General features: G+C 31.7%; 4 long non-coding RNA genes across 25 annotated transcripts; all 4 read left to right on the plus strand.

Moving 5' to 3' along the window:
• Nucleotides 1-3,833: 3,833 nt before the first annotated feature.
• Nucleotides 3,834-4,909, plus strand: LOC126749617 (uncharacterized). Its single transcript, XR_007665203.1, has 3 exons — nt 3,834-4,200; nt 4,271-4,412; nt 4,469-4,909. It is a non-coding gene; the product is annotated as an uncharacterized LOC126749617 (long non-coding RNA).
• Nucleotides 4,910-12,779: 7,870 nt separating this feature from the next.
• LOC126749616 (uncharacterized) lies at nt 12,780-21,052 on the plus strand. 5 transcript variants are annotated; one of them, XR_007665199.1, is made up of 4 exons: nt 12,780-12,907; nt 13,070-13,211; nt 20,570-20,703; nt 20,760-21,052. It is a non-coding gene; the product is annotated as an uncharacterized LOC126749616 (long non-coding RNA). The 5 variants fall into 5 exon arrangements; XR_007665201.1 differs by lacking the exon at nt 13,070-13,211 and adding an exon at nt 20,358-20,499; XR_007665200.1 differs by lacking the exons at nt 12,780-12,907; nt 13,070-13,211 and adding exons at nt 19,251-20,197; nt 20,358-20,499.
• Nucleotides 21,053-29,144: 8,092 nt separating this feature from the next.
• LOC126749614 (uncharacterized) lies at nt 29,145-55,334 on the plus strand. Of its 5 annotated transcripts, none has more exons than XR_007665180.1 (5): nt 29,145-29,161; nt 39,186-39,327; nt 39,398-39,531; nt 39,588-39,860; nt 47,160-47,440. It is a non-coding gene; the product is annotated as an uncharacterized LOC126749614 (long non-coding RNA). The 5 variants fall into 5 exon arrangements; XR_007665179.1 differs by lacking the exon at nt 29,145-29,161 and adding an exon at nt 38,247-39,024 and having other exon boundaries at nt 47,160-47,377; XR_007665182.1 differs by lacking the exon at nt 29,145-29,161 and adding an exon at nt 38,247-39,024 and having other exon boundaries at nt 39,204-39,327; nt 47,160-47,377.
• Nucleotides 55,335-62,087: 6,753 nt separating this feature from the next.
• Nucleotides 62,088-79,390, plus strand: LOC126749615 (uncharacterized). Of its 14 annotated transcripts, XR_007665186.1 has the most exons (5): nt 62,754-62,877; nt 62,948-63,081; nt 63,138-63,246; nt 71,370-71,799; nt 79,111-79,389. It is a non-coding gene; the product is annotated as an uncharacterized LOC126749615 (long non-coding RNA). The 14 variants fall into 14 exon arrangements; XR_007665194.1 differs by lacking the exons at nt 62,948-63,081; nt 63,138-63,246; nt 71,370-71,799; nt 79,111-79,389 and adding exons at nt 62,088-62,575; nt 78,377-78,510; nt 78,568-78,821; XR_007665190.1 differs by lacking the exons at nt 62,948-63,081; nt 63,138-63,246; nt 71,370-71,799; nt 79,111-79,389 and adding exons at nt 62,411-62,575; nt 78,377-78,510; nt 78,568-78,821 and having other exon boundaries at nt 62,736-62,877.
• Nucleotides 79,391-144,179: the final 64,789 nt, after the last annotated feature.

Raw genomic sequence — 144,179 nt, forward strand, 5'->3', positions numbered from 1 at the left:
TCCATACGAGTGCCACAATATAAATAGAAAGATTAGGTCCCATAAGAATTCATGTTTGGGGATAAGAAAACCGGGTTTTTTCGTGGATTTTTTTGATTTTTCAGTTTTATTTTTGAGCACCAATAGTAACTGGATATAAAAAGAATTGACAGGAGAAGAATAAGGAATAAAAGAAACCATAAACGAATTGAATCAAAGCTACAGAACCCGCGATACTATAGTAAAAATGTGGGAAAAACAAAAGAAAACTGGTTTTTTCCCACCGTACAATTTTTTTTCCTAAAACGATTATTGGCAAATTTTAAAGTAAGCCCTAAACTAACAATTTCCAGTAAAAAAGCCCAATAAAAAAATAATTTTTTTTTTGGTCGAAAATCGAAAGGGGTATACCCACGAAAAATTTCGAAAAAATGGTTTTTATTTTTTTATAAATAAACTATAACTCTGATAACTTTTTGTATTAAATAAAAGTTCTTGGGTATATTAAGAGGTATTCGCCTGTCAAAACGAATTGGTTCTAGCTAATATAGAATCGGAGAAAATTGAAAAAAACTGTAAAACATAAATATCGAATTATCAAGAGCCCTATGGCAAAATTTTAATTTTTTATTTTCCTATCCTGTACTACTTTAGAGTACCTTTAAAAAAGATTATTACCGATTTGACTCTAAAATGAACGGAAAACCTATTTCTTTGCATTTTTCGATTTTCGAACAAAATCCGGGTCAAAATGACCATTTTTTCAAAATATGCTCCGAATTCAAAATTTCTTTTTTCTGGTTAAAGACCATTCAAAAACTAGTAAAAAAGCTTTATGACAAATTTTTCCACGATTCATACGAGTGTCACAATCTAAAGAGGAAGATCAGGTCCCATAAGAAGCAATGTATTAGGATAGGAAAAAGTGGTTTGTTTCTTGTTTTTTTTTTTTAATTTTTATTTTAAAAGGCAATTATAATAAAATAAAAAAAATTTAAAGAAAAAAAAAACGAATAAAAAAATTTATTAACTTATTGAATTGAAGCTATGAAAGCCGTGATCTCAATAATATAGTAAAAAAAATATAAAAATACACCTTTTTTTGACACCGCATCAATGTCTTTTTTTTCTAAATTGATAAACTATTAATATAAATTTATTACCAATTTAGCAACCCCCACTAAAAGAACCCTAACTAAAATAAAACTATTATTACTATTATTTTTTTTCCAGATATTTATACCTTGTCCTAACCTTTATGCTGCTATTACTATTATTATAAATATTATCTTTCTTGTCAATGTCCTTAAACCTTAAAACACCCTTTATAATATGATTAATATAATTATAAGTAATATTTTCCTTATAAATGCCTTAAAACCTTAAAACCCCCCGTATAATTCTATTTCCATACTATTATTATTCTCATAAATGTTCCGTAATATCAATACCCTCTGTATATTTCAAATATATATTTCTTAATATTTATATTCATTTTATTTATCCTAGTAATTTATCAAGAAACCGCGTAAAATTGTCCCCATAATACTAATAATATTCATTAATAAAATAACTCATGACGTCACGAGATGAACACGACGCGTTTATAATTGTTGCGAGACATCCTCCATCCTTCTCTCAAACCGCTTTTCCTACTCTAACTCGTAGCGCAAACGGGCCGAATTTGCCGCCACAATACCCCGAAAACCCCGCGCTTACGTCATCTGACCATGTGCAACTCGATAGTGACGTCGTCCGTATGCCTTTACATTGGGTCAATTTGGTGCTGGACCGCCAACTATTTTGTACCATGCGTTGGCTCCCGTGGTGTCGACGGTATGACTGGTTGATTGGAACGGCTTATTTTTGGGGGTTTTTCTTAAATAACAGCGCATTGCGGAACAACGGTAACATTTGAAGAAAAACGGTTTTTAGTGGATTATAGCCAGATAGTGTCCGGTGATTTCAGAAAAAAAATGGTTTCCGTAGGTGTCATAGGTATGCCGGTATAAAGCGTCAAAGTTAAAAAAAGGTGTAGAGCAAAAACTGCTCTACGTAGAAGACTGTAGACTATGTCGAAAAATAGGATTTAAAAAGTTCTTAAAATGCTGAAAGTTTGAAATTTCTAGGTGCCGCCAATAAAGAGTTATTAAGAAAAGTAGAAAAAAACGGTCAAAAAAAGGCTCAAAAAGGGGTTTAGATTTGTTAACACAGCTCACCCCGTATAATACGTAGCACCATGAATAATACCTCTATTTAATCCTAAAGGATTAAGCTTTCAAACGGTGTAAACAAAAAAAATTAAAAAAATTTTTTAGAAGTAGAAAAAAATTTATTTCTCGAAAAATTCACTTTTTTTTTTTTCGAAAAAAAAAATTTTAAGTTTGAGCTCGTTTATCTCGGAAGGAGTTTCTTTTGGAAAAAAATAGTTAAGATCAAAAAGAAAGCTACATTTACGTAGAAAAGGGCTGTTTTATTCGCATTATCGGGAACATTACCGTTTAGGCCCCACGGCCGTTTAAGTCCGCGAGGTACCGCGCAAAAAGTTCAAAATTCATTCACAGAAAAATCCGACTTCTAAAGGGTTTATCTTAAAAAGCGCCCTTTAGGAGCTGCTTTATATAAAGGCCTTTAACGTCAATGAGTTTCAGAAAAATCGGCCCGGTCAGTTTTCCACAACGACTTAATCAAATTTTTTTCGTCAAAAAACCGTTTTTTGCCACGCCCACCCCTTCGGGGTGGGCGTGGCGAAAAATTTTTTTCACCGTTATATACTCTCATCCTTCCTACATATAACGGTAAAAACCCGAAAGAAAAATTCGCCATAGAAAAAAAGTTATTAGCGTTTTTGTGTCGAAAGTCGGAACCTCCGCCAATTTTTGTCGGTGCGTTCTTACAATACGCGAAGCGTATTGTAACAAGTAGACGCTTCGCGTCTACTTTAGTCCGTGGGGACCAGTAGAAATTTTAAAAATTTTTGTCAGTACTACAAAAAAAAAATCTCCAAAATTATCCAAGGAGTGCCCTAAACACGCAGTGGGGAAGAGACCTGCCGTATCCTCATAAGGCTCTGAGTTCAAACCTTAGCCTCGGCATGGTGCTCTACCCAACTTTTTCTTTTTTTAGTACTTGGAAAACATTAACATCTATAATAAATCCAAATGTGATACCGTAACTATGTGTTTTTCTTTGTTTCTCGTCAATCTATAGTAAATACAGAGAGAAAAGGGAAGGTCTTATTATATATTATAATCAGAAATAAACTTCATGGACATATTACTTACTTATTTCTGGGTATCATGCTTCAGAGAACCATGATGTATTACAATACGCTCCGCTCTTTAATTTTAGTTTATTTATATTCTCAAAACTTGCATATATCAAAATTATGTCAGGGTTCTAAAATGAATCGGTAATAAAATCGTAAACCAGATCAACATTTGAAATATTTAAAAAAAAGATGCTTTGGTTCGATTGAAAAAAGTAGTATACTACCAAATAGTTACATCTATTCGGTGGCAATTAAGTTATAAAATTCTGTCTATTATTAATTTTAATAATATAAAGTGTACCCTTTAACTCTCAGCCATTATTTACAATTTAATTGTTAATTATGCCTAAAAAAATGAATTGACAACTGGTATTATTGGTATAAACAGCTTAATTCCTTTATGTAAAGCCACCTTAACATGTTTTTGCATAATTCTGACTCACGTTGGTTGCTATCGGGCTTAAGCCATAAAAATCGAAGACAAAAAGAAGAAGACGCCCACTTTCACTTGTCATTTCAATGTCACTTTCCGGCGCACAAGCATAAACGCCACCGGCAACGGAAGTTCCCAAAATCGAAACAAATGTTGGAAGATATTTTTAAGTTTCCACATCTTTCTTACTTTTCTATATGAAAATAAAATGTAAGTATCACAATTAAACACATACGAAAGTTTTTTTTTTAAATTCAGTTTCATAATTACCAATTTTTAGTGAATAATCCTGAAATTTATGAAAATACATACATTTTAAGGTTATGTCATAATATTTTGATTGTTATATTTGTGTTATATTTTGTTTTTGTGATTTTAGTGGACTACACCAACAAAGGTTATGTGTTTTGCACCAGATTGAAAGCATCATAGCGAAAAACGGACCTGTCATTTCTTTAAATTTCCAAAAGAGCCCCTGGAAAAAGAAAAATTAATATCTCTGCTAAGGAATACTAAGGTATTTTTACTAAATCTTTAATTTTTTTTAATATCTAAATGAGGTATTCTATAAATTTTGTTCCTTGTAGGCAAATGGATAAAAAACCTTCAGTCCATGCATTGGTATGTAATTAATATAATATTGACAAAAATACAATGAATGGCCTCACTACTTTTCCACATGCAAAGAGGTTAACCAAGGAGAAATTAAAGAAATTGTCAGAAACCTAGGTAGGTCTATACTTCCAACTTATCTTTATTTATTCCGAAGCTTGATTTTTTTCAAGGTAAATACAGAATTGCTTAGTACAAACTTATCTATACCCAGTACAAGTTTGTCCACTTCTTTGAAGCATGGTACTTTAAACAGAGAAACTGTCAACGATTTGGTAGAAGGTGAGCCCATGTCAAATTCCAGTAAGAGACATGATTTCAATTTTGCACCAACAGCAGAGCCGAAATTCATTTTGCTTATTAAGTTTTGCAAATTAAGTTTTTCATATGAGCATATAAAAAATATTCATAACAAAGTTCAGTTGTATACAGGTTTGACATGTAATAAATATTTTGTAACCTTATTTAATAATAGTAATCTTATAAGTTAATTAGTTTTATACATTATTTAACTAATAATTGTATAGTTCACATAGAATAGATAGAAATTATATGTACATATATAAAAAATTTTATTAAGATAAGGAGAACATGTATTAAAGCATAACACATAATATAGACACACATGTAATATCTTTATTAAAAATTATGATTGTATGTTATGTAGCATTAGAGCCTAAAAACATTAAGGAGAATAAAGGTCGTTATTGGCAAATGACAATATTATTTTCTCTATTTCCTACATTTTTGGTGAAGGGAATAGGCTTTGCCCTAAGAAGCCAGGTTAAACCAAGAGCAAAAAAGTTTAGGTCTCATGAGTGTAAGTAAAGTAAACCTTTCTATTGAAAAGGCCATCCAAGATTAAAAAAATATACTAAAAATATTAATGTTAATTCTTTAGCGACATCTAGGGTGGATATGCTGAATCAACTCATCAATTAATTCACTGTCGTACTGATGAAAGTTATGGCGTATTCACCAAAGTATGCAGATAATCGCTGAATTCAAAATAATTTCATTTGCGTTTTCAAATTATGCTTCAAATTCAAAACTTCTTTTTGTACCTTAAAGGCCATTCAAAAATTAGTAGAAAAGTTTAATAAGTAAATTTTCCACGATTTATACGTGCCACAAGATAAAGGGAAAAGAGGGTCCCATTTATTAGGGTATTGGGATAAGACAACCAGGTTTTTATGTCGATTTTTTTTATTTTCCATTTTTATTTTGAAAAGCAATTGTAATAAAATATAAAAAGAATTAACATGAAAAGAATCGGTAATAAAAGAAACTATTAACGAATTAAATCGAAGCTATAGGGGCCGAGATATTAGTAAAAATGTGGGAAAAACAAAAGAAAACTGGTTTTTTCCCACGGTAATTTTTTTTTTTTTTATGATTATTGACAAATTTTAGAGTAAGCCCTAAACTAACAATTTCCAGTAAAAAAACTAAATAAAAAAATATTTTTTTTTTGGTCGAAAATCGAAAGGGGACCCACGAAAAATTTCAAAAAAATGATTTTTATTTTTTTCTAAATTAACTGTAAGTCTGAGAACTTTTTGTTTCCAACAAAAGTTCTTAGGAATTTTACGAGGTATCCGTGTGTCAAAACGAATCGGTTCTAACTATCATAGAATCGGAGAAAATTGAAAAAAACTATAAAACATAAATATCGAATTATCATGAGCCCTATGGAAAAATTTCAATTTTTTATTTTTCTATCCTATACTACTTCAGAGTACCTTTAAAAAAGGTTATTATCAATTTGACTCTTAAACAAACGGAAAACCTATTTCTTTGCATTTTTCGATTTTCGAACAAAATCCGGGTCAAAATGAGCATTTTTCCAAAATATGCTCCGAATTTAAAATTTCTTTTTTCTGCTTAAAGACGACTTAAAAAGTAGTAAAAAAGCTTCATGACAAATTTTTGCACGATTCATACGAGTTCCACAATTTAAAGATAAAGATCAGGTCCCATAAGAATTGATAATTGGGGATAAGAAAACCGGGTTTTTTCGTGGATTTTTTTCATTTTTCAGTTTAATTTTTGAAAGCCAATACTAATTAAATATGAAAAGAATAGACAGATGATGAAAAAGGAGTAAAAAAAACATCAATGAATTGAGTCGAAGCTATAGAAACCGAGATATTAATAAAAAGGTGGAAAAAACAAAAGAAAACTCATTTTTTGCCATGGTACCATTTTTTTTTCCTAAAATAATTATTGGCAAATTTTAAAGTAGGCCCTAAACTAATAATTTCCAGTAAAAAAACCCAATAAAAAAAAAAATTTTTTTGGTCGAAAATCGAAAGGGGTATACCCACGAAAATTTTCGAAAAAATGATTTTTATTTTTTTCTGAATTAACTGTGAGTCTGAGAACTTTTTGTTTCAAACAAAAGTTCTCGGGAATATTACGAGGTATCCGTATGTCAAAACGAATCGGTTCTAGCTATCATAGAATCGGAGAAAATTGAAAAAAACTGTAAAACATAAACATCGAATTATCAAGAGCCCTATGGAAAAATATCAATTTTTTATTTTTCTATCCTGCACTACTTCAGAGTACCTTTAAAAAAGGTTATTACCAATTTGACTCTAAAATGAATAGAAACCCTATTTCTTTGCAATTTTCGATTTTCGAACAAAATCCGGGGTCAAAATGACCATTTTTTCAAAATATGCTCCGAATTCAAAATTTCTTTTTTCTGGTTAAAGACCATTCAAAAACTAGTAAAAAAGCTTTATGACAAATTTTTCCACGATTCATACGAGTGCCACAATATAAATAGAAAGATTAGGTCCCATAAGAATTCATATTTGGGGATAAGAAAACCGGGTTTTTTCGTGGATTTTTTTGATTTTTCAGTTTTATTTTTGAGAGTCAATAGTAATTAAATATAAAAAGAATTGACAAGAAAAGAATAGGGCATAAAAAAACCATAAACAAATTGAATCGAAGCTATAGAAGCCGAGATATATGTAAAAATGCGGGAAAAACAAAAGAAAACTGTTTTTTTTCCACCGTACAATTTTTTTTTCCTAAAATGATTATTGGCAAATTTTAAAATAAGCCCTAAACTAATAATTTCCAGTAAAAAAACCCAATAAAAAAAAAATTTCTTTTTTGGTCGAAAATCGAAAGGGGTATACTCACGAAAATTTTCGAAAAAATGGTTTTTATTTTTTTCTAAATTAACTGTAACTCTGACAACTTTTTGTTTCAAATAAAAGCTCTCAGGCATTCTATGAGGTATCCGCATGTCAAAATAAATCGGTTCTAGCTATTATAGAATCGGAGAAAATTGAAAAAAACTGGAAAACATAAATATCGAATTATCAAGAGCACTATGGAAAAATGTAAATTTTTTATTTTTCTATCCTACACTACTTCAGAGTACCTTTAAAAAAGGTTATTATCAATTTGACTCTAAAATGAACAGAAACCCTATTTCTTTGCAATTTTCGATTTTCGAACCAAATCCGGGGTCAAAATGACCATTTTTTCAAAATATGCTCCGAATTCAAAAATTCTTTTTTCTAGCTAATGTCCATTCAAAAACTAGTAAAAAAGCTTAATAGCAAAATTTTCCACGATTTAAAGAAGTGCCACAATATAAAGAGAAAGATTGGGTCCCATAAGAATTCATGTTTGGGGATAAGAAAACCGGGTTTTTTCGTGGATTTTTTTGATTTTTCAGTTTTATTTTTGAGAGCCAATAGTAATAAAGTATTAAAAGAATTGACAGGAGAAGAATAAGAAATAAAAGAAACCATAAACGAATTGAATCGAAGCTATAGAAGCCGAGATATAAGTAAAAATGTGGGAAAAACAAAAGAAAACTTCCTTTTTCTCACCGTACAATTTTTTTTTCCTAAAATGATTAATGGCAAATTTTAAAGTAAGCCCTAAACTAACAATTTCCAGTAAAAAAACCCATTAAAAAAATAATTTTTTTTTTGGTCGAAAATCGAAAGGGGTATACTCACGAAAATTTTCGTAAAAATGATTTTTATTTTTTTCTAAATTAACTGTAACTCTGACAACTTTTTGTTTTAAATAAAAGTTCTCAGGAATATTACGAGGTATCCGTATGTCAAAACGAATCGATTCTAGCTATCATAGAATCGGAGAAAATTGAAAAAAACTGTAAAACATAAATATCGAATTATCAAGAGCCCTATGGAAAAATATCAATTTTTTATTTTTCTATCCTGCACTACTTCAGAGTACCTTTAAAAAAGGTTATTACCAATTTGACTCTAAAATGAACAGAAACCCTATTTCTTTGCAATTTTCGATTTTCGAACAAAATCCGGGGTCAAAATGACCATTTTTTCAAAATATGCTTCGAATTCAAAATTTCTTTTTTCTGGTTAAAGACCATTCAAAAACTAGTAAAAAAGCTTTATGACAAATTTTTCCACGATTCATACGAGTGCCACAATATAAATAGAAAGATTAGGTCCCATAAGAATTCATGTTTGGGGATAAGAAAACCGGGTTTTTTCGTGGATTTTTTTGATTTTTCAGTTTTATTTTTAAAAGCCAATAGTAATAAAATATCAAAAGAATTGACAGGAGAAGAATAAGAAATAAAAGAAACCATAAACGAATTGAATCGAAGCTATAGAAGCCGAGATATAAGTAAAAATGTGGGAAAAATAAAAGAAAACTTCCTTTTTCCCACCGTACAATTTTTTTTTCCTAAAATGATTATTGGCAAATTTTCAAGTAGGCCCTAAACTAACAATTTCCAGTAAAAAAAACCCATTAAAAAAATAATTTTTTTTTTGGTCGAAAATCGAAAGGGGTATACTCACGAAAATTTTCGTAAAAATGATTTTTATTTTTTTCTAGATTAACTGTAACTCTGACAACTTTTTGTTTTAAATAAAAGTTCTCAGGAATATTACGAGGTATCCGTATGTCAAAACGAATCGATTCTAGCTATCATAGAATCGGAGAAAATTGAAAAAAACTGTAAAACATAAATATCGAATTATCAAGAGCCCTATGGAAAAATATCAATTTTTTATTTTTCTATCCTGCACTACTTCAGAGTACCTTTAAAAAAGGTTATTACCAATTTGACTCTAAAATGAACAGAAACCCTATTTCTTTGCAATTTTCGATTTTCGAACAAAATCCGGGGTCAAAATGACCATTTTTTCAAAATATGCTTCGAATTCAAAATTTCTTTTTTCTGGTTAAAGACCATTCAAAAACTAGTAAAAAAGCTTTATGATAAATTTTTCCACGATTCATACGAGTGCCACAATATAAATAGAAAGATTAGGTCCCATAAGAAGCAATGTATTAGGATAAGAAAAAGTGGTTTGTTCCTTGTTTTTTTTTTTAATTTTTATTTTAAAAGGCAATTATAATAAAATAAAAAAAATTTAAAGAAAAGAAAACGAATAAAAAATTTATCAACTTATTGAATTGAAGCTATAAAAGCCGTGATATCAGTAATATAGTAAAATAATACAAAAAATACACCTTTTTTTGACAAAGCATCAATGTCTTTTTTTTCTAAATTGATAAACTATTTATATAAATTTATTACCAATTTAGCAACCCCCACTAAAAGAACCCTAACTAAAATAAAACTATTATTACTATTTTTTTTTTTCCAGATATTTATACCTTGTCTTAACCTTTATGCTGCTATTACTATTATTATAAATATTATCTTTCTTGTAAATGTCCTTAAACCTTAAAACACCCTTTATAATACGATTACTATAAATATAAATAATATTTTCCTTATGAAAGCACTAAAACCCTAAAATATGCTGACGATTAATATTACTATTATTATAAATATTATTTTCCTTATAAATGCCTTAAAACGTTAAAACCCCCCCGTATAATTCTATTTATATACTATTATTATCCTCATAAATGTTCCGTAATATCAATACCCTCTGTATATTTCAAATATATATTTCATTTCAAATTTATATTCATTTTATTTATCCTAGTAATTTATCAAGAAACCGCGTAAAATTGTTCCCATAATACTAATAATATTCATTAATAAAATAACTCATGACGTCACGAGACGAACACGACGCGTTTATAATTGTTGCCAGACATCCTCCATCCTTCTCTCAAACCGCTTTTCCTACTCTAACTCGTAGCGTAAACGGGCCGAATTTGCCGCCACAATACCCCGAAAACCCCGCGCTTACGTCATCAGACCATATGCGGCTCGATAGTGACGTCATCCCTATGCCTTTACATTGGGTCAATTTGGTGCTGGACCGCCAACGTTATTGTACCATGAGCTGGCTCCCTGTGTCTCGAGGGTATGACTGGTTGATTGGAACGGCTTATTTTTGGGGGTTTTTCTTAAATAACAGCGGGCCCCCGGAAAATGGTAACATTTGAAGAAAAACGGTTTTTAGTGGATTATAGCCAGATAGTGTCCGGTGGTTTCAGAAAAAAAATGGTTGTCGTAGGTGTCATAGGTATGCCGGTATTAAGCGTCAAAGTTAAAAAAAGGTGTAGAGCAAAAACTACTCTACGTAGAAGGTTGTAGAGTATGTCGAAAAATAGGATTTAAATAGTTCTTAAAACGCTGAAAGTTTGAAGTTTCTAGGTGCCGCCAATAAAGAGTTATTAAGAAAAATAGAAAAAATCGGTCAAAAAAAGGCTCAAAAAGGGGTTTATATTTGTTAACACAGCTCACCCTGTATAATACGTAGCACCATGAATAATACCTCTATTTAATCCTAAAGGATTAAGCTTTCAAACGGTGTTAACAAAAAAAATTAAAAAAATTTTTTAGAAGTAGAAAAAAATTTATTTCTCGAAAAATTCACTTTTTTTTTTTCGAAAAAAAAAATTTTAAGTTTGAGCTCGTTTATCTCGGAAGGAGTTTCTTTTGGAAAAAAATAGTTTTAATAAAAAAGAAAGCTACATTTACGTAGAAAAGGTCTGTTTTGTTCGCATTACCGGGAACTTTACCGTTTAGGCCCCACAGCCGTTTAAGTCCGCGAGGTACCGCGCAAAAAGTTCAAAATTCATTCACAGAAAAATCCGACTTCTAAAGGGTTTATCTTAAAAAGCGTCCTTTGGGAGCAGGTTTCCGTGGAGGTCTTTGATGTCAATGAGTTTCATAAAATTCGGCTCAGTCAATTTTCCCCCACCCGCCAAAGATCCTGTTTTCGCGAAAAAAGCAGTTTTTTGCCACGCCCGCCCCTTCGGGGCGGCGTGGCCAAAAAAAATTTACACCATCACGTAGCCTCAACCTTCCCACATAAAACGGTGAAAACCAGAAAAAAAAATTCGCCATAGGAGCAAAGTTATTAACGTTTATGTGACGCAGGGTCCGAAAATCCCTCAATTTAGCAGGATGCGTTCTTACAATACGCGAAGCGTATTGTAACAAGTAGACGCTTCGCGTCTACTTTAGTCCGTGGGGACCAGTAGAAATTTTTAAAATTTTTGTCAATACTACAAAAAAAAAATCTCCAAAATTATCCAAGGAGTGCCCTAAACACGCAGTGCGGAAGAGACCTGCCGTATCCTCATAAGGCTCTGAGTTCAGACCTTAGCCTCGGCATGGTGCTCTACCCAACTTTTTCTTTTTTTAGTACTTGGAAAACATTAACATCTATAATAAATCCAAAAATCTCATCCATTATTCTGTAAGAGACCAACATACAAAATTGACGAAACACAAAGTCACGGTCTCACAACATGTAATTAAACGGGCTACACGTGTTTCGCTCTAGTTAGAGCATCATCAGGCCTTTAGAAGCCATCCACACACTTATGCTGTAACTGATGATGCTCTAACTAGAGCGAAACACGTGTAGCCCGTTTAATTACATGTTGTGAGACCGTGACTTTGTGTTTTTCTTTGTTTTTCGTCAATCTATAGTAAATACAGAGAGAAAAGGAAAGGTCTTATTATATATTATAATCAAAAATAAATTTCATTGAAATATTACTAACTTATTTCTGGGTATCATGCTTCAGAGAACCATGATGTGTTACAATACGCTCCGCTCTTTAATTTTAGTTTAGTAGAAAATATTCTCAAAACCTACATATATCAAAATTATGTCAGGGTTCTAAAATGAATCGGTAATAAAATCGTAAACCAGATCAACATTGGAAATAATTTAAAAAATTTGCTTTGGTCCGATTGAAAAAAGTACTATACTACCAAATAGTTACATCTATTCTGTAGCAATAAAAGTTATAAAATTCTGTCTATTATTAATTTTAATATTATAAAGTGTATCGTTTAACTCTTAGCCATTATTTACAATTTAATTGTTAATTATGCCTAAAAAAACGAATTAACAACTTTGGTATTGTTTGGAAGGTAAACAGCTTAATTCCTTTATGTAAAGCCACCTTAACATGTTTTTGCATAATTCTGACTCACGTTGGTTGCTATCGGGCTTAAGCCATAAAAATCGAAGAAAAAAAGAAGAAGACGAAGAGACTTTCACTTGTCATTTCAATGTCACTTTCCGGCCCACAAGCATAAACGCCACCGGCAACGGAAGTTCCCAAAATCCAAACAAATGTTGGAAGATATTTTTAAGTCTCCGCATCTTTCTTACTTTCCTATATGAAAATAAAATGTAAGTATCACAATTACACACATACAAGTTTTTTTTTTTTAGTTCAGTTTCATAATTACCAATTTTTAGTGAATAATCCTGAAATTTATGAAAATACATACATTTTAAGGTTATGTCATAATGTTTTGATTGTTATATTTGATTTTGTTTTTGTTATTTTAGTGGACTACACCAACAAAGGTTATGTGTTTTGCACCAGATTGAAAGCATCATAGCGAAAAACGGACCTGTCATATCTTTAAATTTTCAAAAGAGCCCCTGGAAAAAGAAAAATGAATATCTTTGCCAAGGAATAGGTACTAAGGTATTTTTACTAAATCTTTCATTTTTTTTTAATACCTAAATGAGGTAATTTATAAATTTTGTTCCTTGTAGGCAAATGGATAAAAAACCTTCAGTCCATGCATTGGTATGTAATTGTTGACAAAAATACAATGAATGGCCTCACTACTTTTCCACATGCAAAGAGGTTAACCAAGGAGAAATTAAACAAATTGTCAAAAACCTAGGTAAGTATATACTTCCAACTTATTTTTATTTATTTCAAAGCTTGATTTTTTTCAAGGTAAATACAGAATTGCTTAGTACAAACATATCTATACCCAGTACAAGTTCGTCCACTTCTTTGAAGCATGGTACTTCAAACAGAAACACTGTCAACAATTTTGTAGAAGGTGAGCCAGTGTCAAATTCCAGTAAGGGACATGATTTCAATTTTGCACCAACAGCAGAGCTAAAATTCATTTTGCCGCAAAAAACTGGAGGATGTGAAAGAAAAAAGTGCAGAAGTTAAAATTAAGTTTTTCATATGAGCACATAAAAAATAATCATGACAAAGTTCAGTTGTATACAGGTTTGACATGTAATAAATATTTTTGTAATCTTATTAAGTTAATTAGTTTTATATATTATTTAAATAATAATTGTATACTTCACATAGAATATGCAGAAATTATATGTACATATATAAATTTTTTTATTAAGATAAGGACAACATGTATTAAAGCATAACACATAATATAAACACACACGTAATATCTTCATTAAAAATTATGATTGTATGTTATGTAGGATTAGAGCCTAAAAACATTAAGGAGAATAAAGGTCGTTATTGGCAAATGACAATATTATTTTCTCTATTTCCTACATTTTTGGTGAAGGGAATAGGCTCTGCCCTAAAAACCCAGGTTAAACCAAGAGCAAAAAAGTTTAGGTCTCATGAGTGTAAGTAAAGTAAACCTTTCTATTAAAAAGGCCATCCAAGATAAAAAAAAATATACTAAAAATATTAATGTTAATTCTTTAGCGACATCTAGGGTGGATATGCTGAATCAACTCATCAATTAATTCACTGTCGTACTGATGAAAGTTATGGCGTATTCACCAAAGTATGCAGATAATCGCTGATTTCAAAATAATTTTATTTGCGTTTTCAAATTATGCTTAAAATTCAAAACTTCTTTTTTTACCTTAAAGGCCATGCAAAACTTAGTAGAAAAGTTTATTAAGTAAATTTTCCACGATTTATACGTGCCACAAGATAAAGGGAAAAGAGGGTCCCATTTATTAGGGTATTGGGATAAGACAACTAGGTTTTTATGTCGATTTTTTTTATTTTCCATTTTTATTTTGAAAAGCAATTGTAATAAAATATAAAAAGAATTAACAGGAAAAGAATCGGTAATAAAAGAAACTATTAACGAATTGAATCGAAGCTATAGAAGCCGAGATATTAGTAAAAATGTGGGAAAAACAAAAGAAAACTGGTTTTTTCCCACGGTACAATTTTTTTTTTTTAAATGATTATTGACAAATTTTAAAGTAAGCCCTAAACTAACAATTTCCAGTAAAAAAACTCAATTAAAAAAAAATTTTTTTTTTGGTCGAAAATCGAAAGGGGTATACCCACGAAAAATTTCGAAAAAATGATTTTTATTTTTTTCTAAATTAACTGTGAGTCTGAGAACTTTTTGTTTCAAACAAAAGTTCTCGGGAATATTACGAGGTATCCGTATGTCAAAACGAATCGGTTCTAGCTATTATAGAATCGGAGAAAATTGCAAAAAACTGTAAAACATAAATATCGAATTATCAAGAGCCCTATGGAAAAATATCAATTTTTTATTTTTCTATCCTGCACTACTTCAGAGTACCTTTAAAAAAGGTTATTACCAATTTGACTCTAAAATGAACAGAAACCCTATTTCTTTGCAATTTTCGATTTTCGAACAAAATCCGGGGTCAAAATGACCATTTTTTCAAAATATGCTCTGAATTTAAAATTTCTTTTTTCTGGTTAAAGACCATTCAAAAACTAGTAAAAAAGCTTAATAGCAAAATTTTCCACGATTTAAAGGAGTGCCACAATATAAAGAGAAAGATTAGGTCCCATAAGAATTCATGTTTGGGGATAAGAAAACCGGGTTTTTTTGTGGATTTTTTTGATTTTTCAGTTTTATTTTTGAGAGCCAATAGTAATAAAGTATTAAAAGAATTGACAGGAGAAGAATAAGAAATAAAAGAAACCATAAACGAATTGAATCGAAGCTATAGAAGCCGAGATATAAGTAAAAATGTGGGAAAAACAAAAGAAAACTTCCTTTTTCCCACCGTACAATTTTTTTTTCCTAAAATGATTAATGGCAAATTTTAAAGTAAACCCTAAACTAACAATTTCCAGTAAAAAAACTCAATAAAAAAAAAAATTTTTTTTGGTCGAAAATCGAAAGGGGTATACCCACGAAAAATTTCGAAAAAATGATTTTTATTTTTTTCTGAATTAACTGTGAGTCTGAGAACTTTTTGTTTCAAACAAAAGTTCTCGGGAATATTACGAGATATCCGTATGTCAAAACGAATCGGTTCTAGCTATCATAGAATCGGAGAAAATTGAAAAAAACTGTAAAACATAAATATTGAATTATCAAGAGCCCTATGGCAAAATTTTAATTTTTTATTTTCCTATCCTGTACTACTTTAGAGTACCTTTAAAAAAGATTATTACCGATTTGACTCTAAAATGAACGGAAAACCTATTTCTTTGCATTTTTCGATTTTCGAACAAAATCCGGGTCAAAATGACCATTTTTTCAAAACATGCTCCGAATTCAAAATTTCTTTTTTCTGGTTAAAGACCATTCAAAAACTAGTAAAAAAGCTTTATGACAAATTTTTCCACGATCCATACGAGTGCCACAATATAAATAGAAATATTAGGTCCCATAAGAATTCATGTTTGGGGATAAGAAAACCGGGTTTTTTCGTGGATTTTTTTGATTTTTCAGTTTTATTTTTGAGAACCAATAGTAACTGGATATAAAAAGAATTGACAGGAGAAGAATAAGGAATAAAAGAAACCATAAACGAATTGAATCAAAGCTACAGAACCCGCGATACTATAGTAAAAATGTGGGAAAAACAAAAGAAAACTGGTTTTTTCCCACCGTACAATTTTTTTTCCTAAAACGATTATTGGCAAATTTTAAAGTAAGCCCTAAACTAACAATTTCCAGTAAAAAAGCCCAATAAAAAAATAATTTTTTTTTTGGTCGAAAATCGAAAGGGGTATACCCACGAAAAATTTCGAAAAAATGGTTTTTATTTTTTTATAAATAAACTATAACTCTGATAACTTTTTGTATTAAATAAAAGTTCTTGGGTATATTAAGAGGTATTCGCCTGTCAAAACGAATTAGTTCTAGCTATTATAGAATCGGAGAAAATTGAAAAAAACTGTAAAACATAAATATCGAATTATCAAGAGCCCTATGGCAAAATTTTAATTTTTTATTTTCCTATCCTGTACTACTTTAGAGTACCTTTAAAAAAGATTATTACCGATTTGACTCTAAAATGAACGGAAAACCTATTTCTTTGCATTTTTCGATTTTCGAACAAAATCCGGGTCAAAATGACCATTTTTTCAAAATATGCTCCGAATTCAAAATTTCTTTTTTCTGGTTAAAGACCATTCAAAAACTAGTAAAAAAGCTTTATGACAAATTTTTCCACGATTCATACGAGTGTCACAATCTAAAGAGGAAGATCAGGTCCCATAAGAAGCAATGTATTAGGATAGGAAAAAGTGGTTTGTTTCTTGTTTTTTTTTTTTAATTTTTATTTTAAAAGACACATCTCGTGAGAGTAAAAAATTTAAAGAAAAAAAAAACGAATAAAAAAATTTATTAACTTATTGAATTGAAGCTATGAAAGCCGTGATCTCAATAATATAGTAAAAAAAATATAAAAAATACACCTTTTTTTGACACCGCATTAATGTCTTTTTTTCTAAATTGATAAACTATTAATATAAATTTATTACCAATTTAGCAACCCCCACTAAAAGAACCCTAACTAAAATAAAACTATTATTACTATTATTTTTTTTCCAGATATTTATACCTTGTCCTAACCTTTATGCTGCTATTACTATTATTATAAATATTTATCTTTCTTGTCAATGTCCTTAAACCTTAAAACACCCTTTATAATATGATTAATATAATTATAAGTAATATTTTCCTTATAAATGCCTTAAAACCTTAAAACCCCCCCTATAATTCTATTTCCATACTATTATTATTCTCATAAATGTTCCGTAATATCAATACCCTCTGTATATTTCAAATATATATTTCTTAATATTTATATTCATTTTATTTATCCTAGTAATTTATCAAGAAACCGCGTAAAATTGTCCCCATAATACTAATAATATTCATTAATAAAATAACTCATGACGTCACGAGATGAACACGACGCGTTTATAATTGTTGCGAGACATCCTCCATCCTTCTCTCAAACCGCTTTTCCTACTCTAACTCGTAGCGCAAACGGGCCGAATTTGCCGCCACAATACCCCGAAAACCCCGCGCTTACGTCATCTGACCATGTGCAACTCGATAGTGACGTCGTCCGTATGCCTTTACATTGGGTCAATTTGGTGCTGGACCGCCAACTATTTTGTACCATGCGTTGGCTCCCGTGGTGTCGACGGTATGACTGGTTGATTGGAACGGCTTATTTTTGGGGGTTTTTCTTAAATAACAGCGCATTGCGGAACAACGGTAACATTTGAAGAAAAACGGTTTTTAGTGGATTATAGCCAGATAGTGTCCGGTGATTTCAGAAAAAAAATGGTTTCCGTAGGTGTCATAGGTATGCCGGTATAAAGCGTCAAAGTTAAAAAAAGGTGTAGAGCAAAAACTGCTCTACGTAGAAGACTGTAGACTATGTCGAAAAATAGGATTTAAAAAGTTCTTAAAATGCTGAAAGTTTGAAATTTCTAGGTGCCGCCAATAAAGAGTTATTAAGAAAAGTAGAAAAAAACGGTCAAAAAAAGGCTCAAAAAGGGGTTTATATTTGTTAACACAGCTCACCCCGTATAATACGTAGCACCATGAATAATACCTCTATTTAATCCTAAAGGATTAAGCTTTCAAACGGTGTAAACAAAAAAAATTAAAAAAATTTTTTAGAAGTAGAAAAAAATTTATTTCTCGAAAAATTCACTTTTTTTTTTTTCGAAAAAAAAAATTTTAAGTTTGAGCTCGTTTATCTCGGAAGGAGTTTCTTTTGGAAAAAAATAGTTAAGATCAAAAAGAAAGCTACATTTACGTAGAAAAGGGCTGTTTTATTCGCATTATCGGGAACATTACCGTTTAGGCCCCACGGCCGTTTAAGTCCGCGAGGTACCGCGCAAAAAGTTCAAAATTCATTCACAGAAAAATCCGACTTCTAAAGGGTTTATCTTAAAAAGCGCCCTTTAGGAGCTGCTTTATATAAAGGCCTTTAACGTCAATGAGTTTCAGAAAAATCGGCCCGGTCAGTTTTCCACAACGACTTAATCAAATTTTTTTCGTCAAAAAACCGTTTTTTGCCACGCCCACCCCTTCGGGGTGGGCGTGGCGAAAAATTTTTTTCACCGTTATATACTCTCATCCTTCCTACATATAACGGTAAAAACCCGAAAGAAAAATTCGCCATAGAAAAAAAGTTATTAGCGTTTTTGTGTCGAAAGTCGGAACCTCCGCCAATTTTTGTCGGTGCGTTCTTACAATACGCGAAGCGTATTGTAACAAGTAGACGCTTCGCGTCTACTTTAGTCCGTGGGGACCAGTAGAAATTTTAAAAATTTTTGTCAGTACTACAAAAAAAAAATCTCCAAAATTATCCAAGGAGTGCCCTAAACACGCAGTGGGGAAGAGACCTGCCGTATCCTCATAAGGCTCTGAGTTCAAACCTTAGCCTCGGCATGGTGCTCTACCCAACTTTATCTTTTTTTAGTACTTGGAAAACATTAACATCTATAATAAATCCAAAAATCTCATCTATTATTCTCTAAGAGACCAACATACAAAATTGACGAAACACAAAGTCACGGTCTCACAACATGTAATTAAACGGGCTACACGTGTTTCGCTCTAGTTAGAGCATCATCAGGCCTTTAGAAGCCATCCACACACTTATGCTGTAACTGATGATGCTCTAACTAGAGCGAAACACGTGTAGCCCGTTTAATTACATGTTGTGAGACCGTGACTTTGTGTTTTTCTTTGTTTTTCGTCAATCTATAGTAAATACAGAGAGAAAAGGAAAGGTCTTATTATATATTATAATCAAAAATAAATTTCATTGAAATATTACTAACTTATTTCTGGGTATCATGCTTCAGAGAACCATGATGTGTTACAATACGCTCCGCTCTTTAATTTTAGTTTAGTAGAAAATATTCTCAAAACCTGCATATATCAAAATTATGTCAGGGTTCTAAAATGAATCGGTAATAAAATCGTAAACCAGATCAACATTGGAAATAATTTAAAAAATTTGCTTTGGTCCGATTGAAAAAAGTACTATACTACCAAATAGTTACATCTATTCTGTAGCAATAAAAGTTATAAAATTCTGTCTATTATTAATTTTAATATTATAAAGTGTATCGTTTAACTCTTAGCCATTATTTACAATTTAATTGTTAATTATGCCTAAAAAAACGAATTAACAACTTTGGTATTGTTTGGAAGGTAAACAGCTTAATTCCTTTATGTAAAGCCACCTTAACATGTTTTTGCATAATTCTGACTCACGTTGGTTGCTATCGGGCTTAAGCCATAAAAATCGAAGAAAAAAAGAAGAAGACGAAGAGACTTTCACTTGTCATTTCAATGTCACTTTCCGGCCCACAAGCATAAACGCCACCGGCAACGGAAGTTCCCAAAATCCAAACAAATGTTGGAAGATATTTTTAAGTCTCCGCATCTTTCTTACTTTCCTATATGAAAATAAAATGTAAGTATCACAATTACACACATACAAGTTTTTTTTTTAATTCAGTTTCATAATTACCAATTTTTAGTGAATAATCCTGAAATTTATGAAAATACATACATTTTAAGGTTATGTCATAATGTTTTGATTGTTATATTTGATTTTGTTTTTGTTATTTTAGTGGACTACACCAACAAAGGTTATGTGTTTTGCACCAGATTGAAAGCATCATAGCGAAAAACGGACCTGTCATATCTTTAAATTTTCAAAAGAGCCCCTGGAAAAAGAAAAATGAATATCTTTGCCAAGGAATAGGTACTAAGGTATTTTTACTAAATCTTTCATTTTTTTTAATACCTAAATGAGGTAATTTATAAATTTTGTTCCTTGTAGGCAAATGGATAAAAAACCTTCAGTCCATGCATTGGTATGTAATTGTTGACAAAAATACAATGAATGGCCTCACTACTTTTCCACATGCAAAGAGGTTAACCAAGGAGAAATTAAAGAAATTGTCAAAAACCTAGGTAAGTATATACTTCCAACTTATTTTTATTTATTTCAAAGCTTGATTTTTTTCAAGGTAAATACAGAATTGCTTAGTACAAACATATCTATACCCAGTACAAGTTCGTCCACTTCTTTGAAGCATGGTACTTCAAACAGAAACACTGTCAACAATTTTGTAGAAGGTGAGCCGGTGTCAAATTCCAGTAAGGGTCATGATTTCAATTTTGCACCAACAGCAGAGCTAAAATTCATTTTGCCGCAAAAAACTGGAGGATGTGAAAGAAAAAAGTGTAGAAGTTAAAATTAAGTTTTTCATATGAGCACATAAAAAATAATCATGACAAAGTTCAGTTGTATACAGGTTTGACATGTAATAAATATTTTTGTAATCTTATTAAGTTAATTAGTTTTATACATTAATTAAATAATAATTGTATACTTCACATAGAATATGCAGAAATTATATGTACATATATAATTTTTTTTATTAAGATAAGGACAACATGTATTAAAGCATAACACATAATATAGACACACACGTAATATCTTCATTAAAAATTATGATTGTATGTTATGTAGCATTAGAGCCTAAAAACATTAAGGAGAATAAAGGTCGTTATTGGCAAATGACAATATTATTTTCTCTATTTCCTACATTTTTGGTGAAGGGAATAGGCTCTGCCCTAAAAAGCCAGGTTAAACCAAGAGCAAAAAAGTTTAGGTCTCATGAGTGTAAGTAAAGTAAACCTTTCTATTAAAAAGGCCATCCAAGATAAAAAAAAATATACTAAAAATATTAATGTTAATTCTTTAGCGACATCTAGGGTGGATATGCTGAATCAACTCATCAATTAATTCACTGTCGTACTGATGAAAGTTATGGCGTATTCACCAAAGTATGCAGATAATCGCTGAATTCAAAATAATTTTATTTGCGTTATTAAATTATGCTTAAAATTCAAAACTTCTTTTTTTACCTTAAAGGCCATGCAAAACTTAGTAGAAAAGTTTATTAAGTAAATTTTCCACGATTTATACGTGCCACAAGATAAAGGGAAAAGAGGGTCCCATTTATTAGGATATTGGGATAAGACAACTAGGTTTTTATGTCGATTTTTTTTATTTTCCATTTTTATTTTGAAAAGCAATTGTAATAAAATATAAAAGGAATTGACAGGAAAAGAATCGGTAATAAAAGAAACTATTAACGAATTGAATCGAAGCTATAGAAGCCGAGATATTAGTAAAAATGTGGGAAAAACAAAAGAAAACTGGTTTTTTCCCACGGTACAATTTTTTTTTTTTTAAATGATTATTGACAAATTTTAAAGTAAGCCCTAAACTAACAATTTCCAGTAAAAAAACTCAATAAAAAAAAAATTTTTTTTTTGGTCGAAAATCGAAAGGGGTATACCCACGAAAAATTTCGAAAAAATGATTTTTATTTTTTTCTGAATTAACTGTAAGTCTGAGAACTTTTTGTTTCAAACAAAAGTTCTCGGGAATATTACGAGGTATCCGTATGTCAAAACGAATCGGTTCTAGCTATTATAGAATCGGAGAAAATTGCAAAAAACTGTAAAACATAAATATCGAATTATCAAGAGCCCTATGGAAAAATATCAATTTTTTATTTTTCTATCCTGCACTACTTCAGAGTACCTTTAAAAAAGGTTATTACCAATTTGACTCTAAAATGAACAGAAACCCTATTTCTTTGCAATTTTCGATTTTCGAACAAAATCCGGGGTCAAAATGACCATTTTTTCAAAATATGCTCTGAATTTAAAATTTCGTTTTTCTGGTTAAAGACCATTCAAAAACTAGTAAAAAAGCTTTATGACAAATTTTTCCACGATCCATACGAGTGCCACAATATAAATAGAAAGATTAGGTCCCATAAGAATTCATGTTTGGGGATAAGAAAACCGGGTTTTTTCGTGGATTTTTTTGATTTTTCAGTTTTATTTTTGAGAGCCAATAGTAATAAAGTATTAAAAGAATTGACAGGAGAAGAATAAGAAATAAAAGAAACCATAAACGAATTGAATCGAAGCTATAGAAGCCGAGATATAAGTAAAAATGTGGGAAAAACAAAAGAAAACTTCCTTTTTCCCACCGTACAATTTTTTTTTCCTAAAATGATTAATGGCAAATTTTAAAGTAAACCGTAAACTAACAATTTCCAGTAAAAAAACTCAATAAAAAAAAATTTTTTTTTTGGTCGAAAATCGAAAGGGGTATACCCACGAAAAATTTCGAAAAAATGATTTTTATTTTTTTCTGAATTAACTGTGAGTCTGAGAACTTTTTGTTTCAAACAAAAGTTCTCGGGAATATTACGAGATATCCGTATGTCAAAACGAATCGGTTCTAGCTATCATAGAATCGGAGAAAATTGAAAAAAACTGTAAAACATAAATATCGAATTATCAAGAGCCCTATGGCAAAATTTTAACTTTTTATTTTCCTATCCTGTACTACTTTAGAGTACCTTTAAAAAAGATTATTACCGTTTTGACTCTAAAATGAACGGAAAACCTATTTCTTTGCATTTTTCGATTTTCGAACAAAATCCGGGTCAAAATGACCATTTTTTCAAAATATGCTCCGAATTCAAAATTTCTTTTTTCTGGTTAAAGACCATTCAAAAACTAGTAAAAAAGCTTAATGACAAATTTTTCCACGATCCATACGAGTGCCACAATATAAATAGAAAGATTAGGTCCCATAAGAATTCATGTTTGGGGATAAGAAAACCGGGTTTTTTCGTGGATTTTTTTGATTTTTCAGTTTTATTTTTGAGAACCAATAGTAACTGGATATAAAAAGAATTGACAGGAGAAGAATAAGGAATAAAAGAAACCATAAACGAATTGAATCAAAGCTACAGAACCCGCGATACTATAGTAAAAATGTGGGAAAAACAAAAGAAAACTGGTTTTTTCCCACCGTACAATTTTTTTTCCTAAAACGATTATTGGCAAATTTTAAAGTAAGCCCTAAACTAACAATTTCCAGTAAAAAAGCCCAATAAAAAAATAATTTTTTTTTTGGTCGAAAATCGAAAGGGGTATACCCACGAAAAATTTCGAAAAAATGGTTTTTATTTTTTTATAAATAAACTATAACTCTGATAACTTTTTGTATTAAATAAAAGTTCTTGGGTATATTAAGAGGTATTCGCCTGTCAAAACGAATTGGTTCTAGCTAATATAGAATCGGAGAAAATTGAAAAAAACTGTAAAACATAAATATCGAATTATCAAGAGCCCTATGGCAAAATTTTAATTTTTTATTTTCCTATCCTGTACTACTTTAGAGTACCTTTAAAAAAGATTATTACCGATTTGACTCTAAAATGAACGGAAAACCTATTTCTTTGCATTTTTCGATTTTCGAACAAAATCCGGGTCAAAATGACCATTTTTTCAAAATATGCTCCGAATTCAAAATTTCTTTTTTCTGGTTAAAGACCATTCAAAAACTAGTAAAAAAGCTTAATGACAAATTTTTCCACGATCCATACGAGTGCCACAATATAAATAGAAAGATTAGGTCCCATAAGAATTCATGTTTGGGGATAAGAAAACCGGGTTTTTTCGTGGATTTTTTTGATTTTTCAGTTTTATTTTTGAGAACCAATAGTAACTGGATATAAAAAGAATTGACAGGAGAAGAATAAGGAATAAAAGAAACCATAAACGAATTGAATCAAAGCTACAGAACCCGCGATACTATAGTAAAAATGTGGGAAAAACAAAAGAAAACTGGTTTTTTCCCACCGTACAATTTTTTTTCCTAAAACGATTATTGGCAAATTTTAAAGTAAGCCCTAAACTAACAATTTCCAGTAAAAAAGCCCAATAAAAAAATAATTTTTTTTTTGGTCGAAAATCGAAAGGGGTATACCCACGAAAAATTTCGAAAAAATGGTTTTTATTTTTTTATAAATAAACTATAACTCTGATAACTTTTTGTATTAAATAAAAGTTCTTGGGTATATTAAGAGGTATTCGCCTGTCAAAACGAATTGGTTCTAGCTAATATAGAATCGGAGAAAATTGAAAAAAACTGTAAAACATAAATATCGAATTATCAAGAGCCCTATGGCAAAATTTTAATTTTTTATTTTCCTATCCTGTACTACTTTAGAGTACCTTTAAAAAAGATTATTACCGATTTGACTCTAAAATGAACGGAAAACCTATTTCTTTGCATTTTTCGATTTTCGAACAAAATCCGGGTCAAAATGACCATTTTTTCAAAATATGCTCCGAATTCAAAATTTCTTTTTTCTGGTTAAAGACCATTCAAAAACTAGTAAAAAAGCTTAATGACAAATTTTTCCACGATCCATACGAGTGCCACAATATAAATAGAAAGATTAGGTCCCATAAGAATTCATGTTTGGGGATAAGAAAACCGGGTTTTTTCGTGGATTTTTTTGATTTTTCAGTTTTATTTTTGAGAACCAATAGTAACTGGATATAAAAAGAATTGACAGGAGAAGAATAAGGAATAAAAGAAACCATAAACGAATTGAATCAAAGCTACAGAACCCGCGATACTATAGTAAAAATGTGGGAAAAACAAAAGAAAACTGGTTTTTTCCCACCGTACAATTTTTTTTCCTAAAACGATTATTGGCAAATTTTAAAGTAAGCCCTAAACTAACAATTTCCAGTAAAAAAGCCCAATAAAAAAATAATTTTTTTTTTGGTCGAAAATCGAAAGGGGTATACCCACGAAAAATTTCGAAAAAATGGTTTTTATTTTTTTATAAATAAACTATAACTCTGATAACTTTTTGTATTAAATAAAAGTTCTTGGGTATATTAAGAGGTATTCGCCTGTCAAAACGAATTGGTTCTAGCTAATATAGAATCGGAGAAAATTGAAAAAAACTGTAAAACATAAATATCGAATTATCAAGAGCCCTATGGCAAAATTTTAATTTTTTATTTTCCTATCCTGTACTACTTTAGAGTACCTTTAAAAAAGATTATTACCGATTTGACTCTAAAATGAACGGAAAACCTATTTCTTTGCATTTTTCGATTTTCGAACAAAATCCGGGTCAAAATGACCATTTTTTCAAAATATGCTCCGAATTCAAAATTTCTTTTTTCTGGTTAAAGACCATTCAAAAACTAGTAAAAAAGCTTTATGACAAATTTTTCCACGATTCATACGAGTGTCACAATCTAAAGAGGAAGATCAGGTCCCATAAGAAGCAATGTATTAGGATAGGAAAAAGTGGTTTGTTTCTTGTTTTTTTTTTTTTAATTTTTATTTTAAAAGGCAATTATAATAAAATAAAAAAAATTTAAAGAAAAAAAAACGAATAAAAAAATTTATTAACTTATTGAATTGAAGCTATGAAAGCCGTGATCTCAATAATATAGTAAAAAAAATATAAAAATACACCTTTTTTTGACACCGCATTAATGTCTTTTTTTTCGAAATTGATAAACTATTAATATAAATTTATTACCAATTTAGCAACCCCCACTAAAAGAACCCTAACTAAAATAAAACTATTATTACTATTATTTTTTTTCCAGATATTTATACCTTGTCCTAACCTTTATGCTGCTATTACTATTATTATAAATATTATCTTTCTTGTCAATGTCCTTAAACCTTAAAACACCCTTTATAATATGATTAATATAATTATAAGTAATATTTTCCTTATAAATGCCTTAAAACCTTAAAACCCCCCGTATAATTCTATTTCCATACTATTATTATTCTCATAAATGTTCCGTAATATCAATACCCTCTGTATATTTCAAATATATATTTCTTAATATTTATATTCATTTTATTTATCCTAGTAATTTATCAAGAAACCGCGTAAAATTGTCCCCATAATACTAATAATATTCATTAATAAAATAACTCATGACGTCACGAGATGAACACGACGCGTTTATAATTGTTGCGAGACATCCTCCATTCTTCTCTCAAACCGCTTTTCCTACTCTAACTCGTAGCGCAAACGGGCCGAATTTGCCGCCACAATACCCCGAAAACCCCGCGCTTACGTCATCTGACCATGTGCAACTCGATAGTGACGTCGTCCGTATGCCTTTACATTGGGTCAATTTGGTGCTGGACCGCCAACTATTTTGTACCATGCGTTGGCTCCCGTGGTGTCGACGGTATGACTGGTTGATTGGAACGGCTTATTTTTGGGGGTTTTTCTTAAATAACAGCGCATTGCGGAACAACGGTAACATTTGAAGAAAAACGGTTTTTAGTGGATTATAGCCAGATAGTGTCCGGTGATTTCAGAAAAAAAATGGTTTCCGTAGGTGTCATAGGTATGCCGGTATAAAGCGTCAAAGTTAAAAAAAGGTGTAGAGCAAAAACTGCTCTACGTAGAAGACTGTAGACTATGTCGAAAAATAGGATTTAAAAAGTTCTTAAAATGCTGAAAGTTTGAAATTTCTAGGTGCCGCCAATAAAGAGTTATTAAGAAAAGTAGAAAAAAACGGTCAAAAAAAGGCTCAAAAAGGGGTTTATATTTGTTAACACAGCTCACCCCGTATAATACGTAGCACCATGAATAATACCTCTATTTAATCCTAAAGGATTAAGCTTTCAAACGGTGTAAACAAAAAAAATTAAAAAAATTTTTTAGAAGTAGAAAAAAATTTATTTCTCGAAAAATTCACTTTTTTTTTTTTCGAAAAAAAAAATTTTAAGTTTGAGCTCGTTTATCTCGGAAGGAGTTTCTTTTGGAAAAAAATAGTTAAGATCAAAAAGAAAGCTACATTTACGTAGAAAAGGGCTGTTTTATTCGCATTATCGGGAACATTACCGTTTAGGCCCCACGGCCGTTTAAGTCCGCGAGGTACCGCGCAAAAAGTTCAAAATTCATTCACAGAAAAATCCGACTTCTAAAGGGTTTATCTTAAAAAGCGCCCTTTAGGAGCTGCTTTATATAAAGGCCTTTAACGTCAATGAGTTTCAGAAAAATCGGCCCGGTCAGTTTTCCACAACGACTTAATCAAATTTTTTTCGTCAAAAAACGGTTTTTTGCCACGCCCACCCCTTCGGGGTGGGCGTGGCAAAAAATTTTTTTCACCGTTATATACTCTCATCCTTCCTACATATAACGGTAAAAACCCGAAAGAAAAATTCGCCATAGAAAAAAAGTTATTAGCGTTTTTGTGTCGAAAGTCGGAACCTCCGCCAATTTTTGTCGGTGCGTTCTTACAATACGCGAAGCGTATTGTAACAAGTAGACGCTTCGCGTCTACTTTAGTCCGTGGGGACCAGTAGAAATTTTTAAAATTTTTGTCAGTACTACAAAAAAAAAATCTCCAAAATTATCCAAGGAGTGCCCTAAACACGCAGTGGGGAAGAGACCTGCCGTATCCTCATAAGGCTCTGAGTTCAAACCTTAGCCTCGGCATGGTGCTCTATCCAACTTTTTCTTTTTTTAGTACTTCGAAAAAATTAACATCTATAGTAAATCCAAAAATCTCATCCATTATTCTCTAAGAGACCAACATACAAAATTGACGAAAAACAAAGAAAAACACAAAGTCACGGTCTCACAACATGTAATTAAACGGGCTACACGTGTTTCGCTCTAGTTAGAGCATCATCAGGCCTTTAGAAGCCATCCACACACTTATGCTGTAACTGATGATGCTCTAACTAGAGCGAAACACGTGTAGCCCATTTAATTACATTTTGGGAGACCGTGACTTTGTGTTTTTCTTTGTTTTTCGTCAATCTATAGTAAATGCAGAGAGAAAAGGGAAGGTCTTATTATATATTATAATCAGAAATAAATTTCATGGAAATATTACTTACTTATTTCTGGGTATCATGCTTCAGAGAACCATGATGTGTTACAATACGCTCCGTTCTTTAATTTTAGTTTAGTAGAAAATATTCTCAAAACCTGCATATATCAAAATTATGTCAAGGTTCTAAAATGAATCGGTAATAAAATCGTAAACCAGATCAACATTGGAAATAATTTAAAAAATTTGCTTTGGTCCGATTGAAAAAAGTACTATACTACCAAATAGTTACATCTATTCTGTAGCAATAAAAGTTATAAAATTCTGTCTATTATTAATTTTAATATTATAAAGTGTATCGTTTAACTCTTAGCCATTATTTACAATTTAATTGTTAATTATGCCTAAAAAAACGAATTAACAACTTTGGTATTGTTTGGAAGGTAAACAGCTTAATTCCTTTATGTAAAGCCACCTTAACATGTTTTTGCATAATTCTGACTCACGTTGGTTGCTATCGGGCTTAAGCCATAAAAATCGAAGAAAAAAAGAAGAAGACGCCCACTTTCACTTGTCATTTCAATGTCACTTTCCGGCCCACAAGCATAAACGCCACCGGCAACGGGAGTTCCCAAAATCGAAACAAATGTTGGAAGATATTTTTAAGTTTCCACATCTTTCTTACTTTTCTATATGAAAATAAAATGTAAGTATCACAATTAAACACATACGAAAGTTTTTTTTTTAAATTCAGTTTCATAATTACCAATTTTTAGTGAATAATCCTGAAATTTATGAAAACACATACATTTTAAGGTTATGTCATAATATTTTGATTGTTATATTTGTGTTATATTTTGTTTTTGTGATTTTAGTGGACTACACCAACAAAGGTTATGTGTTTTGCACCAGATTGAAAGCATCATAGCGAAAAACGGACCTGTCATTTCTTTAAATTTCCAAAAGAGCCCCTGGAAAAAGAAAAATTAATATCTCTGCTAAGGAATACTAAGGTATTTTTACTAAATCTTTCATTTTTTTTAATATCTAAATGAGGTATTCTATAAATTTTGTTCCTTGTAGGCAAATGGATAAAAAACCTTCAGTCCATGCATTGGTATGTAATTAATATAATATTGACTAAAATACAATGAATGGCCTCACTACTTTTCCACATGCAAAGAGGTTAACCAAGGAGAAATTAAAGAAATTGTCAGAAACCTAGGTAGGTCTATACTTCCAACTTATCTTTATTTATTCCGAAGCTTGATTTTTTTCAAAATAATTTAGGTAAATACAGAATTGCTTAGTACAAACTTATCTATACCCAGTACAAGTTTGTCCACTTCTTTGAAGCATGGTACTTTAAACAGAGAAACTGTCAACGATTTGGTAGAAGGTGAGCCCATGTCAAATTCCAGTAAGAGACATGATTTCAATTTTGCACCAACAGCAGAGCCGAAATTCATTTTACTTATTAAGTTTTGCAAATTAAGTTTTTCATATGAGCATATAAAAAATATTCATAACAAAGTTCAGTTGTATACAGGTTTGACATGTAATAAATATTTTGTAACCTTATTTAATAATAGTAATCTTATAAGTTAATTAGTTTTATACATTATTTAACTAATAATTGTATAGTTCACATAGAATAGATAGAAATTAAATGTACATATATAAAAAATTTTATTAAGATAAGGAGAACATGTATTAAAGCATAACACATAATATAGACACACATGTAATATCTTTATTAAAAATTATAATTGTATGTTATGTAACATTAGAGCCTAAAAACATTAAGGAGAATAAAGGTTGTTATTGGCAAATGACAATATTATTTTCTCTATTTCCTACATTTTTGGTGAAGGGAATAGGCTTTGCCCTAAGAAGCCAGGTTAAATCAAGAGCAAAAAAGTTTATGTCTCATGAGTGTAAGTAAAGTAAACCTTTCTATTGAAAAGGACATCCAAGATTAAAAAAAATATACTAAAAATATTAATGTTAATTCTTTAGCGACATCTAGGGTGGATATGCTGAATCAACTCATCAATTAATTCACTGTCGTACTGATGAAAGTTATGGCGTATTCACCAAAGTATGCAGATAATCGCTGAATTCAAAATAATTTCATTTGCGTTTTCAAATTATGCTTCAAATTCAAAACTTCTTTTTGTACCTTAAAGACCATTCAAAACTTAGTAGAAAAGTTTAATAAGTAAATTTTCCACGATTTATACGTGCCACAAGATAAAGGGAAAAGAGGGTCCCGTTTATTAGGGTATTGGGATAAGACAACCAGGTTTTTATGTCGATTTTTTTTATTTTCCATTTTTATTTTGAAAAGCAATTATAATAAAATATAAAAAGAATTAACATGAAAAGAATCGGTAATAAAAGAAACTATTAACGAATTAAATCGAAGCTATAGGGGCCGAGATATTAGTAAAAATGTGGGAAAAACAAAAGAAAATTGGTTTTTTCCCACGGTAATTTTTTTTTTTTTTTAATGATTATTGACAAATTTTAGAGTAAGCCCTAAACTAACAATTTCCAGTAAAAAAACTAAATAAAAAAATAATTTTTTTTTTGGTCGAAAATCGAAAGGGGTATACCCACGAAAAATTTCAAAAAAATGATTTTTATTTTTTTCTAAATTAACTGTAAGTCTGAGAACTTTTTGTTTCCAACAAAAGTTCTTAGGAATTTTACGAGGTATTCGCATGTCAAAATAAATCGGTTCTAGCTATTATAGAATCGGAGAAACTTGAAAAAAACTGTAAAATATAAATATCAAATTATCAAGAGCCCTATGGAAAAATATCAATTTTTTATTTTTCTATCCTGCACTACTTCAGAGTACCTTTAAAAAAGGTTATTACCAATTTGACTCTAAAATGAATAAAAACCCTATTTCTTTGCAATTTTCGATTTTCGAACAAAATCCGGGGTCAAAATGACCATTTTTTCAAAATATGCTCCGAATTCAAAATTTCTTTTTTCTGGTTAAAGACCATTCAAAAACTAGTAAAAAAGCTTTATGACAAATTATTCCACGATTCATACGAGTGCCACAATATAAATAGAAAGATTAGGTCCAATAAGAATTCATGTTTGGGGATAAGAAAACCGGGTTTTTTCGTGGATTTTTTTGATTTTTCAGTTTTATTTTTGAAAGCAAATAGTAATAAAATATCAAAAGAATTGACAGGAGAAGAATAAGAAATAAAAGAAATCATAAACGAATTGAATCGAAGCTATAGAAGCCGAGATATAAGTAAAAATGTGGGAAAAATAAAAGAAAACTTCCTTTTTCCCACCGTACAATTTTTTTTTCCTAAAATGATTATTGGCAAATTTTCAAGTAGGCCCTAAACTAACAATTTCCAGTAAAAAAACTCAATAAAAAAAAAAAAATTTTTTGTTCGAAAATCGAAAGGGGTACACCCACGAAAATTTTCGAAAAAATGATTTTTATTTTTTTCTGAATTAACTGTGAGTCTGAGAACTTTTTGTTTCAAACAAAAGTTCTCGGGAATATTACGAGGTATCCGTATGTCAAAACGAATCGGTTCTAGCTATCATAGAATTGGAGAAAATTGAAAAAAACTGTAAAACATAAATATCGAATTATCAAGGGCCCTATGAAAAAATATCAATTTTTTATTTTTCTATCCTACACTACTTCAGAGTACCTTTAAAAAAGGTTATTACCAATTTGACTCTAAAATGAACAGAAACCCTATTTCTTTGCAATTTTCGATTTTCGAACAAAATCCGGGGTCAAAATGACAATTTTTTCAAAATATGCTCCGAATTCAAAATTTCTTTCTTCTGCTTAAAGACCATTCAAAAACTAGTAAAAAAGCTTTATGACGAATTTTTCCACGATTCATACGAGTGTCACAATCTAAAGAGAAAGATCAGGTCCCATAAGAAGCAATGTATTAGGATAAGAAAAAGTGGTTTGTTTCTTGTTTTTTTTTTTAATTTTTATTTTAAAAGGCAATTATAATAAAATAAAAAAAATTTAAAGAATAGAAAACGAATAAAAAATTTATCAACTTATTGAATTGAAGCTATAAAAGCCGTGATATCAGTAATATAGTAAAATAATACAAAAAATACACCTTTTTTTGACAACGCATCAATGTCTTTTTTTTCTAAATTGATAAACTATTTATATAAATTTATTACCAATTTAGCAACCCCCACTAAAAGAACCCTAACTAAAATAAAACTATTATTACTATTATTTTTTTTCCAGATATTTATACCTTGTCTTAACCTTTATGCTGCTATTACTATTATTATAATATTATCTTTCTTGTAAATGTCCTTAAACCTTAAAACACCCTTTATAATACGATTACTATAATTATAAATAATATTTTCCTTATGAAAGCACTAAAACCCTAAAATATGCTGACGATTAATATTACTTTTATTATAAATAATATTCTCCTTATTAATGCACTTAAACTTTAAAACACCCTGTAGATTAATATTACTATTATTATAAATATTATTTTCCTTATAAATGCCTTAAAACCTTAAAACCCCCGGTATATTCCGATTACTATTAAGACAAATAATATTTTCCTTATAAATGCCTTAAAACCTTAAAACCCCCCGTATAATTCTATTTATAGTCGAAGTCGTTTATAATAGTCAGTGACGTCAGAAAAAACCAACAAGCAACACAACTAGAGTGGCTTAAAATAATATTTAATTCCCTAAATACAAAATCCATTGAAAGCCGGTGACACGCGCCTACTCCAATTGTGTAAACTCAGTGGTTGTTGTCATAGTCCCGCCTTGCTCGCATAAAGTGCGCAGTGGTGCCAAATATATTACTCGTCCTTTTCTCTCTTGTTTCGCGGTAAATGGGGGCAGCGAGATAAACAGTCATTACTTTTAACAGAATGGCAACGCCTATAAACGCAGACACATGCTTTCCTTGTTATACGTTTATTTGATACATCCCATGGGCGTGTTTGCGGGTTTATTGTTTAATTTAGTGTTGTTACAGTTGCTTGCGTTATTATACGTTATTATAATAAATAATATATATATTAATATATATATTATTTATATTAATATAAATAATATATATTATAAATTTATTTTATTACTTATAATATTATTAATTTACGGTATTTTTTTTCGGTGTTTAATACGGTGTTTTTGTTAAATATGGAAAACAAAGAACCTCCGACAAGTTGTGTCCCGCCGCCTGCCAAAAAAGCAAAAAGACATTATTTCACTTCTGCGGAATATCAACTAGTTAAAACTGTATATGAAAGTGTTCGTGCTAAAAATCCCGATTTGTCGGTTGAGGACGCGGCAGAATTATGCAGAAATTTGACAAAAGTTAGTTCCAGAACAGTTTTTAGGTCTCTTAAAGTTAATGAAAACAAAAAAAGTAGAAAAAAAGGGGCAGGAAAAAAATTGTTCTAGATGAGGGCATAAAATATATCATTAGACGAAAAAAGCACGGATTTTTTTTTCGAAATGAGATGCCAACTATTAAGAAAATTAAGTGAAAATTAAAACTTGATAGTGACAATTATTTACCTAAAATTTCCGTTGGTGTTTTAAAGCGAACTTACGCGACCTAAATTTTCGTTATTTGGAACCGGAAAAGTTTTTTGATTGACAAAAAAGAGATTGTTTTGTGGCGAAGGAAATATTTAGATGAAATTCGTAAACATCGGCGCGAACAGTGGCGAAGCGTGAACTTTTTTTTCGGGTAGACAAAGAATAAAAATCGTTAATTAGAAAAAAATGTGGTATTCAATATTATTCACTTTAATGAAATAGAGAATGAAAGCGCATGAAATATTAACTCAAAGAGAAAAATTATGTAGTGATATAAAAAAGAAAAAAAAAATTACTACTAGCATAAAAAGATAGATAGATAAAAATAAATACTACTTATAACTTATAAATCCATAATATCCATTATTTTAAAATTAATTAAAGACAAATAAAAACACAACTAAAATACAATTGCCAATATCGAACAGTCGTTCCACTAAAAACCACTAAAAAAACCTTTCCTATACACCCAAAAATAAAAATACTTATTATTAAATTACTATAGCACGCGTCCGCATCAAATGCCAAATGCGAAATGCAGATTGATCAAAAGCGTGTCCATAAGCAATAACCCTCAACAGCATAATAAAATAGCTGGTCGATTTCGATAGAACACATCTCGTGAGAGTCTTTCCCGCGAGTAAATTTTGCATACGTAATAGGGTGAATACTGATACGGCCGGACCTCTGTCACCTGCTTGATGCGTATATGGTTCGATTAGATGCTCCAAATTTCGGAAGACAAATATCAATGTGTCTTCCTGGGGCTCGTATACATTAATTGGGTGTCAGCCTGCATTTTTATTTCAATTGATGCGTCAGGCGGGGCGAGCCTTATATATTATAGATAGATAGATATTATAGCCGTTTAGATACTATATAATAATAGTAAGGAGAGCGACTACGTTCTGTGTTAATTTTTTTTAAAATTTTAATTCAACAATTACATGAAATAATTACGTAATAAATTAATGACAAATAACTGGATAATTTTGGGTAGACAGTGTCTACCTTGTCTACTCGTACGCTTCGCCACTGGGCGCGAAGGAAGAAAAATTTATTATACCGATGAAACATGGCTTAATGAAGGACACACCCGTGGAAAAGTATGGCAAGACTTAAATGTAACAAATTTACGGCAAGCTTTTCTTGATGGGCTTTCCACGGGTTTGAAATCGCCTTCTGGAAAAAGTCGTCGTCTAATTATTACCCATATAGGTAGTGACTCTGGATTTTTGGAAGGAGGTCTGAATGTTTTTGAATCCAGAAAATCGGGAGACTATCATGAAGACATGAACGCTGAGGTTTTTGAAAAATGGTTTTCGTCCGTGTTGAACTGTATGCAGCCCGGTTCAGTTATAGTGATAGACAATGCACCTTATCATAGTCGGCCAGTGGAAAAAATACCCACGACTGCTTGGCGAAAAAATGATATAAAAGATTGGTTAAAATCAAAAGGCGATATAAAATTTGACGAAGACATGCTTAAGGCACAATTGCTTGATATTGTTCCTGTCCACAAAGCACAATATATTAAATATGTGGTTGATGAAATGGCGCGAGACAGTGGGGTTACAATATTGCGGTTACCGCCGTATCATTGTGAACTTAACCCGATAGAACTTATATGGGCACAAATAAAAGGGCGAAGTGTAAATGACCTTAAAGTGTTATTAAATGAAGCTATCGGTAATGTAACACCCACCAACTGGCAAAAGTGCATCGAACATGTGGTGAAAGAGGAGCAAAAAATCTGGGATTTGGATAATCACATTGAAGTTGTTGTGGAACCACTTATTATCACTCCTGGCTCTGAAAATAGTGATAGCGATGATTCTTCTTCAAGTTCTTCTGATGAAACCTCTGATAGCAATTAACGCGTTTTAACCATTATAGAGGTACAATATTTATTATTTAAAACTTGTTTATTGCAACAAAGTTTCCTTCATTTATTGAACTACATACATTTATAATTTCATTATACCTATTATAAATTAATTATTATTTATAATTTTATTATAAATTACACTAAATATTTTCATTACAATAATCGAGACAATAATATTGAAATCATAATAAAATTATTATGTGCTTAAATAAATAATAATTTATATAATATACTAAAATCACTTTTTAAAAATGTCTACGCCGCTGCTAGCTACGTCTCTCACCGCGCAACCGTCTCGGTGGCCCTAATGCTAACGATGAGTCACTGACTATTATAAACGACTTCGACTATATATACTATTATTATCCTCATAAATGTTCCATAATATCAATACCCTCCGTATATTTCAAATATATATTTATTAATATTTATATTCGTTTTATTTATCCTAATAATTTATCAAGAAACCGCGTAAAATTGTCCCCATAATACTAATAATATTCATTAATAAAATAACTCATGACGTCACGAGACGAACACTACGCGTTTATAATTGTTGCCAGACCTCCTCCATCCTTCTCTCAAACCGCTTTTCCTACTCTAACTCGTAGCGCAAACGGGCCGAATTTGCCGCCACAAAACCCCGAAAACCCCGCGCTTACGTCATCAGACCATGTGCGACTCGATAGTGACGTCGTCCGTATGCCTTTACATTGGGTCAATTTGGTGCTGGACCGCCAACGTTATTGTACCATGAGCTGGCTCCCTGTGTCTCGAGGGTATGACTGGTTGATTGGAACGGCTTATTTTTGGGGGTTTTTCTTAAATAACAGCTCGTTGCGGAAAAAACGGTAACATTTGAAGAAAAACGGTTTTTAGTGGATTATAGCCAGATAGTGTCCGGTGATTTCAGAAAAAAAATGGTTTTCGTAGGTGTCATAGGTATGCCGGTATAAAGCGTCAAAGTTAAAAAAAGGTGTAGAGCAAAAACCGCTCTACGTAGAAGACTGTAGACTATGTCGAAAAATAGCATTGAAAAAGTTCTTAAAATGCTGAAAGTTTGAAATTTCTAGGTGCTGCCAATAAAGAGTTATTAAGAAAAGTAGAAAAAAACGGTCAAAAAAAGGCTCAAAAAGGGGTTTATATTTGTTAACACAGCTCACCCTGTATAATATGTAGCACCATGAATAATACCTCTATTTAATCCTAAAGGATTAAGCTTTCAAACGGTGTAAACAAAAAAAATTAAAAAAATTTTTTAGAAGTAGAAAAAAATTTATTTCTCGAAAAATTCACTTTTTTTTTTTTCGAAAAAAAAAATTTTAAGTTTGAGCTCGTTTATCTCGGAAGGAGTTTCTTTTGGAAAAAAATAGTTTTAATAAAAAAGAAAGCTACATTTACGTAGAAAAGGGCTGTTTTATTCGCATTGTCGGGAACATTACCGTTTAGGCCCCACAGCCGTTTAAGTCCGCGAGGTACCGCGCAAAAAGTTCAAAATTCATTCACAGAAAAATCCGACTTCTAAAGGGTTTATCTTAAAAAGCGCCCTTTGGGAGTTGCTTTGCATAAAGGCCTTTGACGTCAATGAGTTTCAGAAAATTTGGCTCAGTCAGTTTTCCACAAGTTGCTGCACCGACTGTTTTCGCGAAAAAAGCGGTTTTTTTGCCACGCCCGCCCCTTCGGGGCGGCATGGCCAAAAAAAATTTACATCATCACGTAGCCTTAACCTTCCCACATAAAACGGTGAAAACCAGAAAAAAAAAATTCGCCATAGAACAAAAGTTATTAGCGTTTATGTGTCGCAAGTCGGAACCTCCACCATTTTTTTCCGGTGCGTTCTTACAATACGCGAAGCGTATTGTAACAAGTAGACGCTTCGCGTCTACTTTAGTCCGTGGGGACCAGTAGAAATTTTAAAAATTTTTGTCAGTACTACAAAAAAAAAATCTCCAAAATTATCCAAGGAGTGCCCTAAACACGCAGTGGGGAAGAGACCTGCCGTACCCTCATAAGGCTCTGAGTTCAAACCTTAGCCTCGGCATGGTGCTCTACCCAACTTTTTCTTTTTTTAGTACTTGGAAAACATTAACATCTATAATAAATCCAAAAATCTCATCCATTATTCTGTAAGAGACCAACATACAAAATTGACGAAACACAAAGTCACGGTCTCACAACATGTAATTAAACGGGCTACACGTGTTTCGCTCTAGTTAGAGCATCATCAGGCCTTTAGAAGCCATCCACACACTTATGCTGTAACTGATGATGCTCCAACTAGAGCGAAACACGTGTAGCCCGTTTAATTACATGTTGTGAGACCGTGACTTTGTGTTTTTCTTTGTTTTTCGTCAATCTATAGTAAATACAGAGAGAAAAGGAAAGGTCTTATTATATATTATAATCAAAAATAAATTTCATTGAAATATTACTAACTTATTTCTGGGTATCATGCTTCAGAGAACCATGATGTGTTACAATACGCTCCGCTCTTTAATTTTAGTTTAGTAGAAAATATTCTCAAAACCTACATATATCAAAATTATGTCAGGGTTCTAAAATGAATCGGTAATAAAATCGTAAACCAGATCAACATTGGAAATAATTTAAAAAATTTGCTTTGGTCCGATTGAAAAAAGTACTATACTACCAAATAGTTACATCTATTCTGTAGCAATAAAAGTTATAAAATTCTGTCTATTATTAATTTTAATATTATAAAGTGTATCGTTTAACTCTTAGCCATTATTTATAATTTAATTGTTAATTATGCCTAAAAAAACGAATTAACAACTTTGGTATTGTTTGGAAGGTAAACAGCTTAATTCCTTTATGTAAAGCCACCTTAACATGTTTTTGCATAATTCTGACTCACGTTGGTTGCTATCGGGCTTAAGCCATAAAAATCGAAGAAAAAAAGAAGAAGACGAAGAGACTTTCACTTGTCATTTCAATGTCACTTTCCGGCCCACAAGCATAAACGCCACCGGCAACGGAAGTTCCCAAAATCCAAACAAATGTTGGAAGATATTTTTAAGTCTCCGCATCTTTCTTACTTTCCTATATGAAAATAAAATGTAAGTATCACAATTACACACATACAAGTTTTTTTTTTTAATTCAGTTTCATAATTACCAATTTTTAGTGAATAATCCTGAAATTTATGAAAATACATACATTTTAAGGTTATGTCATAATGTTTTGATTGTTATATTTGATTTTGTTTTTGTTATTTTAGTGGACTACACCAACAAAGGTTATGTGTTTTGCACCAGATTGAAAGCATCATAGCGAAAAACGGACCTGTCATATCTTTAAATTTTCAAAAGAGCCCCTGGAAAAAGAAAAATGAATATCTTTGCCAAGGAATAGGTACTAAGGTATTTTTACTAAATCTTTCATTTTTTTTAATACCTAAATGAGGTAATTTATAAATTTTGTTCCTTGTAGGCAAATGGATAAAAAACCTTCAGTCCATGCATTGGTATGTAATTGTTGACAAAAATACAATGAATGGCCTCACTACTTTTCCACATGCAAAGAGGTTAACCAAGGAGAAATTAAAGAAATTGTCAAAAACCTAGGTAAGTATATACTTCCAACTTATTTTTATTTATTTCAAAGCTTGATTTTTTTCAAGGTAAATACAGAATTGCTTAGTACAAACATATCTATACCCAGTACAAGTTCGTCCACTTCTTTGAAGCATGGTACTTCAAACAGAAACACTGTCAACAATTTTGTAGAAGGTGAGCCGGTGTCAAATTCCAGTAAGGGACATGATTTCAATTTTGCACCAACAGCAGAGCTAAAATTCATTTTGCCGCAAAAAACTGGAGGATGTGAAAGAAAAAAGTGCAGAAGTTAAAATTAAGTTTTTCATATGAGCACATAAAAAATAATCATGACAAAGGTCAGTTGTATACAGGTTTGACATGTAATAAATATTTTTGTAATCTTATTAAGTTAATTAGTTTTATATATTATTTAAATAATAATTGAATACTTCACATAGAATATGCAGAAATTATATGTACATATATAAATTTTTTTATTAAGATAAGGACAACATGTATTAAAGCATAACACATAATATAAACACACACGTAATATCTTCATTAAAAATTATGATTGTATGTTATGTAGCATTAGAGCCTAAAAACATTAAGGAGAATAAAGGTCGTTATTGGCAAATGACAATATTATTTTCTCTATTTCCTACATTTTTGGTGAAGGGAATAGGCTCTGCCCTAAAAAGCCAGGTTAAACCAAGAGCAAAAAAGTTTAGGTCTCATGAGTGTAAGTAAAGTAAACCTTTCTATTAAAAAGGCCATCCAAGATAAAAAAAAATATACTAAAAATATTAATGTTAATTCTTTAGCGACATCTAGGGTGGATATGCTGAATCAACTCATCAATTAATTCACTGTCGTACTGATGAAAGTTATGGCGTATTCACCAAAGTATGCAGATAATCGCTGATTTCAAAATAATCTTATTTGCGTTTTCAAATTATGCTTAAAATTCAAAACTTCTTTTTTTACCTTAAAGGCCATGCAAAACTTAGTAGAAAAGTTTATTAAGTAAATTTTCCACGATTTATACGTGCCACAAGATAAAGGGAAAAGAGGGTCCCATTTATTAGGGTATTGGGATAAGACAACTAGGTTTTTATGTCGATTTTTTTTATTTTCCATTTTTATTTTGAAAAGCAATTGTAATAAAATATAAAAAGAATTAACAGGAAAAGAATCGGTAATAAAAGAAACTATTAACGAATTGAATCGAAGCTATAGAAGCCGAGATATTAGTAAAAATGTGGGAAAAACAAAAGAAAACTGGTTTTTTCCCACGGTACAATTTTTTTTTTTTTTAAATGATTATTGACAAATTTTAAAGTAAGCCCTAAACTAACAATTTCCAGTAAAAAAACTCAATAAAAAAAAAATTTTTTTTTTGGTCGAAAATCGAAAGGGGTATACCCACGAAAAATTTCGAAAAAATGATTTTTATTTTTTTCTGAATTAACTGTGAGTCTGAGAACTTTTTGTTTCAAACAAAAGTTCTCGGGAATATTACGAGGTATCCGTATGTCAAAACGAATCGGTTCTAGCTATTATAGAATCGGAGAAAATTGCAAAAAACTGTAAAACATAAATATCGAATTATCAAGAGCCCTATGGAAAAATATCAATTTTTTATTTTTCTATCCTGCACTACTTCAGAGTACCTTTAAAAAAGGTTATTACCAATTTGACTCTAAAATGAACAGAAACCCTATTTCTTTGCAATTTTCGATTTTCGAACAAAATCCGGGGTCAAAATGACCATTTTTTCAAAATATGCTCTGAATTTAAAATTTCTTTTTTCTGGTTAAAGACCATTCAAAAACTAGTAAAAAAGCTTCATGACAAATTTTTCCACGATCCATACGAGTGCCACAATATAAATAGAAAGATTAGGTCCCATAAGAATTCATGTTTGGGGATAAGAAAACCGGGTTTTTTCGTGGATTTTTTTGATTTTTCAGTTTTATTTTTGAGAGCCAATAGTAATAAAGTATTAAAAGAATTGACAGGAGAAGAATAAGAAATAAAAGAAACCATAAACGAATTGAATCGAAGCTATAGAAGCCGAGATATAAGTAAAAATGTGGGAAAAACAAAAGAAAACTTCCTTTTTCCCACCGTACAATTTTTTTTTCCTAAAATGATTAATGGCAAATTTTAAAGTAAACCGTAAACTAACAATTTCCAGTAAAAAAACTCAATAAAAAAAAAATTTTTTTTTTGGTCGAAAATCGAAAGGGGTATACCCACGAAAAATTTCGAAAAAATGATTTTTATTTTTTTCTGAATTAACTGTGAGTCTGAGAACTTTTTGTTTCAAACAAAAGTTCTCGGGAATATTACGAGATATCCGTATGTCAAAACTAATCGGTTCTAGCTATCATAGAATCGGAGAAAATTGAAAAAAACTGTAAAACATAAATATCGAATTATCAAGAGCCCTATGGCAAAATTTTAATTTTTTATTTTCCTATCCTGTACTACTTTAGAGTACCTTTAAAAAAGATTATTACCGATTTGACTCTAAAATGAACGGAAAACCTATTTCTTTGCATTTTTCGATTTTCGAACAAAATCCGGGTCAAAATGACCATTTTTTCAAAACATGCTCCGAATTCAAAATTTCTTTTTTCTGGTTAAAGACCATTCAAAAACTAGTAAAAAAGCTTTATGACAAATTTTTCCACGATCCATACGAGTGCCACAATATAAATAGAAAGATTAGGTCCCATAAGAATTCATGTTTGGGGATAAGAAAACCGGGTTTTTTCGTGGATTTTTTTGATTTTTCAGTTTTATTTTTGAGAACCAATAGTAACTGGATATAAAAAGAATTGACAGGAGAAGAATAAGGAATAAAAGAAACCATAAACGAATTGAATCAAAGCTACAGAACCCGCGATACTATAGTAAAAATGTGGGAAAAACAAAAGAAAACTGGTTTTTTCCCACCGTACAATTTTTTTTCCTAAAACGATTATTGGCAAATTTTAAAGTAAGCCCTAAACTAACAATTTCCAGTAAAAAAGCCCAATAAAAAAATAATTTTTTTTTTGGTCGAAAATCGAAAGGGGTATACCCACGAAAAATTTCGAAAAAATGGTTTTTATTTTTTTATAAATAAACTATAACTCTGATAACTTTTTGTATTAAATAAAAGTTCTTGGGTATATTAAGAGGTATTCGCCTGTCAAAACGAATTGGTTCTAGCTATTATAGAATCGCAGAAAATTGAAAAAAACTGTAAAACATAAATATCGAATTATCAAGAGCCCTATGGCAAAATTTTAATTTTTTATTTTCCTATCCTGTACTACTTTAGAGTACCTTTAAAAAAGATTATTACCGATTTGACTCTAAAATGAACGGAAAACCTATTTCTTTGCATTTTTCGATTTTCGAACAAAATCCGGGTCAAAATGACCATTTTTTCAAAATATGCTCCGAATTCAAAATTTCTTTTTTCTGGTTAAAGACCATTCAAAAACTAGTAAAAAAGCTTTATGACAAATTTTTCCACGATTCATACGAGTGTCACAATCTAAAGAGGAAAATCAGGTCCCATAAGAAGCAATGTATTAGGATAGGAAAAAGTGGTTTGTTTCTTGTTTTTTTTTTTTAATTTTTATTTTAAAAGGCAATTATAATAAAATAAAAAAAATTTAAAGAAAAAAAAAACGAATAAAAAAATTTATCAACTTATTGAATTGAAGCTATGAAAGCCGTGTCCTCAATACTATAGTAAAAAAAATATAAAAATACACCTTTTTTTGACACCGCATCAATGTCTTTTTTTTCTAAATTGATAAACTATTAATATAAATTTATTACCAATTTAGCAACCCCCACTAAAAGAACCCTAACTAAAATAAAACTATTATTACTATTATTTTTTTTCCAGATATTTATACCTTGTCCTAACCTTTATGCTGCTATTACTATTATTATAAATATTATCTTTCTTGTCAATGTCCTTAAACCTTAAAACACCCTTTATAATATGATTAATATAATTATAAGTAATATTTTCCTTATAAATGCCTTAAAACCTTAAAACCCCCCCGTATAATTCTATTTATATACTATTATTATCCTCATAAATGTTCCGTAATATCAATACCCTCTGTATATTTCAAATATATATTTCTTAATATTTATATTCATTTTATTTATCCTAGTAATTTATCAAGAAACCGCGTAAAATTGTCCCCATAATACTAATAATATTCATTAATAAAATAACTCATGACGTCACGAGACGAACACGACGCGTTTATAATTGTTGCCAGACATCCTCCATCCTTCTCTCAAACCGCTTTTCCTACTCTAACTCGTAGCGCAAACGGGGCCGAATTTGCCGCCACAATACCCCGAAAACCCCGCGCTTACGTCATCTGGCCATGTGCGACTCGATAATGACGTCGTCCGTATGCCTTTACATTGGGTCAATTTGGTGCTGGACCGCCACCGTTATTGTACCATGAGCTGGCTCCCTGTGTCTCGAGGGTATGACTGGTTGATTGGAACGGCTTATTTTTGGGGGTTTTTCTTAAATAACAGCGCATTGCGGAACAACGGTAACATTTGAAGAAAAACGGTTTTTAGTGGATTATAGCCAGATAGTGTCCGGTGATTTCAGAAAAAAAATGGTTTCCGTAGGTGTCATAGGTATGCCGGTATAAAGCGTCAAAGTTAAAAAAAGGTGTAGAGCAAAAACTGCTCTACGTAGAAGACTGTAGACTATGTCGAAAAATAGGATTTAAAAAGTTCTTAAAATGCTGAAAGTTTGAAATTTCTAGGTGCCGCCAATAAAGAGTTATTAAGAAAAGTAGAAAAAAACGGTCAAAAAAAGGCTCAAAAAGGGGTTTATATTTGTTAACACAGCTCACCCCGTATAATACGTAGCACCATGAATAATACCTCTATTTAATCCTAAAGGATTAAGCTTTCAAACGGTGTAAACAAAAAAAATTAAAAAAATTTTTTAGAAGTAGAAAAAAATTTATTTCTCGAAAAATTCACTTTTTTTTTTTCGAAAAAAAAAATTTTAAGTTTGAGCTCGTTTATCTCGGAAGGAGTTTCTTTTGGAAAAAAATAGTTAAGATAAAAAAGAAAGCTACATTTACGTAGAAAAGGGCTGTTTTATTCGCATTATCGGGAACATTACCGTTTAGGCCCCACGGCCGTTTAAGTCCGCGAGGTACCGCGCAAAAAGTTCAAAATTCATTCACAGAAAAATCCGACTTCTAAAGGGTTTATCTTAAAAAGCGCCCTTTAGGAGCTGCTTTATATAAAGGCCTTTAACGTCAATGAGTTTCAGAAAAATCGGCCCGGTCAGTTTTCCACAACGACTTAATCAAATTTTTTTTGTCAAAAAACCGTTTTTTGCCATGCCCACCCCTTCGGGGTGGGCGTGGCGAAAAAATTTTTTCACCGTTATATACTCTCATCCTTCCTACATATAACGGTAAAAACCGGAAAAAAAAATTCGCGATAGAACCAAAGTTATTAGCGTTTATGTGACGCAGGGTCCGAAAATCCCTCAATTTAGCTGGATGCGTTCTTACAATACGCGAAGCGTATTGTAACAAGTAGACGCTTCGCGTCTACTTTGGTCCGTGGGGACCAGTAGAAATTTTTAAAATTTTTGTCAGTACTACAAAAAAAAATCTCCACAATTATCCAAGGAGTGCCCTAAACACGCAGTGGGGAAGAGACCTGCCGTATCCTCATAAGGCTCTGAGTTCAAATCTTAGCCTCGGCATGGTGCTCTACCCAACTTTTTCTTTTTTTAGTACTTCGAAAAAATTAACATCTATAGTAAATCCAAAAATCTCATCCATTATTCTCTAAGAGACCAACATACAAAATTGACGAAAAACAAAGAAAAACACAAAGTCACGGTCTCACAACATGTAATTAAACGGGCTACACGTGTTTCGCTCTAGTTAGAGCATCATCAGGCCTTTAGAAGCCATCCACACACTTATGCTGTAACTGATGATGCTCTAACTAGAGCGAAACACGTGTAGCCCGTTTAATTACATGTTGTGAGACCGTAACTATGTGTTTTTCTTTGTTTCTCGTCAATCTATAGTAAATACAGAGAGAAAAGGGAAGGTCTTATTATATATTATAATCAGAAATAAATTTCATGGACATATTACTTACTTATTTCTGGGTATCATGCTTCAGAGAACCATGATGTATTACAATACGCTCCGCTCTTTAATTTTAGTTTATTTATATTCTCAAAACTTGCATATATCAAAATTATGTCAGGGTTCTAAAATGAATCGGTAATAAAATCGTAAACCAGATCAACATTGGAAATAATTTAAAAAATTTGCTTTGGTCCGATTGAAAAAAGTACTATACTACCAAATAGTTACATCTATTCTGTAGCAATAAAAGTTATAAAATTCTGTCTATTATTAATTTTAATATTATAAAGTGTATCGTTTAACTCTTAGCCATTATTTATAATTTAATTGTTAATTATGCCTAAAAAAACGAATTAACAACTTTGGTATTGTTTGGAAGGTAAACAGCTTAATTCCTTTATGTAAAGCCACCTTAACATGTTTTTGCATAATTCTGACTCACGTTGGTTGCTATCGGGCTTAAGCCATAAAAATCGAAGAAAAAAAGAAGAAGACGAAGAGACTTTCACTTGTCATTTCAATGTCACTTTCCGGCCCACAAGCATAAACGCCACCGGCAACGGAAGTTCCCAAAATCCAAACAAATGTTGGAAGATATTTTTAAGTCTCCGCATCTTTCTTACTTTCCTATATGAAAATAAAATGTAAGTATCACAATTACACACATACAAGTTTTTTTTTTTAATTCAGTTTCATAATTACCAATTTTTAGTGAATAATCCTGAAATTTATGAAAATACATACATTTTAAGGTTATGTCATAATGTTTTGATTGTTATATTTGATTTTGTTTTTGTTATTTTAGTGGACTACACCAACAAAGGTTATGTGTTTTGCACCAGATTGAAAGCATCATAGCGAAAAACGGACCTGTCATATCTTTAAATTTTCAAAAGAGCCCCTGGAAAAAGAAAAATGAATATCTTTGCCAATGAATAGGTACTAAGGTATTTTTACTAAATCTTTCATTTTTTTTAATACCTAAATGAGGTAATTTATAAATTTTGTTCCTTGTAGGCAAATGGATAAAAAACCTTCAGTCCATGCATTGGTATGTAATTGTTGACAAAAATACAATGAATGGCCTCACTACTTTTCCACATGCAAAGAGGTTAACCAAGGAGAAATTAAAGAAATTGTCAAAAACCTAGGTAAGTATATACTTCCAACTTATTTTTATTTATTTCAAAGCTTGATTTTTTTCAAGGTAAATACAGAATTGCTTAGTACAAACATATCTATACCCAGTACAAGTTCGTCCACTTCTTTGAAGCATGGTACTTCAAACAGAAACACTGTCAACAATTTTGTAGAAGGTGAGCCGGTGTCAAATTCCAGTAAGGGACATGATTTCAATTTTGCACCAACAGCAGAGCTAAAATTCATTTTGCCGCAAAAAACTGGAGGATGTGAAAGAAAAAAGTGCAGAAGTTAAATTAAGTTTTTCATATGAGCACATAAAAAATAATCATGACAAAGTTCAGTTGTATACAGGTTTGACATGTAATAAATATTTTTGTAATCTTATTAAGTTAATTAGTTTTATATATTATTTAAATAATAATTGTATACTTCACATAGAATATGCAGAAATTATATGTACATATATAAATTTTTTTATTAAGATAAGGACAACATGTATTAAAGCATAACACATAATATAAACACACACGTAATATCTTCATTAAAAATTATGATTGTATGTTATGTAGCATTAGAGCCTAAAAACATTAAGGAGAATAAAGGTCGTTATTGGCAAATGACAATATTATTTTCTCTATTTCCTACATTTTTGGTGAAGGGAATAGGCTCTGCCCTAAAAAGCCAGGTTAAACCAAGAGCAAAAAAGTTTAGGTCTCATGAGTGTAAGTAAAGTAAACCTTTCTATTAAAAAGGCCATCCAAGATAAAAAAAAATATACTAAAAATATTAATGTTAATTCTTTAGCGACATCTAGGGTGGATATGCTGAATCAACTCATCAATTAATTCACTGTCGTACTGATGAAAGTTATGGCGTATTCACCAAAGTATGCAGATAATCGCTGAAAAATAATTTTATTTGCGTTTTCAAATTATGCTTAAAATTCAAAACTTCTTTTTTTACCTTAAAGGCCATGCAAAACTTAGTAGAAAAGTTTATTAAGTAAATTTTCCACGATTTATACGTGCCACAAGATAAAGGGAAAAGAGGGTCCCATTTATTAGGGTATTGGGATAAGACAACTAGGTTTTATGTCGATTTTTTTTATTTTCCATTTTTATTTTGAAAAGCAATTGTAATAAAATATAAAAAGAATTAACAGGAAAAGAATCGGTAATAAAAGAAACTATTAACGAATTGAATCGAAGCTATAGAAGCCGAGATATTAGTAAAAATGTGGGAAAAAGAAAAGAAAACTGGTTTTTTCCCACGGTACAATTTTTTTTTTTTTAAATGATTATTGACAAATTTTAAAGTAAGCCCTAAACTAACAATTTCCAGTAAAAAAACTCAATAAAAAAAAAATTTTTTTTTTGGTCGAAAATCGAAAGGGGTATACCCACGAAAAATTTCGAAAAAATGATTTTTATTTTTTTCTGAATTAACTCTGAGTCTGAGAACTTTTTGTTTCAAACAAAAGTTCTCGGGAATATTACGAGGTATCCGTATGTCAAAACGAATCGGTTCTAGCTATTATAGAATCGGAGAAAATTGCAAAAAACTGTAAAACATAAATATCGAATTATCAAGAGCCCTATGGAAAAATATCAATTTTTTATTTTTCTATCCTGCACTACTTCAGAGTACCTTTAAAAAAGGTTATTACCAATTTGACTCTAAAATGAACAGAAACCCTATTTCTTTGCAATTTTCGATTTTCGAACAAAATCCGGGGTCAAAATGACCATTTTTTCAAAATATGCTCTGAATTTAAAATTTCTTTTTTCTGGTTAAAGACCATTCAAAAACTAGTAAAAAAGCTTTATGACAAATTTTTCCACGATCCATACGAGTGCCACAATATAAATAGAAAGATTAGGTCCCATAAGAATTCATGTTTGGGGATAAGAAAACCGGGTTTTTTCGTGGATTTTTTTGATTTTTCAGTTTTATTTTTGAGAGCCAATAGTAATAAAGTATTAAAAGAATTGACAGGAGAAGAATAAGAAATAAAAGAAACCATAAACGAATTGAATCGAAGCTATAGAAGCCGAGATATAAGTAAAAATGTGGGAAAAACAAAAGAAAACTTCCTTTTTCCCACCGTACAATTTTTTTTTCCTAAAATGATTAATGGCAAATTTTAAAGTAAACCGTAAACTAACAATTTCCAGTAAAAAAACTTAATAAAAAAAAAATTTTTTTTTTGGTCGAAAATCGAAAGGGGTATGTATACCCACGAAAAATTTCGAAAAAATGATTTTTATTTTTTTCTGAATTAACTGTGAGTCTGAGAACTTTTTGTTTCAAACAAAAGTTCTTGGGAATATTACGAGATATCCGTATGTCAAAACGAATCGGTTCTAGCTATCATAGAATCGGAGAAAATTGAAAAAAACTGTAAAACATAAATATCGAATTATCAAGAGCCCTATGGCAAAATTTTAATTTTTTATTTTCCTATCCTGTACTACTTTAGAGTACCTTTAAAAAAGATTATTACCGATTTGACTCTAAAATGAACGGAAAACCTATTTCTTTGCATTTTTCGATTTTCGAACAAAATCCGGGTCAAAATGACCATTTTTTCAAAACATGCTCCGAATTCAAAATTTCTTTTTTCTGGTTAAAGACCATTCAAAAACTAGTAAAAAAGCTTCATGACAAATTTTTCCACGATCCATACGAGTGCCACAATATAAATAGAAAGATTAGGTCCCATAAGAATTCATGTTTGGGGATAAGAAAACCGGGTTTTTTCGTGGATTTTTTTGATTTTTCAGTTTTATTTTTGAGAGCCAATAGTAATAAAGTATTAAAAGAATTGACAGGAGAAGAATAAGAAATAAAAGAAACCATAAACGAATTGAATCGAAGCTATAGAAGCCGAGATATAAGTAAAAATGTGGGAAAAACAAAAGAAAACTTCCTTTTTCCCACCGTACAATTTTTTTTTCCTAAAATGATTAATGGCAAATTTTAAAGTAAACCGTAAACTAACAATTTCCAGTAAAAAAACTTAATAAAAAAAAAATTTTTTTTTTGGTCGAAAATCGAAAGGGGTATACCCACGAAAAATTTCGAAAAAATGATTTTTATTTTTTTCTGAATTAACTGTGAGTCTGAGAACTTTTTGTTTCAAACAAAAGTTCTTGGGAATATTACGAGATATCCGTATGTCAAAACGAATCGGTTCTAGCTATCATAGAATCGGAGAAAATTGAAAAAAACTGTAAAACATAAATATCGAATTATCAAGAGCCCTATGGCAAAATTTTAATTTTTTATTTTCCTATCCTGTACTACTTTAGAGTACCTTTAAAAAAGATTATTACCGATTTGACTCTAAAATGAACGGAAAACCTATTTCTTTGCATTTTTCGATTTTCGAACAAAATCCGGGTCAAAATGACCATTTTTTCAAAACATGCTCCGAATTCAAAATTTCTTTTTTCTGGTTAAAGACCATTCAAAAACTAGTAAAAAAGCTTCATGACAAATTTTTCCACGATCCATACGAGTGCCACAATATAAATAGAAAGATTAGGTCCCATAAGAATTCATGTTTGGGGATAAGAAAACCGGGTTTTTTCGTGGATTTTTTTGATTTTTCAGTTTTATTTTTGAGAACCAATAGTAACTGGATATAAAAAGAATTGACAGGAGAAGAATAAGGAATAAAAGAAACCATAAACGAATTGAATCAAAGCTACAGAACCCGCGATACTATAGTAAAAATGTGGGAAAAACAAAAGAAAACTGGTTTTTTCCCACCGTACAATTTTTTTTCCTAAAACGATTATTGGCAAATTTTAAAGTAAGCCCTAAACTAACAATTTCCAGTAAAAAAGCCCAATAAAAAAATAATTTTTTTTTTGGTCGAAAATCGAAAGGGGTATGCCCACGAAAAATTTCGAAAAAATGGTTTTTATTTTTTTATAAATAAACTATAACTCTGATAACTTTTTGTATTGAATAAAAGTTCTTGGGTATATTAAGAGGTATTCGCCTGTCAAAACGAATTGGTTCTAGCTATTATAGAATCGGAGAAAATTGAAAAAAACTGTAAAACATAAATATCGAATTATCAAGAGCCCTATGGCAAAATTTTAATTTTTTATTTTCCTATCCTGTACTACTTTAGAGTACCTTTAAAAAAGATTATTACCGATTTGACTCTAAAATGAACGGAAAACCTATTTCTTTGCATTTTTCGATTTTCGAACAAAATCCGGGTCAAAATGACCATTTTTTCAAAATATGCTCCGAATTCAAAATTTCTTTTTTCTGGTTAAAGACCATTCAAAAACTAGTAAAAAAGCTTTATGACAAATTTTTCCACGATTCATACGAGTGTCACAATCTAAAGAGGAAGATCAGGTCCCATAAGAAGCAATGTATTAGGATAGGAAAAAGTGGTTTGTTTCTTGTTTTTTTTTTTTTAATTTTTATTTTAAAAGGCAATTATAATAAAATAAAAAAAATTTAAAGAAAAAAAAAACGAATAAAAAAATTTATCAACTTATTGAATTGAAGCTATGAAAGCCGTGATCTCAATAATATAGTAAAAAAAATATAAAAATACACCTTTTTTTGACACCGCATCAATGTCTTTTTTTTCTAAATTGATAAACTATTAATATAAATTTATTACCAATTTAGCAACCCCCACTAAAAGAACCCTAACTAAAATAAAACTATTATTACTATTATTTTTTTTCCAGATATTTATACCTTGTCCTAACCTTTATGCTGCTATTACTATTATTATAAATATTATCTTTCTTGTCAATGTCCTTAAACCTTAAAACACCCTTTATAATATGATTAATATAATTATAAGTAATATTTTCCTTATAAATGCCTTAAAACCTTAAAACCCCCCGTATAATTCTATTTCCATACTATTATTATCCTCATAAATGTTCCGTAATATCAATACCCTCTGTATATTTCAAATATATATTTCTTAATATTTATATTCATTTTATTTATCCTAGTAATTTATCAAGAAACCGCGTAAAATTGTCCCCATAATACTAATAATATTCATTAATAAAATAACTCATGACGTCACGAGATGAACACGACGCGTTTATAATTGTTGCGAGACATCCTCCATCCTTCTCTCAAACCGCTTTTCCTACTCTAACTCGTAGCGCAAACGGGCCGAATTTGCCGCCACAATACCCCGAAAACCCCGCGCTTACGTCATCTGACCATGTGCAACTCGATAGTGACGTCGTCCGTATGCCTTTACATTGGGTCAATTTGGTGCTGGACCGCCAACTATTTTGTACCATGCGTTGGCTCCCGTGGTGTCGACGGTATGACTGGTTGATTGGAACGGCTTATTTTTGGGGGTTTTTCTTAAATAACAGCGGGCCTCCGGAAAATGGTAATATTTGAAGAAAAACGGTTTTTAGTGGATTATAGCCAGATAGTGTCCGGTGATTTCAGAAAAAAAATGGTTTCCGTAGGTGTCATAGGTATGCCGGTATAAAGCGTCAAAGTTAAAAAAAGGTGTAGAGCAAAAACTGCTCTACGTAGAAGACTGTAGACTATGTCGAAAAATAGGATTTAAAAAGTTCTTAAAATGCTGAAAGTTTGAAATTTCTAGGTGCCGCCAATAAAGAGTTATTAAGAAAAGTAGAAAAAAACGGTCAAAAAAAGGCTCAAAAAGGGGTTTATATTTGTTAACACAGCTCACCCCGTATAATACGTAGCACCATGAATAATACCTCTATTTAATCCTAAAGGATTAGGCTTTCAAACGGTGTAAACAAAAAAAATTAAAAAAATTTTTTACTAGTAGAAAAAAAATAATTTCTCGAAAAATGCACTTTTTTTTTTTTCAAAAAAAAAAAATTTACGTTTGAGCTCGTTTATCTCGGAAGCAGTTGCTTTTTGAAAAAAATTGTTTTAACAAAAAAGATAACTACATTCACGTAGAAAAGGGCTGTTTTATTCGCATCATCATGAAGGTCACCGTTAAGGCCCCACCAATGTTTATGTCCGCGAGGTACCGCGCAAAAAGTTCAAATTTCATTCACAGAAAAATCCGACTTCCAATGGGTTTTTTTTTTTAAGCTCCCCTTCTGCACTGCTTCCCATGAAGGGCTTTGACGTCAGTGAGTTTCAGAAAATTCGGCTCAGTCAGTTTTTCACAAACCTCTGCAGCGGCTGTTTTCGCGAAAAATGCAGTTTTTTGCCACGCCCGCCCCTTCGGGGCGGCGTGGTCAAAAAAAATCTACACCGTCACGTAGCCTCAACCTTCCCACATAAAACGGTGAAAACCAGAAAAAAAAATTCGCCATAGAAGCAAAGTTATTAACGTTTATGTGACGCAGGGTCCCGAAAATCACTCAACTATGTACGGTGCGTTCTTACAATACGCGAAGCGTATTGTAACAAGTAGACGCTTCGCGTCTACTTTAGTCCGTGGGGACCAGTAGAAATTTTAAAAATTTTTGTCAGTACTACAAAAAAAAAATCTCCAAAATTATCCAAGGAGTGCCCTAAACACGCAGTGGGGAAGAGACCTGCCGTATCCTCATAAGGCTCTGAGTTCAAACCTTAGCCTCGGCATGGTGCTCTACCCAACTTTATCTTTTTTTAGTACTTGGAAAACATTAACATCTATAATAAATCCAAAAATCTCATCCATTATTCTCTAAGAGACCAACATACAAAATTGACGAAACACAAAGTCACGGTCTCACAACATGTAATTAAACGGGCTACACGTGTTTCGCTCTAGTTAGAGCATCATCAGGCCTTTAGAAGCCATCCTCCACACACTTATGCTGTAACTGATGATGCTCTAACTAGAGCGAAACACGTGTAGCCCGTTTAATTACATGTTGTGAGACCGTGACTTTGTGTTTTTCTTTGTTTTTCGTCAATCTTTAGTAAATACAGAGAGAAAAGGAAAGGTCTTATTATATATTATAATCAAAAATAAATTTCATTGAAATATTACTAACTTATTTCTGGGTATCATGCTTCAGAGAACCATGATGTGTTACAATACGCTCCGCTCTTTAATTTTAGTTTAGTAGAAAATATTCTCAAAACCTGCATATATCAAAATTATGTCAGGGTTCTAAAATGAATCGGTAATAAAATCGTAAACCAGATCAACATTGGAAATAATTTAAAAAATTTGCTTTGGTCCGATTGAAAAAAGTACTATACTACCAAATAGTTACATCTATTCTGTAGCAATAAAAGTTATAAAATTCTGTCTATTATTAATTTTAATATTATAAAGTGTATCGTTTAACTCTTAGCCATTATTTACAATTTAATTGTTAATTATGCCTAAAAAAACGAATTAACAACTTTGGTATTGTTTGGAAGGTAAACAGCTTAATTCCTTTATGTAAAGCCACCTTAACATGTTTTTGCATAATTCTGACTCACGTTGGTTGCTATCGGGCTTAAGCCATAAAAATCGAAGAAAAAAAGAAGAAGACAAAGAGACTTTCACTTGTCATTTCAATGTCACTTTCCGGCCCACAAGCATAAACGCCACCGGCAACGGAAGTTCCCAAAATCCAAACAAATGTTGGAAGATATTTTTAAGTCTCCGCATCTTTCTTACTTTCCTATATGAAAATAAAATGTAAGTATCACAATTACACACATACAAGTTTTTTTTTTTAATTCAGTTTCATAATTACCAATTTTTAGTGAATAATCCTGAAATTTATGAAAATACATACATTTTAAGGTTATGTCATAATGTTTTGATTGTTATATTTGATTTTGTTTTTGTTATTTTAGTGGACTACACCAACAAAGGTTATGTGTTTTGCACCAGATTGAAAGCATCATAGCGAAAAACGGACCTGTCATATCTTTAAATTTTCAAAAGAGCCCCTGGAAAAAGAAAAATGAATATCTTTGCCAAGGAATAGGTACTAAGGTATTTTTACTAAATCTTTCATTTTTTTTAATACCTAAATGAGGTAATTTATAAATTTTGTTCCTTGTAGGCAAATGGATAAAAAACCTTCAGTCCATGCATTGGTATGTAATTGTTGACAAAAATACAATGAATGGCCTCACTACTTTTCCACATGCAAAGAGTTTAACCAAGGAGAAATTAAAGAAATTGTCAAAAACCTAGGTAAGTATATACTTCCAACTTATTTTTATTTATTTCAAAGCTTGATTTTTTTCAAGGTAAATACAGAATTGCTTAGTACAAACATATCTATACCCAGTACAAGTTCGTCCACTTCTTTGAAGCATGGTACTTCAAACAGAAACACTGTCAACAATTTTGTAGAAGGTGAGCCGGTGTCAAATTCCAGTAAGGGTCATGATTTCAATTTTGCACCAACAGCAGAGCTAAAATTCATTTTGCCGCAAAAAACTGGAGGATGTGAAAGAAAAAAGTGTAGAAGTTAAAATTAAGTTTTTCATATGAGCACATAAAAAATAATCATGACAAAGTTCAGTTGTATACAGGTTTGACATGTAATAAATATTTTTGTAATCTTATTAAGTTAATTAGTTTTATACATTATTTAAATAATAATTGTATACTTCACATAGAATATGCAGAAATTATATGTACATATATAATTTTTTTTATTAAGATAAGGACAACATGTATTAAAGCATAACACATAATATAGACACACACGTAATATCTTCATTAAAAATTATGATTGTATGTTATGTAGCATTAGAGCCTAAAAACATTAAGGAGAATAAAGGTCGTTATTGGCAAATGACAATATTATTTTCTCTATTTCCTACATTTTTGGTGAAGGGAATAGGCTCTGCCCTAAAAAGCCAGGTTAAACCAAGAGCAAAAAAGTTTAGGTCTCATGAGTGTAAGTAAAGTAAACCTTTCTATTAAAAAGGCCATCCAAGATAAAAAAAAATATACTAAAAATATTAATGTTAATTCTTTAGCGACATCTAGGGTGGATATGCTGAATCAACTCATCAATTAATTCACTGTCGTACTGATGAAAGTTATGGCGTATTCACCAAAGTATGCAGATAATCGCTGAATTCAAAATAATTTTATTTGCGTTATTAAATTATGCTTAAAATTCAAAACTTCTTTTTTTACCTTAAAGGCCATGCAAAACTTAGTAGAAAAGTTTATTAAGTAAATTTTCCACGATTTATACGTGCCACAAGATAAAGGGAAAAGAGGGTCCCATTTATTAGGGTATTGGGATAAGACAACTAGGTTTTTATGTCGATTTTTTTTATTTTCCATTTTTATTTTGAAAAGCAATTGTAATAAAATATAAAAGGAATTGACAGGAAAAGAATCGGTAATAAAAGAAACTATTAACGAATTGAATCGAAGCTATAGAAGCCGAGATATTAGTAAAAATGTGGGAAAAACAAAAGAAAACTGGTTTTTTCCCACGGTACAATTTTTTTTTTTTTAAATGATTATTGACAAATTTTAAAGTAAGCCCTAAACTAACAATTTCCAGTAAAAAAACTCAATAAAAAAAAAATTTTTTTTTTGGTCGAAAATCGAAAGGGGTATACCCACGAAAAATTTCGAAAAAATGATTTTTATTTTTTTCTGAATTAACTGTAAGTCTGAGAACTTTTTGTTTCAAACAAAAGTTCTCGGGAATATTACGAGGTATCCGTATGTCAAAACGAATCGGTTCTAGCTATTATAGAATCGGAGAAAATTGCAAAAAACTGTAAAACATAAATATCGAATTATCAAGAGCCCTATGGAAAAATATCAATTTTTTATTTTTCTATCCTGCACTACTTCAGAGTACCTTTAAAAAAGGTTATTACCAATTTGACTCTAAAATGAACAGAAACCCTATTTCTTTGCAATTTTCGATTTTCGAACAAAATCCGGGGTCAAAATGACCATTTTTTCAAAATATGCTCTGAATTTAAAATTTCGTTTTTCTGGTTAAAGACCATTCAAAAACTAGTAAAAAAGCTTTATGACAAATTTTTCCACGATCCATACGAGTGCCACAATATAAATAGAAAGATTAGGTCCCATAAGAATTCATGTTTGGGGATAAGAAAACCGGGTTTTTTCGTGGATTTTTTTGATTTTTCAGTTTTATTTTTGAGAGCCAATAGTAATAAAGTATTAAAAGAATTGACAGGAGAAGAATAAGAAATAAAAGAAACCATAAACGAATTGAATCGAAGCTATAGAAGCCGAGATATAAGTAAAAATGTGGGAAAAACAAAAGAAAACTTCCTTTTTCCCACCGTACAATTTTTTTTTCCTAAAATGATTAATGGCAAATTTTAAAGTAAACCGTAAACTAACAATTTCCAGTAAAAAAACTCAATAAAAAAAAATTTTTTTTTTGGTCGAAAATCGAAAGGGGTATACCCACGAAAAATTTCGAAAAAATGATTTTTATTTTTTTCTGAATTAACTGTGAGTCTGAGAACTTTTTGTTTCAAACAAAAGTTCTCGGGAATATTACGAGATATCCGTATGTCAAAACGAATCGGTTCTAGCTATCATAGAATCGGAGAAAATTGAAAAAAACTGTAAAACATAAATATCGAATTATCAAGAGCCCTATGGCAAAATTTTAACTTTTTATTTTCCTATCCTGTACTACTTTAGAGTACCTTTAAAAAAGATTATTACCGATTTGACTCTAAAATGAACGGAAAACCTATTTCTTTGCATTTTTCGATTTTCGAACAAAATCCGGGTCAAAATGACCATTTTTTCAAAATATGCTCCGAATTCAAAATTTCTTTTTTCTGGTTAAAGACCATTCAAAAACTAGTAAAAAAGCTTAATGACAAATTTTTCCACGATCCATACGAGTGCCACAATATAAATAGAAAGATTAGGTCCCATAAGAATTCATGTTTGGGGATAAGAAAACCGGGTTTTTTCGTGGATTTTTTTGATTTTTCAGTTTTATTTTTGAGAACCAATAGTAACTGGATATAAAAAGAATTGACAGGAGAAGAATAAGGAATAAAAGAAACCATAAACGAATTGAATCAAAGCTACAGAACCCGCGATACTATAGTAAAAATGTGGGAAAAACAAAAGAAAACTGGTTTTTTCCCACCGTACAATTTTTTTTCCTAAAACGATTATTGGCAAATTTTAAAGTAAGCCCTAAACTAACAATTTCCAGTAAAAAAGCCCAATAAAAAAATAATTTTTTTTTTGGTCGAAAATCGAAAGGGGTATACCCACGAAAAATTTCGAAAAAATGGTTTTTATTTTTTTATAAATAAACTATAACTCTGATAACTTTTTGTATTAAATAAAAGTTCTTGGGTATATTAAGAGGTATTCGCCTGTCAAAACGAATTGGTTCTAGCTAATATAGAATCGGAGAAAATTGAAAAAAACTGTAAAACATAAATATCGAATTATCAAGAGCCCTATGGCAAAATTTTAATTTTTTATTTTCCTATCCTGTACTACTTTAGAGTACCTTTAAAAAAGATTATTACCGATTTGACTCTAAAATGAACGGAAAACCTATTTCTTTGCATTTTTCGATTTTCGAACAAAATCCGGGTCAAAATGACCATTTTTTCAAAATATGCTCCGAATTCAAAATTTCTTTTTTCTGGTTAAAGACCATTCAAAAACTAGTAAAAAAGCTTAATGACAAATTTTTCCACGATCCATACGAGTGCCACAATATAAATAGAAAGATTAGGTCCCATAAGAATTCATGTTTGGGGATAAGAAAACCGGGTTTTTTCGTGGATTTTTTTGATTTTTCAGTTTTATTTTTGAGCACCAATAGTAACTGGATATAAAAAGAATTGACAGGAGAAGAATAAGGAATAAAAGAAACCATAAACGAATTGAATCAAAGCTACAGAACCCGCGATACTATAGTAAAAATGTGGGAAAAACAAAAGAAAACTGGTTTTTTCCCACCGTACAATTTTTTTTCCTAAAACGATTATTGGCAAATTTTAAAGTAAGCCCTAAACTAACAATTTCCAGTAAAAAAGCCCAATAAAAAAATAATTTTTTTTTTGGTCGAAAATCGAAAGGGGTATACCCACGAAAAATTTCGAAAAAATGGTTTTTATTTTTTTATAAATAAACTATAACTCTGATAACTTTTTGTATTAAATAAAAGTTCTTGGGTATATTAAGAGGTATTCGCCTGTCAAAACGAATTGGTTCTAGCTAATATAGAATCGGAGAAAATTGAAAAAAACTGTAAAACATAAATATCGAATTATCAAGAGCCCTATGGCAAAATTTTAATTTTTTATTTTCCTATCCTGTACTACTTTAGAGTACCTTTAAAAAAGATTATTACCGATTTGACTCTAAAATGAACGGAAAACCTATTTCTTTGCATTTTTCGATTTTCGAACAAAATCCGGGTCAAAATGACCATTTTTTCAAAATATGCTCCGAATTCAAAATTTCTTTTTTCTGGTTAAAGACCATTCAAAAACTAGTAAAAAAGCTTTATGACAAATTTTTCCACGATTCATACGAGTGTCACAATCTAAAGAGGAAGATCAGGTCCCATAAGAAGCAATGTATTAGGATAGGAAAAAGTGGTTTGTTTCTTGTTTTTTTTTTTTAATTTTTATTTTAAAAGGCAATTATAATAAAATAAAAAAAATTTAAAGAAAAAAAAAACGAATAAAAAAATTTATTAACTTATTGAATTGAAGCTATGAAAGCCGTGATCTCAATAATATAGTAAAAAAAATATAAAAATACACCTTTTTTTGACACCGCATCAATGTCTTTTTTTTCTAAATTGATAAACTATTAATATAAATTTATTACCAATTTAGCAACCCCCACTAAAAGAACCCTAACTAAAATAAAACTATTATTACTATTATTTTTTTTCCAGATATTTATACCTTGTCCTAACCTTTATGCTGCTATTACTATTATTATAAATATTATCTTTCTTGTCAATGTCCTTAAACCTTAAAACACCCTTTATAATATGATTAATATAATTATAAGTAATATTTTCCTTATAAATGCCTTAAAACCTTAAAACCCCCCGTATAATTCTATTTCCATACTATTATTATTCTCATAAATGTTCCGTAATATCAATACCCTCTGTATATTTCAAATATATATTTCTTAATATTTATATTCATTTTATTTATCCTAGTAATTTATCAAGAAACCGCGTAAAATTGTCCCCATAATACTAATAATATTCATTAATAAAATAACTCATGACGTCACGAGATGAACACGACGCGTTTATAATTGTTGCGAGACATCCTCCATCCTTCTCTCAAACCGCTTTTCCTACTCTAACTCGTAGCGCAAACGGGCCGAATTTGCCGCCACAATACCCCGAAAACCCCGCGCTTACGTCATCTGACCATGTGCAACTCGATAGTGACGTCGTCCGTATGCCTTTACATTGGGTCAATTTGGTGCTGGACCGCCAACTATTTTGTACCATGCGTTGGCTCCCGTGGTGTCGACGGTATGACTGGTTGATTGGAACGGCTTATTTTTGGGGGTTTTTCTTAAATAACAGCGCATTGCGGAACAACGGTAACATTTGAAGAAAAACGGTTTTTAGTGGATTATAGCCAGATAGTGTCCGGTGATTTCAGAAAAAAAATGGTTTCCGTAGGTGTCATAGGTATGCCGGTATAAAGCGTCAAAGTTAAAAAAAGGTGTAGAGCAAAAACTGCTCTACGTAGAAGACTGTAGACTATGTCGAAAAATAGGATTTAAAAAGTTCTTAAAATGCTGAAAGTTTGAAATTTCTAGGTGCCGCCAATAAAGAGTTATTAAGAAAAGTAGAAAAAAACGGTCAAAAAAAGGCTCAAAAAGGGGTTTAGATTTGTTAACACAGCTCACCCCGTATAATACGTAGCACCATGAATAATACCTCTATTTAATCCTAAAGGATTAAGCTTTCAAACGGTGTAAACAAAAAAAATTAAAAAAATTTTTTAGAAGTAGAAAAAAATTTATTTCTCGAAAAATTCACTTTTTTTTTTTTCGAAAAAAAAAATTTTAAGTTTGAGCTCGTTTATCTCGGAAGGAGTTTCTTTTGGAAAAAAATAGTTAAGATCAAAAAGAAAGCTACATTTACGTAGAAAAGGGCTGTTTTATTCGCATTATCGGGAACATTACCGTTTAGGCCCCACGGCCGTTTAAGTCCGCGAGGTACCGCGCAAAAAGTTCAAAATTCATTCACAGAAAAATCCGACTTCTAAAGGGTTTATCTTAAAAAGCGCCCTTTAGGAGCTGCTTTATATAAAGGCCTTTAACGTCAATGAGTTTCAGAAAAATCGGCCCGGTCAGTTTTCCACAACGACTTAATCAAATTTTTTTCGTCAAAAAACCGTTTTTTGCCACGCCCACCCCTTCGGGGTGGGCGTGGCGAAAAATTTTTTTCACCGTTATATACTCTCATCCTTCCTACATATAACGGTAAAAACCCGAAAGAAAAATTCGCCATAGAAAAAAAGTTATTAGCGTTTTTGTGTCGAAAGTCGGAACCTCCGCCAATTTTTGTCGGTGCGTTCTTACAATACGCGAAGCGTATTGTAACAAGTAGACGCTTCGCGTCTACTTTAGTCCGTGGGGACCAGTAGAAATTTTAAAAATTTTTGTCAGTACTACAAAAAAAAAATCTCCAAAATTATCCAAGGAGTGCCCTAAACACGCAGTGGGGAAGAGACCTGCCGTATCCTCATAAGGCTCTGAGTTCAAACCTTAGCCTCGGCATGGTGCTCTACCCAACTTTATCTTTTTTTAGTACTTGGAAAACATTAACATCTATAATAAATCCAAAAATCTCATCCATTATTCTCTAAGAGACCAACATACAAAATTGACGAAACACAAAGTCACGGTCTCACAACATGTAATTAAACGGGCTACACGTGTTTCGCTCTAGTTAGAGCATCATCAGGCCTTTAGAAGCCATCCTCCACACACTTATGCTGTAACTGATGATGCTCTAACTAGAGCGAAACACGTGTAGCCCGTTTAATTACATGTTGTGAGACCGTGACTTTGTGTTTTTCTTTGTTTTTCGTCAATCTTTAGTAAATACAGAGAGAAAAGGAAAGGTCTTATTATATATTATAATCAAAAATAAATTTCATTGAAATATTACTAACTTATTTCTGGGTATCATGCTTCAGAGAACCATGATGTGTTACAATACGCTCCGCTCTTTAATTTTAGTTTAGTAGAAAATATTCTCAAAACCTGCATATATCAAAATTATGTCAGGGTTCTAAAATGAATCGGTAATAAAATCGTAAACCAGATCAACATTGGAAATAATTTAAAAAATTTGCTTTGGTCCGATTGAAAAAAGTACTATACTACCAAATAGTTACATCTATTCTGTAGCAATAAAAGTTATAAAATTCTGTCTATTATTAATTTTAATATTATAAAGTGTATCGTTTAACTCTTAGCCATTATTTACAATTTAATTGTTAATTATGCCTAAAAAAACGAATTAACAACTTTGGTATTGTTTGGAAGGTAAACAGCTTAATTCCTTTATGTAAAGCCACCTTAACATGTTTTTGCATAATTCTGACTCACGTTGGTTGCTATCGGGCTTAAGCCATAAAAATCGAAGAAAAAAAGAAGAAGACAAAGAGACTTTCACTTGTCATTTCAATGTCACTTTCCGGCCCACAAGCATAAACGCCACCGGCAACGGAAGTTCCCAAAATCCAAACAAATGTTGGAAGATATTTTTAAGTCTCCGCATCTTTCTTACTTTCCTATATGAAAATAAAATGTAAGTATCACAATTACACACATACAAGTTTTTTTTTTAATTCAGTTTCATAATTACCAATTTTTAGTGAATAATCCTGAAATTTATGAAAATACATACATTTTAAGGTTATGTCATAATGTTTTGATTGTTATATTTGATTTTGTTTTTGTTATTTTAGTGGACTACACCAACAAAGGTTATGTGTTTTGCACCAGATTGAAAGCATCATAGCGAAAAACGGACCTGTCATATCTTTAAATTTTCAAAAGAGCCCCTGGAAAAAGAAAAATGAATATCTTTGCCAAGGAATAGGTACTAAGGTATTTTTACTAAATCTTTCATTTTTTTTAATACCTAAATGAGGTAATTTATAAATTTTGTTCCTTGTAGGCAAATGGATAAAAAACCTTCAGTCCATGCATTGGTATGTAATTGTTGACAAAAATACAATGAATGGCCTCACTACTTTTCCACATGCAAAGAGTTTAACCAAGGAGAAATTAAAGAAATTGTCAAAAACCTAGGTAAGTATATACTTCCAACTTATTTTTATTTATTTCAAAGCTTGATTTTTTTCAAGGTAAATACAGAATTGCTTAGTACAAACATATCTATACCCAGTACAAGTTCGTCCACTTCTTTGAAGCATGGTACTTCAAACAGAAACACTGTCAACAATTTTGTAGAAGGTGAGCCGGTGTCAAATTCCAGTAAGGGTCATGATTTCAATTTTGCACCAACAGCAGAGCTAAAATTCATTTTGCCGCAAAAAACTGGAGGATGTGAAAGAAAAAAGTGTAGAAGTTAAAATTAAGTTTTTCATATGAGCACATAAAAAATAATCATGACAAAGTTCAGTTGTATACAGGTTTGACATGTAATAAATATTTTTGTAATCTTATTAAGTTAATTAGTTTTATACATTATTTAAATAATAATTGTATACTTCACATAGAATATGCAGAAATTATATGTACATATATAATTTTTTTTATTAAGATAAGGACAACATGTATTAAAGCATAACACATAATATAGACACACACGTAATATCTTCATTAAAAATTATGATTGTATGTTATGTAGCATTAGAGCCTAAAAACATTAAGGAGAATAAAGGTCGTTATTGGCAAATGACAATATTATTTTCTCTATTTCCTACATTTTTGGTGAAGGGAATAGGCTCTGCCCTAAAAAGCCAGGTTAAACCAAGAGCAAAAAAGTTTAGGTCTCATGAGTGTAAGTAAAGTAAACCTTTCTATTAAAAAGGCCATCCAAGATAAAAAAAAATATACTAAAAATATTAATGTTAATTCTTTAGCGACATCTAGGGTGGATATGCTGAATCAACTCATCAATTAATTCACTGTCGTACTGATGAAAGTTATGGCGTATTCACCAAAGTATGCAGATAATCGCTGAATTCAAAATAATTTTATTTGCGTTATTAAATTATGCTTAAAATTCAAAACTTCTTTTTTTACCTTAAAGGCCATGCAAAACTTAGTAGAAAAGTTTATTAAGTAAATTTTCCACGATTTATACGTGCCACAAGATAAAGGGAAAAGAGGGTCCCATTTATTAGGGTATTGGGATAAGACAACTAGGTTTTTATGTCGATTTTTTTTATTTTCCATTTTTATTTTGAAAAGCAATTGTAATAAAATATAAAAGGAATTGACAGGAAAAGAATCGGTAATAAAAGAAACTATTAACGAATTGAATCGAAGCTATAGAAGCCGAGATATTAGTAAAAATGTGGGAAAAACAAAAGAAAACTGGTTTTTTCCCACGGTACAATTTTTTTTTTTTTAAATGATTATTGACAAATTTTAAAGTAAGCCCTAAACTAACAATTTCCAGTAAAAAAACTCAATAAAAAAAAAATTTTTTTTTTGGTCGAAAATCGAAAGGGGTATACCCACGAAAAATTTCGAAAAAATGATTTTTATTTTTTTCTGAATTAACTGTAAGTCTGAGAACTTTTTGTTTCAAACAAAAGTTCTCGGGAATATTACGAGGTATCCGTATGTCAAAACGAATCGGTTCTAGCTATTATAGAATCGGAGAAAATTGCAAAAAACTGTAAAACATAAATATCGAATTATCAAGAGCCCTATGGAAAAATATCAATTTTTTATTTTTCTATCCTGCACTACTTCAGAGTACCTTTAAAAAAGGTTATTACCAATTTGACTCTAAAATGAACAGAAACCCTATTTCTTTGCAATTTTCGATTTTCGAACAAAATCCGGGGTCAAAATGACCATTTTTTCAAAATATGCTCTGAATTTAAAATTTCGTTTTTCTGGTTAAAGACCATTCAAAAACTAGTAAAAAAGCTTTATGACAAATTTTTCCACGATCCATACGAGTGCCACAATATAAATAGAAAGATTAGGTCCCATAAGAATTCATGTTTGGGGATAAGAAAACCGGGTTTTTTCGTGGATTTTTTTGATTTTTCAGTTTTATTTTTGAGAGCCAATAGTAATAAAGTATTAAAAGAATTGACAGGAGAAGAATAAGAAATAAAAGAAACCATAAACGAATTGAATCGAAGCTATAGAAGCCGAGATATAAGTAAAAATGTGGGAAAAACAAAAGAAAACTTCCTTTTTCCCACCGTACAATTTTTTTTTCCTAAAATGATTAATGGCAAATTTTAAAGTAAACCGTAAACTAACAATTTCCAGTAAAAAAACTCAATAAAAAAAAATTTTTTTTTTGGTCGAAAATCGAAAGGGGTATACCCACGAAAAATTTCGAAAAAATGATTTTTATTTTTTTCTGAATTAACTGTGAGTCTGAGAACTTTTTGTTTCAAACAAAAGTTCTCGGGAATATTACGAGATATCCGTATGTCAAAACGAATCGGTTCTAGCTATCATAGAATCGGAGAAAATTGAAAAAAACTGTAAAACATAAATATCGAATTATCAAGAGCCCTATGGCAAAATTTTAACTTTTTATTTTCCTATCCTGTACTACTTTAGAGTACCTTTAAAAAAGATTATTACCGATTTGACTCTAAAATGAACGGAAAACCTATTTCTTTGCATTTTTCGATTTTCGAACAAAATCCGGGTCAAAATGACCATTTTTTCAAAATATGCTCCGAATTCAAAATTTCTTTTTTCTGGTTAAAGACCATTCAAAAACTAGTAAAAAAGCTTAATGACAAATTTTTCCACGATCCATACGAGTGCCACAATATAAATAGAAAGATTAGGTCCCATAAGAATTCATGTTTGGGGATAAGAAAACCGGGTTTTTTCGTGGATTTTTTTGATTTTTCAGTTTTATTTTTGAGAACCAATAGTAACTGGATATAAAAAGAATTGACAGGAGAAGAATAAGGAATAAAAGAAACCATAAACGAATTGAATCAAAGCTACAGAACCCGCGATACTATAGTAAAAATGTGGGAAAAACAAAAGAAAACTGGTTTTTTCCCACCGTACAATTTTTTTTCCTAAAACGATTATTGGCAAATTTTAAAGTAAGCCCTAAACTAACAATTTCCAGTAAAAAAGCCCAATAAAAAAATAATTTTTTTTTTGGTCGAAAATCGAAAGGGGTATACCCACGAAAAATTTCGAAAAAATGGTTTTTATTTTTTTATAAATAAACTATAACTCTGATAACTTTTTGTATTAAATAAAAGTTCTTGGGTATATTAAGAGGTATTCGCCTGTCAAAACGAATTGGTTCTAGCTAATATAGAATCGGAGAAAATTGAAAAAAACTGTAAAACATAAATATCGAATTATCAAGAGCCCTATGGCAAAATTTTAATTTTTTATTTTCCTATCCTGTACTACTTTAGAGTACCTTTAAAAAAGATTATTACCGATTTGACTCTAAAATGAACGGAAAACCTATTTCTTTGCATTTTTCGATTTTCGAACAAAATCCGGGTCAAAATGACCATTTTTTCAAAATATGCTCCGAATTCAAAATTTCTTTTTTCTGGTTAAAGACCATTCAAAAACTAGTAAAAAAGCTTAATGACAAATTTTTCCACGATCCATACGAGTGCCACAATATAAATAGAAAGATTAGGTCCCATAAGAATTCATGTTTGGGGATAAGAAAACCGGGTTTTTTCGTGGATTTTTTTGATTTTTCAGTTTTATTTTTGAGCACCAATAGTAACTGGATATAAAAAGAATTGACAGGAGAAGAATAAGGAATAAAAGAAACCATAAACGAATTGAATCAAAGCTACAGAACCCGCGATACTATAGTAAAAATGTGGGAAAAACAAAAGAAAACTGGTTTTTTCCCACCGTACAATTTTTTTTCCTAAAACGATTATTGGCAAATTTTAAAGTAAGCCCTAAACTAACAATTTCCAGTAAAAAAGCCCAATAAAAAAATAATTTTTTTTTTGGTCGAAAATCGAAAGGGGTATACCCACGAAAAATTTCGAAAAAATGGTTTTTATTTTTTTATAAATAAACTATAACTCTGATAACTTTTTGTATTAAATAAAAGTTCTTGGGTATATTAAGAGGTATTCGCCTGTCAAAACGAATTGGTTCTAGCTAATATAGAATCGGAGAAAATTGAAAAAAACTGTAAAACATAAATATCGAATTATCAAGAGCCCTATGGCAAAATTTTAATTTTTTATTTTCCTATCCTGTACTACTTTAGAGTACCTTTAAAAAAGATTATTACCGATTTGACTCTAAAATGAACGGAAAACCTATTTCTTTGCATTTTTCGATTTTCGAACAAAATCCGGGTCAAAATGACCATTTTTTCAAAATATGCTCCGAATTCAAAATTTCTTTTTTCTGGTTAAAGACCATTCAAAAACTAGTAAAAAAGCTTTATGACAAATTTTTCCACGATTCATACGAGTGTCACAATCTAAAGAGGAAGATCAGGTCCCATAAGAAGCAATGTATTAGGATAGGAAAAAGTGGTTTGTTTCTTGTTTTTTTTTTTTAATTTTTATTTTAAAAGGCAATTATAATAAAATAAAAAAAATTTAAAGAAAAAAAAAACGAATAAAAAAATTTATTAACTTATTGAATTGAAGCTATGAAAGCCGTGATCTCAATAATATAGTAAAAAAAATATAAAAATACACCTTTTTTTGACACCGCATCAATGTCTTTTTTTTCTAAATTGATAAACTATTAATATAAATTTATTACCAATTTAGCAACCCCCACTAAAAGAACCCTAACTAAAATAAAACTATTATTACTATTATTTTTTTTCCAGATATTTATACCTTGTCCTAACCTTTATGCTGCTATTACTATTATTATAAATATTATCTTTCTTGTCAATGTCCTTAAACCTTAAAACACCCTTTATAATATGATTAATATAATTATAAGTAATATTTTCCTTATAAATGCCTTAAAACCTTAAAACCCCCCGTATAATTCTATTTCCATACTATTATTATTCTCATAAATGTTCCGTAATATCAATACCCTCTGTATATTTCAAATATATATTTCTTAATATTTATATTCATTTTATTTATCCTAGTAATTTATCAAGAAACCGCGTAAAATTGTCCCCATAATACTAATAATATTCATTAATAAAATAACTCATGACGTCACGAGATGAACACGACGCGTTTATAATTGTTGCGAGACATCCTCCATCCTTCTCTCAAACCGCTTTTCCTACTCTAACTCGTAGCGCAAACGGGCCGAATTTGCCGCCACAATACCCCGAAAACCCCGCGCTTACGTCATCTGACCATGTGCAACTCGATAGTGACGTCGTCCGTATGCCTTTACATTGGGTCAATTTGGTGCTGGACCGCCAACTATTTTGTACCATGCGTTGGCTCCCGTGGTGTCGACGGTATGACTGGTTGATTGGAACGGCTTATTTTTGGGGGTTTTTCTTAAATAACAGCGCATTGCGGAACAACGGTAACATTTGAAGAAAAACGGTTTTTAGTGGATTATAGCCAGATAGTGTCCGGTGATTTCAGAAAAAAAATGGTTTCCGTAGGTGTCATAGGTATGCCGGTATAAAGCGTCAAAGTTAAAAAAAGGTGTAGAGCAAAAACTGCTCTACGTAGAAGACTGTAGACTATGTCGAAAAATAGGATTTAAAAAGTTCTTAAAATGCTGAAAGTTTGAAATTTCTAGGTGCCGCCAATAAAGAGTTATTAAGAAAAGTAGAAAAAAACGGTCAAAAAAAGGCTCAAAAAGGGGTTTAGATTTGTTAACACAGCTCACCCCGTATAATACGTAGCACCATGAATAATACCTCTATTTAATCCTAAAGGATTAAGCTTTCAAACGGTGTAAACAAAAAAAATTAAAAAAATTTTTTAGAAGTAGAAAAAAATTTATTTCTCGAAAAATTCACTTTTTTTTTTTTTCGAAAAAAAAAATTTTAAGTTTGAGCTCGTTTATCTCGGAAGGAGTTTCTTTTGGAAAAAAATAGTTAAGATCAAAAAGAAAGCTACATTTACGTAGAAAAGGGCTGTTTTATTCGCATTATCGGGAACATTACCGTTTAGGCCCCACGGCCGTTTAAGTCCGCGAGGTACCGCGCAAAAAGTTCAAAATTCATTCACAGAAAAATCCGACTTCTAAAGGGTTTATCTTAAAAAGCGCCCTTTAGGAGCTGCTTTATATAAAGGCCTTTAACGTCAATGAGTTTCAGAAAAATCGGCCCGGTCAGTTTTCCACAACGACTTAATCAAATTTTTTTCGTCAAAAAACCGTTTTTTGCCACGCCCACCCCTTCGGGGTGGGCGTGGCGAAAAATTTTTTTCACCGTTATATACTCTCATCCTTCCTACATATAACGGTAAAAACCCGAAAGAAAAATTCGCCATAGAAAAAAAGTTATTAGCGTTTTTGTGTCGAAAGTCGGAACCTCCGCCAATTTTTGTCGGTGCGTTCTTACAATACGCGAAGCGTATTGTAACAAGTAGACGCTTCGCGTCTACTTTGGTCCGTGGGGACCAGTAGAAATTTTTAAAATTTTTGTCAGTACTACAAAAAAAATCTCCACAATTATCCAAGGAGTGCCCTAAACACGCAGTGGGGAAGAGACCTGCCGTATCCTCATAAGGCTCTGAGTTCAAATCTTAGCCTCGGCATGGTGCTCTACCCAACTTTTTCTTTTTTTAGTACTTCGAAAAAATTAACATCTATAGTAAATCCAAAAATCTCATCCATTATTCTCTAAGAGACCAACATACAAAATTGACGAAAAACAAAGAAAAACACAAAGTCACGGTCTCACAACATGTAATTAAACGGGCTACACGTGTTTCGCTCTAGTTAGAGCATCATCAGGCCTTTAGAAGCCATCCACACACTTATGCTGTAACTGATGATGCTCTAACTAGAGCGAAACACGTGTAGCCCGTTTAATTACATGTTGTGAGACCGTAACTATGTGTTTTTCTTTGTTTCTCGTCAATCTATAGTAAATACAGAGAGAAAAGGGAAGGTCTTATTATATATTATAATCAGAAATAAATTTCATGGACATATTACTTACTTATTTCTGGGTATCATGCTTCAGAGAACCATGATGTATTACAATACGCTCCGCTCTTTAATTTTAGTTTATTTATATTCTCAAAACTTGCATATATCAAAATTATGTCAGGGTTCTAAAATGAATCGGTAATAAAATCGTAAACCAGATCAACATTTGAAATATTTAAAAAAAAGATGCTTTGGTTCGATTGAAAAAAGTAGTATACTACCAAATAGTTACATCTATTCGGTGGCAATTAAGTTATAAAATTCTGTCTATTATTAATTTTAATAATATAAAGTGTACCCTTTAACTCTCAGCCATTATTTACAATTTAATTGTTAATTATGCCTAAAAAAATGAATTGACAACTTTGGTATTATTGGTATAAACAGCTTAATTCCTTTATGTAAAGCCACCTTAACATGTTTTTGCATAATTCTGACTCACGTTGGTTGCTATCGGGCTTAAGCCATAAAAATCGAAGAAAAAAAGAAGAAGACGCCCACTTTCACTTGTCATTTCAATGTCACTTTCCGGCCCACAAGCATAAACGCCACCGGCAACGGAAGTTCCCAAAATCCAAGCAAATGTTGGAAGATATTTTTAAGTCTCCGCATCTTTCTTACTTTCCTATATGAAAATAAAATGTAAGTATCACAATTACACACATACAAGTTTTTTTTTTTAATTCAGTTTCATAATTACCAATTTTTAGTGAATAATCCTGAAATTTATGAAAATACATACATTTTAAGGTTATGTCATAATGTTTTGATTGTTATATTTGATTTTGTTTTTGTTATTTTAGTGGACTACACCAACAAAGGTTATGTGTTTTGCACCAGATTGAAAGCATCATAGCGAAAAACGGACCTGTCATATCTTTAAATTTTCAAAAGAGCCCCTGGAAAAAGAAAAATGAATATCTTTGCCAAGGAATAGGTACTAAGGTATTTTTACTAAATCTTTCATTTTTTTTAATACCTAAATGAGGTAATCTATAAATTTTGTTCCTTGTAGGCAAATGGATAAAAACCTTCAGTCCATGCATTGGTATGTAATTGTTGACAAAAATACAATGAATGGCCTCACTACTTTTCCACATGCAAAGAGGTTAACCAAGGAGAAATTAAAGAAATTGTCAAAAACCTAGGTAAGTCTATACTTCCAACTTATTTTTATTTATTTAAAAGCTTGATTTTTTTCAAGGTAAATACAGAATTGCTTAGTACAAACATATCTATACCCAGTACAAGTTCGTCCACTTCTTTGAAGCATGGTACTTCAAACAGAGACACTGTCAACAATTTTGTAGAAGGTGAGCCGGTGTCAAATTCCAGTAAGGGACATGATTTCAATTTTGCACCAACAGCAGAGCTAAAATTCATTTTGCCGCAAAAAACTGGAGGATGTGAAAGAAAAAAGTGCAGAAGTTAAAATTAAGTTTTTCATATGAGCACATAAAAAATAATCATGACAAAGTTCAGTTGTATACAGGTTTGACATGTAATAAATATTTTTGTAATCTTATTAAGTTAATTAGTTTTATATATTATTTAAATAATAATTGTATACTTCACATAGAATATGCAGAAATTATATGTACATATATAAATTTTTTTATTAAGATAAGGACAACATGTATTAAAGCATAACACATAATATAAACACACACGTAATATCTTCATTAAAAATTATGATTGTATGTTATGTAGCATTAGAGCCTAAAAACATTAAGGAGAATAAAGGTCGTTATTGGCAAATGACAATATTAGTTTCTCTATTTCCTACATTTTTGGTGAAGGGAATAGGCTCTGCCCTAAAAAGCCAGGTTAAACCAAGAGCAAAAAAGTTTAGGTCTCATGAGTGTAAGTAAAGTAAACCACACATCTCGTGAGAGTAAAAAAAAATACTAAAAATATTAATGTTAATTCTTTAGCGACATCTAGGGTGGATATGCTAAATCAACTCATCAATTAATTCACTGTCGTACTGATGAAAGTTATGGCGTATTCACCAAAGTATATAGATAATCGCTGAATTCAAAATAATTTTATTTGCGTTTTCAAATTATGCTTAAAATTCAAAACTTCTTTTTTACCTTAAAGGCCATGCAAAACTTAGTAGAAAAGTTTATTAAGTAAATTTTCCACGATTTATACGTGCCACAAGATAAAGGGAAAAAGAGGGTCCCATTTATTAGGGTATTGGGATAAGACAACTAGGTTTTTATGTCGATTTTTTTTATTTTCCATTTTTATTTTGAAAAGCAATTGTAATAAAATATAAAAGAATTAACAGGAAAAGAATCGGTAATAAAAGAAACTATTAACGAATTGAATCGAAGCTATAGAAGCCGAGATATTAGTAAAAATGTGGGAAAAACAAAAGAAAACTGGTTTTTTCCCACGGTACAATTTTTTTTTTTCAAATGATTATTGACAAATTTTAAAGTAAGCCCTAAACTAACAATTTCCAGTAAAAAAACTCAATAAAAAAAAAAAATTTTTTTTTGGTCGAAAATCGAAAGGGGTATACCCACGAAAAATTTCGAAAAAATGATTTTTATTTTTTTCTGAATTAACTGTGAGTCTGAGAACTTTTTGTTTCAAACAAAAGTTCTCGGGAATATTACGAGATATCCGTATGTCAAAACGAATCGGTTCTAGCTATCATAGAATCGGAGAAACTTGAAAAAAACTGTAAAACATAAATATCGAATTATCAAGAGCCCTATGGAAAAAATATCAATTTTTTATTTTTCTATCCTGCACTACTTCAGAGTACCTTTAAAAAAGGTTATTACCAATTTGACTCTAAAATGAACAGAAACCCTATTTCTTTGCAATTTTCGATTTTCGAACAAAATCCGGGGTCAAAATGACCATTTTTTCAAAATATGCTCTGAATTTAAAATTTCTTTTTTCTGGTTAAAGACCATTCAAAAACTAGTAAAAAAGCTTAATAGCAAAATTTTCCACGATTTAAAGGAGTGCCACAATATAAAGAGAAAGATTAGGGTCCCATAAGAATTCATGTTTGGGGATAAGAAAACCGGGTTTTTTTCGTGGATTTTTTTGATTTTTCAGTTTTATTTTTGAGAGCCAATAGTAATAAAGTATTAAAAGAATTGACAGGAGAAGAATAAGAAATAAAAGAAACCAATAAACGAATTGAATCGAAGCTATAGAAGCCGAGATATAAGTAAAAATGTGGGAAAAACAAAAGAAAACTTCCTTTTTCCACCGTACAATTTTTTTTTCCTAAATGATTAATGGCAATTTTAAAGTAAGCCCTAAACTAACAATTTCCAGTAAAAAAACTCAATAAAAAAAAAATTTTTTTTTGGTCGAAAATCGAAAGGGGTATACCCACGAAAAATTTCGAAAAAATGATTTTTATTTTTTTTCTGAATTAACTGTGAGTCTGAGAACTTTTTTGTTTCAAACAAAAGTTCTCGGGAATATTACGAGATATCCGTATATCAAAACGAATCGGTTTCTAGCTATCATAGAATCGGAGAAAATTGAAAAAAACTGTAAAACATAAATATCGAATTATCAAGAGCCCTATGGCAAAATTTTAATTTTTTTATTTTCCTATCCTGTACTACTTTAGAGTACCTTTAAAAAAGATTATTACCGATTTTGACTCTAAAATGAACGGAAAACCTATTTCTTTGCATTTTTCGATTTTCGAACAAAATCCGGGGTCAAAATGACCATTTTTTCAAAACATGCTCCGAATTTAAAATTTCTTTTTTCTGGTTAAAGACCATTCAAAAACTAGTAAAAAAGCTTTATGACAAATTTTTCCACGATCCTACGAGTGCCACAATATAAATAGAAAGATTAGGTCCCATAAGAATTCATGTTTGGGAATAAGAAACCGGGTTTTTTTCGTGGATTTTTTTGATTTTTCAGTTTTATTTTTGAGAACCAATAGTAACTGGATTATAAAAAGAATTGACAGGAGAAGAATAAGGAATAAAAGAAACCATAAACGAATTGAATCAAAGCTACAGAACCCGCGATACTATAGTAAAAATGTGGGAAAAACAAAAGAAAACTGGTTTTTTTCCACCGTACAATTTTTTTTCCTAAAACGATTATTGGCAAATTTTAAAGTAAGCCCTAAACTAACAATTTCCAGTAAAAAAGCCCAATAAAAAAATAATTTTTTTTTGGTCGAAAATCGAAAGGGGTTATACCCACGAAAAATTTCGAAAAAATGGTTTTTATTTTTTATAAATAAACTATAACTCTGATAACTTTTTGTATTAAATAAAAGTTCTTGGGTATATTAAGAGGTATTCGCCTGTCAAAACGAATTGGTTCTAGCTATTATAGAATCGGAGAAAATTGAAAAAAACTGTAAAACATAAATATCGAATTATCAAGAGCCCTATGGCAAAATTTTAATTTTTTTATTTTCCTATCCTGTACTACTTTAGAGTACCTTTAAAAAAGATTATTACCGATTTGACTCTAAAATGAACGGAAAACCTATTTCTTTGCATTTTTCGATTTTCGAACAAAATCCGGGTCAAAATGACCATTTTTTTCAAAATATGCTCCGAATTCAAAATTTCTTTTTTCTGGTTAAAGACCATTCAAAAACTAGTAAAAAAGCTTTATGACAAATTTTTCCACGATTCATACGAGTGTCACAATCTAAAGAGGAAGATCAGGTCCCATAAGAAGCAATGTATTAGGATAGGAAAAAGTGGTTTGTTTCTTGTTTTTTTTTTTTAAATTTTTATTTTAAAAGGCAATTATAATAAAATAAAAAAAATTTAAAGAAAAAAAAAACGAATAAAAAAATTTATCAACTTATTGAATTGAAGCTATGAAAGCCGTGATCTCAATAATATAGTAAAAAAATATAAAAAAATACACCTTTTTTTGACACCGCATCAATGTCTTTTTTTTTCCAAATTGATAAACTATTAATATAAATTTATTACCAATTTAGCAACCCCCACTAAAAGAACCCTAACTAAAATAAAACTATTATTACTATTATTTTTTTTCCAGATATTTATACCTTGTCCTAACCTTTATGCTGCTATTACTATTATTATAAATATTATCTTTCTTGTCAATGTCCTTAAACCTTAAAAACACCCTTTATAATATGATTAATATAATTATAAGTAATATTTTCCTTATAAATGCCTTAAAACCTTAAAACCCCCCCGTATAATTCTATTTATATACTAGTATTATCCTCATAAATGTTCCGTAATATCAATACCCTCTGTATATTTCAAATATATATTTCTTATATTTATATTCATTTTATTTATCCTAGTAATTTATCAAGAAACCGCGTAAAATTGTCCCCATAATACTAATAATATTCATTAATAAAATAACTCATGACGTCACGAGACGAACACGACGCGTTTATAATTGTTGTCAGACATCCTCCATCCTTCTCTCAAACCGCTTTTCCTACTCTAACTCGTAGCGTAAACGGGCCGAATTTGCCGCCACAATACCCCGAAAACCCCGCGCTTACGTCATCAGACCATATGCGGCTCGATAGTGACGTCATCCCTATGCCTTTACATTGGGTCAATTTGGGTGCTGGACCGCCAACGTTATTGTACCATGAGCTGGCTCCCTGTGTCTCGAGGGTATGACTGGTTGATTGGAACGGCTTATTTTTGGGGGTTTTTCTTAAATAACAGCGGGCCCCCGGAAAATGGTAACATTTGAAGAAAAACGGTTTTTAGTGGATTATAGCCAGATAGTGTCCGGTGGTTTCAGAAAAAAAATGGTTGTCGTAGGTGTCATAGGTATGCCGGTATTAAGCGTCAAAGTTAAAAAAAGGTGTAGAGCAAAAACTACTCTACGTAGAAGGTTGTAGAGTATGTCGAAAAATAGGATTTAAATAGTTCTTAAAACGCTGAAAGTTTGAAGTTTCTAGGTGCCGCCAATAAAGAGTTATTAAGAAAAATAGAAAAAATCGGTCAAAAAAAGGCTCAAAAAGGGTGGTTTATATTTGTTAACACAGCTCACCCTGTATAATACGTAGCACCATGAATAATACCTCTATTTAATCCTAAAGGATTAAGCTTTCAAACGGTGTTAACAAAAAAAATTAAAAAAATTTTTTAGAAGTAGAAAAAAAATTTATTTCTCGAAAAATTCACTTTTTTTTTTTTCGAAAAAAAAAATTTTAAGTTTGAGCTCGTTTATCTCGGAAGGAGTTTCTTTTGGAAAAAAATAGTTTTAATAAAAAAGAAAGCTACATTTACGTAGAAAAGGGCTGTTTTATTCGCATTGTCGGGAACATTACCGTTTAGGCCCCACAGCCGTTTAAGTCCGCGAGGTACCGCGCAAAAAGTTCAAAATTCATTCACAGAAAAATCCGACTTCTAAAGGGTTTATCTTAAAAAGCGTCCTTTGGGAGCAGGTTTCCGTGGAGGTCTTTGATGTCAATGAGTTTCATAAAATTCGGCTCAGTCAATTTTCCCCCACCCGCCAAAGATCCTGTTTTCGCGAAAAAAGCAGTTTTTTGCCACGCCCGCCCCTTCGGGGCGGCGTGGCCAAAAAAAATTTACACCATCACGTAGCCTCAACCTTCCCACATAAAACGGTGAAAACCAGAAAAAAAAAATTCGCCATAGGAGCAAAGTTATTAACGTTTATGTGACGCAGGGTCCGAAAATCCCTCAATTTAGCAGGATGCGTTCTTACAATACGCGAAGCGTATTGTAACAAGTAGACGCTTCGCGTTCTACTTTAGTCCGTGGGGACCAGTAGAAATTTTAAAAAGTTTTTGTCAGTACTACAAAAAAAAAATCTCCAAAATTATCCAAGGAGTGCCCTAAACACGCAGTGGGGAAGAGACCTGCCGTACCCTCATAAGGCTCTGAGTTCAAACCTTAGCCTCGGCATGGTGCTCTACCCAACTTTTTCTTTTTTTAGTACTTGGAAAAACATTAACATCTATAATAAATCCAAAAAATCTCATCCATTATTCTGTAAGAGACCAACATACAAAATTGACGAAACACAAAGTCACGGTCTCACAACATGTAATTAAACGGGCTACACGTGTTTCGCTCTAGTTAGAGCATCATCAGGCCTTTAGAAGCCATCCACACAGCTTATGCTGTAACTGATGATGCTCCAACTAGAGCGAAACACGTGTAGCCCGTTTAATTACATGTTGTGAGACCGTGACTTTGTGTTTTTCTTTGTTTTTCGTCAATCTATAGTAAATACAGAGAGAAAAGGAAAGGTCTTATTATATATTATAATCAAAAATAAATTTCATTGAAATATTACTAACTTATTTCTGGGTTATCATGCTTCAGAGAACCATGATGTGTTACAATACGCTCCGCTCTTTAATTTTAGTTTAGTAGAAAATATTCTCAAAACCTACATATATCAAAATTATGTCAGGGTTCTAAAATGAATCGGTAATAAAATCGTAAACCAGATCAACATTGGAAATATTTAAAAAATTTGCTTTGGTCCGATTGAAAAAAGTACTATACTACCAAATAGTTACATCTATTCTGTAGCAATAAAAAGTGTATAAAATTCTGTCTATTATTAATTTTAATATTATAAAGTGTATCGTTTAACTCTTAGCCATTATTTATAATTTAATTGTTAATATGCCTAAAAAAAACGAATTAACAACTTTGGTATTGTTTGGAAGGTAAACAGCTTAATTCCTTTATGTAAAGCCACCTTAACATGTTTTTGCATAATTCTGACTCACGTTGGTTGCTATCGGGCTTAAGCCATAAAAATCGAAGAAAAAAAAGAAGAAGACGAAGAGACTTTCACTTGTCATTTCAATGTCACTTTCCGGCCCACAAGCATAAACGCCACCGGCAACGGAAGTTCCCAAAATCCAAACAAATGTTGGAAGATATTTTTAAGTCTCCGCATCTTTCTTACTTTCCTATATGAAAATAAAATGTAAGTATCACAATTACACACATACAAGTTTTTTTTTTTTAATTCAGTTTCATAATTACCAATTTTTAGTGAATAATCCTGAAATTTATGAAAATACATACATTTTAAGGTTATGTCATAATGTTTTGATTGTTATATTTGATTTTGTTTTTGTTATTTTAGTGGACTACACCAACAAAGGTTATGTGTTTTGCACCAGATTGAAAGCATCATAGCGAAAAACGGACCTGTCATATCTTTAAAATTTTTCAAAAGAGCCCCTGGAAAAAGAAAAATGAATATCTTTGCCAAGGAATAGGTACTAAGGTATTTTTACTAAATCTTTCATTTTTTTTAATACCTAAATGAGGTAATTTATAAATTTTGTTCCTTGTAGGCAAATGGATAAAAAACCTTCAGTCCATGCATTGGTATGTAATTGTTGACAAAAATACAATGAATGGCCTCACTACTTTTCCACATGCAAAGAGGTTAACCAAGGAGAAATTAAAGAAATTGTCAAAAACCTAGGTAAGTATATACTTCCAACTTATTTTTATTTATTTCAAAAGCTTGATTTTTTTCAAGGTAAATACAGAATTGCTTAGTACAAACATATCTATACCCAGTACAAGTTCGTCCACTTCTTTGAAGCATGGTACTTCAAACAGAAACACTGTCAACAATTTTGTAGAAGGTGAGCCGGTGTCAAATTCCAGTAAGGGACATGATTTCAATTTTGCACCAACAGCAGAGCTAAAATTCATTTTGCCGCAAAAAAACTGGAGGATGTGAAAGAAAAAAGTGCAGAAGTTAAAATTAAGTTTTTCATATGAGCACATAAAAAAATAATCATGACAAAGGTCAGTTGTATACAGGTTTGACATGTAATAAATATTTTTTGTAATCTTATTAAGTTAATTAGTTTTATATATTATTTAAATAATAATTGAATACTTCACATAGAATATGCAGAAATTATATGTACATATATAAATTTTTTTATTAAGATAAGGACAACATGTATTAAAGCATAACACATAATATAAACACACACGTAATATCTTCATTAAAAAATTATGATTGTATGTTATGTAGCATTAGAGCCTAAAAACATTAAGGAGAATAAAGGTCGTTATTGGCAAATGACAATATTATTTTCTCTATTTCCTACATTTTTGGTGAAGGGAATAGGCTCTGCCCTAAAAAGCCAGGTTAAACCAAGAGCAAAAAAGTTTAGGTCTCATGAGTGTAAGTAAAGTAAACCTTTCTATTAAAAAGGCCATCCAAGATAAAAAAAAATATACTAAAAATATTAATGTTAATTCTTTAGCGACATCTAGGGTGGATATGCTGAATCAACTCATCAATTAATTCACTGTCGTACTGATGAAAGTTATGGCGTATTCACCAAAGTATGCAGATAATCGCTGATTTCAAAATAATCTTATTTGCGTTTTCAAATTATGCTTAAAATTCAAAACTTCTTTTTTTACCTTAAAGGCCATGCAAAACTTAGTAGAAAAGTTTATTAAGTAAATTTTCCACGATTTATACGTGCCACAAGATAAAGGGAAAAGAGGGTCCCATTTATTAGGGTATTGGGATAAGACAACTAGGTTTTTATGTCGATTTTTTTTATTTTCCATTTTTATTTTGAAAAGCAATTGTAATAAAATATAAAAAGAATTAACAGGAAAAGAATCGGTAATAAAAGAAACTATTAACGAATTGAATCGAAGCTATAGAAGCCGAGATATTAGTAAAAATGTGGGAAAAACAAAAGAAAACTGGTTTTTTCCCACGGTACAATTTTTTTTTTTTTTAAATGATTATTGACAAATTTTAAAGTAAGCCCTAAACTAACAATTTCCAGTAAAAAAACTCAATAAAAAAAAAATTTTTTTTTTGGTCGAAAATCGAAAGGGGTATACCCACGAAAAATTTCGAAAAAATGATTTTTATTTTTTTCTGAATTAACTGTGAGTCTGAGAACTTTTTGTTTCAAACAAAAGTTCTCGGGAATATTACGAGGTATCCGTATGTCAAAACGAATCGGTTCTAGCTATTATAGAATCGGAGAAAATTGCAAAAAACTGTAAAACATAAATATCGAATTATCAAGAGCCCTATGGAAAAATATCAATTTTTTATTTTTCTATCCTGCACTACTTCAGAGTACCTTTAAAAAAGGTTATTACCAATTTGACTCTAAAATGAACAGAAACCCTATTTCTTTGCAATTTTCGATTTTCGAACAAAATCCGGGGTCAAAATGACCATTTTTTCAAAATATGCTCTGAATTTAAAATTTCTTTTTTCTGGTTAAAGACCATTCAAAAACTAGTAAAAAAGCTTCATGACAAATTTTTCCACGATCCATACGAGTGCCACAATATAAATAGAAAGATTAGGTCCCATAAGAATTCATGTTTGGGGATAAGAAAACCGGGTTTTTTCGTGGATTTTTTTGATTTTTCAGTTTTATTTTTGAGAGCCAATAGTAATAAAGTATTAAAAGAATTGACAGGAGAAGAATAAGAAATAAAAGAAACCATAAACGAATTGAATCGAAGCTATAGAAGCCGAGATATAAGTAAAAATGTGGGAAAAACAAAAGAAAACTTCCTTTTTCCCACCGTACAATTTTTTTTTCCTAAAATGATTAATGGCAAATTTTAAAGTAAACCGTAAACTAACAATTTCCAGTAAAAAAACTCAATAAAAAAAAAATTTTTTTTTTGGTCGAAAATCGAAAGGGGTATACCCACGAAAAATTTCGAAAAAATGATTTTTATTTTTTTCTGAATTAACTGTGAGTCTGAGAACTTTTTGTTTCAAACAAAAGTTCTCGGGAATATTACGAGATATCCGTATGTCAAAACTAATCGGTTCTAGCTATCATAGAATCGGAGAAAATTGAAAAAAACTGTAAAACATAAATATCGAATTATCAAGAGCCCTATGGCAAAATTTTAATTTTTTATTTTCCTATCCTGTACTACTTTAGAGTACCTTTAAAAAAGATTATTACCGATTTGACTCTAAAATGAACGGAAAACCTATTTCTTTGCATTTTTCGATTTTCGAACAAAATCCGGGTCAAAATGACCATTTTTTCAAAACATGCTCCGAATTCAAAATTTCTTTTTTCTGGTTAAAGACCATTCAAAAACTAGTAAAAAAGCTTTATGACAAATTTTTCCACGATCCATACGAGTGCCACAATATAAATAGAAAGATTAGGTCCCATAAGAATTCATGTTTGGGGATAAGAAAACCGGGTTTTTTCGTGGATTTTTTTGATTTTTCAGTTTTATTTTTGAGAACCAATAGTAACTGGATATAAAAAGAATTGACAGGAGAAGAATAAGGAATAAAAGAAACCATAAACGAATTGAATCAAAGCTACAGAACCCGCGATACTATAGTAAAAATGTGGGAAAAACAAAAGAAAACTGGTTTTTTCCCACCGTACAATTTTTTTTCCTAAAACGATTATTGGCAAATTTTAAAGTAAGCCCTAAACTAACAATTTCCAGTAAAAAAGCCCAATAAAAAAATAATTTTTTTTTTGGTCGAAAATCGAAAGGGGTATACCCACGAAAAATTTCGAAAAAATGGTTTTTATTTTTTTATAAATAAACTATAACTCTGATAACTTTTTGTATTAAATAAAAGTTCTTGGGTATATTAAGAGGTATTCGCCTGTCAAAACGAATTGGTTCTAGCTATTATAGAATCGCAGAAAATTGAAAAAAACTGTAAAACATAAATATCGAATTATCAAGAGCCCTATGGCAAAATTTTAATTTTTTATTTTCCTATCCTGTACTACTTTAGAGTACCTTTAAAAAAGATTATTACCGATTTGACTCTAAAATGAACGGAAAACCTATTTCTTTGCATTTTTCGATTTTCGAACAAAATCCGGGTCAAAATGACCATTTTTTCAAAATATGCTCCGAATTCAAAATTTCTTTTTTCTGGTTAAAGACCATTCAAAAACTAGTAAAAAAGCTTTATGACAAATTTTTCCACGATTCATACGAGTGTCACAATCTAAAGAGGAAAATCAGGTCCCATAAGAAGCAATGTATTAGGATAGGAAAAAGTGGTTTGTTTCTTGTTTTTTTTTTTTAATTTTTATTTTAAAAGGCAATTATAATAAAATAAAAAAAATTTAAAGAAAAAAAAAACGAATAAAAAAATTTATCAACTTATTGAATTGAAGCTATGAAAGCCGTGTCCTCAATACTATAGTAAAAAAAATATAAAAATACACCTTTTTTTGACACCGCATCAATGTCTTTTTTTTCTAAATTGATAAACTATTAATATAAATTTATTACCAATTTAGCAACCCCCACTAAAAGAACCCTAACTAAAATAAAACTATTATTACTATTATTTTTTTTCCAGATATTTATACCTTGTCCTAACCTTTATGCTGCTATTACTATTATTATAAATATTATCTTTCTTGTCAATGTCCTTAAACCTTAAAACACCCTTTATAATATGATTAATATAATTATAAGTAATATTTTCCTTATAAATGCCTTAAAACCTTAAAACCCCCCCGTATAATTCTATTTATATACTATTATTATCCTCATAAATGTTCCGTAATATCAATACCCTCTGTATATTTCAAATATATATTTCTTAATATTTATATTCATTTTATTTATCCTAGTAATTTATCAAGAAACCGCGTAAAATTGTCCCCATAATACTAATAATATTCATTAATAAAATAACTCATGACGTCACGAGACGAACACGACGCGTTTATAATTGTTGCCAGACATCCTCCATCCTTCTCTCAAACCGCTTTTCCTACTCTAACTCGTAGCGCAAACGGGGCCGAATTTGCCGCCACAATACCCCGAAAACCCCGCGCTTACGTCATCTGGCCATGTGCGACTCGATAATGACGTCGTCCGTATGCCTTTACATTGGGTCAATTTGGTGCTGGACCGCCACCGTTATTGTACCATGAGCTGGCTCCCTGTGTCTCGAGGGTATGACTGGTTGATTGGAACGGCTTATTTTTGGGGGTTTTTCTTAAATAACAGCGCATTGCGGAACAACGGTAACATTTGAAGAAAAACGGTTTTTAGTGGATTATAGCCAGATAGTGTCCGGTGATTTCAGAAAAAAAATGGTTTCCGTAGGTGTCATAGGTATGCCGGTATAAAGCGTCAAAGTTAAAAAAAGGTGTAGAGCAAAAACTGCTCTACGTAGAAGACTGTAGACTATGTCGAAAAATAGGATTTAAAAAGTTCTTAAAATGCTGAAAGTTTGAAATTTCTAGGTGCCGCCAATAAAGAGTTATTAAGAAAAGTAGAAAAAAACGGTCAAAAAAAGGCTCAAAAAGGGGTTTATATTTGTTAACACAGCTCACCCCGTATAATACGTAGCACCATGAATAATACCTCTATTTAATCCTAAAGGATTAAGCTTTCAAACGGTGTAAACAAAAAAAATTAAAAAAATTTTTTAGAAGTAGAAAAAAATTTATTTCTCGAAAAATTCACTTTTTTTTTTTCGAAAAAAAAAATTTTAAGTTTGAGCTCGTTTATCTCGGAAGGAGTTTCTTTTGGAAAAAAATAGTTAAGATAAAAAAGAAAGCTACATTTACGTAGAAAAGGGCTGTTTTATTCGCATTATCGGGAACATTACCGTTTAGGCCCCACGGCCGTTTAAGTCCGCGAGGTACCGCGCAAAAAGTTCAAAATTCATTCACAGAAAAATCCGACTTCTAAAGGGTTTATCTTAAAAAGCGCCCTTTAGGAGCTGCTTTATATAAAGGCCTTTAACGTCAATGAGTTTCAGAAAAATCGGCCCGGTCAGTTTTCCACAACGACTTAATCAAATTTTTTTTGTCAAAAAACCGTTTTTTGCCATGCCCACCCCTTCGGGGTGGGCGTGGCGAAAAAATTTTTTCACCGTTATATACTCTCATCCTTCCTACATATAACGGTAAAAACCGGAAAAAAAAATTCGCGATAGAACCAAAGTTATTAGCGTTTATGTGACGCAGGGTCCGAAAATCCCAAATTTAGTGAGAGTGCGTTCTTACAATACGCGAAGCGTATTGTAACAAGTAGACGCTTCGCGTCTACTTTAGTCCGTGGGGACCAGTAGAAATTTTAAAAATTTTTGTCAGTACTACAAAAAAAAAATCTCCAAAATTATCCAAGGAGTGCCCTAAACACGCAGTGGGGAAGAGACCTGCCGTATCCTCATAAGGCTCTGAGTTCAAACCTTAGCCTCGGCATGGTGCTCTACCCAACTTTATCTTTTTTTAGTACTTGGAAAACATTAACATCTATAATAAATCCAAAAATCTCATCCATTATTCTCTAAGAGACCAACATACAAAATTGACGAAACACAAAGTCACGGTCTCACAACATGTAATTAAACGGGCTACACGTGTTTCGCTCTAGTTAGAGCATCATCAGGCCTTTAGAAGCCATCCTCCACACACTTATGCTGTAACTGATGATGCTCTAACTAGAGCGAAACACGTGTAGCCCGTTTAATTACATGTTGTGAGACCGTGACTTTGTGTTTTTCTTTGTTTTTCGTCAATCTTTAGTAAATACAGAGAGAAAAGGAAAGGTCTTATTATATATTATAATCAAAAATAAATTTCATTGAAATATTACTAACTTATTTCTGGGTATCATGCTTCAGAGAACCATGATGTGTTACAATACGCTCCGCTCTTTAATTTTAGTTTAGTAGAAAATATTCTCAAAACCTGCATATATCAAAATTATGTCAGGGTTCTAAAATGAATCGGTAATAAAATCGTAAACCAGATCAACATTGGAAATAATTTAAAAAATTTGCTTTGGTCCGATTGAAAAAAGTACTATACTACCAAATAGTTACATCTATTCTGTAGCAATAAAAGTTATAAAATTCTGTCTATTATTAATTTTAATATTATAAAGTGTATCGTTTAACTCTTAGCCATTATTTACAATTTAATTGTTAATTATGCCTAAAAAAACGAATTAACAACTTTGGTATTGTTTGGAAGGTAAACAGCTTAATTCCTTTATGTAAAGCCACCTTAACATGTTTTTGCATAATTCTGACTCACGTTGGTTGCTATCGGGCTTAAGCCATAAAAATCGAAGAAAAAAAGAAGAAGACAAAGAGACTTTCACTTGTCATTTCAATGTCACTTTCCGGCCCACAAGCATAAACGCCACCGGCAACGGAAGTTCCCAAAATCCAAACAAATGTTGGAAGATATTTTTAAGTCTCCGCATCTTTCTTACTTTCCTATATGAAAATAAAATGTAAGTATCACAATTACACACATACAAGTTTTTTTTTTTAATTCAGTTTCATAATTACCAATTTTTAGTGAATAATCCTGAAATTTATGAAAATACATACATTTTAAGGTTATGTCATAATGTTTTGATTGTTATATTTGATTTTGTTTTTGTTATTTTAGTGGACTACACCAACAAAGGTTATGTGTTTTGCACCAGATTGAAAGCATCATAGCGAAAAACGGACCTGTCATATCTTTAAATTTTCAAAAGAGCCCCTGGAAAAAGAAAAATGAATATCTTTGCCAAGGAATAGGTACTAAGGTATTTTTACTAAATCTTTCATTTTTTTTAATACCTAAATGAGGTAATTTATAAATTTTGTTCCTTGTAGGCAAATGGATAAAAAACCTTCAGTCCATGCATTGGTATGTAATTGTTGACAAAAATACAATGAATGGCCTCACTACTTTTCCACATGCAAAGAGTTTAACCAAGGAGAAATTAAAGAAATTGTCAAAAACCTAGGTAAGTATATACTTCCAACTTATTTTTATTTATTTCAAAGCTTGATTTTTTTCAAGGTAAATACAGAATTGCTTAGTACAAACATATCTATACCCAGTACAAGTTCGTCCACTTCTTTGAAGCATGGTACTTCAAACAGAAACACTGTCAACAATTTTGTAGAAGGTGAGCCGGTGTCAAATTCCAGTAAGGGTCATGATTTCAATTTTGCACCAACAGCAGAGCTAAAATTCATTTTGCCGCAAAAAACTGGAGGATGTGAAAGAAAAAAGTGTAGAAGTTAAAATTAAGTTTTTCATATGAGCACATAAAAAATAATCATGACAAAGTTCAGTTGTATACAGGTTTGACATGTAATAAATATTTTTGTAATCTTATTAAGTTAATTAGTTTTATACATTATTTAAATAATAATTGTATACTTCACATAGAATATGCAGAAATTATATGTACATATATAATTTTTTTTATTAAGATAAGGACAACATGTATTAAAGCATAACACATAATATAGACACACACGTAATATCTTCATTAAAAATTATGATTGTATGTTATGTAGCATTAGAGCCTAAAAACATTAAGGAGAATAAAGGTCGTTATTGGCAAATGACAATATTATTTTCTCTATTTCCTACATTTTTGGTGAAGGGAATAGGCTCTGCCCTAAAAAGCCAGGTTAAACCAAGAGCAAAAAAGTTTAGGTCTCATGAGTGTAAGTAAAGTAAACCTTTCTATTAAAAAGGCCATCCAAGATAAAAAAAAATATACTAAAAATATTAATGTTAATTCTTTAGCGACATCTAGGGTGGATATGCTGAATCAACTCATCAATTAATTCACTGTCGTACTGATGAAAGTTATGGCGTATTCACCAAAGTATGCAGATAATCGCTGAATTCAAAATAATTTTATTTGCGTTATTAAATTATGCTTAAAATTCAAAACTTCTTTTTTTACCTTAAAGGCCATGCAAAACTTAGTAGAAAAGTTTATTAAGTAAATTTTCCACGATTTATACGTGCCACAAGATAAAGGGAAAAGAGGGTCCCATTTATTAGGGTATTGGGATAAGACAACTAGGTTTTTATGTCGATTTTTTTTATTTTCCATTTTTATTTTGAAAAGCAATTGTAATAAAATATAAAAGGAATTGACAGGAAAAGAATCGGTAATAAAAGAAACTATTAACGAATTGAATCGAAGCTATAGAAGCCGAGATATTAGTAAAAATGTGGGAAAAACAAAAGAAAACTGGTTTTTTCCCACGGTACAATTTTTTTTTTTTTAAATGATTATTGACAAATTTTAAAGTAAGCCCTAAACTAACAATTTCCAGTAAAAAAACTCAATAAAAAAAAAATTTTTTTTTTGGTCGAAAATCGAAAGGGGTATACCCACGAAAAATTTCGAAAAAATGATTTTTATTTTTTTCTGAATTAACTGTAAGTCTGAGAACTTTTTGTTTCAAACAAAAGTTCTCGGGAATATTACGAGGTATCCGTATGTCAAAACGAATCGGTTCTAGCTATTATAGAATCGGAGAAAATTGCAAAAAACTGTAAAACATAAATATCGAATTATCAAGAGCCCTATGGAAAAATATCAATTTTTTATTTTTCTATCCTGCACTACTTCAGAGTACCTTTAAAAAAGGTTATTACCAATTTGACTCTAAAATGAACAGAAACCCTATTTCTTTGCAATTTTCGATTTTCGAACAAAATCCGGGGTCAAAATGACCATTTTTTCAAAATATGCTCTGAATTTAAAATTTCGTTTTTCTGGTTAAAGACCATTCAAAAACTAGTAAAAAAGCTTTATGACAAATTTTTCCACGATCCATACGAGTGCCACAATATAAATAGAAAGATTAGGTCCCATAAGAATTCATGTTTGGGGATAAGAAAACCGGGTTTTTTCGTGGATTTTTTTGATTTTTCAGTTTTATTTTTGAGAGCCAATAGTAATAAAGTATTAAAAGAATTGACAGGAGAAGAATAAGAAATAAAAGAAACCATAAACGAATTGAATCGAAGCTATAGAAGCCGAGATATAAGTAAAAATGTGGGAAAAACAAAAGAAAACTTCCTTTTTCCCACCGTACAATTTTTTTTTCCTAAAATGATTAATGGCAAATTTTAAAGTAAACCGTAAACTAACAATTTCCAGTAAAAAAACTCAATAAAAAAAAATTTTTTTTTTGGTCGAAAATCGAAAGGGGTATACCCACGAAAAATTTCGAAAAAATGATTTTTATTTTTTTCTGAATTAACTGTGAGTCTGAGAACTTTTTGTTTCAAACAAAAGTTCTCGGGAATATTACGAGATATCCGTATGTCAAAACGAATCGGTTCTAGCTATCATAGAATCGGAGAAAATTGAAAAAAACTGTAAAACATAAATATCGAATTATCAAGAGCCCTATGGCAAAATTTTAACTTTTTATTTTCCTATCCTGTACTACTTTAGAGTACCTTTAAAAAAGATTATTACCGATTTGACTCTAAAATGAACGGAAAACCTATTTCTTTGCATTTTTCGATTTTCGAACAAAATCCGGGTCAAAATGACCATTTTTTCAAAATATGCTCCGAATTCAAAATTTCTTTTTTCTGGTTAAAGACCATTCAAAAACTAGTAAAAAAGCTTAATGACAAATTTTTCCACGATCCATACGAGTGCCACAATATAAATAGAAAGATTAGGTCCCATAAGAATTCATGTTTGGGGATAAGAAAACCGGGTTTTTTCGTGGATTTTTTTGATTTTTCAGTTTTATTTTTGAGAACCAATAGTAACTGGATATAAAAAGAATTGACAGGAGAAGAATAAGGAATAAAAGAAACCATAAACGAATTGAATCAAAGCTACAGAACCCGCGATACTATAGTAAAAATGTGGGAAAAACAAAAGAAAACTGGTTTTTTCCCACCGTACAATTTTTTTTCCTAAAACGATTATTGGCAAATTTTAAAGTAAGCCCTAAACTAACAATTTCCAGTAAAAAAGCCCAATAAAAAAATAATTTTTTTTTTGGTCGAAAATCGAAAGGGGTATACCCACGAAAAATTTCGAAAAAATGGTTTTTATTTTTTTATAAATAAACTATAACTCTGATAACTTTTTGTATTAAATAAAAGTTCTTGGGTATATTAAGAGGTATTCGCCTGTCAAAACGAATTGGTTCTAGCTAATATAGAATCGGAGAAAATTGAAAAAAACTGTAAAACATAAATATCGAATTATCAAGAGCCCTATGGCAAAATTTTAATTTTTTATTTTCCTATCCTGTACTACTTTAGAGTACCTTTAAAAAAGATTATTACCGATTTGACTCTAAAATGAACGGAAAACCTATTTCTTTGCATTTTTCGATTTTCGAACAAAATCCGGGTCAAAATGACCATTTTTTCAAAATATGCTCCGAATTCAAAATTTCTTTTTTCTGGTTAAAGACCATTCAAAAACTAGTAAAAAAGCTTAATGACAAATTTTTCCACGATCCATACGAGTGCCACAATATAAATAGAAAGATTAGGTCCCATAAGAATTCATGTTTGGGGATAAGAAAACCGGGTTTTTTCGTGGATTTTTTTGATTTTTCAGTTTTATTTTTGAGCACCAATAGTAACTGGATATAAAAAGAATTGACAGGAGAAGAATAAGGAATAAAAGAAACCATAAACGAATTGAATCAAAGCTACAGAACCCGCGATACTATAGTAAAAATGTGGGAAAAACAAAAGAAAACTGGTTTTTTCCCACCGTACAATTTTTTTTCCTAAAACGATTATTGGCAAATTTTAAAGTAAGCCCTAAACTAACAATTTCCAGTAAAAAAGCCCAATAAAAAAATAATTTTTTTTTTGGTCGAAAATCGAAAGGGGTATACCCACGAAAAATTTCGAAAAAATGGTTTTTATTTTTTTATAAATAAACTATAACTCTGATAACTTTTTGTATTAAATAAAAGTTCTTGGGTATATTAAGAGGTATTCGCCTGTCAAAACGAATTGGTTCTAGCTAATATAGAATCGGAGAAAATTGAAAAAAACTGTAAAACATAAATATCGAATTATCAAGAGCCCTATGGCAAAATTTTAATTTTTTATTTTCCTATCCTGTACTACTTTAGAGTACCTTTAAAAAAGATTATTACCGATTTGACTCTAAAATGAACGGAAAACCTATTTCTTTGCATTTTTCGATTTTCGAACAAAATCCGGGTCAAAATGACCATTTTTTCAAAATATGCTCCGAATTCAAAATTTCTTTTTTCTGGTTAAAGACCATTCAAAAACTAGTAAAAAAGCTTTATGACAAATTTTTCCACGATTCATACGAGTGTCACAATCTAAAGAGGAAGATCAGGTCCCATAAGAAGCAATGTATTAGGATAGGAAAAAGTGGTTTGTTTCTTGTTTTTTTTTTTTAATTTTTATTTTAAAAGGCAATTATAATAAAATAAAAAAAATTTAAAGAAAAAAAAAACGAATAAAAAAATTTATTAACTTATTGAATTGAAGCTATGAAAGCCGTGATCTCAATAATATAGTAAAAAAAATATAAAAATACACCTTTTTTTGACACCGCATCAATGTCTTTTTTTTCTAAATTGATAAACTATTAATATAAATTTATTACCAATTTAGCAACCCCCACTAAAAGAACCCTAACTAAAATAAAACTATTATTACTATTATTTTTTTTCCAGATATTTATACCTTGTCCTAACCTTTATGCTGCTATTACTATTATTATAAATATTATCTTTCTTGTCAATGTCCTTAAACCTTAAAACACCCTTTATAATATGATTAATATAATTATAAGTAATATTTTCCTTATAAATGCCTTAAAACCTTAAAACCCCCCGTATAATTCTATTTCCATACTATTATTATTCTCATAAATGTTCCGTAATATCAATACCCTCTGTATATTTCAAATATATATTTCTTAATATTTATATTCATTTTATTTATCCTAGTAATTTATCAAGAAACCGCGTAAAATTGTCCCCATAATACTAATAATATTCATTAATAAAATAACTCATGACGTCACGAGATGAACACGACGCGTTTATAATTGTTGCGAGACATCCTCCATCCTTCTCTCAAACCGCTTTTCCTACTCTAACTCGTAGCGCAAACGGGCCGAATTTGCCGCCACAATACCCCGAAAACCCCGCGCTTACGTCATCTGACCATGTGCAACTCGATAGTGACGTCGTCCGTATGCCTTTACATTGGGTCAATTTGGTGCTGGACCGCCAACTATTTTGTACCATGCGTTGGCTCCCGTGGTGTCGACGGTATGACTGGTTGATTGGAACGGCTTATTTTTGGGGGTTTTTCTTAAATAACAGCGCATTGCGGAACAACGGTAACATTTGAAGAAAAACGGTTTTTAGTGGATTATAGCCAGATAGTGTCCGGTGATTTCAGAAAAAAAATGGTTTCCGTAGGTGTCATAGGTATGCCGGTATAAAGCGTCAAAGTTAAAAAAAGGTGTAGAGCAAAAACTGCTCTACGTAGAAGACTGTAGACTATGTCGAAAAATAGGATTTAAAAAGTTCTTAAAATGCTGAAAGTTTGAAATTTCTAGGTGCCGCCAATAAAGAGTTATTAAGAAAAGTAGAAAAAAACGGTCAAAAAAAGGCTCAAAAAGGGGTTTAGATTTGTTAACACAGCTCACCCCGTATAATACGTAGCACCATGAATAATACCTCTATTTAATCCTAAAGGATTAAGCTTTCAAACGGTGTAAACAAAAAAAATTAAAAAAATTTTTTAGAAGTAGAAAAAAATTTATTTCTCGAAAAATTCACTTTTTTTTTTTTCGAAAAAAAAAATTTTAAGTTTGAGCTCGTTTATCTCGGAAGGAGTTTCTTTTGGAAAAAAATAGTTAAGATCAAAAAGAAAGCTACATTTACGTAGAAAAGGGCTGTTTTATTCGCATTATCGGGAACATTACCGTTTAGGCCCCACGGCCGTTTAAGTCCGCGAGGTACCGCGCAAAAAGTTCAAAATTCATTCACAGAAAAATCCGACTTCTAAAGGGTTTATCTTAAAAAGCGCCCTTTAGGAGCTGCTTTATATAAAGGCCTTTAACGTCAATGAGTTTCAGAAAAATCGGCCCGGTCAGTTTTCCACAACGACTTAATCAAATTTTTTTCGTCAAAAAACCGTTTTTTGCCACGCCCACCCCTTCGGGGTGGGCGTGGCGAAAAATTTTTTTCACCGTTATATACTCTCATCCTTCCTACATATAACGGTAAAAACCCGAAAGAAAAATTCGCCATAGAAAAAAAGTTATTAGCGTTTTTGTGTCGAAAGTCGGAACCTCCGCCAATTTTTGTCGGTGCGTTCTTACAATACGCGAAGCGTATTGTAACAAGCTGCAAAAAACGATGTTACTTCTTGAACGCATCCTGCAGTATGATTACCTGCTTAGTTTAAAGAATGCATCGCGCAAGATACAAAAATAGCAAATCCGCGTAATTATTTAATTCTTGTTTGCACATCGGAGTATTTTCTAGCCATTTTAGACACATCATTTATTGGAATATCCAAGTCTTTAACCCTGGAATGCTACATTTATTTCCGACTCTGCATCTGCTACACAGGGGTACAACCGTACCCCAAATAAAACACGTCGTATTTTAGAAAAACGAAAAATTTATTCACCTATAGAAAAATAATAACTTAAACCGAGTCTCTAAGAACACTTTTAACGCACATCCATAATAAAATGTTCATGCGGCACACACTGAGCATATTTTTTTTTTGATGTTGCAAACACACGAACTTTTTGCATACAGCACAGCTTACTCTCGATTTTCGATCCTCTCGTCTGGGACAAAGCACACACCTACCCACTGTTGTTGTAAGCCTAGTAGGTACTTCTTCCGAAATGGTTATCTTGAGGACCCTACATATAGTTTCACGGAGTTCGCGCCTCAAAGTTGGAGCTTCCAAACGACTCATCATGTGCGGTCTGACCAGGTCAAGGGGAAGCTTCTTGAGGTATTCTCTCCTGTGCTTTACAATTTCTTTATTCACTTAACCAGAGCCACGCAAAAGAATCATTGAATTATAACCCAGAATATCCAACAAATTATAGAACAGATATAATGGCCAGCGACGTGTTTTTCTACCAGTAGAATAAGTGTGGCACAACTGGTCTAAAGTATCCACTCCTCCTTTTGTAGAATTATAAAATTGAATAATTTCTGGTAACTTGGTCGTAAATGGCTCATCACCTTTTTCGTGCATTGTCGAAAGCATAATTACTGCTTTTTTAGCACTCTTGGGTGGACAGTATGATAACAGTGTCAGATGTCCACTGTAGCAAAACATGGCAGAATTTTGATTCCTTTCTTTGAGTTCCAAAAACGACTCACGAATTTTTTTTTTTATTTCTTCTCATAGTACCAACAATGGTAATTTTCATCTCCAAAAGATGTTTCTCGGTCTCAATAGAAGTAAACCAGTTATCCATGGTCAAGTTCCTATTTGTTCCTTGGACAGAACTGGTTAGCTTATTACAGTAATACTGAGCTACAGGAACATCAGTTGGTGTGGAACCTTTTCCTATATACATTTCAGCATCAAGTGCAAAAGCTGTTTTGGCATCACAGGACAACACAATTTTGATTCTGTATTTATTGGGTTTTGAAGGGATGTACATTTTAAAAGGACATCGCCCTCTAAAACCAACCAATTGTTCATCAATTGTAATATATTCTGAAGGAGTATATAGGTTTTTCATTTTAACGACTGACCTCTTAAATACCTCTCGAAAAGCTGCAAGCTTATCAGTTTCTTTTCTTTCAGCTCTTATCATCAGGACTGCTTATCATCAAAGCAAAGACAGTTTATTAAAAATCTGAAACGTGCCTCGGGCATGGTAGCTCGGAATATTGGAATTCCTGTGTCTTTATCAAATAGTTCCTTAGTCAAAACTCCGGCCATTTTCATAATACCGGCATAATAAAATAGCCCGAAAAGTGCTTGGAGTTCAATGCTGTTTGTATCCTTAGTCCAAGAGGGTTTCTTACCTACTGGCGTAATAACAGGTGCATCAGTATCTTGGTCATCGTTATTTGAATATTTCAATCGTTGAACTTGGATCTCGTTATTAGTATATTGGGTAATTTTATCGAGATTTTCTTGAGTGAAACATAATTTCCAAGCTTCAGTTCCCGATGTTATATGTTTTGCTTCGTTTTTGTTTCCAGGTAAATGCAAAACCAGATTTCGTTTTGGTGTACGATGAATTGCGCCTTTCTTACCTGACCACATAAACCCATTTTTACCCCTTAATTTGGTAGGCACTGGTAAAATTTCCACCATATCTCTGTTGATCGTCTGTATTTCTGCCAATGGTATATTGTCATCTTCCGAATCTATATCAGATGGAAAGGTATCCTGAGTCTGTTCTGGTGCAATAAAAGAATTAAGATTGATTTGATTGCTGCGTATTTCATCCTCTTCTGGCTCCTCTCTAAAATCAGGTATAACGGCATCTTCCTCCTCGCTGTCATCCGAAAAACTGTCTGAATCAGATTCATAGTGAATACGATGAATTTCTCCGACATCTTCAGGTTTTGTTAGTTCGAAGAACTCTTTCTGCCCAGCCATTATTCGTGCAGCCTAACAAAGAAAATCAATAACTTAAAAATCAAAGAAAAATATAATAACTTACAAAAAAACTAAAATATTTTCAAAGTATTATAGACATATTTTAGAAATATTTTTCAAAAAAAAAGATATTTACTCATATTATAATAATCACTAAAATCTACTGAGAAGCGAAATAATCACAGAGTAAAAGGTAAAAAGTATAAATTGTAAAAATCCTGCATGAAATTGTAGAAAACTGGATCCTCCATCTCTAAAATACAGAACAATAAAAGTCATATCCCATCTACATGGGATAAATCAGGTGTCGAGTAAATACTAGTTGAGAAATGCTTAGCTATTTTCAGTTCATGTGCAATTTTCATAATGAAATTTTTTTAATTGTTCAGCAAGAAAGGCATGAAACTATTCTATAATGAAATAATTCTATGCTTCCTTAATAATTTCCGTTTTGCTGGGAGTTAACTAATCCCATAGTCTCCGCGAAATGGAAGCCTTTTGAAGAAATTACTAAAATTACTGCTACAACTCGTTTTAGTACGCTGTTCCAGTAATCCACTTATGTTTTATAATGAGAGAGAGACAGTTTTAGTTCTAATATTACCATCATGTTTATTTAAAAACTTGAATTACAAAAAGGAAGATTATTATTAGCTACTCAAATTAAGTTTTGATGGGACTATTTATTTTTCATGGACAATGTGCTCAAATAATAGCAAAAAATGTAGGTAAAATTTAATACACTGTATCTAGATTTATTACCAATGGATAAGAAAAGCTTATTTATACTACAAAATAGTTCAAGTCAGTTATAAGTAAAAGTTGACGCAGCTCTTCTTTACTGCTTACTGATGTTGTGTACACCCTTTCCTATACATTATCCTACAAATCACAATCAAGGGATGTCAGATATGGCGATCTCGCCGGCCAATCCGATGGTCCCATACGCCTAAACCATCTATTTATCAAATATGTCGTAGTTCTCTTGTTACACTGTCTCTTGCAATGCGGCCATTTTAAGCATGTGAAGGGAACAAATCACAAAAGAATTTTTATAAAAAAAATAACAACCCTTTCATTATATATTAATTCGGTGTTGTAAATTGTAAACTAAACTCTTCATTTAAAAGGCTACATTTTAACTTTTAAAAGACTTTTTAAAATATTTGACAGTTGTGGAGGGGACTTTTTAAATTGTCATTTTTAAAAACCAGAAAAGGTTCTGAAATTGTCCTTTTCACAAAAAAAGAAATTAGTTTCTGGTAGTCAAGGGTAAACCAATAAGTACGAAAGAATTATTTTAGAATAAATATGTATTGAAATAAATATAAGATATATGATTTCTTAGGTTGCAGATGGGACGTCGTGGACGGGTCACAAAATACTCTAAAAATTTAAAAAAATATATTTTTGTTTAAAAATATTATAAACTATTTTAAGAGAACAATAACAATGTTTCAGTGTTTAGGATGTATTTTTTAACTAATGTTAACTATTAAAATTTGTTCTTAAATTATGTTGAGACCAATTTCTATTATCTTATTTGCTGGTGGCTTAAAAAACTGACACGATTGAAGACCTGAAATGTCCAAACAATTTTCTCATTGACTGGTTAACATTTCTTAACAATTTTTATTTTTTTGAATCTCTTAGCTGGATACATATATCAGATTTCTGGTAGTCTTATCTTTAACTGCATTTAAAAAATCTATTATTCTATTTATTACCATTTTTCACAATTTCCCAAGCTATTCTTTTAATCTTTCCTACTACTCCAACAGCGCCCTTACCATGAGAAGTAGCATAGAAATTCCAATACCCTATGTGCTGCACATCCATAAAAAAAAATTAAATATTTTTGAAAAGAGTATATCTATTTCTTAACCAGTGGGTGATTTTTTTAAAGAAAATCCATACTGCAAATTTATCATGAGACAGTTCATCACTAATAATAGCAAAGGAATCAGGTGTCCTATTCGTCCAAGCCACCGCAGTAAAAATGGTTACCTGTCTGTGACTCCAATGTGCACTATGAATCTCGTCTTCACTTATACAAGAGTAGTTCTCTGCAAAATCCCCTTGTAGAACCAAATTTTCCTTATTTAGGTTACCTTTTTCAGTTTCAAAATGGGGCTCCAGAATTGTTTTTATGAAACAATGAATTTGAAATTTTTCCAGATATTCCTGCAATTGATCTACAGCAGCCTTTAAGAGTGCTAATTATTTCTAATACTTAAGGTTTTTTGGAGATTAACTTGCCACCTTTTCCAGTTGATTTCATCTTCCAAATTAACTTTAAGGGGTAACAAGGCAAATTATATTTATGTGTCACATTTTTCACATAAATTATTAATACAGGCAAACCCGTTGGTTTGGCAGCATATAGCCGGCAATAATTCGTTAGAATTTTTAGGAAATCTACTTACAGATTTGTGAATAGCATGGACTAAAAAATTAAAATTAACATGGTCCTCATAAATGCATATATCGCGAGGCATTAAAGAGCGCAAAAAACGTATTTTGGACGAAATTCATAAAACTTCTGAATGCTGTTTGCCGCTTTTGAATTTTCTCTTTTAAACCGGAGTCATTTTTAACTGCAACATCTTTTTTCCCGGTGCTTGTCTAATTGTATCATCTCTCGCATAAAATCTTTCAACACTTTCTTTCAAACAACTTTTTATTTTATTCCACGAAATTGATTTTCCTCGGTTATCACTGTGGATAATTTTGGAAATTCAGCTAGAAACATTTTTTTTTAAAACCTCCTTTTTTTGTCAGGATACTGTGGTAACACAAACTTCAATTTTTTTAGAACTGTCCCAAGTGATTCGAGAAGATAGTCGGTCGGATATATTAAAACAAAAAATCGTGAAAATTGACTTTTATTAATTAGTTTGATTGACACAAAACAAAAGATTATATATATAATAATCATAATACATATGTATATTAATTTAACAGTAATCTTCTCGGATTTGCCGAAAAATTGTCTATGAGTCTTTTCAATAAACTCACTGCCTTCTTTTAAATAATTGCGATGCTATGCTATGCGATAATACTCATCAGACATAAACCTCTAAGCCTTTCTTCACCCATGGTGCTTCTAAGCCACGTTTTAACTCTTCGCAGCGTACTGAAGGACCATTCTACGGTCGCCGTGGTGCATGGGATAGTGCTTAAAATAATCAATGCCTTTCTGACAGCAGGGTAAAAAATGTTGGCTTCGTTGAACAGATCAACTACTTCTATGCCCCTTTATTGATCATCTGATAAAGCCTTCTTCACCCATAAATTATGCAAAACGTTCAGTTCTGTGATATCCAGGTTATAAAATTCTTGGAATGATTCTGCGTTCTTGTGTAAGCCTGTAACGCGGGTTTTGGTCTTGATCATATACAAGTGATGTAGCTTACTTAAAGCAAACGCCGGAGTATTTTCTTGGAAGAATCGAATATTCATTGATGAAATGAGTGAATCAATGTATGGTATTATGAGGGAACGCCGCCAATATTCGTTATCATTGATGGCGGATTACTTCTATGTGTTTGCTTGTGAGCAAGACGTGGAATCGAAATTTCTATGTTCAAATCCATTGCAACAGCTCGCGCTTTTTAAACCATTTCATTACTTATTCTATCAGGAAACTCGCGGTCATTCCGGAGAATGTCCTTGATTATTTTTATGTGTTCCCCCACCGAGATTATGTCGATCGATTTAGCTCGCAGTGCGCTAACTACTGGTTCTAAAACTGCTGAATATTTGGCCTTTGTTTGTAGAGCAATAATAAACACTGGTTTTGTAACGGCTGAATGCAACTGATATGCAGATTTTCTGGTGGCATAATTTCCCTCTACGGATAACGTTTCTAGAGATTTCATAAGCTCTGGGAAATTTTGAGTAAACTTTCTGATTGATTTATATTTTTCGGACCATCTCGTCTCACACAATCGTGATAGGTTTGAAGCGTAGTCGATTCTCTGAAAAACGTTATAATATCCTTTACAGTAGCGACAGTATTTCTAATTTCTGGCACTGCGTTCGCATCATTCACGACACGGAGCACTCCATGCGGAGCTATTTACATCTGTGCTCTTACCCATCGACCTCATGGTACAGGAAAGAGCGCAAATCCTAAACACGGAAGGCTCACCTTCGCTGGTGGGAATGGAAAAAATAGCCACCTGGCAACAGAGATGAGACCGATCTGAAAAGGCTACTTTGACAAAAAAAATTAATACCAAACATTAGGGTCTGGATCGAAAGGAAACATGGGGAAGTTGAATATTATACAGTGAGGACGCGAAAGTTGGATCAAAGTGATTTTTTTGATGATGAATTCATGTATACAGGGTGAACCAAAAATAAGCAACGATCATCAACTTCAAGTTTTTAAATTGAAATACCTAAATTCTTTCTTCCATTTTTGAATTCTGCATAGAATTTTAAGTATATTTTGTTTACCGTGTCTTATACCTAATATTAACATTATTAATAAATTTGCAACTGTTTGGGTTATTTCAGCATATTCAAACATGTTTTATCATAGTTTTTTAACAGGGAACAGGTATATTTGATTGTTGACACTTTGTCACCATTTAATCGCATGGAAACAGTATATATTATTTTACGTGAATGTCAGTAGGTGTCAAGTGCAGTTGCAAAGTTTAAAAGTATGGCGCATTTAACTAAAAAACAAAGAATTGAAATTTTGATGATGGTAGGATATAAGGATAAGCTCGAACACAGGCCAAAGTTTGCGATCTGTTTAACAATAAGTACTCGGAGAGGCCTATTACACGTTCAGTAGTAAGCAAAAATTAAAAAAAGTTTCGAGATTTTGGTCATGTTAGAGACAAATATGACCTAGACCTTCCTACGCTTCCAGAAAACAGACAATTAGATATTTTGCTCGATTTACAAGAAAATCCACATAAGTCAACTCGCCAAGTTGCTGCTGATCAATCGGTTAGTAAATCATGTGTTCTAAAATATTTTCGTAGGAATGAATGACATCCATATAAAATTTATTTAATTCAGGAGCTAACTGAAAATGATCACATCCGCAGAATAGAGTTTTGCGAAATAATGATAAATAAATGTAATAAAAACCCACAATTTTTAAGTAAGATTGTTTTTTCCAACAAGGCAAGTTTTTTTTTAATGGTTCTGTAAAAAGGCAAAATTTTCGTTCTTGGGCACCAGAGCCAAATCCATACTAGAGTATGGAAAGTCACACACAATTTCCTAAGAAGTTAAACGTATGGGCAGGAATTGTGGCCACGTGGGTGCCTATTTTATTGAGGGCGCACTTACCTCTGAAAAAAGTTTAGAGTTGCTTCAAAATCAGATAGTACCTAGTTTAAATGCAGTTTATCCAAATGGTGAAAACCCATTTCTATCGGCAGATTCGATATGGTTCCAACAGGATGGCGCCTCCCCCGACACTATTCGCCAACAGTACGAGATTACCTTACCAACATTTTCCCAAATATATGGATTGGAAGAGGGGTTTTATTGAATGGCCAGCATTATTCGCCAGATTAACCACCATTGGACTTTTATCTATGGGGTTATCTAAAATATAAAGTTTATTTGGTAAACCTGAAAGTTTAGAAGAATTAAAAAATAGAATTAGAGCTAAAATAGAACATATCCGGTCTCAAACAGTAAGTAAAGTATTACAAGAATTTGAATATCGACTTGGTTACTGTCAGGAAGTTAATGGTCAACAATTTGAACATTTTAATTTTTTTGTTTCGTTTTTTTTTTATAAACTGTTCCAAAAATTCATGGTTATTTATAAAAAAATTAATCGCAAGTTTCTTAATTAATATTGAGGTTAGGTATAGGATATGGTATACAAAATATACTTAAAATTTTATACAGAATTAAAAAATTAAATAAAAAATAGGTGTTTCTATTTAAAAACAATTAAGTTGATACTCGTAGTTCATTTTTTGTCCACCCTGTATACATGAATTCATCAAGAAAAACATCACGATAAAAAATAAAAATTAACATGTCCGAGCATTTTTTTCGAACACACCCCTGAACTTTAAATGAATTTGTTCCAACTTGCGCGTCTTCACTGTATAACCCAGCTATTTTAGGACATACCTGAAACGCTTCGGGAAAATAGACAGCGACAATTACTGCTAAGAAAAAGACACTCCAGATCATGCCGTCTTTAAGTACGAAAGGTGGACAGCACAAAGACTAGAATCAGAGCTATAACAGGAGAACAACTACAATCTGAATATTTAATAAAAACCACGATGAAAAGCGAAGAAAACTAGGAAAACAAAACAAAATTGATCACTTACCTATTAAAAACAAAGGACAAAGAAGACAATCACTAGGAAACAGAGCCCCGAACGCCAGAAGACCGGGTTGTCTGTTAAGCTGATTTTCCTAAACTTCTATAAAAAAAGGTATATATATTTATATATTGTATATATATACAGTGCGAACGTAAAGGTTGGAATAAATTCATTTAAAATTCAGGGGTATGTTCAAAAAAAAAACGCTCAGACATGTCGATTTTTATTTTTAACTGCGGGTTTTCTTACTATAATTTTATGTATACAGGGTGGCCCAAAAATAAGTTACGGTCATCAACGTAATTTTTTTAAATGTAAACACCTATTTTTTATTTTAGATTTAGGTTCTACATCAAATTCTAAGTACATTTCATGTACCATGTCCTATACCTAAACTCGACCGTTGACGATTGAACACAATAAAAGGCTATTTTTGGAAGAGTTATTTATATCAAGCAACCTATCAGTTATTGTTTGGTTATTTACATTTGTGGTTGGTGTTTTTGATTGTTAACTTGTCACAATTTGTTGACATCAAATAATTTTGAGTGAATTTAGTTTGATTTAGATGCCTAAGCAAAGTTTTGCTTGTGTTAAGTTTATCAAAAGATAAAATTAATACTGAAGCAGGTTCAGTTTCGTACACCTTTTGCTTCAAATAGCACCATAAAAAAAGTTTATAGGTGTCAAATCTGGCGAGCAAGCTGGCCATTCCACAGGTCCTCGACGGCCAATCCAACGACCGGGGAAATTACGATTAATCTAATCTAAATACGAGTTCCGAACTTGTCTGGGGTAGTGTGGTGGAGCTCCATCTTGCTGGAATACAATATCCATATCGAATTCGTTGGCATTTGTTTCGACAATTTCGATAATTAGAGGGTCAGTAGTATTTTTTAGCATATCCAAATACAGTTCCCCTGTTAAATTTTGTTCGACGAATAGAGGCCCTACAATATGGTTTCTTAATATCCCTGCCCAAACGTTTATTTTTTCTTGATATTGAGTATGAGTTTCTCGGAAGACATGACGATTAGTGTCAATTCAATACCCACAAGTTTGTCTATGAATATTACCGTTGAGAAAAAATGAACATTCATCACTATAACAAATATTATGGAGATATAGATATGGATGCCGTGCAAGGGTTTCTGTTATAGTTTCACAGAATGTTATTCGATCAGGGTCATCTTCAGTTAACTGGTGTACAATTTGGATTTTGTACGGATGATACTTATTCCTTTTCTCCATGTCTCCATACAGTAGAAGGACATACCCCATGTTCATTCGCGACGGAGGAATTTGATTGTTGGGGATTAACTATCATTTAACCAATTATTTGAACTTGCTTTTCTTCCGAAATGGACGGACGTCCTGGGGGCTTTTTGTTGTTTACACTACCCGTAGTTGTAAATTTAGATACGAGTTCCCGTAAATATTTTCTACAAATAGGACGATTCGGGAAACGATCGTTGAAAATCCTTGCGGCTTCATGAAAGTTACGCGTCGCACCGTAAATAAAAATCGCTTCAATTTTTTCTTCTAATGGACGAGAATTGACCATTTTAAACTACTACCACTAAAACCGAAATCTAAATGAGAATACTTTAACTGCATAATGATATTTGTTTTCGAACTGATATTTTTGTTACTGTCAAGAAAAATATTAGTACGAAAACAAACTTTTATCAAAATTATCGCCGTCGCTGGATACAGCAGAGAATAATAATTATTTGTAGAGATATGCATGTCAGTGTTTTGGTATTTAGGTAATTATTAAATCTACCACCATTTTGTAGTAGGCAGAGATATTGAATTTATATTCTAGGGTTATAAAGTACTCGTCAGGAGCTTGAAAATGATGTGCCACAAGACCACCCTTTCCTTTTAATTTTTTTTGTCCAAGATGGCGCCCAGCAACGGATCAATTCAATGTTTTGAATTGATCCGCTCAAAAAATAAAGAGAGGGGAGAGGGACATTATAAAGAAAAGTACTGTATATAATCAGTTAGTGCAGGTAATAGCCGTAATTAAGTCAACATTTTTATATTAGTAGCTAAAATGACGTCATTTAGTAAGTTTTTTGATTTTATAGTTCAAAATATGGTTCATCCAAAAAGTTTTTTTGTTTTAAAATGTTCTATAGGCCGTACCCTTTCTATTAAACAAAACAATTTTCGGAAAATCGCTGGGTCTTAAATTGCTCAAGCAACGGAAATATGATTAAGAAATACTCAAAATGAAGCAGGGAATCAAAATATCTAAAAATACCTATATAGGGTGTTCCATTTAAAAAATCAAAGGTGTTGCCATTTTTCTATACAAAAATCTAGTAAATTTAAGTCATTCACATATTATGAAAACCTAAAAGTGCGATTATTTTGAAAATGGTTGCTCCTAGCGACTTTAATAAGGTACCGTCAATGGAAAACTTGCACATAAGTTTGGAGAACATATACATCGGAAAAAAACTTTAAAATTTCTTTTAGTTTTCAAAAAAAAATAATAAACAGAAAATTTCAAGTCACCCGCTCTAAAGGGTGTATCGAAACAAAATTAGTTAATTAAAACTAATTTCTTTGGTTGTACCAATTATAAAACATTATTTTATATAAAAAATATAAACTAAATATAGCTTAAAAACTATTTTAATTTAACATTGTTTTTAAAAAATAAATTTTAGTGCTCCTCTCCTTAACTCTTCAGGACGCTCAAACTTCCTGATCACCTGCTCCATAGTAATGTCACTAATATCTGGCTTAAGGGGAATAACAAAGGCATCTTTGATTTTTTCCGAAGGCCTAAGAAATGAGCAATGTATAAATCTTTGGTCTACTTCCATTACTTTTGCCAGATATCTTTATTGCTTTTTCTTTAGTGTAGTAAACTCTACCAAGATGAAGTCTTCTTCTACCAAGTTGTCTAGAGCGATTTGCGCTTTCTCGACTATTTGTAAGTTTTCCGAGTTAATATTTTTTTTGGCACTGGGTTTACAAAGCAGGGAAGCTCAATATCTTCAAGTTCCTCTGATCCTTTTTTCGACAATATCTCCTCTTCTGGCTCAATTATATGTAGTTACTTTTTCCGATTCCGAAGAGCTTGAAATCTTTTGATCTGTAACGCTTTCTCCGGGCGCCACTACCAATTTCTTACGGTTGATTTGTTTGACTCGCGGTTCTTTAAATATGCATTCCTTAAAAAGAGATGTAACTGACTCTGCAACTAATGATGTAACACTATTATTGGCGTCAGTCTCATTGTCGTCTGGGACTTTAACAAGGACCTTTTCTCGGTTAAGCGGATATAAACCTGTCTATCCCAATCCCAGAGATATCCCAATCTTGATTGGTCTGAAGCAGGACACATCAAGGGGTTGTGTCAAATGGGCACTGTTTGCTGGTAAGAAAATGAATCTAATATTTTCTTCCTCATTTTTTTATTACAGCCTCTGACAAATGACTTGCTAGATTGTCCCCAACGATAGCTTTTGGGACATCCAGACGTCTATAATAAGGAACAATGATGTTGAAGAACCAATCCTCAATCAAACTTTGATCGAACCACCCAGACTTGCTGCGGTTGTAAATATAACCTTCGGGGCCACTTTGAGTTCAAGTAGACCACAAATTTTCAGATTTGTAGACAACGTATTGAGGTAACAAAAGTCCAGCCGCTGTTACAGAGAACATGACTGAGTGGGCAGACTTGGTGGAATCACAAACTTACTCTGCGTGCTTCATAGTTCTTCGTATAACAACTTTAAGCCTTCCGGGATCAACAAAATTTGTTTCGTCATAGTTTATTAAATTCTCTGGTGGTACGTCTTTGAGAGAAACTTCCAATTTATCAAAATATTCATATAAAACTTTTCTTGATACAGCTGCCCTAGATCTTTTTATATTTTCAGCCAAACAAACCTTTAATACATCTTTATGCCTTGTAAGAAAGTCCGTGCACCAATCTTTTCCAGGCATGTTATTAGAAAACTTGGTCACCTGTTTGCCGGCTCGGTCCAAGTAATTTTTAACTAATAATTTTATATCCTCCTTCTCATATGGTCATATGGATAGCCCCATTCTGCCGCCGTAACAACAGCTGCTACAATGGCATTTTCTTCTCTTTTACTTAAAACAGGTTGTCCCCCAAACTTTTTCGGGTGCTTATTCTTAATCTTCCTCCATAGGGTCACCAAAGAAATGTTATATGTTTGAGAAGCCTCGGAATAGGACATCCCATCTCTAATTGCGGCTAGAGCACTTTCTAGGTTGTCATTTGTATAATTCACATATCGCCGTCCGCCAATTTTCTTCTTATATTTCTGTGGCATGATTTTTCAAGTCACCCTAAAAATGTAACCAAAAGTTAAAAAAATTAAAAAAAAAATTTGAAACAATTTTTCAAAGCAAAACTGGGGTCCGTTAAAGTTAAAGGGACGTCTAAAAAACGATTTTTTTTTGAAAATTTTTACATAGAATGTTGAGTTTGAACATTTTATTGATAAAAAAGTGAGGATGAAGTAAAAAAATGCAAAATTTTAAAAATTATAAAGGATTTTCTACTTACGTATAATTCACAATTACACCCGGCTTAACAATACTGTATTTGCGACTAGCCATCACGTTGACCATTAAAGTCGAAATTATACCCATTTGTAGTTACGACATCCAGGTGAGAAAAAACGTATCGCGTAGATATTTTTGCCAATCAATATTAGGTTAGAAACTTTACCATCGCCTTCAGAAATTAATATAGTCTGCTATGTATTTTTATACGTTCAGAAATTAACAAATGATTTATTTTAGCAGCATATTAATATATTTTTATATTCGTGTATATACTTTCATTCCCAAAAAAATTTTAAAAAATCTTGTAGTATTTATTGTATTATTAACAAACTTAACAATTAACAAATATTATTATAATTAATCATAAATAATAGGACATAAACAAGTCCGAAACGGAATTGCACTTCAAATTGAGAATGTTATAGAGCGAGCCACAGATGCAACAAAATTGAGCACAACAACGATCGCAAATATAAAGAAGAATGGGATAAAATCAGATCAGGATTACGCTGCTCATATATTTTCCAAGCAAAAGACCGCAAAAACCAAATCTACAACATATTTGAAAGGTAGAATTCGATACGAGCAGTAGACCTAGCTTACAAAAATTGTGAATAATGGTATAAAATTATTTTAACTCACTGGGAAAAATTTAAATATTGACAATTTAATTTACTCGTTCATGAAAAAAAATGCTGCTTGAAGGAATATGTTAACATATTAAAATGAAAATACCATTCCAAAAAATAAAACATACAAAGTCAAAAAAAACACGCCTTATTGCATTACCAAGTTAATGAAATTGCAACTTTATGATTGAATACTTAAACAACGATCATAAAATAAAATTTGCTAGAACAAAAAAAGCTTAATCAATCTCGTCAGTATTGTCAGAGTCAGAACTGAAATCAGAGATATTGTTTTCGTCATCGTCGTCTTCGTCAGTCGTAATCACAAGTGGCAGACTGTCATAGGCATCACACACTTGTATTGCATCCCAAGCCTTTTCAATTACCTTTTCTGTATGAAAAACATATTTTTGCCAATGATCTATAGAAATTTCGTTTATTACCCTTTTCCATTTAGTCAGAACTTCTGAAGGTGACCCCTTAAAATTGGAAATATATCGATCATATTTTCGTTTACATTCCGACCATACCATTTCAATTGCATTAAACTGGCAATGATATGGTGGCAGTCGCAAAATTTTGTGTCCTAAAGGTTTAACATATTCATCAAGGAAGTACTTTTTTTCACTAGGGCAGTTTCTGCGTGCAATACTCCATATTTTATCTTTCATGGCTTTTACTGGAAAGCCAATATTTTTTTTCTTCAACCATTCGGTCAGTCTCTGCTTTGTCCAAGATTTTCTCGGGATTTCTTCTAATAAACCAGAATGGTAACTTGATTGATTAACATGATTATAAATGACTGTGGGGGAACATTTGGAACCAGCTGAGTTTTAAACCAGTTTTCGAAGTTTTTCCTGTTCATATTGTCATGATAATCTCCCGTCTTTAATCCACTCTTGAATATTAAATTTGCACCCTTGATGAAGCCATCTTTGGTTCCGGCGTGGACCACGATATAACGATGACCTTAAAAATAAAAGATAATTCAATTCTCTTCTTTTAGAAATCATTCTTCCAGAACATAAATTTAATATAATTATTGTTAGTAATGTTCCATGCACATACGAGTAGTGTATGGAGTTAAATTCCCTCATATTGTCTTAGAGAGAAATTAGATGAAACTATGAAACAGATGAAATTATGAAGTTAGAGGGCCCTTAAAAGGGCAACAGTTTTTATTCAAAAAAAAATCTAAAAAGATAACCAGATAATTTTTACCTTCACTGTTTTTCCTTGAATCCGTGTGCTTGGTGTCATCTTGCCAGCTACTACGAAATGATCCCTTGCTAAAAATCCACGTCTCGTCAATGAAAACTGAAGTAAAACCTTCCGGACCTACATTTCTATTTTTGATATACTCCCTTAAAAAATTGATTCTTTTATGAACAATATTTGGCAAGTCCATCAAATATTTTCTGTTATTTGATTTTTTCTACTTGAAGCCTATACTATTGATCCATCTTCTTAAGGAGTCAATGGAAAACTCAAAATATTCAATTTCTTCCCTGAACTTTTCTCTTATTGTTGCCAATATTACATATTCTTTTCTGGCGTACATAGAATAAATTGTGTCCCGAATTCTATGTTTCAAATATGTTGTAATTTTGGTTTTTGCTGTCTTTTGCTTGGAAGATATACGAGCTGCGTAATCCTGATCTGATTTTATCCCATTCTTCTTTATATTTGCGATCGTTGTTGTGCTCAATTTTGTTGCATCTGCGGCTCGCTGTATCACATTCTCAATTTGAAGTGCAATTCCGTTTTGGACTTGTTCCTTTTCCAGTTGAAAAAAAGCCAATATATTTAAAATCATCAGCTGCGATTGTTCAATATACCTATTATATCTTTTTTTAGGCATTATCTAACACTTTTCGAAATAACTTTCAAGAACAAGTTGACAAACCAATATTTTTGATTGACAGTGACGGATATTTCACATAACCTAGTATATAAAAGATGAATAATCATCAGACACCATTTTTTTTCAAAAGTTTGTTGTCGCCGCTGTTTGGAATATGCTAAACAAAGATAAACAAAAATGACGTCATTACAAATGGGTATAATTTCGACTTTATTTATGCTATTAATTTAAATTTAAAGCCCTAAGTAACCAAATTCTGTAACTTAGAAGGATTTACATCACTTCTTTAGGTCATATACACAAATTTCTAGACGCAAATCAGGAATATCAAATATGTAAATACTAAATACGGATTAATTCATAAATAAAAGAGACTGTCAAATGTCACTTACGTGAACAACTATTATTTTATTGTTTATTGGGAGTGGCTACTGTACTAGTACGATTATTGTAATTTTCTGTCGTGTCTCATTATAGGTAAGTATTTGTTTATTTATATAATCATCATATATGCACACGCTCATGGGACTATGTGGTTGGCGCACATGTGGAGTTGGGATTGCAAAAAGGGATTGGAACCTTGGGTTGGCGTTAAATAGTGTGTTAGGTAGTCGTTTGAGCCCTATTTAGAGACTGGGATAATAGTTAGGAAAAGAGGAATTGTCGGCACAAACACGTGTTTGTGCCTGTGTATACACAATTAGAGGTGTGCTTGTATATGCGTGTGTACATACAAAAAAAACGATTAAAACACGATTTTTTTTTAAATCGTACTCGCCACTCCCAATAAATAATAAAATAATATTTTGTTGACGTGATATTTGACAGTCTTTGTTTATTTATGAATTAATCTGTATTTACATATTTGATATTCCTAATTCGCCTGTAGAAATTTGTGTTTATGACCTAAAGAAGTGATGTAAATTCTTCTAAGTTATAGAATTTGGTTAATTAAGGCTTTAACTTTGAATTAATAGCGTATCTAATGATCAACGTGATGGTTAGTCGCTAATAGAGTGCAGTTAAGCGGGCTGAAATTGTCCATTACACGTAAGTAGAAAATCCTTTATAATTTTTAAAATTTTGAATTTTTTTACTTCATCCTCATTTTTTTATCAATAAAACCTTCAAACTCAACATTCTGTGTAAAAATTTTCAAGAAAAAAATCGTTTTTTAGACGTCCCTTTAACTTTACCGGACCCCAAAACTGTGATGACATCTTCAAAAAAACTATTTTTTCCATCTAATATTAGAAATTCATACCTTTGACTGAATTCCAACTATGGCTCAGAAGTAAAAGTTCTAGAGGTTCACAAAATCAACAATTTTTATTAGATACTTTGACCTACGGCTACGGCACACTAATTCAAAATTGCGCGACAAGTTTTAGCCTAAAAGTAAACATGGTCCAAGGTCAAATGCGCGGCAGTGCCTATGCAGCGTGCTCCCGTGCATTTAGGTGATAACTTAAATATCCGTCCGACCGCGTAAATTTTTTCACTTCACCCTCTGATTTCAAGTCACCCACTTTGACGGTATAAATTTTTTATGTAAAATTAAAAAAGGAATTTATTTTGATACTTTTTAAACCGATATACGGGGCTGGAAAAAAATTAGATGTTGTAAAAAAGTAAAAACTAACGCAACGAGAGCCCTCTACCGAAAACACGAAAACTGTATACAAAATTTTATTTTATTTTCTTAAAAGACTCGTATGTTTTAAATTTCATGTCAGTATGTCAATTGGTTCAGGACCTATGAGAAAAAAACGCACATCTCGTGAGAGTCTGTATTTCAGTTACTATTAAAGTTAGGATGAGGCAACTTGACCTCAATCACATTATTTTGACGTATGGAATCTACTGTTGTTCAATGTCCCATTACTTTCGGGACACCCTGTATAAGTGACAACGCTTCAGTGCTGGAAATATTTTAGACGGAGAATATTTTAGAGCATTGTCTGTTACCATGACTACCAAATTTTAAGAAAAATGCTACGTTCCGTTTCCCATATACCGGGTGTCCAAATAAGAAAGAACGCCGGCGGTATCTCGAAAACTATTCATCGCACACCGCTAAAAAAAAAAATTCTTATGAAAAGTGGCCAAAAAAATGGCTGGAAAATATTTACAAGTTCCTAAGACTACCACAAGAGGGCGTAACTGCACAGTATTTTCAAAAAATTCAAATTTCGTCTAAAATAGCCAGTATTATGTACCATTTTGAAAACATCAGAATAATCTTCATTAATTTTGCCTTAATTTGGCTAAAGAATTTTCTTCATATCTCCAATGAGAAGGGTGGGGGAAGATCATAAAAAATGCAACTTTTTCATCGCCCTGTACTCAGATTCTTTATTAAAAGTAATTCAAGTGGGTACTCGTTTAAAAGGAAATTCAAAGGGCTTTCAAAATATGCACCTGTCAATGTCACTTTGTTTTCAGTGAAGTCGTCAGAGGGCGTTGTTTAACAGAGACTGGGTTTTTAGAGATTTTCTCTAAAAGTTAAATGCAATGATATGATTTTTTCACTGCAGTTTCGAAGACTTAAAACATACTAACAAACCAGTGAAAACCGCGTTTCGATATCTCCATTTGTTTTCGAGTAATTTTTAAATAACCTATTTTTCAAATTTTAAATATATGCTATGTGGTATTCAGAATAGAGACATTATACGAAAAGAACATTTGCAAGAATAGCTACTCGGTTGCGAGAAAATGGCAGTATGCATTTACCTCTTAACAGAAGATGTCGCTCTGGATGATCTGAAGAAAATATTGTTAATGTGCTTGCTTATATTGGATTATACCCTCACATAGGAAGATTTCATTGGATTTGGGCATTACGAAATCAACTGTGCATAACATTTTAAGAGACCACAGGTTTGTTAAAAAGTTGATAATATAATTTAACTATTACTAGAATCGAATATAAAAAAATATATATTATTTTTATTTTTTACCTAATTTGAATATTATTTTAGGTTGCATCCTTTTCATATGGTGCTGCATCAGGAATTAACAGGAACCGATTTTGATAGACGACTTGATTATTGTAACTGGTTTAGCAATATGATGGAAGAAGATCCCCAGTTTATCTCAAACATTCTATGGACAGACGAGGCAACTTTCACCAGTGTTGGTAATGTAAATTTACACAATATGCACTATTGGGCTCCCACAAATCCCCACTGGATGAGAGAAGTGCAGTATCAGGGTCGATGGTCTGTTAATGTCTGGTGTGGGATAATAGGGGGAAGAATTATTGGTCCATACATTTTTGAAGAGGTCCTCAATGGGCACAACTATTTAGATTTTTTACAAGATCACTTGCCTGTACTGCTTGAAAACATCCCAATTCAAACCTGTGCAAGGATGTTTTTACAGCACGAAGGATGTCCCGCGGATTTTGTGATAAATGTGAGAAATTTTTTAAATTTACGGTTTCCTCATAGGTGGATTGGTCGAGGAAGTATATTTCCTTGGCCTCCGCGATCTCCTGGTCTAACTTGCCTAGATTTTTATTTGTGGGCCAGACTAAAGGATATCGTTTACCAAACCAGACCTACAACACCAGATGATATGATAGCCAGGATCAGAAATGCGGTAACAAGCATATCAGTTGCCGAAGTGGAGGCTGCAGTTCACGTTACTTATCGAAAAGTATGCGACTGTATTAGTAACGATGGTGGACACTTCGAACATCTTGAAAGAAATTGATTTAGTTATATGTTTTATTTTTATTTATTTTATATTTAGTATTAATTTACGCTATTTGTTAAAAATTGTTTAGTCAGAAGGATTTTGAAGATTGAATAAGAGGTAAACGGATACTGCCATTTTCTGCTAACCGAGTAGCTAATCTTGCAAATGTCCTTTTCATATAATGTCTCTGTTCTGGATACCGCATAGCATATATATTATTCTAGAGGCATCCGTTGAGTTCTGATTGCATTTGAAATAAACTGTTATCAAGTCAGGCGAGTTTAATTTTTGTAACGTTTTTTTTTAGATTGATCGGCGTTGCCATTCGCCTCAAACGTCTAATAGGCCATCTACCGTGAATCACCCTGTATATTAATGCGACTCAATATATGTAAAAACGCTGAGACAAACTTATTCCAACTTATCTAATCTGTTAATTCCTGCTAATTCTGAATTATTTGTTAAATTAATTATAAGTACTTATATTTAAAATTTGAAAAATAGGTTATTTAAAAATTACTCCAAAACAAATGGAGATATCGAAACGCGGTTTTCCCTGGTTTATTAGTATGTTTTGAGTCTTCGAAACCGCAGTGAAAAAATCATATCATTGCATTTAACTTTTTAGAGAAAATCTCTAAAAACCTAGTCTCTGTTAAACAACGCCCTCTGACGACTTCACTGAAAACAAAGTGACATTGACAGGTGCATATTTTGAAAGCCCTTTGAATTTCCTTTTAAACGAGTACCCACTTGAATTACTTTTAATAAAAAATCTGAGTACAGGGCGATTAAAAATTTGCATTATTCATGATCTTCCCCCATCCTTCTCATTGGAGATATGAAGAAAATTCTTTAGCCAAATTAAGGCAAAATTAATGAAGATTATTCTGATGTTTTCAAAATGGTACCTAATACTGGCTATTTTAGACGAAATTTAAATTTTTTGAAATTACTGTGCAGTTACGCCCTCTTGTGGTAGAATTAGGACCTTGTAAATATTTTCCAGCCATTTTTTTGGCCACTTTTCTTAAGAATTTTTTTTTTCTGTGCTGTGCGATGAATAGTTTCCGAGATACAGCCGGCGTCCTTTCTTATTTGGACACCCGGTACATACCATACGTCGTCAATCACCTCGTATAATATAATTTAATTTTGTTAAATCAAAAAAAAATATTAAAACCATAAAAAAGTATTTATCTCTTAAATCAACTTATTGCCGCCTATTTATTAATAACCTCGGTTTTGTTATGCGTTGTTTTCCCCCTTCTGCACGTAAACATCGGACCTGTGGTTATGCGCTCAAGCAATATAAAGATCCTTACAGCGCAGGCCAGCCAAAAGTCGAAGTAAATTTAGATTCAGCATTCCTAACCGTCTGTACCTCTACCACTGCTTCTAACAGCAGTTTATCGAAACTTATTTCCTTTATTTAAACCGACCATGCTATGCGAATATGCGACCAATCAAGGGAAAGCCAGACTCACACGCTACAAAGCTTTATTGATCATAAATATCTTTGTTTTTACGTTAAACATTCAAAACATGTTTTTAATATGTAAACATGTTTTGAATCGCACAAATCTTTCCTAAATATTTATTAATACGTGTATGTGGATTTTTTAAACGTATAAAAGTAACATGTATTTCACGGCGGGTGTATCGTGTAGTTTGGCGGCCGTAATTCAAAAGTTTGGCGCTAGGCGGCCAGTGTAAATATTTGGAATACCTCGCATACCAAAGCTCACAGGTTCGACCGAAATGTCAAATTCTTTTCACGGGTTTACTGTTTAGTGCGGTGTGAACATAAAAAACTACAAATTGGGTTTTAACGTGTCTTCGCTATAGTTTTTGTTATTTCTAAAGTTTCCTTTGGGTAGAAGTGTTTATAAACTTACAGGTAAGTGTGTGTTATGAATATTCCGGGATAGCCGAAGTATTGATTTTTTAGGGGTAGACTCCCTTGTTTTGTCCTTTGATTAAGGCTTGTCTTTCTGGGGATGCTTTATTACCATATTATTTAGTTAACTATTAGATTAACTTCTTTTTAAAATAGAATTTAGATAATTACGTCCCTTATAATGTTTAGGCCCCGTATCCGGTTCAAATTCCAGAGGTACATTTTTTTAAACTGTAGAACAGAGCCTTATATGAAAAAATTCCATTCGTCTAAGCAAACACAAATGATAATAGAATGGAATTTTATTTGTGTAACTTGACCTAGTAATTTTTTATGTTGTCATTTTTATATTGTTCCACCACTAAATTCCAAACATTTTTGTTAATAGGGTCACCAAATATTTTGCCTTAGCCCAATTTGATCATAATTGCGATATTAGTGGTCGAAATAATTTCTTTTTATTAACATATTATGTTATTAATAATAAGTGAGTTAGCAATAAATGTAGGTACTTTATATTTTTATGACAATTTATTAATTAACATCATGATTTGATCACAGATTATTGAAGAAAACCACATTTTAACTTTCTACTGTTCTCTGTAGTTTTCAAAAATGAGAATTTAGTATGATGGTTGGAAACAATAATAAAAAAAAAGAAATAATTTAATCTTATTTCTGAAACACCCCAAGTAACATTTTTAAAATTTTTTTGAAGGTAAAAAATGTCTGAATATCTGGATTCTTTCCACAATAAAAGGTAGGAACTTCTTGAAAATAAGGGCATAGGGCATATCTAAATTTGAAGTATTTCTGAAACAAAACATAGCACAAAACCTGCTATATTTAACTATTCTATAATAAACTAAAAATCAACAAAAAATGTCACTTCTGGTGTTTTAGAAATAAAAGATTTAATTAAACAATATGGCTCTGTTTCCATGTTATCTTTTTGATGTAAAATTTTTTTTTAGCAAAATTATTGACATACAGTGGTGGCCAAAAGTATGGAAACATTAAACTTTTTTGAAAAATGCAAAAAATATTGCAATGGGAAAGCTCTCAAAAATATAAATAAACAGCTTATCAGCAAATAAAGAAATTGCAATGCAGGTAAAGCAAAAGAATGTTGTTTACTAGTTTTGATGAAAGAGGAGTTATTTCTCTGTGGCCAAATGTATGGAAACCTTTAATAAAATCATAATAATTGTTTATTACAAGCTGTTTAAGGGTACAATTTTATTCAAGTGAAGACAGGCATCATGCCTAAGTGTAAATACTTATCTAGTGATTTAAAAAATTTTAAAATAGTTGAACTACCCAAGTAACAATTTAGGTTCTAAAAAGGTTATAAATAACTCCTAGAACCTGTAAGAAAAATTATTGATTATGCCATTGGGCACAAACAATGTTATTTATTAGCCTGCATAACCTCCTGTAGCAAAAAAAGGCCCAGCCCTAAAGAGGTTGTCGTTGCCAATAGGCCCTGGCCAATTTGAAACCAGATCGCATATCACAGAACCTATATAGCTAATAGAAATAACCTTTATCGAACCCGAAGATGCCTAAAAGTAACCTGTGTGTGTAGAACCTGAAAGCTTTTACGCCTACCTGTTTACAACCCTTTAGCAAAATCCTTTTAGACTTTTAGGTCGTTATATAGTTTGGCCTGTTCGCTGGCTTTTGGCATTTCAGATACATATTGAAGTATTAAAATTTTGCCATTTAGTTTTAAATATGGTATTTCAGAGATACCAAAGTATAAAAATCTGACCTTTTAGTTTTAAATATGATACAGCCAGGGTAAAAATAAGACAACGCCAAAATAAAAAGCAATGGCGACATTTTCAGTAAGTATGACTTTATTTTAGAAAAAAATATATTATACTGGAATAGATGACCGATTTTCATTGCGCACACCAGTTTCTTGAAAAAGTTGAGTGTAATTCAACTGTAAAACACGCGCGCCTTTGATATCTTACAAATTAAACATTATTCAGTGCCAATAAAAAAAAATAAAAAATTAATATATTTTTATTTCTGAGATGCTTTAGTGATAATATGTACTTAAATGCTCCAGTGTCTTTATATATTATCTAAATTGTTTACATATTACATTATTTTTACCTGTATTCGAATAGCTTATAAAAATGGAAGAATTACATTTTTTCTTCAAAATGGACGCCTAGCAGGGTATGCTTTTAAGCTGCCATAATAACTTAAGTAAGTATCAAAAGCTATGTCGTAGGACAAAAGGCTTAAAAAAATGCCAGTGGGTTTTAAAAAAAGCTAAAACAGGGCTAACTAGCATCTTCCAGGACTTATAGGCCACTTTTAATAACCAATTAGTTGGCAAAGTCTGGGTGAATTTCAATAAATGGTTTTTAGCCATTTAGTAGGATTTATTGGCATTATTTATTACTACGCAGGAATTCTTGAGTCTTCTTTATTGCAATTCAGTTTGCGTTTGGTTTTAGTGGTTCCAATTACTCTGAAAATAAAAGTGTGTTTTTTTATCGTTCAAATTGCATACAGGGCTGTATTTAGGTACATAAAAAGGTAAGTTCATTTTAGTTCATATAATAAAGATAGGCAAAGCGATTTTGATAAAGATAAATACAGATTGTTGCAAGTTTAGAGGCTATGAGTACCAAATAATTTTTCTCTTAACATGGGTGTGTTAATGCAATATTTCAATTCAAAGTATATTAGCACCACAAAAAAATTGAAGAAATATAATGATTGTAAGATTGTATGTATTTCCAATAAATTAATACTATGTGAATCCCCGAAAATCAACACTGTCAGATGTTATTTGAGGGTGTTTGTTATTAACGTGTCTAATGTTATATTTCAGTGCCCAATCTTTTAAATCTTGACTAAAATCAAATTTCTTAAAGTCATCAATTTCATCATCTTCATTCCAATCCATCGATGAACTTGGTTGTTCCGAAGCCAGTTTTTCTGTTAAGCCACTGATACTGGCATCGTGAATATCTGATTCTAGAGGATCAGGTTCAACACCATCAGTTAAATTATGAGAATTATCTTCTTCCGGTGTATCTATTGCAAACTAAATTTTTTATTATTATTATTACCAAAATTGTCAATATTTTATTTGTCTTATTTACCTGACCAGTTGTAATTCGTTGGAAATTTTGTTTCACTTTTCTTTTAAAATTACCACTTCTTACAATTTTGTGCCAAGACATCCCTGTATTCTAAGAATAAATGACGTAGGATTTAATAGTCGCGACCGTCCACAAACTGTGTTTTATTGTGACTAGTTGGTTAAACCTTATCCCATAAAGTTATCTTATTATCCATATAACTTTTAGCAAGTCCTTTAGGCGTTAAAAAATGCTATATTTTCCGGAATAGGCCGTATAAAATGCCAAATAGTTAGGCAATTGATTCAAGATCATATGGTTCTGAATAGGTAATTTTAATGTTAAAATCGTTCTATATTGGAATTTTGATTGCCAAATTAATGCTGAAATATAACCTCTCTAAAACCTTATTATCTCAAAACCATCAAGTCCTCGTTAATGGCCATAACAACGTTATTGTTGACACTTGACTAGAACTAATTAGATTTTTAATTTACCTAAGGTTCCTAGTTCCTATTAGCACAAATTTAACCTAAATAGTTCCATCAAGCAAGCCAATGACTATTGCAGAACCTTGGTGCGGCTAAAAGGCAACTTTAAAAACCAACTGCTTGAGACAATGTTACTTGGGTATACCAGAAGGGTTATAAACAAATTAAAATAAGTAAAAATTTAATCATTTTAAAAGGCACTGTTTCAAAAATAATTAAAAAATTTGAAGAGAGAGGAAATGTTTCGGTAGCCCACAAGCAAGGAAGACCAAGAAAGTTGTCCAAAAGGGCTATGAAGTTAATGAAAAGAATATCGATGAATGACCCAAAGAAAACTTCTATAGATATTTCTGGAGAAATGAGTGAAATGGGGAGCATGGTGAGAAGAAGGCTAAATGAAGTGGGGCTTTTTGAAAGAGTTGCTGTAAAGCAAGCACTAATATCAAAGAAAAATAGAAAGGATCACTTGAAATTTGCACGAGATCATCTTACCTGCTCTCACCAAAATTGGAATACTGTATTGTTTAGTGACAAAAGTAAGTTTCAATTATTTGGGAGTGACGGGAGACGTTATGTCTGGCGACCAAAAGGTACAAGGTACAGCCACAAATACTAAATGCCAAATGGTAAAACATGGTGGTGGAAGCGTAATGGTGTGGGGTTGTTTCTCCCGATTAGGTGTTGGCCCTCTGGTTAAAATTGATGGAATAATGGACCGTTTTCTATACAATAAAAAAAATATTGGAGAACAACATGTTGCCTTATGCTGAGGAGGAAATGCCATTGAGATGGTTGTTTCAGCAAGACAACGACCCTAAACACAAGTCCTAATTTGTGAAAAACTGGTTAAATGAACAGAGTGTTGCTTTAATGGATTGGCCTTCACAGTCCCCAAATCTGAATCCCATAGAGAATTTATAGGATCATTTGGATAGGCAGATTTGAAACCATTCGATTTCAAACAAGGCTCAACTGAGGGAAATACTGCAAACTGAGTGGGCTGCCATTTCCAGAAAAAAACTGTGCAAGAGTTGTCGATTGTATGCCACAAAGATGTAGAGAAGTAATAAATTCAGAGGGATATGCCACAAAATATTAGCAGATTTTGATTTAGATGTAATTTATATGAATAACTTTCTTCAGTTTCCAAACTTTTGGCCAAGAAAATTTTATTTCATTTTATTTAATTTTATTTCATTTTCTTTTTATAATACATTTAATTTCAAATTAATATCAATCAATCAATATATGCTTTATTGTCATAAAAGTAAATTTGTTGACAAAGCTGTAAAAAAGAAAAACATATACACAAACATGTAAAAAGGTTATTTAGCATGCTATGGTCCATCATCCTAAAGGCATTCTGCTTCTATGAATATGGTTTACCTATACCGGTAAAACCAACAACATCTTCATTCTTCAGAAATACTCCTCCAAGACTGAACCAACCTTAACCTTTCATGGAGCAAGGGGATATTTCCATCTTGCCTAAAATCAGCTAAAGTTATCCCAATTCACAAGAGTGGAGCTCTTGATAATCCTTTCAACTTTCGTCCCATCTCTCTTTTGTTTACGCTATCAAAGGTAATCGAAAAACTGGTTAAAAATCGAATAATGTCCTTTTTAAAGTCCAAAAACATCCTCACCAGACTTCAATTAGGCTTCCGTGAAAATACCAGTACCAATGATGCCAGGTTTAATTTTTTTCATGAGCTTTACTCCCAGATAAATGCTGGTGGAGTTTCGGCGGCAGTTTTTTGTGATTTGTCGAAGGCTTTCGATTGTGTCTGCCACAGGATTCTGCTGAGGAAGCTTCATCATTATGGTTTTCGGGGAGTTTCATCTTCTTGGTTTGCTTCCTATCTGCAAGATCGGCAACAACGAGTGCTTGTAGGATCTAAGTACTCTGATTACCATCCTATCACCTTGGGAGTTCCTCAGGGTTCAGTTTTTGGGGCCTATATTTTTTCTCCTATACATAAATGATCTTACCAATCTTAATGTATGGGGGAAATTTACTCTATTTGCCGATCATACCACACTTCTTTGGCACATCCCATACAGAGATACTCTGTGAACTACATTAGCAACTGATCTTCAGGCAGTAAATCTCTGGTTTGAATCAAACTTGCTGTCACTAAATCCTCAAAAAACCAAATTATTGTGTTTTAAGTGTGCTCTAGACCACATGTCTTTTTCTAATTCAGTAGTTCAACAGTTTGGTAATACAAAATTTTTGGGTATATTCATTGACAGAGAACTCAGATTTGAAGAGCATATCCTCTGTACTTGCAAAAAGGTGTCTGCAGGTTGTTTTGCAGTCAGAGCGGCTACCCTGGAGCTTGGCATGGAGTTTGGAAGATCTGTATATTTTTCATTAATTGAATCCCACCTTAAGTATGCCACTTGCTTCTGGGGTAATGCAGCTGCCTACCTTCTACAAATGCTGCTTGTTTTACAGAAGCGTGCTGTACATTACATCTGTGGGGCTAAACCAAGAGATTCCTGTCGCCTATTATATGTTAGGCTGGGCATACACACTGTCTTCTCCCTCTACATTCAGGAAGTGGCCTGCTTACTTTTTGCAAATTGCTTTAAATTTATAACCCCAAATCCAAGATACTTAACGCGTCAAGTGAACGATCTAAATCTTCCAATCCACTCCTCCACATTAACTAAAAAATCTATTTTGTATGAGGGAATCAAAATTTTCAATCGTTTACCAGGTGGAATCAGGGAGGCAACATGTATTGACACTTTTAAACGTAAATTGAAAATACTTTTGACCAAAAAATGTTACTATTCACTGGATGAATACTACGTCGACACATTCTAATTTTCCCTAAGTGTAAGTTTACAGTATTTGAATTTTATTTGATTTGTTTGTATGGTTTGAATTCTTTGCTGTCTTATACTTGAGGGGATAATTATGGAATTTAATTTACTTTTTATGTTTTTTTTTTCTACTGTTGTACTGTTGTTTTCTAATTTTTTTTTTTTTAACTCAAGTGTGTATGGGGTGTAGTGGTTAAGTTTAGTGGTAGTAATTTAAGGTAGCTTTGTTTAGAATAATTTTTCTTTGTTAATAACAATAAAGCAGGTTTTTTTTTAACCTAAAGTCCCGCAAGAAAAAGGTAAAAATGACTAAAATCTATCCGACAAAAATTCAGTTATTTCATAATAGCCCTTTGCAACTAAGAGTTTTTTAACACATTTTCTAAAAAGGTTTCAGCTACCTATACCTTTCAAATCTGCAGGAAGATGATTAAAGAGTTTTTTACCATCAAATATAAAAGTTCTTTTGATCAGTGAACTTGTAGGCATAGGCAAGAGCACATCATTAGCTCGTGGACTGCTATATTCATGCCTATTTGTTGTGTTCACATTTCTAAATTTCATATGAACGAGGCAAACAGATTCCAATATAAATAAGGCAGGAAGGGTTAGGATTTTATGAGTGATAAATAGCTGTTTGCAAGACTCTCTCATACTCACATTACACAGACGTCGGATCGCTCTCTTTTGCAAAACAAAAACACTAATAAATAAGTAATGTGTGCATGCACCCCAGAAACACAAACCATACCTTAAATGGGACTCAATTAAAGAAAAATAAACATTTCTCGCCATGTCAAAATCAACCTCTCCTGCGACCCCTTTAAGAGCATAACAATTTGCTGATATTTTTCTACAGAATTGCGTGATATGGCCCTCAAATTTTTGTTTATTATCAATAAATAAACCTAAAAATTTATTTTCGTCTAAGTTGTTTAGAATCTGATTTTCCAAAAACATATTATTTAAATTGCATTTAAAATTCATAACACTAGTTTTTGAAATATTTAAATACAGTTTATTGGAATCACACCATTTCCTGATTTCAACAATATCAATATGTTAAGTTAGGTAATATATTATATATACTTTATCACAATATGAGTAACTTTATTATAGTTCCTGGTTTCTTAAAAAAAAATACAAATTAAAAAAGTTTCCATACTTTTGGCCACCACTGTACTATTCATCTGCTGTAACTGTAACCGGGACGAAAGGGGGAAGAGGGCCATAAATACTGTAAAAATCCCATTTCAAACTTGGCCTCCAGACATCTTCAGTGGTCACACTACCAATTAAAAAAACATTGAATATTTTACCTGTTTTTTAATTTTTATAACCAAAAATAAAAGCTAATGACTTTGTACACCTGTATTATTGGACTCTTTGGAGGAAATTTTTTAAATGTTTTTATTTTCATTATAAAACAAAAAAAATAAACAAAACACAAGTGAAATTATTACTACAATCTAACATAAAAGATTTTATACATAATAAATAATATGATTTCCTCCATTATCTGGTCAGTTTCCCAATACCTATTCACTATATCTATAACATGTCTGACATTATTTTTCCAATGATTGGAACTGACAGACTTGATGCCCTTATATGATAAATCTAATAATTTGGTAGTCAAAGTCAAATATTGCTTTATTGTTATAACATTAAAATGTTTTTATCAAAGCTAGAAAACTTACAAACTACAAGTATAAAATTTAAAATTAAAAAAGAAATATTTAAGACACAAATATAAAATATGAACATACATACAAAAACATAACCATTGATCTTATATATATAATCAGTCACTTAAAGTATATCATTAAAAAATTCTTCAATAGAGTAATAGGTCTTAGCAGCAAGCAATCTCTTTAAGTGTTTTTTGAAAATCCTAGGCGAAGTTAGGTTTTTAATAATGATAGACAGATGAATAAAGATAGAAATACTGTCGTAAAAAATTGATTTTTTTGTTAAAGCTGAAGTAGGTCGAAGAAGGTGCAAAATCATCTGATTCCTGCTTGGGTACCGAGCACTCCTGACCATGAACCTTTCTCTGTACTTATAGATTATGCAAGCAGTCTCAAGAATATACAGACATGGGAGAGTTAGTATTTTATTTTGGTGAAATAGAGGACGACATGAACCCCGGGGGTTAGCCCCACATATATATCAAATGGCCCGTTTTTGAATAACAAACAACATTTGAATAATGTAACTGCTTGCACTGCCCTAGAAAGCGATATCGTAGCGAAGGTGGGATTCAAAGAGGGAACAATAAACGGACTTGCCAATTTTTGGATCAAGTTCCTGTACACTGATCCTCACAGCAGAACAACCAGATGTTAGCTTTTTGGCCAGATGATTTATATGTGTGTCAAATTTGAGATCTTTGTCTATGAAAATTCCAAGAAATTTGCTGTCAGGGTTAATCTGAATTGGATCACCATCTATCGAAACATCTTTAAGATTACATTTAAAACATAGCAAATTAGTTTTTGTTGGATTTAATGTAAGTAAATTAGAGTCACAACACCTTTTTACCATCTTAAGATCCTCCAGGATGATCTTATGGAGAGAATCCGAGTCCAGAGCCTGCCACAATATTGTGGAATCATCTGCAAATATAGTGAAGATACCGCGAATAGAGAGACCAGCCAGATCATTTATGTAAAGCAAAAATAGCAACCAAAACCCGTTGCCGTCGACCTCGCAGGAATGAAGAAAACCATGATAGAGAAAAGCCTCTAAAACCATAGCGGTGGAGCTTCAGCAGCAGAATGTCATGACTAACACAGTCAAAAGCTTTTGACAGATCACAAAAAACAGCCGCCGAAACTCCCCCACCATTGATATGAGAGTACAAGTCCTGAAGAAGATGGTATACAGCATCATTTGTATTGGTATTCTTACGAAAACCGAACTGACACTTACTAAGGATGTTATTTGCATTAATAAAAGACAGCATACGAGTTTTCACCAGTTTTTCTATGATTTTTGACATGGTGGATAGAAGTGATATTGGCCGGAAATTAGAAGGATTCTCCATGTCTCCTTCTTTGTGGACTGGAATGACTTTGGCTGTTTTTAGACAAGAGGGAAATATTCCTGTTTCCCATGACTGGTTAATTGCTTTTACCAGGACCGTTAAGGCTAAATCAGGAATATTGAGACGAATGTTTGCAGATATGCCATCCTCACCTGAACTGTTTTTGTTTTTTATCGATTTTAAGATGCCTTTTAATTCTGTCAGATCAGTTGGAAACAACAGGTAGGAGTCTGAAACGTTGACAGCTGACAAGTAAGTCATTGGATCTACTGATGGAGTCAAGAGTTGTTGGAGATTCTCTGCTATACTGCAATAAAAGTTGTTAAGCGCGTTTGGGGAAACATTGGGAACAGAAGCAGGGCAATGAGAGTTTTCATTGCGTATGTCGTTTATAATATTCCGACATTCCTTCTGCGAATTTTGGGACTTGATCAGCCTGTTGGAATAATATTGTTCCTTGAAGAGTCTTATTAAGCGACGAATATGGAGCGATATTTAGCAAAATTATCATTGAAATAAAGAGATGACGTATATTTCCTGATGGTATGGATCGAACGGAGATTTTTTGAAGAAATACTTAGACCCTTAGTAAACTACTCTTTTTAGACAGTTTTTTGCGTTTTATCTTTTTAATAGGAAAAGCTGCATTAAACAAGTCAACAATCCTATTGTGTAAAGCAGATATAGGGTCATCTGATTCAAGAATTGTGTCCCAGTTAGAAGAGGCGCATAAATTGTTAAATTGTTTGTAATTTGTAGTGCTAAAAACTCGGCAAAAATGTGATAGAGATGTTGCTTGCTGTTTAGGTTGTAAAACGTTAAAAAAAATTGCTTCATCGGACAGTGCAGCATTTTCAACGGTACATATAGTGATCTCAGAACAATAGTTAGAGCACATATAGTCAATAGTACTCGAAGAGAATCGAGCAATACGTGTCGACGATTTAACATGCATTTGCAAGCCATAACACTCAAGCAGATTACTCAAGCAATATGATTTTCTATATATCCACTTTACTTCGGCCCATAGTGCCCACACTAATTATATATTTATTATAGGGTTACTTCGCACATTTAGACTAGTATTCAATAAGTTGTCTATTTTATAATTTTTATTTGTCATATTACACTTATGCACACATAATAAATTGTACCATATATATAATAAATGCACCTTTTGTCGAGGATTTTGTGGACACTTTACTTGCTAATACAGAGCGATAGGGGGCATTGTCCATAATAACAACAGTCTGTTCTGGAATATTTGACGTTCATTTGCCCGTGACAATCCCCCGTAGATAGTTCAGTCGTAAAAATTACAGATGTAGCCTCAACAAATCCATTTTGGCTTCCGGCATGTAGCGACGTCTCGAACTAATATTTTCTGCTATTCTGAAGACACTTTCACTCTGCCAGCATTTTTTGAACAATAAATTGGTATCTACTCATGTTTCATCTAAATATATTATGTTTTTACCCTCACTGCGGTATTGCTTTATGGATCATAAATTTATTTCTTCAATGTAGAATATTTGACTCTTCGTCCGTTTTGACATATTCTCCATTATTTGTTAATAATCTTGATCAGTCTTTTTTATATGGAAATTCAATTTCCTCCTTAATTTTCGCCAGCATCTTTCCTAAAGTTGGTATTACTTTATAATGTATATAAAATTTTCTCAGTAATTCTTCTTATTACGCAAAAATCAGCATCATCAATTTTTTTCCAGTACTGATAATCTTTTACGTTTTTTTCCTGGAGTCGATAAAGGATGTGTAGGGTCAAACTCTCGTCGGATGTTGGTCTTCAACAAAGCTACCTTAAGTTACTATCACTAAACTTAACCACTACACCTCATACACACTCGAGTTCTAAAACAAACATCAGAAAACAATACCAATACAAACATACAAACAAATCAAATAAAATTCAAATACTGTAAACTTACACTTAGGAAATATTAGAATGTGTCGACGTAGTATTCATCCAGTGAATAGTAACATTTTTCGGTCAAAAGTATTTTCAATTAACGTTTAAAAGTGTAAATACATGTTGCCTCCCTGGTTCCACCTGGTAAACAATTGAAAATTTTTGATTCCCTCGTAGAAAATATATTTTTTAGTTAATGTGGAGGAGGGGATTGGAAGATTTAGATCGTTCACTTGACGCATTAAGTATCTTGGATTTGGGGTTATAAATTTAAAGTGATTTGCAAAATGTAAGCAGGCCACTTCCTGAATGTAGAGGGAGAAGACAGTGTGTATGCCCAGCCTAACAAATAATGGGCGACAGGAATCTCTTGGTTTAGCCCCACAGATGTAACGTACAGCACGCTTCTGTAAAACAAGCAGCATTTGTAGAAGGTAGGCAGCTGCATTACCCCAGAAGCAAATGGCATACCTAAGGTGGGATTCAATTAATGAAAAATATACAGATCTTCCAAACTGCATGCCAAGCTCTGACTGCAAAACAGCCTGCAGACACCTTTTTGCAAGTACCGAGGATATGCTCTTCAAATCTGAGTTCTCTGTCAATGAATATACCCAAAAATTTTGTATTATCAGACTGCTGAACTACTGAATTAGAAAAAGGCACGTGGTCTAGAGCACACTTAAAACACAATAATTTGGTTTTTTGAGGATTTAGTGACAGCAAGTTTGATTCAAACCAGAGATTTACTGCCTGAAGATCAGTTATGTAAATTATAATTATATTAAGCTAATGTAGTTCAAAACGTATCTGTGTCTGGGCTGTGCCAGAGAAGTGTGGTATCATCGGCAAATAGAGTAAATTTCCCCCGTACATTAAGATTGGTAAGATCATTTATGTATAGGAGAAAAAGTATAGGTCCCAAAACTGAACCCTGAGGAACTCCCAAGGTGATAGGATGGTAATCAGGGTACTTAGATCCTACAAGCACTCGTTGTTGCCGATCTTGCAGATAGGAAGCAAACCAAGAAGATGAAACTCCCCGAAAACCATAATGATGAAGCTTCCGCAGCAGAATCCTACGGCAGACACAATCGAAAGCCTTCGACAAATCACAAAAAACTGCCGCCGAAACTCCACCATCATTTATCTGGGAGTAAAGCTCATGAAAAAAATTAAACATGGCATCATTGGTACTGGTATTTTCACGGAAGCCAACTTGAAGTCTGGTGAGGATGTTTTTGGACTTTAAAAAGGACATTATTTGATTTTTAACCAGTTTTTCGATTATCTTTGATAGCGTAGACAAGAGAGAGATGGGATGAAAGTTGGAAGGATTATCAAGAGCTCCACCCTTGTGAATTGGGATAACTTTAGCTGATTTTAGGCAAGATGGAAATATCCCCTTGCTCCAAGAAAGGTTAATTGCGTCAACCAGTGCCTTTAGCGCCGTTTCTGGAAGGTTGAGAAAAATCTTAGCTGAAAGGTTGTCTTCTCCAGTTGAATTTTATTTTTTTCAGTATACAGAATATCCTCGAGTTCGATTAGGTTTGTAGGTATAAAGAAGAAGGAATTTGGAACATGAATGGCTGGCATAAAGGAAAGAGGATCCACTGAAGGGTTCAAATTTTGCTGAAGTTGTAGAGCAATATTAGAAAAAAAATTGTTAAAATCATTGGGAGAGACTTCAGGGCATTGTCTTGACTGCTTACCACAATTGTGATGAATATCATTAATAATTTTCCAACTCTCCTTATACTTGTTAGATGAACCATTTAAACGGTTGGAGTAGTAAGTTTGCTTAGAGATTCTTATCAGACGACGATACAAGGCTTGGTAAGAATTGAAATAGTTATGAAAAACTGGAGAGTCAGTGAACTTTCTTATTGTGTGAAGAGATCTCAGATTTCTTGAAGATACTTTCAAACCCCTCGTGAACCAAGATTTTATAGGTTTGGATTTCGGTTTGATTTTAATCATTGGGAAGGAAGCATCAAAGAGCTTAACAATTTTTGTGTGAAAGGTAAAATAAAAGATAAATCGAAAATAGAATTCCAGGACTCAAGAGCTGAAAGTTGACGAAACTTATTAAAGTTATTAATACCAAAAATTCGACCATATCGCTGTGCAGATACACTACATTCCTTTTGTATATTTGCTATTTTAAATACTATAAACTCATGGTCTGATAAAGCAGAATTTGCGACTGTACACTCCACGGAGTCATATGGAAAATTAGAACAAATATAGTCAATAGTGGAGCTTGTTGACTGTGTTATACGAGTAGAATCTTTTACATGCATATGTATATTAATGTATCGCCCTACTCCACAATAAACAGCTACTCGTTCTGTTTAATTTTTTAAATTATAAGCATAAAAGCATTATAGGCACTTTCCTCATCATAAATTCGTATTATATTTGCAGTAACCTCACGAGTCTGACGTTTCAAAAATTTATTTTTTAAATGTTCCATATTACTGATTAAGAAACCAGGATACCACAGAAAAACTAATATAAACACCAAGGAACAAAATTAACGCGATATCACAAGATTATCAATAAATGAAAAATTAAACAGATACTTGAATACTTTTAGAAGAAGATGGGCGATGGAGAGTGCGGCGGCGGTGTTCTGTGACTTATCTAAGGCGTTTGACTGTGTAAGTCATAGAATACTGCTGCAGAAGCTAGAAACCTATGGATTCAGAGGAGTTGCTCTCGACTGGTTTCGTTCTTACCTATCTGGAAGAACACAAAGGGTATTCTTTGACAATGATATGTCATCCCGTCTGGATATGGACGCTGGTGTACCCCAAGGTTCTGTTCTTGGACCAATATTGTTCCTGCCATATGTCAATGATATCTCTCAATTCCAATTAGGGGCAAATTTACTATCTTTGCGGATGATACAACATTACTTTGGCATGACACTGACACCAAGAGATTAAGGAATATAGTTGATGAAGATTTAATTCTTGTAAAGTCATGGTGTGAATCTAATAGATTAACTTTTAATATTTCTAAAACTAATATTTTAACTTTTAAATGTAACCTTGGAACTGTCACTTTGCAAAATGAAACAATAAGTCCTTCTGAAACATGCAAATTTTTGGGCCTGACGATTGATAAGCAATTAAAATTTGAAAATCATATCTCCTCTTTATTAGGGAAGTTATCATCCAACTGTTATGCTATTAGAGTATTAACACATTCTCTGGGACTTAATGTGGCCAAAATTGCCTACCATGCTCTTATTGAGTCTTATCTGGGATACGGTATTGTGTTTTGGGGTGTGTGCTCTCAGTATTTGTTCAGCTCTCTATTTATTTTGCAAAAAAGAGCCATACGCTACATGTGTGCAGCTCCCTTTCGTAGCCCCTGTAGGCCATTATTTTTAAAACACTCTGTCCTGACATTTCCATCCTTTTTTATTTTAGAGACTGTTTGTCTTATCCACAAAAAATATCGCCATCAGCTTGGCCCCCCCTCCTCGGGTTACAATCTCCGAACAACCTTCTCTTTACCTCTGCCTATCCCAAAAAGTGTGCAGATTAAGTCCTCTTTTGTGTACGGGGGCAGAAGGCTTTTTAACCACCTACCCCTTTATATAAGGCTATATTTGTGAAAAACGTTTTAGAAAAAATATAAAGAAACTCTTGCTTGCTAAAGCATTTTATTCGGTAGACGAGTTTTTAAATACAATTTTTTGACAGTGAAGAGTTTTGCGCAGCGTAATGTGAATTCTTACTACCCTTTCTTTGGGTGTGTTCTATATTCTATGTATGTAAGAATTGTTAAAATTTTTATATTTTTGTAAAAGATTATGTTGTCCACTATCTTTAAGATTTTATATAATGCTTTGTTAACAACAGATGATGTTACGTAACAATAAAGCTATTTTTGACTTTGACTTTGACTAAAATAGTAGGTGTGTATCTATGTAGATAAAAGGCTACAATGGCAGGTTCTAATAAAAATAAGCGATTAATAGCCCTGTCCCCAAATCATTTACGAATTGAATATATATCATAAATAATTAGATTAAAACATGTTTGGTTTACCTACTGTTATCAAATTAGCCCTTTAGATAGGTGACTAATAAAATACGACTGATAAATAATAAAAAGACAACTAGAAAGGTACAAAAAGGATTAACGGTAAGTGCAGGTCATAAGTTAATAATTATTTTTTAAATATATAGGTACTAAATTTCACTTTCTTGAATAATCCAACCTTTATAATACACTAATAAATGGACAATTAAAATAATATAATATCTGCATATACAAATTCCATAATTTATGGGTAATTTCCAGTGGAACTAATTTTTTCCTTTTAACCTGTTTAAAATGTTAGGGTTCCCGCGACATACTCGTAAAAGTTCATTGTTAAACGTTAAAAAAATGCACTATTGTCAGTCCTATTTTTCTTCTTTTAAGATTCAAATAGAATAAAGTAAAAACTATGCATAACATAGGTAAAATTGGCAACTCGGTTGAACCCAACTATTGCATTAATATTCTTTTGCCGGCTACAGACTCAATAGATGAATAGTAGATGATCCTGATATTGATAGATAATAGACATGATGATGAACTGTTTCAAAACAAATTTATTTTTAAAAAGCTCTTTAGTTCCAGTCAGAACAACAGTCATAAAATGATAATTAAAAAAAATTACGAATAAATTTCAGCAAATATAAAACAAATTACAAATCCATTATTATGACAAAAAAACATTCAAAAACTCAAATTTACGATGCTTTTATTATTCAAAGATACCAAAATCTTATTGACAAAGCTTTACATAAATTAAATGAAAATGAGTCTTATAATTATTAACAAACAAGTAGTAAAATTAAGGTATGTATCTGATTTTATGCAATATAGTAAAAATTTTTATGAAATATTGTCAATATAAACATAGAAGTTGTACACAATGCCAAAACATAAAATGTTACAAAAACATTACAATAAGTTGCAACAAATAAAAATACTTAAATGCCACTCATTAAAAAAATTCAGAAAAAAGATTCAAAACAATCAAAACGAACCATTTGACACCTGTCAGATAAAAAAGATTTTAACCATTTCAAAATTGGATCTCTAAAGCCATACATTTCTAATTTTTGCAACAGTATTTTATGTGTCACACAGTCGAAGGCCTTTGTGAGATCAAATCAAATCAAATCATTTATTTCCATCGACATCATAACAATGTATAGGAATTGTCAATAAAAAACTACAATGCTAATAAAAATAGTATAAAATTACAAAGATATGAAAGGAAACAAATTTAACTTAATTTAGTCAATAAATCTACAGTTAAAGAACTCTGTCAAGTAACAAAAAGGACAGTCAGCTAACATGGTCCTAAGAGCCCTCTTAAAAGTTGGAAAAGTCTTAGCTCTCTTTATTCTACATGGGAGATGATTAAAAATTTTGAGAGATGTAATTTTCGAACCATCCTGTACCTGCGACAACCGGGTAAAAGGGATGTATAATTTATCTGCATTTCGAGTTTCATAAAAATTAAGATCTCCAGATCTCATGTAGTTTGAAAGATTTTTATGTACTCGACATGCGCACTCCAAGATATAGATGTTAATTATAGTTAGGATTTTTTCTTTTTTAAAAGTACCACGGCAAGTTTCTCTGAAGGAAAGTCTAAACATCGTACGTAGAATGCGCTTTTGATTTATTAGCACTCTCCAAATACTGGAGGAATTACCTCAAGCTAATAAGGCATAGGATAGAGTGGAATACACTGAGGCATAATAAAAGCTTTTAAGTGTATATGCATCCACATAGTCTCGAAGTTGCAAGATGGCATAATTGCTGCGGGATAATCTATTGCACTAGATGTCTTATCAATTACAATTCCCAAGATCTTGGTGGAGTGTTGTTGGATGAGGCTACTTGATGACTGCTCTCTAAGGAGTAAGCTCCGGTCCTGAATAGCTCGAATCGGAGTTAAAACGATGAGATTGGTTTTCAAACTATTCAAACAAAGACCATTTTTCTGGCACCACTCCGCAATATCAGCTATACACTTGGTGGCTTTTGAGTGGATAGACTGATAGTCATGAGACAACTGTTGATATATCGTCAGCAAAAAGTGTTATGTAGCTGTCATTAACCAGGAGAGGCAAGTCATTAATAAAAAGTAAAAATAAAATGGGCCCAAGCACACTACCCTGTGAAACCCCAGTGACGACAGTTGCCCAATCAGATATAGTCACCTGACCACTAACTCTCAATCTAACAGCCTGGGTTCTACCTGTCAAATATGATTCAAGCCATTTATAAGTCGGACCTCTCATACCATAATGAAATATCTTATTTAATAGTAAAGCATGATTAATGGTATCAAATGCTTTATAATTTATTATATTTTTTATAGTAAGATCAAAAAAAATACCAACAGATTTTAATTCAATTCATTCAAAATTATTCTATATATTTGTATAAAGAGATATTATATCTGATGTAGAGAGTCCAGATTTTAAAAGATTTTTCAAAGATTTTTGAGAATACAGAGAGGAGAGCAATAGGCCTATAGTTACTCACTTCTGCTGTCTCCCCCTTTCTATGAAGAGGTACGACAACAGGTGATTTTAGCTCTTTAGGAAAATAGCCAAACTGAAATGATAAATTTAGAAGATAGGTAAGTGGAGAGATAATATGCTCAGCACATGCTAGCAATAAGTAACAAGGTACCTCGTCTACACCGGATGACTTTTTCCTGAAGGAGGATTTTATAATCTCAAGTGTTTTTCCTTCAGTGAGAGGGAATAGAAAAAGAGATTAGGATAAACTGTTGAAAGGCACATTCATTCCCATGGGTGCCTGAAAATTATCTGTGATCTTTCGCACTGACTCTCCAAAAAAAATTATTAAATGTATTAGCAATATTGAGGTTGCCAGTAACTTTCTTTCCATTATCAGTAACCAAATTAGAGACACACTTTGTTCCGCGATTTGAAAAGTTCGTAATTGAGTTAATAATTTCCCATGAGGCTCGAGTTATATTGTTAGAAGTAAGCAACTTTGTTGAATTATAGGTTTTTTTAGCATTTACGAAATTTTGTCTATGTACCTTCAATCTCCTTCTATAGGATGTCAGTAACTCATGGTCATGAACGGTCTTTAGTTGAGTATGAAGTAGCCTCAATTGCTTGCCTCATTAATTATCAATGGTGGTATCCACTGATGAGACTTTCTGTGATATGGCTTCGATTTGTTTACATAAGGAAAGCTCATATTAAATAAACTGGAGAACGTGTCGATGAAGTAAGAAAATTTACTTTCAAAATCCAGAGTCTCAATAACTGACAGCCAATGTTCTTTGGACAAAAAGTTGTTAAAATAGCGTATGTTTTCATCAGAAAAGGATCTAGAACTCATAGATAATTTGCTTACATCGTGAGTGATTGGGTTTCCCAAGTCAAAACTCAGTATCTGAGCACAATGATCAGAAAACGCTACTTCAAAGGTTTCAGTTGAAAACAGTGCAGCGTTAGTAAATATATTATCAATCAAGGTACAGGATGATCCCTGAGTTCTAGAAGGTTCAGAAAAAACTAGTTTAAGACCATATGAGCTAAATGCGTCCACAATATGTACTGCTTCTTTACATCTGGAAATAAAATCATAGTTAAAATCACCACAAAAACACATTAAAATATTAGGTTTATATAAAAGCTTTAACAATTTCTCAAAGTATTCACTAAAAGTTTTAAAATCAGAGCTAGGAGGACAATATAAACAAAAAAACTAAAATCTTAACACTATTTGCAGCCTGGAGAAGAGCAGCAGCCCATTCAAAGTTACCAGACAGTGAAAAGTCTTTATTCTCTACATGTTTATAAGTACACTGTATCCCATTTTGGATGAGACTGCAGGGTATCTCTATCATTTTTTAAGATAGAGCTTTGCGGTTTTCGCGACCCTGTATCACTTTTTTGTAAAACTTTTAAAGCCACAAACAGAAATATTCTAAAATATAATAATAAATATAAATATTTAACTACTTTTGTTCCTGAAATACAGGGTGAAAACGAAAATGTTCACTTTTGAAGATGTTATTATTTCTCAGGCCCTGTATAAGATAGAATAAAAATTCTTTAGTAAATTTTAGCTTCAAAAATCAGAAAAATCCATATTTATTTTTGTTTTTAATAGTAGGCCATGAATTCTTACACACATGCATTTAATTATTACTTTTTTAAAACGCCATGTGATTTAAACCTGTTTATTTAACTATATTTTAAACATTAACTTAAAATATTAATATAAACATAAAAATGTTAAAAACAAAAAAAATATATCGGACCAGGTTTAACATTAAAAACTAATTAGTAATTACAAGAATCAAATTAGAAAATTAATTACAAAAACCAAAAAAAAAAAAAACAAATATAAATTTAATAAAACTGTTCAAACTGCTGTCCATTTTGTCTTATACAAAAACCACATACAGTCTGTATTCGTCTTAAGGCATTTAAAATTATAAAGGGTTGCCTTTGTAAGTTTATGAATGCTTCTTCAGTTGTCGCTCGGAGTTCATTTATATTATTATGCCGATTTGCATACATTTTATTTTTTAAGTATGACCATACAAAAAAGTCCAAAACACGTAAGTCCGGTGACCTCGGGGGCCATCTGATTGGCCCGTGTGTGCCAATCCAACGTCTATCAAAATGGGCACTTAAATATTCTCTAACTACCCTTGAATTATGAGCGGGCGCTCCATCTTGCTGGAAATATATTTGATGTCGCTGGGCTAAAGGTATGTCCTCCAGCAACTCTGGCAAATTATTTTGCAATATATTTAGATATCGTTGGGCAGTTAAGCTACCCTCAAAAATTGTATATACAATTTTAGTGCCCAATACAAAACAGGAAACACTAAAACCAAATCGGCCTTGTTGCTGTCGTTCAAAAGTAATATGTTGGTTTTCTTGATACCAATGTCTGGTATTTTGCCTATTAAATATGCCACTACTGCTTATATGGGATTCGTCAGACCATATTACCTTTTTTACAAAATCCGGATCTTCATTAGTTTTGGTTAAAAACCAATTAGAAAATTCCAGTCGTTTAAACGGATCGTCAGGATGCAATTCTTGAATAATATTTATCTTATACGGTTTAAATTTATGCTTTTTTAAAATTTTTTGCACTTTTGTTTTGGAAACTCCTATCTCTTCCTTTATCTTTCTACAGGAAATTTGGGGTCTTGCTTCCACACACGCTAAAACATTAATTTCGCCAGCTTCATTTCTATCAACATGGGGTTTCCTAGGTTTTGAATAGCAGCCATAATTTAAAAGATTAGATTTTAACCGGAATACCGTAGCCCGAGATGGCTGACGTCTTTCTGGAAACCTAATAAGATCTTTTTTATTTTTTCAATTTTGTAACAAAATAAAATAAGCTAGAGCTTTACCTATTTAAATATAATTGCTGCGCCGCTTCGACATTTTCGTTAGAAAGGTTTAAACATTTTATAATATCATACTTTTCAAAATTTTGGAATTCCATATTTTCACCGTCAGCCGTCATTATTGATATGTATTGAGTCTGTTTGTGACTTAGTTTCCATGAATGCAATAAACAAAAAATTTTTTTATGCATGTGTCAAAGAATTCATGGCCTACTATTAAAAACAAAAATAAATATGGATTTTTCTGATTTTTGAAGCTAAAATTTACTAAAGAATAGGTTGTGATACATCAATGTATTCAGAAAAAAAATGCAAAAATTTGACGTTAAAATATACAGGGTGTTCCATTTAAAAAATACCAAGTTTGTGCCCAATCTTAAAAACAGTGCATTGGGAAAAAAATTAAATACGCCACTGACTTTTATGTAAAAATATCTATTATAAGCAGTTTTCATTTTTATTCTATCTTATACAGGGCCTGAGAAATAATAACATCTCCAAAAGTGAACATTTTCGTTTTCGCCCTGTATTTCAGGAACAAAAGTAGTTAGAATATTTCTGTTTGTGGCTTTAAAAGTTTTACAAAAAAGTGACACAGGGTCGCGAAAACCGCAAAGCTCTATCTTAAAAAATGACAGAGATACCCTGCAGTCTCATTCAAAATGGGACACAGTGTACTGAAATCAGATCTGACAAATATTGACACACCACCACCACCACACGAGTCCCTACAGTAGTATGACGCGACCTCATAGTGATTAAGTTTAAAACATGTGATCTCTATATCCGACAACTAAGTTTCTGTGATGCAGACAATCTGACGATAGGCATTTAAGTGTAAGAACAGTTCCAAGTTAGCAGATTTAAGTCGAATGCTTCCTGCGTTTAGATTAACAATCTTCACTCCATTTTTGACTTTTTTTTGGCCTTTCCTGAATTTGGTTGACCTAAAAAATTCAGATGATGAGATGGATCTTCTACAGATCTGGACTCAGGCGTCCTCTGAGACTGCAATGCTATATCATTATTCACAACAGTAATATGGTTCCGGCTCCCATTTCCATCTTCCGTTATCTTATTTATATAGTTGTGACATAGCCTGGCGATGAAATCATGTTTAAAAATTGGGTAACGTAGATGCTCCATCGTAGTGAAATTTAAAGGCAAAAAAGTAGCATTGGAATTGCGGAAGTGGTGTTCAAGCATTCTATTTTGCTCTGTAATAAAATCATTCAACACTGGTCGATTTGGAGATTGTGGGGCACCAATTAGAAGCAAATTGGTATGCTGGGAAGCCCCAATGAGTTTTGTGATGGCGGGAGTATCAATTGGAGTTTCTCAATCTCAATTGGAGAATCCAAATTAAGAATATTAATTATTATTACTGTTTAGTGTAAATATAGTACAAAATAGTTTTGGTTTTTAAACGAGTTTCACTCTTTCTTTTGCTTTATAATAAAGAATGCAATTTCTGCTAATTATAATAATTTATTAGTTCATTTTATTTTCTTCTGTTAAAATTGAGTAATCACTGGCAACATGGAATATCAAGCATGTTTAGCAACAAAATATCCCCTCTGCCCCGTGTAGATGTTGCGCTCAATTCAAAGCAGCCAATGTTTATTCTAGTGTATTCAATGTTCTAAGCCTTTGCCTATCAGAAATACATCATAATAATATACATACAATATTTGAGGTACCAAAAAATAATCACTGAAAACAATTTCTATAATAACGAGGGAGAAATAATGTAATAGCTAACTTGTTCTCAGTTATCCCTTCACCTCCAGCCACCCAACTTCATAATCCTAAAGGCCAACCCTCTGCTTCTGACATTTCATCTGAAAGTTCTCATCTATACCCTACAAAGCTCTCTTTCATGTAGTAGGTTTTTTGTTATTTAAATAAAACATTATTTAAACACTAGATATTATTTTCCTATTTATTATTTTTAAATATTTTATACAGCAAACTTTATTTTTCGAATGAAAAATTACCAAAACTGGGTAGGAATATTTTTCCCAAAAAGGTTTTAAACACATTTTTAAGCAGATGCCAGTGCAAGCTGCAATAAACAGACATATGCGCGACAGATGTTTTTTGTTACACCTTATTCAAAAACTTATTTTACAATCTTTTCTCTGAAGGTTGTGTTATAATTTGTGGCTGCTACTTTTACTTGGGTAATCTTCTTTTTTTGACTTTTGCCCGTTTAAAGCTTTGAGCATTTTAGACTTCAGTTTAATATATCAAATGAAGAAATTAAGAGCGAAAACATTGCATGTATTGTAATAACTATCTTGTATTTCTATATCACAAAGGAAAAAAAATTAAAATTGTAAGAATCATACCATAAAGAATATATAGTTTTTTAAATTTTGTGTGTAAGCCAAACTCTTTTCTTCGCTTATTCTTCCAAGTCTATGAAGGCTCATATCGTCGTTGTCACTGCAATATCTGCTATGTGAATTTTTGGCCAATTTGACCTATTTGCCACATAGAAATATACGCTATGTTTTCTATAGAACGAAACTATGCCATGTGCATATTTCTCTACAGAAGACCGGAAATATAGTAATTTTATATATGCTATGTGAAGCACTAAATTGTAATTAATGCTATGTGCTAAGACTAACACATGACATAAATTTCTGCCAAGAATTTACCACGTGACTGGAAAAAATTGTCACATAGCAGATATTACATAACCTCAAAAAGGCAAGTTCATGATTTTATTTAGTTTATTAACAATATTTAGGTTGGGGTTTAATTTGTGTTGTTGTGTTTCGCGATTAAACAAATAAAAAATGTGTTCTCGTGGAAAATTAATGGTAAAAATGGCTTTAAAAGATAATTACCGCAATTCTGGTAAGTTGGATGTTTAGTTATTTTGTTGCTTTTAAATAATAAAGGTTTTTGGGTCTTCTCTTTAAAGCATCAACTAGTAAGCCTTTTCGAACTGCCTCTGACGATTTATCGGATTCAGAAGATGAGAATGAACCTCTAAGCAAATTATTAAGAATCAAAGGCCCTAACAATGAGAGTAGTTGCAAGTCTCAAGCAGCTGCTCATGAACATTTATCGGATGACAATGAACCATTACGCAAACTATTATCAAAGAACCTTAATAAATCTAACCCTGAAGAGTTAACTATCCGTAAGTAGTATTTTGTTGGTGTTTTTGTGGATATAAATTGCAATATAAAAGGCAACAAATTTAAAAATTATGTATCTGCTATTTTCCTACGTTATTGTCAAATTAAAAATATTAACTTTACATTTGTACATTGTCATTATGTTTTTATGTTATAGATGTACATGAAACAACTTCTGAGGTAGTCAATGCAGATGCTCAACCGACTGTATTACTTGAGGTCCCAGTTAATGAAAATTTTATGTTGTCTCCTGATGTACTACATGAAATGAAAAGTCAGAACCTAATAATCCAAATTAATGACAAAGAAGTATTAGACTGCTCAGGACATGACGAAAATATTAATCATGACGTTGAGGGCGAAGTAGAAATAGAAATGTTAGAAGAAGAAAATCATAATAATTTGCTAAATGAGAGGGAAATTCTTGCAGAAGCTAGTAGCACCATAAACAAGCTGCAAAAATCCCGAGAAGTAACTACCTTAAAAAGACTGAGAGGTGAGAGCTACATAGGGTACACTCGGTCAAAAAAAGGAATTATAAGGCATGACAAAGTAAGGAAGGAGAGATGTATGAAATGTAGATGCTGTCATAGTGAAACATCTAGAAAAAAGACAAGCAAGAGTTTTCTGTGTCATCAAATAACGGAAGAACTAAGAAAGAAAGCATTCGATTATTTTTGGAGTTTGCCAAGCTGGGTTTCAAGAAAATCTTACCTTAGAGGTTTAGTTTCGACCACAGATATAAAAAGAAGGAGAAAAGAAAATAGCAATAAAACAGACAATCGCAAAAAACAGTCTCATTCTTGTTATCTCCCACTGGAAACTGGTAACATCTTGTTTATTTTAGTAAAATGACCATTTCTTATTCGTTCTGTTGTTTCAGGTGAAAACGTGTTAGTATGCAGAACAATGCTACTTCATACTTTCAATTTGGGATGAAATATGTTTGAACGATGGACCAGCAATTTTCATCAAACCGAAGACTCAAGCAATAACCGAGAAGATATAGACAGTGAAGAAAACTCGGATGAAAATTATGTTGCAAATCAGGCCAAATCAAATGTAACAAAATGTATGAAAATGCAAGCCCGTCAGTGGTTGAAAGACTTACCGAAGGTCCCGAGCCATTATTGTCGGAGCTCTTCTACAAAAATGTACCTTGAATCTGTATTTAGATCAACCCTTCATATTTATAAAGTGTACGTTAATTTTTGCACAGAAACGAACACAAAACCAGTATCACGTACACTATTTACAAATATCTTAAAATCTGAGAAAATTGCTATTCATAAACCTAGGAAGGATCAATGTGATCTATGTTGCTCGTGGAATACAGGTAATGTCCCAGAAAATGTATACAATGACCACTTAAGGAAGAAAAACGAGGCTGAGCAAGCCGAAAAAAGCGCAAAAGAATCTGCCTCGAATGAAAAGCTAATTGTAACAATGGACTTGCAAAGTGTCCTTTTGGCGCCTTGTTGGCGCAAGTTGGAAGCGTCTGCAGTATATTACAAACAGAAATTGCAAATCCATAATTTTACAGTTTACGCACTTAACGACAAGTGTGGATCTTTATGTTTGGCACGAAAGCAATGGTGGTGTAACTTGATGGTAGGGCATACAATGATGGAGGCTGACTCAGTTCATTCCTCGCTTGAGGCATACTTTAAGCCCCCAATTTATGCGCCATGTGACTATATCAGTCGAATGAGGCAGGCAAGAGACCATCATCCATACAGGGTACATAACTTAAACTTTACTTTTTTTTAAAAATACGATAATGTTAAAGGCAGTTTTGGTTCAATAAAACCTGGAAGAGACGCAAAAGTAACAGATATACGTGGACTATTATATTTGCCATCCGGCATCATGAAGTACAAATTGAATCACAGCGATGATTGGATTGAATTTGAAAAACCTCGTCAAAGTCGCAATAAACTAGAATCTACAGAGCTTCCGTCTGAATCGCAGCAACTACATTTAGCTCCAATAAAAATAACAAAGCAAAAATTTGAACACTTGCAAGAACTAAAAAAAGTAATCGAACATGATTCTCTGCCGCATCTTTAAATACTATCTATGTATGTATTACATCATACCTCTAATAATTACAATGTAATTTTTAAATAATAAACTGGTTTCTAAACTCTTTTTATTGCTTTCTTTTAATTTTTATTGAGAAATACCAGCTATGTGCATCTTGGTAAAAACGCAAAATATGACATGTTTAAAAAGTCAACTGCCAACATCTGCTATGTATATAGTAATGACAATCAATACCTGCTATGTGTAAGCAACGTTCAATTTTTACAAACTATCAAAAAACCCTACTATATTTCCTTTTTTTTACTATCACAGGATATTCTGAAATGGTTCTGCCAAAATTCCACTACCTTAATAAAATTTTAAACTTAATAATTGTCACAAGGGTGTAGTTTTCCCTTTCTACTACAAAAACAAGTTTTTTCACATAGCAGATATTGCCGTGACAACGACAATATGCTGATAATACTAGAAATTAATTCTAAACGAGGACATATAAGAAATATTTTAATTAAAATGCTAGATTTATGTACATACATACCTATATTATGCCGTCAGTATTTTTGGCACAAACTATTCTGACCGTCCAAAAAATGACGCAATAAATGATAAAAATGTCTAGAAACAAAATAAGGGACATATGCCAACATTTTGATTTAAGAATGCGGGTTGATGAGTTCATTATATAAATAAAAAATTGTGGTGTATGAAACAAAGAAAGTGGTTTATCCTCGTTTATTTTTCATTTTTAATTTTCAAGCAAATAGAGTAAACTATTTAAGTGCATGTATGTATTTAGATATTTTTTAATATAGGAATTTTAAAAAGGATTTATTATTTCGTTTTTTTACTATGTTCTTTATAAACCTTTGTTACAGTAGTCCTAAACACCAACAGTTTGATTTAGGGCCCTTAAAATTTAATATAGATAAATTAAATAGTATAATTCCACATTTATTTATAAAGATGTGGTTTTTAAAGTCAATAATACATAATTTTTAAAGGAATAAAAACAGGCGAGCTATGTAAGATTTCCAGAAATATTTAGCTTGGAATTTTGTCGTTTTATTATCATTTGGTTTTGGTTATTCATACATACCTTTAAACAAGATAATATTGGTTCAACTTAAAAAATGTTATCTATGTACGTAATTATACTGATTAAATTACTGTTTCAATATTTTATCTTGAAACAGTAATTCAATTTTTTTTTTTTGATTATAATCAGATTTGCTCCTAGCTAGTCACGATTCTGTGTTACAATATATTGCCTTTGAAATTTCAAATTTTTGGGTAAATAAAGTAACAAGAATATACAGGGTGTCATTGAAATGGTGTAAAAAAATTCGGGGGGTGATAGTACTCCTAAAAATTTTAAAAAAAGTTCCTATAACTATAGGGCGGAAAATGCATATTAAGGGAGTTAGGGGCACTGAAAGGGTCAATTTAAAAAACGGTTTTTTGAAATTGTAGGCTTAAAAAACGAGATAAAATTTCGAAAAAAAATCCTCTGCCATAAATTTTGACCCAAAATCAAATAGTGATACTGAAAAATAATTTGGAAAATCGGAAAGGGTAGTTTTTGCAAGGGTAGGGGGTTAATTCGTGAATAACTTTTTTTAGGTTATTTTTTTCGCAACGTGGGTTCATTTTTTAAAAACTACATACTTTTTCCTACAAAAAAGGTACTCTTGTTGCACATCGCCCAGAACGATGGTTTTCAAGAAAATTGAAGGCAAAAAGTTTGCTCTGATGGGTTGCTAACTGGTTAAACAACATAAATCTATGAAAGTTATGGGGTTTCGAAAGTAAACATGTAGTTATTAAATAATTAATTGAAAAATCTAAATTTTATGATTTTTAAAACATCTTATTGCTTTAAAAAACGAAATAAACCAATTACCAAAATTCCTTATTAAAATAATGCATTTCTTAATTCATTCATAGTAAATGTTCAAAGTGACCACCATTCATTTCAATGCAGACATTTGCTCTTCTTCTCCATGATCTGCGTACCCTGTGGAATATCCCTGGGGTTGTACGAATTTGATTGGAACAGTCGATAATGCGTTGACGTAGTTGCTCTTCAGGCTAATGAAATAATAAGTAAACTAGGCTAATGAATCAAATAAGTATGCATTTAATAAGGAATTTTGGTAATTGGTTTATTTCGTTTTTTTAAAGCAATACGATGTTTTAAAAATCATGAAATTTAGATTTTTCAATTAATTATTTAATAACTACTTGTTTACTTTTGAAACCCCATAACTTTCATAAGTTTATGTTGTTTAACCAGTTAGCAACCCATCAGAGCAAACTTTTTGCCTTCAATTTTCTTGAAAACCATCGTTCTGGGCGATGTGCAACAAGAGTACCTTTTTTGTAGGAAAAAGTATGTAGTTTTTAAAAAATGAACCCACGTTGCGAAAAAAATAACCTAAAAAAAGTTATTCACGAATTAACCCCCTACCCTTGCAAAAACTACCCTTTCCGATTTTCCAAATTATTTTTCAGTATCACTATTTGATTTTGGGTCAAAATTTATGGCAGAGGATTTTTTTTCGAAATTTTATCTCGTTTTTTAAGCCTACAATTTCAAAAAACCGTTTTTTAAATTGACCCTTTCAGTGCCCCTAACTCCCTTAATATGCATTTTCCGCCCTATAGTTATAGGAACTTTTTTAAAAATTTTTAGGAGTACTATCACCCCCCGAATTTTTTTACACCATTTCAATGACACCCTGTATACAGTGACCGCCTAAAGTTCCGCATAAATTCGATAAAAATTAGAGACATGATTTTTTTGAGAAAACGCTCGGACCCGTCGATTTTTATTTTAAGTTGCGCATTATTTCACATAAATTTTTGTATACAGGGTGGAACAAAAAAAAGATATGACGTCATCGGTCATTTTTTTAAATGGAATGCTATATTAGTCTGGGGAATCTGTACCATATTTCATGAAAAAAAAAATTGCAACCCGCAAACGAATGACTGGATATGGTAAAGGGGTTCATAAGAAACTCACAAAAAAAATAAATTCATACCTGGGGTAGTTGCGGGGTGGTTTTGCGGGGGTGAAAACTGAAAAAAACAGCTGGAGCATTTTTCTATCGTCATTTCTAATATAAAAATCTATAATTTTTGTAGAGGGCACTTTTGAACATAACCTCAAAATGTTCAAGATAAATGCAAAAATTGCGAAATTTTTTTTTTTTTCGTTTTTTATTTTTCATTTATCCAAAAATCATGCAACTTTCATAAAACTTGGTATAAATATACCCTTTAGTATCCTAAATAATCTCTATTTTTTTTAGTACTATACAATAACAATTTTTCAAGAAATTCAAGTTTTCAAAAAAATTACTTTTTTTTTTAAACGAAATTTGTCCTTCAGAGAATTGTCCTAGGAAGTTCATATGGGGCTCATTTTTTTTGTTTTTATTTCTACTTTTTAATAAAATAAAGAAAGGTTATACTTTCCATTTGAAAATAAGCCAAAAAATGCAAAAAACTGAAAATTTTTTTTGCAACAATGAACTTTTTAATAATTGTTAATAATTTACTAACAATTTTTAAAATGTCAAAAAAGTAATAGCACCACTAGATTCTACGAAAAAAAATACATAAGAAAATATATATTTCATCATATAAAGTTCAATAGATTGTTTTATGCAGGAGACAATTCAAGCTTACCCCCCAGCATATATCACGTGCCTCGACGCGTATTCTGTATATTACACTAAATCAACCAGAGAAATCGATGTCGCTTTATAATTTTCGAAGGGTAGAATCGATTTTTCGAACTTACCAATTCCAAATCGATTTTATTAAACAAAATTTGGCTACTTTTTGATCGAAATCAGCGGTTTTTACATATTTCCATAAAAAATATTTAATGAAGTATGAAATAATTGTACAAAATTGATTAAAATTTTACAAAATTGCTGAAAATTTATTGCAGTATTTGATTTTATGAATACATTATACATTTTATGATACAATATTTTATTATACAAAAAAATATAATACAATATTTTATGATACAAGAAAATTTTTTACATTATGTACAGTTTATATAATACGACGTATTGTTTTATTGATTTATTAGTCTTTTTTTTTTTATTTACATGCTGTGAAACTTGTTCATGGTCGGACTCTCCAGTACAATTTGGTTCTTCAGCGTTTTCCGCATCTTCATAATCGCTGATATCAGAGTCTTCACATTCTTCTTCATTTTCGGCGTCTAATAAGATTCTTGGAAGTTCAAACTCATTTAAAATCTCTTCCGAATCACTGCAATCTTTCTCTATTTCGTCGTTATTGGAGCAGTTGCCTGTATCTTGGCAATTAGTGCACAATGATGTGCACGATAGCCCATGCTTCCTATACCCACATCGATTTGTACTGCAATTACCTTTGCAGGTGCAAAAGATTTTTTTGAGTAACTCTTTGGGTACCTAAAGGGTTACCCTAAAAGGCTAAAAACACACGAGGCGGTTTGCAAGCGGTTTGCGCCGCGACGGCGACCGGTGGACCGCCGCTCGACTTAAAACACACGCGACGGCTTTCGCAACTACGAACGGCACGAAAAATTACAAGATCAGTTTGATGTTGCCAAGGTTTGCGTACAGTTCACAGTTTTTTATTTATCGTGAGCAAAATGG

This window comes from Anthonomus grandis, unplaced genomic scaffold (genome assembly GCF_022605725.1).
Source record: "Anthonomus grandis grandis unplaced genomic scaffold, icAntGran1.3 ctg00000379.1, whole genome shotgun sequence".
Lineage (NCBI taxonomy): Eukaryota > Metazoa > Arthropoda > Insecta > Coleoptera > Curculionidae > Anthonomus > Anthonomus grandis.